Raw genomic sequence first — 144,179 nt, forward strand, 5'->3', positions numbered from 1 at the left:
TACATTTTCTGATAGATAATAGCTTCCAAAAAATAAGAAGCAGCAAAGCTGCGGGAATAAAACAGGCTATTCTCTCCAAGTTTAATAGCACAGGGCCAGATTTATGCTGTAGGTACTTATGTAAATGGTTTACCAAAAGATTAAGACATCTTTTCTACTTCAGCCTCCGTGTTACTTTCCATGTTATATTTTATAATTATGTATAGAGAAAATATATATGCATGTTATATGTTATATAGCATGTTTGATTCCTAGTTTTAGAGCCAATAAAATAGATTAAAATGTATGTAAACAGTAAATCTATTTTTCAGCATGTTTGGCATCTCCGTACACGTTTTTTTTTTTTCAATAAAGGTTTGTAAACTCTGTTGAACATTTTCTTACCTGGAGATCCTGCCAGCAACAGCATTTCCTGTATATTGCCAACCATAAGCCACTGCCTCACAATTAGCAGCAGTGTTGTCAGCCTCTACAATTTTACAGCGTTAAACATAAAACTCAAAATTAAATCTTAATTACAGTGCAAACAATAAACATATACATTTCATTTTGTTCCCAAGTAATATTTATTGGAAATATGTTAAATGTGGACATTCGGATGCATCCGAATATCCGAATTTGAACGCGTCTGAATGCCAACTATTTCCGAATGGTCGTTAACGAAATTTCAGATGCATCCATTTCAAAACAAAACTAAATCGGACATGTGACTGTTCTCTGGTCAATCAAATGGTTGTATTGGCTGTTGGGGGTTGCATTACAGGCACGGTTATGTGACGTCCTGTTGTGGATTATTCCAAAACGAAAATTCGGACGGATACGAAATCTGAATAATAAACCGAACTTCGGATCTGAAATCCAAATAACGAACCAAATTAGATTTAGATTAGATCCGAAATCCAAAAAATTAAAGAAATAAAAATTTGAATGTATGCAAAATGAAACTAGTTTTCTGTGGGGTTGCATGTCAAAATAATATCAAATAAAGTTATTAGTCCACAATTTCTTATACCTGCTTCACCATCCAAATGAATATTATCCAAATGTTTCAGTGCTTTAAAAAAACATTTTTTTAACACCATTGAAGGAAATTTATCAAGTCATTGGCCTCAAAGATAATACAGGATTCTTGAGGTCATAAGGTCATTTTATGCTGTCCTTTTTGGGAGGAAAGAGCTTGAATGGGACAAGATGGAAAGCTTTTTGGGCTGTACACCAAGTCTAAGGGATGAAGATGTTCCCTTGGTGAATTTGACAAAGGAGATCACAGTTGAGGGGATGACAAGGGCAATTGAACAGCTACAGTAGCTGTCAAAAAGTCACCTGGACCAGATGGCTTGATAGCTGAGATTTTCATACTTGCCTTGCTGAGGGGGTGCTTTCCCCTTCATAAGGAGCTCAGCTGTAATTATTCTGACAAAACGTAAACATCCTTTGACAATTGAGAACTGGTGCTCCATCAGCCTTCTCAATGTCGATAGAAAAGCGCTTGCAAAGATACTTTTCAGGTTCTGATCATCAATAGCAGAGTCAGCTGTCCAGGAGGTCTTGGAGCAATGCAGGACTCCAAGCTGGGGAAAGCGTTTGCTGGTGCTGGATAACACTGGGATGGATTAAGAAGCAGAGGAGGTGGTCTCTCAGAAGCATCAGGCTCCAAGATCAACCAAAAAAGACTGAAGTTTTCTGGATGGGAAAGGAAGGTGAAGGGTCCCAAGAAAAATGAAGATACTTAACAATGAATGTGGACCCGGCAAATATGGCCTTAAAAATTGGGAAGGCAGGCTGGAAAGTGCCAATGCTAGGGTGGCCATATGGAAGAGATGGAAGTTATCTCTGAGGGAACCGGTTGGCTTGATAAAGACTTACCTGATTCCAATCTTTTTGTATGTCAGCTTTGTCTGCATCTTGCTGGTGCCTCTCTATGCTTGGGTGTATAGTGTATTTTTTTCAGCTGTTGTGGGGGAACAGACTGCACTCCATTAAGAGGAACATCACCTATCTGTCCAGGAGAGAGGGTGGCTTAGGCTTCATCAATTTGTCTTTTTTGGTTGATTTTTTTCTTTTCCCTGCAGTTTCTCATGTTTAATATTGGTAATATGCGTGTAGTGGAACCTCCTGGATGAGCAGGCATTTTTAGATCTTGGTTTTGGCCTTTTCTGTGACTTTGGGAGGCCAAGTGAAGAACCTTAGGGGTAATCTTGGTCAGCTCCCAGCCTATGTTGTGCTGTGCCTGAAGGTGCTGCGGCAGTGGCGATTGTCGACTGAAGATCTCAGATCCACTCCGAGGAAGGTCATTATGAGCTTGATCTTAAGTGAAGCCTTTAGGAGCCACTAGCCTTCAGGGATTACCCAGGTCCAATTTTGAGGGATTAAGATTTGTTAAGGGTTAAGATTGATTAATGTGGACAGGGTACCCCTTAAATTAGGGATTTAGACTAGATGTGCTTCCATGGGAAACTCTATGTTAGGAGCAATTTGAAATACCATAGTGGGATGGATCTGTTCTTCGAGAGGCGTGTGCGGGTGAGGAGGAGACTGTGGACCATTTTCTGCTTCATTGCCCTTTTGATATAGAGGTATACAAACAGGTGGGGCCCTCTGTGTTTCTTTTCCTCTCTAAGCTGAGTTATGAAGAGTGGGTGTATAAAGCTTTCAATGCTGAAGGTGTTTTTGGTTTGGATATACTTTTTTTAGTTAGCCTAGTGGTCTGTTATTTCCTGTGAAATGCACAGTGTCAGGTCTTCATTTGGCATAAAATCCTTTCCGTCCAGGTGGTGGAGTATGACATTTTGAATGCGGTTCAGGAGCATGAGAGATCAGGGGGATTGGTTGAAGGCGTGGAGGGATATTAAGTCCCTATGACTTGCAAAAGTCTCTCTGGGGGTATGGCTGGCTATCTCTTATCAGCCTAGTTTTTCCTCAGTTTTTTAAGAGTTTTGAAAAATGGCTGCATGCATAGCTGATGAGTTGTGCCTCTAAGGTCTTCTCTGTTGTTTTATGTAAATAGTTTATGGGTCTTTATAGTTGAGTTATATTTATGTTGTGATGAGGCTTTCTTGCCTATATGTATATATGTATATAATATAGATGTACTGTATATGTATATTTTGTTTCCCGCACATTTTGTACCATGTTTATGTATTTTACTTTTGTATAAATGTTGCATGCTTATTTTAATGAAAGGCCAGCAGGGTATGTTTTTTTTGTATTCCCAGAAATTGGATTTAAAGTGATACTAAAGTTAGGAGATAAATCTTAAAAATGAATACAAGTGCCTTAATTATTAACAAAATTGTACCTTAGCTGTAGAGCCTCAAATTATATCTGAATTGATGCTGAAACTGTCCTTCCTTCTGGTCCTTGTATGTGTTGCAAAGTAGCCACCGCTCCAAGCATGCCCCCTTGATGGACTACAATCTCATATTTAGTTTACTAATTTGTATTGAAATTATAGTCCCTCATGGGAGTGATCTTGGAGCGGTGGCTGCCCCTACAACACACACACAGGGACCATGGGGAACAAAAGTAGCCACCCTCCAGAAGGAAGGAAAGTGTCAGCACCAATTCAGAGATAATTTGATGATCTACAGCTGAGTGATACACAATTAAGATACATTTTTGTTAATAGTAAGAGTGCTTAAACTCATTTTTAAGATTTAGATCCTGAGTTAAGTGTCACATTAAGCTTATTGTAGTCTCAAAAAGGAAATAGATAACGATGTCTATGGAATGGCAATAGAAACATGAATAGTGCACCTTAAATTTTAAAATTACATAAATCAACTTGTTTACAAAAACTACTGAAAAAAAAACAAGCTCACTGTACATGTACTGAATGTGTCTCACTAAAACCTAGCGATAACAAATTTTATTTTCTTGCTAACATGACCTAAACTTTTTAATGATGTTTCTTTTATGTCACGGCAGCCCAAAAAGCACCAGAAAATTTATTTTGGCACCTTGCTCCTGAATAGTTTGAACTTCTTAAGACTGTGAGAGTCCTTCGTGTAGCAAGTCCCCAGAATCACAGCATTTATCTGAATTGCAAATCTGGAGCATAAAGAGTTTCATGATTTTTAATCACATACCATATTTGCTTTAATCAGTTTTATGCAAGTCAGACTACTGAAAAGTGTTATTGTTCAGCATGTTAAATTCCTGAAGCTATTGCTTTTCCTATTTCCCTTGGTCTTACATCATTAGGAGAATTCTTATTAGAAATCCTGCCAAAATTAACCAGCTATAAATTGTAATTGGATGTTCACTCTGGACACATCGTTCCAGTAGAAAATAACAGTCTTCATTAACGTGGTTCGTAATTCCAAAGCTGCAATGTAATTCCTTAACAAGAATTTTAATGCAGAACTATGACAGTATACTGTATTTAGGCTGATTTTTTTTATGCTGGTTGATTTGAATTAGTGAAGGGGAATTACACATGTTCTCCCTGTGTTTGCATAGTTTTCCTCCAGGTGCTTAGCTTTCTTTCTGTAGGAGACCCTTCTTAAATCAGAAGGTATCTACATTTTTCACTTTCATCACAGATCCAAAAATAAGGAGTTTAGTCCTCATTTCAGGATAATGGTTAGACCCATGCAAATCCTTCCTTTATGCTCCTGGGCCAACTCTGTATTCAGATATGCAGTGACATCTGTTCCTTTCTGCTCCAATTGACGCAGATCCCCTGCTGATATGAATGGACGCCGCCTATGTGAAACAGACCTAAAAGTGTATGGCTAACTTAACTATAAACAAGCAGAGAAAGACAGCCCACTTCATTGTGGCTGAGCACTATTTATAACAGAGACATTAAATAAAATAAAAATGTTACCAATATGTATAAATATTTATTTCAAATGTGTGCCAGACTGCTATAAACTTTGCAGGTGATGAGCTTTTGCTACAGGGTCCATTCATGTATAATTACACCTTCTCCTATCTCTGACATGCTGCATTCTCACACCTCTGGATATAGACAAGCATCAAACCTCCTTTCATTTCTCTCGCCTTTCATTCACACATTATACTAGTGGTTAAGCAGATACAGGAGTCACTTAAGAGAACATAAAACTAAACAAAATGACTTTCTTACTTCACTTACGATTGAATTAGAAATTTTTACATCCTGATGACAGGCATATATTAACATATCAGATTTTGACAACGCAAAGTGCACTCCATAATGAGAGAAAAACATAGCTGTTAAGGATTTTTGTTACATTACAAAATTGGGCATCCCATAGTGCCAAAGTAAGTAGCTCGATCTGTTGCTATATTGTGCCCATTTCTGCAGGTGACATTGAGACTTTCCAGGGGTTTAAAAATGTTAAACCTGTGTTTATGGAACAGTTCAAAGTGGCAATAGTTTTTTATTGTAATAAATATGTAGTAAATTATATAAAGAAGCTAACAAGATATCAAATAAATTAGTTAATTATTATCTCATTGTCTAAGGGACACCATTTTATTATCTACAGCAGCCATGCATACCAGGGTTTCATGGAATCCTATGATATCTTCAGAGGTTGCTAGGGGTTCATTGGGCTGTGGTTGATTGACCTCCAATTCAATGGTGTCTGCAAACTTCTGGGTCCTACACTACTTGTCAGAGCCAGTAGCATGACACCAATGTGTCACCACCACTGTGAGGGGGCATTTTCTCGATATAAGGTCTGTACTTTGACTGTTGGTAATTATAAATCATCAGCACCACTCCGGTATAGCTGTGTCTTTCCCAGGTCTTTCACAGACTAAAACAGGGATTCTTCTAGCACCACCTTGTATTTAGCTCCATCATTCTTCCCTTGTATGTGTATGTATAGCCAAAACATTTTGTCAGTTTTGGGTAGTGTAAGGAGGGATAGGAACTTGTTAAGTTTTTATTTGCGTCTGTGTATCTACTGGGGAGATTAACCCTCTCTGTTTGTCCTAGTGAACACTGTCACCAAGATAAAAAGCGATGGGAAATCCAGAATTTTAGAGTGTGAGATCAGGATAAAACTTCCAATAAGAAACCGTGACCAGGGGCGTAACTAGAAATCACAGGGCCCCATAGCAAAATTTTGTATGGGGCCCTGTGATTTCTAATTATGCCCCTTGCAGAGCCCACCTGATATACCAAACAGCCTACCTGAGAGTGACCCTGCGGAGCCCACCATAGACTCCCTATGGTGGGCTCTGCAGGGTTTCAGGTGGGCTGCACACCTCTTACCTGTCAGCGCTGTCCGCCTCCGTGGTCGCCGGGCCCCGCCTCCTCTTCCGTCCCCGGGCCCCGCCTCCTCTTCTATAGATGGGCCCTGCCTGCTCTTAGGTCGCTGGCCAGTGATGTAAGAGGAGGCGGGGTTGCTCTTAGGCGGGCCCCGACTCCTCCTTCACTGCGAACGCCGGCCTCTTCTGCCGCTGCTGCTGGCTGTCACAGCTCCGCATCGGCTGTGAGGGGAAATGTGCCGCGGCCGCTGCACACATCACTGACAGGTTGTCAGTGATCTTCACAGCCGCTGCTAAGCTGTGTCAGTGACAGCCAGCACCCTTACATGCCATAGCGTCCCAGGCGGTTCACACGGCATCAGAGGGATACCCTGGCTGGGCCCCCCTGTGCCCGGGCCCCATAGCTGCCTCCTGGGTCGCTATGGCGATTGTTACGCCACTGCCGGTCATCCTTCACAAGGAGAGAGAGCAGCAATGGCTAGCCTTTATTTCAGGAAGCTCCTGCACAGAGAGAAAGTTTTAGACTACAGTACTGTACAGATCTGGCAAACACACCAAGATTCAAGTAAGAACAGACATGCTGCTTGTATTTAGATAATATTTGATTATCCCAGGAGTTCAGCTTTAAAACACAGTCCTTGAGCTGTAGTCAAATGGCTTTGCCTGCTGCAGGGAGGAGGAAGCATTTCCTCAGTCTTATCTCTCCCAGTGTTTAGGCTGCAACTTTATAGTGAGTCACAAGGGGACAGCATGCAGCAGAGGCTGATATGTGTTACACAGGCATCAGCATCATTGTATCATCTCTGTGCCAGCTTCTCAGTCCAGGAAGTAGATGTTGACCCTGATAATGTTTGCACAAAGATGGCTCCATCCTTCTGGAAAGTAAAGCAGATGAAGTCATTGTCCGGAGGAGTTCTGTGATCCCTGTGATAGATAAGAAATATGTTACACTAACGCATTACTTTGGGTGTATGTACAGTACTTACCATGAAAAAATAGAGCTGATGCTAGGCCCACGTTAAGCACCATGCAGCTTTAGTCTAGATGTGTTCAATATGGATCAAAATGATAGAACTGGCTATAGTTTTAAACAATATTTTGCAGGTTTTAACAAGATTTGGCTCTGCTTGAAGCATGGTAAAGCCCGATCAAGGCGTTCAAATCTTATTTAAAGCTATAGCCAGCACTCCCATTATGCTTTGTACTAAATCTATCCACACTAGGGAGAAAGAGTGCTTAAAGGGGCTTTGAAAAAAGCTGCTGAAAGCCTGTTAAATGCTTTGCAAATGCTTGCTGAAGCTGATACTTGATTATTGTGAACCAGCTGAGAGTAATTGTTGGCCATGTGCTTAGGACCTTGCTACAAACTGCATGATTTTACCTTTCTTCAAAAGTCACAAAGCTGAACTCCAGGTTAAGCAAAGACTGTTCAAATTTAGGAGACGTGTATTCATACTCGAATCTCAATGTGCTGTGTGTATTTCTTCCTGATCTGTGCAGTAACCTTCAGTAACACTGTGCAGGAACTTCCTGTAATAAAGACCAGTCATTGCTGCCCTCTTTCCTTGTGCAGAGCCATTGGTCCTGTATTCGGCCCCTCTTGTTGTTTTCTGCAGGTAGACTCTAAGCATTTTTGCAAATCGGATATCACGATATAAAACTAGCAGTGGCATCATTATCAGACTGCACATAGTTTGTACAGAGAGCAGACCCGTGGGAGGGACCCAGCAGGCCCCACCCACAGATCTGCTCTCTGCACAAACTATGTGCAGTCTGATAATGATGTCACTGCTAGTTTTATATCGTGATATCTGATTTGCACAAATGTTTGGTGAACACACAGTGAATTTATATTGTCTGTGGCTATTGAGCAATATATTTAAATGAATGATTTTGTACCTGAAGTTCACCTTTAAATACAGGGTGCCAAAACTACAGATTTTCCACTACTCACTATTTGGCAATGGTTCCATTAAGACAGTTCTAAAGTCCCAGCATATACTACCCAGTTATAACATCAGCATTGTAATATATAATAGAGTTGTTTTTGATAATGCAATCAAAGGCTGTTTCTGAATTGAGATGACCAGTGAAACGTCTTCAAGAAAAATACAGCAAGTCCAGTTGCCTTGACGTATTTTTTACAGATAATCAATGGTTACTTTGAAAAAATCCCTTTTATGTAGTGAGTGCTGCCTTCCATCTGCCCATTACTTTCAACAACTTTCTGGATTCCCAGTGTGGATTGCATCTCTTTCACTGCTGCTTGATGTGATTCAATCTCGACTTCTCAAGACTACATATACCACCATGCATTGCTTCCAGCAAGCAATGATAATGTTACATTGTTCAGATGTTGAATCGTAATTCAGATGGCAGGCTCTGTAAGGCCCGGTTCACACCTGGGCGTTTTGTAGCGCATTCCTTCGCTCTGAAAAACGCTCAAACACAGAAATCCCATTATTTCCTATGGGTATGGTTCACACCTGGGCGTATTACAGGCCGTATGAACGCACTACAAAACTTCCTACGCCCAAAGAAGTACAGGAGCTTCTTTGGGGCATTTTTGTCGCGCGTTTCCATTGGGATACTGCCAAGTAGCCCTCGGAAACGCGCGTTTGTCACGCGTTTTTTTACCGCGAAACGCGCAACAAACGCGCATATTCCATATGCGCGTTTGTGTGAACCCAGCCTAAAATTTGGAACACAAGGAAGTGCATATTCACAGGGCTGAGTGAATTTGTGTCAGTGCATTGAGGAAGTGCATCCTATGAGCATCTTCAATAAGTATGTTTACAAACTTCTAGATTGATATGGTTATTAGGAGTGGGATAGAACTTATAGAAATTCACTATAGAAATACGTATTTATTTTCAGGGCCCATTCACACCGTGTGTTTAGTGCGTGCTGGTGTGCAACATACCTAGTCTGCAGAACTATGCTCTAGGTGCATTGCATTGCCATTCAGATTAATGGCACCCCAACGCATCTCCTGGCGGGTGTGCATTGCAGCCATATTTGATTAGCGCAACGTTCCGGTGTGAATGTGCCCTTAGTTTTTGCTCATAGATACCCTCTAATTTAGGTTAGCCATGTCCACATCCTATAACTAGTATGCTGGAAACATCATTGTGCAAGATAATGTAAGTAATGAACCTTTCATGTGAAATGATGTAGTGTCACAACTCATTTGCATCCCACTTAAAGTGTAATTAAGATTCCCTGACAGTGTTGCTCATCGCCGAAAGAACAAGGAGAGCTGCTAAATGAATCCAGAATCCAAAGCTAGGCAATTTTCACTTGCTAAAATCCCCTCTCAGGTGACAGTTAATCATTTTTTTTTTAATCTTGATGTATAATTGTGGCATTGTTATGCTCTAAGCTCCGTGAGTGGCAAAACGCTATATTGCAATGATTTCTTGGATAAAGAACAAAATAGGAGTTACTGCAAGAAAGCACGACACAACAGAACATTCTGTTCAGCCGTCAGATTGAGGTGTGGTGCATCCAAATTAATAACTTTTAGTATTAGCTGATTACAGCATGTGCATTGACTGGGAATGAGTGATGTCTGCTCAAGTGTTCATCAAAGCCATTCCATAAGAGATTAAAAAAAAGTAACTCTGCTAAGAGATCTTTTGGTGTTTTTACTTTGCTGAATTTAATTTTAAAGTTAGAAATCTGAAACAAAAAAAAAGCGCCATTGAAAAAGAAGTAGGAAATGTTATAGAAAATATACCATTTATATTTATTACAACTAGGGATGCACCGATACTTTTCAGATACCAGTGCCGATACTTGGCATGTTCATAAAACCTATCAGGGTTGCAGCGGTCTCAGCTGGGACCTGACTCTGGCACTCCACCACTGTTCTGAAATCATTAGTCGATATTGTTTTAGAAAAACTGCCACATGACAATAAACAAAAATGTATCAGTACTTGTACTTGCAAAACTGGTATCGGTGCATTCCTTATATGTCCACATAACATAAGTTTAGAAAACGTACCCTCTTTCTATGGAGGAATCTTATTTTATAGTGTCTGCTTGCCTCTAACTGCCAGGAGTTATGTGGAGCGATTAACATTTTTCTTTATATGTATGGCCCCTGTTCCTCCTTAAGCCCACATTAACACCTATGTGTTTTGTCGCACACAAACACGCATGACAAAACGATCAGCACTCATTGATTTCAATGACGCCCGTTCACACATGAGAATTTTGTCACAAGCTGCAAAATGCCTGCTGCTGGAATAAGCTTCTGAGCTTCTTTGGGCGTTTTGCAGCACGTTTGACCCCATAAAATTCAATGGAAAAGCCTGAAAAACACGTGACATAAGCGGATTGCACATTTGACACCTGCTCTAATCAGCATTAAACAGTCTAAACCAGAATTTTCCCAACCCTTTTTTAGTTATGGCACCCTTTAAAAGTATGCAGATTCTTGAGGCACCCCAGTCAAAAATGTGGGGCCTCACAAAAATACACACAAAAAGTAGGTTTCCCTCTTCACATTGAAGTGCCCTCTTTAATTAAATATTTCCCCCTTCACATCAGAATCACCCTTTCCATCAGGAGCTCCCTTCACACCAATCTTCATTCCCCCTCCACATCACAGTTCCACTACCACAAAATTTTGAAGCACCATTGAGGAGGCCAGGAGGCACATCAGTGTGCCATGGCACCCTGGTTGAGAAAAGCTAGTCTAAACGAGTACTGAATCCAGTCCTACATGATGCACTAGCCTCATAAAGTAAACACAAAGCCTGATTTGCCTCCCCTGACTGAGCCAAATCCTCCTTCATTTGTGTCTCACATGCTTCCACTACCAGACACAGAAGCTAATAGTGGAAGGGTTTCAGAACCAGAGGAAGTGCTGTCAATCCGGAAAGCAGAGGGTAGAACTAGGTGTGGCCAGGCGTTCATAGTCAAGCTACGGGCTTGTGAATCAGCAGTGACCATGCTGATAACCATGCCCTCTATACAATTTTTCCAACCCACTGTAGTGCAAGCAGGTGCTCTAAATTCATGAGCAGGCAGCATCATTTGTACAACATCACAGTAAGCTGCATTATGTGGACTTAAATGGCAGTCAAAACAGGTATTTGTGGAACATCACAGGAAGACTAAGACAAATTTGCCCCCACTGTTTTTTTACAATTAAAAGCTATCATCTCTTTGGGCGATAAAGGTACTGTCATTAGACTGTTGAATGGCGAGGGCAATGCTGAGCACTAGAAGGGGGCAGGGATTAAAGTTGAACTACTACTACTAGACATAAATAAAAAAACACCAAATCATACAGATATATATATATATATATTTTATTTATTTTTTTTATAGAAACATTAAGTAGTTTTTAATTGAAACTAGACAAAATACCTGACTTGAATTTGACTTGATTTCAACATCTTCTAACCCCTGTACAGCTGCCCTCAGACTGGCAGAGGGACGGGAAGAAATCAAGGCCAGTCAGATGCCCTGCATTCACATGTGCTGACCAGAAACATGCTCACAGGTGAGGGAACAAAGAGATGACTTCATCAGTCTGCTGCTACTCCTTCACTAAGGAGAAATGTTTCTTGGCTTTGGCCCTGCACCGGGTAATCTGTGGTGTAGAGAAAGCCTTGGAAAGTCTCTGTGTTGGGCCCCATGCCAAACAGGAGGTCAGAGAAAACGCACTCTGTAGCACCATATGTGCACCAGTGTGAACTTCCACATGGAACTGCAGTACCATGGTACCTGCATTGCTAGAACCAGAATTTAGACCAAAAAAGAAAAATATTAATTAGACTGATTTCAGCTAGTTCAATGGTTTGGTTAATTTTTTACACTTTCTTACTTTTTTATACCGTCCACTACTACTTCTCTTCAGTCAGTGGCAGGTGATGGTTCAGACAACATGTGAATGATTGCTGCTCTCACACAGATGGCAGCAGTCTTCACCCTGTGTATTGCTATCAAACATTTGTGTAGTTTTTTTTTGCAATAATATTGGAAACAGGCTTCCTTCATTCAAATGCTAATAGGGTATCCATGCCCATTGGAAGCTTACCAAACAGGAAGTGGAGGAAGACAGTTAACATGTGCTTCTGGAAGTAATCTATTTATCTACCAAGGATAAAAAGAGATGAGCAGCAGCAGGCAAGGATTCCATTTTGACCTTTGACTAAAGTATGTATTCAGCCATTAGAACTCCTAATTCCATGATTTAAAGAGTAGAAATCTTTCATGGAATGGGTGGATGAAATATTACTTTTGTTGATGCTTAAAGTGAACCTATGGCCAGACTATGCACACTAACATATTTACATATTCTGAGCAAGCTCCATGTGGAGAAATTCATCTTCAAAATTCATTACAGAGCCACTAAAATCTGAGCTCTGTTCCTATTACTTTCTATTGCACAAGGATCTTGGCAGCCTGCCAGCCTTCTAAAGTAAACACACAATAGGTGTTTCTAAGCTGTTAAAGAAGTCCTATCTTTTTATCCCATGCTTCTATGTGCCGTACAAATTGAGATAATGACTTTGATAGTTCACTCCTCTTCATTCTCTACCACAATCTGCAAAGGAGATAGACTCTTGATTGACAGCTCTTATCTCACTATTCCTGCACCTTCCCAAAACAAAAAAAGACTCCCCTTCTGGTTCTAGTGTCTGTGTTGATTTCTATGACAGTGTTCCACCTCCCTTTGAATTTCTGTGACCTCACTTGTGCCAGAAAAGTACAGGGACAGTGAAATAAGAGCTGTCAATCAAGAGGCCATCTCCTGTACATAACGTGGTCGGAAATGAAGAGGAGTGAGCTGTTAAAGTTTGTATCTCAGTTTCTACTTCACACAGAAGCATGGAATAAAAAGGAACATATACTGTGGGAGTCAGATGACAGAGCTGTGAAAAATAAGCAAAACTTTTTCTTAAAGTAACTCGGTGGTTAAACCTTAAAAATTCATTCAAGCACCTTAACTAATTCCAAAAATGTATCTTATTTGTAAGTTCATGTTAACACTGTCCTTCATTCTGGAGGGTGGCTACTTTTGTTCCCCATTGTCCCTGTGTGTGTTGTAAAATAGTCACCACTCCAATCTCACTCCCGTGATGGACTACAATCTCAAAACAAATTGGTAAACTAAATATGATACTTTAGTCTATCACAGGAGTGAGCTGGGTTACTTTACAACACAAACAGGGACCATAGGAAACAAAGTAGCCACCCTCCAGAAGGAAGGACAGTGTCAGCACCAATTCAGAGATGATTGGAGGATCTACAGCTGAGTGATACACAAATAAGCTACTTTTTTGTATTAATAGTATTAATAGTTAAGGTGCTTGAATGTATTTTTAAGATTTAACTCCTGAGTTTAGTGTCACTTTAAGAAACTGACTGGAACTTGACTTTAGAGTCTTTGTGATGAACTTTAAGAATCTTTGACAAGGAGTAACTTCATAGTACAAGCAGCAAAGGAAATGTAAATACTTTAATATTCACAGCCTGGACCCAGAAGCGCTGTAAACCAGGCTAAATAGATAATTCAGGATTGATTGCATTTGTATGTGAGTGGTTTGATTCACCATTTCCTCTGTACATATAGCCTTATTTAACTCTCTGTAATAGGGTAATAGGCATAAAGGGTAATTGGACCTCCTGCTGTAGTCAAACTACACATCCCTTAAGGCATTTCAAAACAGACACAGGCATGACTCCCAGAGGCAGAGGCACGTACAGTTGACCTTGTAGTTGTTTTAGGAGGCATCTTACAGGAATGGGCAACATTTTGCCACCAAATTCTTATGTATCTGGCAAAACAGTATGAATCATAACCAGTTTCTTTGGTTTATTTCTTTCCATTCCCAAAATAATAGATCATGAGCTTAAAAACAACATTTCATATACAAAAGCTATCAGAATATGAATCCATGTTAGAAAGAACTAAAATAGCAATATAGTTGGCATTGTCTAAATCCAAAAACCCTTTCAGGCAAGGATTATATTTTTCCTCTGGTCCTCTAATAACTTTGAACAAACCAACATTACCGGGTATTTCGGTTCAGAAGTTTTGTTTCTGCAGAGTTTTGTTCATCAGATTACAATAAAAGAGAAGAAGGATTTTCTTTGACAAAAAGCTATAAAGTAATATGTCAAACGATCTCGGTTCCCTCATGCGCCAAAACATATTGGTAAGCTCTATACATCTCAGCTTCCAGTTATCTCCTCACTTCTGCATCTTGTCTGCGCCTTTTATTTTCCTGTCTACATCTCCCCCTGAGATTAAACTGTCAGACTTTTCACAAGTACATATGAAGTAGACATCAAGGCAAAAAGTGAAGTACATCAACCCACTGCACAACAGGATCTTTATTTACCGAATGGCTGTGAAATATGTCTGCTGATCAATACACAATGTGTAGCTTGAAAGAAAGCTCTCACTTTGGAGAGTTTTTCTTGTTTTTGTGTAATTGTTTTATTATAGAAAAACCCATCAGCAGAAGGGAAAGTACATCCTTTTAAGTACTGCTGGATACATACAGTGCGCTGTGAAATTAATTCAGCAACAAGTACACTGGCAGGAAACATTTGTACGAAAGCAAGTGCCGCTTTTTACATCTATAAATAAGGAATGCAGTGACAGTTTAATAGCTTTGTGGCATCAGTATGATGGGGGATTATAAAGTGCGCTCATATACGGTAGTTACAAGAGTACAACTACGTCTTGAGCTTATCAAGCTGGAAGCGGATGAACAGACTGGGCAGGGCTGATAACACTGCTTGAGGAAAAACCTCAGAGGGCATAGGACATAGAACAGAACTGGATTTTTGGCAGGATCAACAGGTAGTTTTTTTTGTACTTGGAAGAATAAAACACGTTCAGTGAAATATTAAGCAAACCCAAAAGGAGCAAGTAGGAGAAGTTGTTGCAAGTTTTTTTCATAGTTTACTTATCCTCTAAAGCTGGCCATACATGTTCAGAAAACCACTCAATTTCCCCATCCACATGAAACAGAATCAATGCGGGAAAGTTCCCTGTTGGCAATTATATTCAAGCAGCCATAGCTCCAGTGACTGGCTACAGTCACTGGTCAACCCAACAATTTTCTGCTTGGCCCCTTCAGTTTGTCATTTGAAGTTTGTTGAGCTGAGTGAGGACCATCCACAATGGCTCCAATTTCAACTTGTGTATGGCCAGCTTAAGGAAACCTATAATGAAAGAAATAGGCAGCCATTGATGTCTTCTCCGTTTACAAAATGCTAATTGCCTAGCTGTGATGTTTATCCAGTGGCTTCGATATTTTCTCAATCTCTGTCCTGAAGCTTGTAGGCAGGTAAGCAGTTCTTAATTCATTGGTTGTGTGAATTGTGGTTCAAAAGCAAAACTTTCCCTGCACACTCACCAGCCAGCCTGCAAAAAAATACACTGGTTAACTATTAAGGTTAAAAACAGGTTTTAGTTGCACAACTTTTGCAAAATACATGGAAGTCACACTGCCTGGTCAAGGCCCCTCTGGTTAGTGTGGTCCTAACTGTAATCTATGAGCGCCTCTATCATGGAGCATATAAAGCAAAGGATGAATTGGGTGCAGGTTCGCCAGGAGGTAGCTCAACCTCCTTAAAGGCATAGGGACACACCAGGAGTCCCGCACATCAAAACTGCATAGGTGTGTCCCTATGCCTTTAAGGAGGTGGGGCTACCTCCTGGCAAACCTGCACCCAATTCATCCTTTGCTATATATGCTCCAAGATTGAGGCTCTCATAGATTAGAGTTAGGACTACACAGAGCCATCTTGACCAGGCATATTAGCAAAAGTTGTGCAACTAAAACCTCTGTTTTTAACCTTATTAGGTAAAGAGTGTATTTTTTTTGCAGGCTGGCTGGTTCTACGGGCACAGCAGGGTGTGAGGCGGTTGTACAACGTCGCATCCCAATACATTGAAAAAAGTAAGGCATGACTTACTTTTTTTCAGTGCACACCACCGCGTTCCTACTGCAATGCAGTGGTATGAATGGGCACCGTCCGTGACAAGGCCAATTGTCTTGTCTTGTGTTGGGGCTGTGCTCGAAACAACGGCCAGCGCAGCTCCAACGCAGATGTTGTGAATGGATCTTAACTCATTTCATAATGCACTGTAGATGTTGCTTCCACTGTTCTGCAAAAATGTAATGTAGCCAGTCTGCGGAGGAGCACAATGTACTGTACCTATAGACAAACAGCATTTATCATGTTCTGGCAGCAAACAAAATGCTACATTTGCAATACTATAGCTCCATGTGTTGTATCCCATTTTCATATGCATAATGCAATTACAAGATAAAATAACTAGCACACATTAGATGACTGTAGAGAAGAATCACATCTGTTCCCTGATGACATCACATAATCCATGGTGCAGTAAAATAGATAGAAATGACACTTTGCCAGGGGCAGCATGTGATTTGAATTATATTCTCCCTTTTATTTTTATTTTTTTTCTAAGACAGTTCAATTCCCTGTTAGTTGTCCTTTAGCCCAGTGTATATTAGATTATATATGGAAAGCTTAATCCAAACAAGAATCCATGGCATTTACATCTCTCACCTCTGAAACATGCATGCAGTGGACTGGAAATGTATAATTTGAAACTGAGAAAAAAAAAGAGATCCATTCATCTCAGCATTGACAGCATCTATCCACCCCTCCCTTTCTCAAGACTAAACTGCACTGAAACATAATGCTGTTACATTATACATTAATACATATGGCCACCTACAGGATATTACCAGCATCATCCAGCTAATGTGAATTGCATTCACCTGCTGCCAATTTACCAGCTCTACTGCTTCCTGCCAGTTTACATGACAGTGCAGGCAAAAAAAAGGTGGGCTACACCTTCAAAAAGAGAAGGTAATCATCTCCATAGCACAAGCTGTCATTTCTGAGAGCACTAGCTAAGCAACATTACCTTAGCTGGATGAATTGTATTCAGGGAAGTGACTGATATCTATAAATAAACAGCAGGCCATCCACCATTCTAAGTGGTTTTGCATAAACCTTCCCTTCTCTTGGTTTATTATATCTTTCACTAGCATAAAATCACATTGCCATACCCAGCACATCATGGCTGCATACATGAATGTATTCTATGAAAACTATCGTTTTTTCAATGACATTTAAATATAGGTTTAACTGTAAAAGGATTTGCTTACTGTAAAATGTTTTATTAGTGTGTGTTCATGTTAAAGCAGAAGTAAAGTTAGAAAAATTGCTGGGAGGTAGACATTTTGGCAGAGGAGACATGCAAAGTCTCTTCTGGCAAAAAACGCCTTCCTCTCTCCTACAGCGATTTTCTATGTTCTGTGTACACTGTACGCCGCATGCTCCATGTAGTGTACACACTCAGCTTGTGTACAGTATCTCTAAGATGCTGTGAATGGGTCTGATGGCGGGGAAGAAGTAACTACCGTGTGCATGTGCAGGAGTTACAACACCAGCGGCCACCCAATGGCCTAAAAGAACTTCAGAGAACCTGAAAGTATCAGCGGCAGAGATGGCAGCAGCAGGAGACAGATCGATCCGACAGCGCTGGAGAAGGACACACTGGTGAGGTAAATGTGGCCTAATGTGCAAGTAAGTATGATGGGAAAACTTGCAAATTATGGCAAAAACCCACCCAGCTCACAGTGGTTTACCACCACTTTGTGTCCATTTATTGTTTGTAATGACATACAGTATGTACATGGAGAAGCCATGTTTTCTTATTGCAACCAAAAGGCTGCAATGAGTTCCACTAATCCTTGGACCATGCCTTGTCCCTCTATACTGAACTTATGTAAGCATAATGGGGTAGAGTTGATAAAGGTCTGTGACACAATTCTGGCATTATGGCTGTATCTAGAACTCTTATGCCCAACTCATTAAAGGCGTGTGATAGTTCTATAGTTTATACCAACTTATGCAACAAAATCATAAAGTTCTTGCAGCAACACTTCATTAATAAATTAAGCCATTTCAGAGTTGAGAGAGCCGGAGGTAGTTAAGACGAATGTAATTTTGGAGTGCTGACCCACCCCTTTCCTCCAGTAGTTGGTTGCTAGGACACTGTATGACCACAGTGTCACTGGTTGCTAGGATGCTGTTGATCCACAGCATCATTGGTTGCCAGGAGGCTGTGGGCTCACCAGTTGCAAGTATTCTGGATCGGCTGCAGAGGCTAGGAATGTAATTTCAGTGACAAAATGAGCGTGTCTGCCCTGAAGTGATATTAAGGGTAGTTTATTTTACTCAACCACAACTTACATGTTTGAAGACCAGGTGAAGTTTATTTGTCACAAGATCTGTAAGATGTAATGCTGAGGTATGTAAGAAGCATTGATTTTCCAGCGGCGTTAAGGAGATTTGGGTGGAAAATTATTACACAAAATGAGCCCTAGAGACAAAGAGGTAGGCGGGGCTTAACAGTAAACAAACTACAGTGGGAGGTAGGGACAAACTTAATTCAGAGCAAACAAACATGATATGACACCATAAACTCATGGACATGACAGCCAGGACACTGTTGACCCACAGCATCTTCAGCTGCTAGGATGCTGTTGGTCCACAGCATCTTTGGTTTCTAGGATGCTGTCAGCTGCACAGAACTAAAACATCCAATAATGCTGGGGGCTGGACATGCATGAGGATAGAGTGTCCGCATGTCTGTATGTGACAAATGTATGTAGAAGTTACCGACATGTACATTAATCTGTTGCAAGTAGTGACATTTGTAGCACGAACAGGAGACATTTTTCATATGAGTTTCTATGACAGTCTTTATGAATTGCAGAAAATGAGTCCTCAGTGGTATCTTACACTTTTGGTGGCTATACTTGCAGAAAATGTACTTGGCTTGAAAAACAACACAGTGCGGCTACTTCATCCAAGGGCTGGTAAGCAACAATGTAATACACTTCTGTTCTTAGGCTTAGATCGACTTTAAAGCTTATATGAGATTTTAATGATTGGGTTTACATATACTTCAACTCTCCAGCCTCTACCAAAAACTGTCATATTAGATTTGGGTGAATTCATCTTTTAAAGTTTGTCTAAACTCTGAAGTGCAGGAATAAGTACAAGTGCTGAGAACCGTATCCAGCAATTAAGGCAAGAAGTGAGCTGTACGTGCTGGGCAGCCGGATAGCATTATCAGGGACGCCTTTAGAAACAGGTATTTCTGTCAATACTTCAGTAAATGTGCCAAGCACAATCCCAAGTGGAAGAAAGATAATTTGTTTAACAGGTTTCATCACAAATAATTTGATGAGTTTTATAAAATAAGAGATTAACTCATTTCCATGGTGACTGCATCCTATAAACACAGGTTGTCAGAACTTTGTTCGACATTTTGGGAGCTTAAGGCCGTTAAGGAGTGTAATTTAAAGAAGAGCTGGGAGATGGTCCCTTGAGCTGTGAGAAGAAAAGAAGAAAAAAATAAGCGTCTGACTCGCAGATATATGAATTTATTTTTCCAATCACATCCGCCATTATGCTTGTTTGTTGAAAAGAAATCAAGTGCTCTTTATTTCCACTTGTGGGTTCCTGCTGTTTCTGGGAAAAGAAAAAAATAGAAAGCGCAAGAAAGAAGAAAGATCCACTTATAGCTCCCACCACCGTCATCAATTTTAGCTGGAGACTAGTGTAAAGAGAGTTGTTATAATTCCGATATTGAAAAGCATGCTAGCTGTCAGCTATGATTCTAGTCTTGTCTTTTTTTGTCATCTGTAAATACATATTTACTGTTATTTCCAATTGTTCTGATAATAGCTTTACAGAGTTATTAAATGTGTATCTACCTTATCCCTGCAACCGCACCATTTTACTGCAACTGGTAATTTCCTATTTCACCTTCACGGAAATCTGGAATTGTAGCCCATGCCTTCATATGTAAAAGTGCTATGTATATTGCATGGCTTTAGTCAGGAAATACATAGGACACTGTTGCTTACAAGAGCATTCTGGGACATTGGACAAAGAGGGAGTGAGACAGCTAGGATGTCTTAGTTTACTGTAAACTTGTACTGAAAAAGATATGGGGGCTGACTGCCTATTTAAAGTAGATATAAACCCAATCACTAAAATTGTAAACTTTAAAGGTGAACTCCAGGCAAATAAATATTATTTAAAGTGACAGTGAAGGTAGTGTGAGGCCCCGTTCACACTGAGCGATTTATCGCACGGTAATTCCCGCGATATCGCGGCTATTTACCGCGCGATATTGCTCTCCAATGCATGGCAATGGGGCTCTGTCCGTCACTGTCGCGGGTTGTGCGTCGCTACAGCAAGACCCTTTTTGGAGCGGATTTTGCCGCGATTCTAGCTTGCTCAATGCAAGCATTTGCGCGACAAACGCGCAATTTGCGAATCGCTCAGTGTGAATGGGGCCTTAAAGACGTACCTTATGTGATGCCGCTTGATCCGTGCCAGTCTCTGATCCAGCGCAGACTCCTCATGTCCCACAAGGTCTGTCCAAAGTGTACGCTCCCGGCTGCGTCCATTCAGCTTCCATGCCGCTCTCCTCCTCTCCCCTTTCAGTGATCTGGACTGTGCCTGCGCCCGCCCACACTTCCTTCTTCACAGCGTTCCGGAGCCGGGACTTCTGCAGCCGGGAGCAAGCGGTGCTGACACAGGTAAGTTGGGATTTTCCAATTTTTAAAAAAAATAATGTTGGGGCATATATCTACTGCTTACTAGCAGTAGTTGTGTGCCAACAAAACAAGACTTTAATTATACTTTAAATATATTCCTCAATAGCCACAAAGGATATAAATCCACTTTGTGGCCACCAAATCACTTTGCAAATGCAGTATTACTTTGTAAAGGTAGCAGTGACATCATCACTGTGCTGTTCATATTCTGTGCAGAGAGCAGAGCAGTGGGAGGGACCCAGAAGGCCCCACCCACCACAATCTGCCTGCAGAAAACTGCAGGAGGGGGCATGAGCGATGAGTATTTGACCCATCCAACCAGAGGAAAACTTGCAGTGGTGGGGGAGCAGCAATGCAGCAGCAGGGGAGCAGCGAAGCATTGACATTTCAAAGTCACCAGAAAGGTTAATATATTTCCTCTTCTTTTTGCAGGTATGTTTTTGGATTCAAGTGACCCTGTGCTGGCAGGGTCACTCTCAAGCCTAAATGTAAACATGATGAGTATTTGACCCATCCAACCAGAGGAAAACTTGCAGTGGTGGGGGAGCAGCAATGCAGCAGCAGGGGAGCAGCGAAGCATTGACATTTCAAAGTCACCAGAAAGGTTAATATATTTCCTCTTCTTTTTGCAGGTATGTTTTTGGATTCAAGTGACCCTGTGCTGGCAAGGTCACTCTCAAGCCTGAGGTTAAACACAACAGCCAGACAAATTGCATTTTTAGAAGGAGCAGTCAACAACAGCAGCTTTCATAGTGCTCTCAGTTCAGGTTTTTCTAGCAAACTAAAGCTTAACCATAATAACATGGCACAACCTACCAAGAACTAGCACCAATAAAAAGATTTTGTCTCTTCTGGACATACCTCAAATGTGAAACAGTAGAAAGGTATCATGGCACACTCACAAACCAGCATGTAAAACAACTTGTCTCACCACTAAGGTTAATAACAGAGGTTTGGATACACGTCTTCTGCAGAAAATGTGAAAGCCGCACAGCCGCGCCAAGGCACCTCTTATAGTGCGGTCCTAACTCTAAATTATGAGAGTCTCCATCTTGGAGCACATGGGGGCAGAAGATTTCAAATTGGGTGCAGGTTTGTCAGGAGGAAGCCCAACCTCCTTAAAGGCACAGAAACACACAAGGGATCCCGCACATCTCATAGTTTAGAGTTAGGACCGCACTATAAGAGGTGCCACAGGACTGCCAGACTGTGATAGGAGGCTGAGCGGTGTGGGAGGAGAGATGTCGGCCGCTCACAGCGCACTCCTCCCACAGCGCTCGTTCGGCTGTCACACTTTCTCTCCTCCCCGCTGGGACACAGAGCAGCGCCCAGCGGGGAGAGAAGAAACTAGGGATGCGCCGATGTATCGGCAAGAAAATGGCCCTTTCGGCATTGAGCCAAAAGTGCCATTTTCTGCCGATATGTTTCGGCGGACGATATATCGGTGCATATTAAGGAGTATTTCCACTTTTGCAGCCATATTATGATAACACCTGTATTATATTTATTACATGTTCCCATTCACATAGCATTACTTTAAAAAAAAAAAATTAAAAAATGTGTCTTGCTGTTTAAATTGCTTTTACTTGGGTTATGGTAATGAATGGTGATGAATCATTCTCACATTTAGCAAAACTCCACTTCTATACCTTACGGTTGACATTTCTGTGTGATTTTTTTTTTTTTTTTACAGTAAACACTTGGCTTGTTAAGAGGTAACATTTCTACTTGCTTCTATTTTTTGTGATGTTAGGATGGGCTGTGAGGGGTTAAAGGATGACAACACTGGCTTCTCTATTGCTTATTAATGAAGTTAATGAGAAAAACACAATCCTCAAATTTCACCTCTAAGTGTTTCTATAAGGACAGATTACTGTGAAGGTGATCCAAAAAACATGGAATCAGCCATGTTGCCTTCTGCAACAAAACAAATAAAAGGTAAGAAATATAAAAGAAAAAAGAAAAACAAAAAAACAGTATGCTCTGTGAATAGGAACACATAACAAACATATAGAGGGGTTTTCTCAAATTTGACTGCAAAAGTTGAAATACACTTTAAGGTGGCCAGAAGAGATGAATCATTCTCACATTTAGCAAAACTCCACTTCTATACCTTACGGTTGACATTTCTGTGTGATTTTTTTTTTTTTTTTACAGTAAACACTTTCTATACAAGTTTTGAAATGGAGTGCATAGAATGACTTGATAGCTTTGGAAAATAGAAAACATACAAGTTATCACTTTTATTGTTACGTATCAGGAAGATGTCTGTTTCTATGAAGTCTTCATCACAGAATTGATGTTTACATATTTCATGGAACAAACATAGTGAAAGCAACCAATCAGTTAAACTATGACATTGGTCTAGCAGTCAGATAAGTATTGAAATGAGCAATGCTGAAAAGCTCATTTTATTAATACGAGGAATCAAAAGAGTTTTAGTAATGAAAAAGAATAACGGTTGCTAAATACTAAATGCCAGCAGGGATTTATTTTTCTTCTAATTTATCTTTTTTTCTAGAGAAGAGACAGGAATGTTACAAGGAATAGAATCCCAGAGGCAAGATGAGGGCTGCTCCCATTCTTCTCCCATGATCCATTTCAGTTTGAATGCTTTGAAATATTCCAGACGATGACTGCAAATATAAACAAATATCATCAAGTGAAAAAAAGATGAAAGCCTCGCAGTTCTCTTTGTATTTGGAGTTGATGAGCTCACATTGGATCTTAAGTGCTTTTTGTCTTTCTCTCTACCGCTGTTGAGATGCCTATACACTGAGAGACCCAGCTACTTCATACAATCAATGGGTAGCCACATCTTCAACAGATTTTGACATACTGTACATACTTATTATTAACGCTGAAGTGCTGGCTATTTGGCAATTGATGCAAATATACTTTTATCACATAGGAGACAATGCAAAAGATCACATACTAAGACAGATGCGGTCATATTGTTCAAAAATCTGTTTTTCACTAATTTAAGCGCCGGCAAAGGGACAATTTCAGCAAACCAGGCTGAAACTTGTCAGAGAAAGTGGCCCGTGTGGGTTAGGCACCATGTTGTGTAGTCACATAGTACATGACATTCAATGGACAATAACTGGGTTAAAAGAAAAGTGGTATACAGGAATAAACTCATTGTACCCATCTCTCATCTGACTCCAGTGTCTTCTGTATCACTGATTCATTCATGTGCCATTTTATGCAAGTGTGAAAAAGTAAATAATTTAGAGATGTCAAATTTAAATGAACCTGGGCTGAATTGAATGGTATATACAGTACCTTTAAACGGCCATAATTAAAAGAGAACTATGGGGTAACCTTTTTATCCCATAGTTCTCTTTAGGGTCATGGGAAGATATATACTAACTTCCTCCCATGACCCAAAACTCAGTACATAGCGGGCTATTGACACTAAACTCAGGAGATCGATTTATAAAAGTGCATTCAAGTACCTTAATTATTAACAAAAATTTATTTTATTTGTGTATCACTCAGCTGTAGATCCTCAAATCATCTCTGAATTGGTGCTGACACTGTTTTTCCTTCTGGAGGGGGGCTACTTTTGTTCCTCATGGTCACTCCCGTGATGGACTGCAATCTCAGGTTTAGTTTAATAATTTGTATTGCGATTGTAGTCCATCACGGGCTTTGATATCCCTATATTCCTATCACTGTATATAATGTTCGTAACCATTAAAGGAGATCTCTAGAAGATATAATTGAATAGAAAATTGAAGGGTAGTTGGAATGGGTTATTTAGTTGCTGCAATGGAAGTTTGTTCCATTCATAATATAGCAGGGACAGAAAGTAAAGTAACAGAGTTAACGGTACTGCTGTACTCCTGGTATAGTTTTTGGACAGCTACATCTTAAAAAGGACAGCACATAGGTAAATGTAATTAACATTTACCTTCAGCAATCCTTTGTAGTGATATTTTCAGGAGTTCTCCTAAACTGATTTGAGACCTTTCTTTCAAAATGCTGTATTAGCCAAGACAGTATATATAGGATGTTCTGTATGGTTTTTAGTAGGGATGTCCTGATACCACTTTTTCAAGACAAAGTACAAGTACTTCCCCTCTTGTACTTGCCGATACCAATTACTAATACTTTTTCTTACAGGGACAGGTGACTTTAAATGATCCATAGTACAACTACATGTTATGTACTATGGATCATGATTTAACCTATTCATGTTAGCAAGAGAGAATTGTAAATCTATTGCTGTAATGTAGTGGAGGTGTGTGCTGTATATATGTACTACATATACAGTACGTACGTCCAGTACACCTGGCAATAGATTTACAGCCAGCCCTGTCCCAGCTTCCCTCACTCACAGTTTCACTCTGATCCCTGTTGCCTCACGTGATGCCTCTTGTTGTCGGTGCTGGGCAGGATCGCTGCATCACATCTCGGTCCTCAGCTTGTGGGAGGTGCTCACAATTCTGCCCTGCTAACATGAATAGGTTAAATCATGATCCATAGTACATATACAGGACACACGTCCAGTACACTACAGCAATAGAGTTACAATTCTCCCCTTCTAACATGGATAGGTTAAATCATGATCCATAGTACATAAAATGTACATAATATGTAGTTGTACTATGGATCATTTAACCCCTTGGTTCTCAACTGGTGGGTAGTGAACCAAAAGTGGTTATGACCCCATGTTTAGTGGGTCCACGTGTGCCTTCCACTTTTCTAGGTGAGAGGTTCCTCAGCCTCCCCCTAGCGCAGGACTGTCAGTTCTCGCGCCAAGCAGCCATTCAAAATATGCTGCCCAGTGCCGAGTGTCAGCTTGAGGTGGGCTGGGGGTATGGCCGCGAGGGAGCTCATCCATACTTGCATTGCATACAGCTCACTCGTGTACCCTGGAGAGGTGCCTGGACTGGAGTGGCATCACAATCTGGCTCCTGGCACCTGTACAGGGTGTGCAAGGAAGCTTTACAAGTGGATGCACATATGGATGGAGCTCAGTCACAGCACAGCAGCCCACACTGCGTTCAATTGCAGTGCTACTTGGGTCACGACTTAATGAGCAAGGACAAAATGTGGGTCTTGAGGTTACACAGGTTGAGAACCACTAATTTAACCTATTCATGTTAGCAGGGGATAATTGTAAATCTATTGCTGCAGTGTATTGGGAATATGTACTGTTCATGTACTACATATAGAATACACTGCAGCAATAGATTCACTGTTAATATGAATGGGTTAAATGATCCATAGTACAACTACATATTATGGACATATTATGTACTATGGATCATTTAATATATTCATATTAGCAGAGGATAATTTTAAATCTATTGCTGCAGTGTATTGGGAATATGTACTATACATATAGAATACACTGCAGCAATAGATTCTTGTTGTTCACACAAAACACTAAGCCCAGGCCCCGTCTCACTTGCTGTTGCCTCAATCGCGGTGCCGAACGATGTGCCGAACGATTTTCTTCCCACGTGAGGACGTCGGCGGCGCTGAGCTGAAGAGGAGCGTCGCGTCACTGCTGCTCCGGTGGGCAATCACCGGCCACCTAAATTAGAACCCCACCTGGAGCGCCCCCCACCGGTGCAGCAGTGACGCGACGCTTGGCGCAGCAAGGCAAGTAAAGAAAAAAACCATAGCGCAAGCTTCGGCGCTATGTATTGGGGCATTTTGACAAGTACAAGTACTTGTCAAAATGCCCTGTATCGGTCCCTATACCGATGCTTGTATCGGTATTGGGACATCCCTAGTTTTTAGTAAGGCTGTTTTCAGATTCTATCACTGTACAAAACTCCTTCGCTTCCTGGCTTATGAGTAAACCTATTATCTTGTGCCAAAGCCCAACCTGAGGAGCACTAGTAGCAGGCAATAGAAGGTCACTTTCCAGCAGAGATTTTACCAAGAGGGATAATTTTACTATCTAAGCACAGAGACCCACGTCAATATTAACAGCTTGGCTAAAGAACACAAGTGGAGCAAATGCGGTAAGAGGATAATTCCTTATTTTTTAGTGAAAAGGGGATGATCAGCAACCAGTCCCTTAGAGACTGTCTAATATGTCTGAAAATCTCTAAGTACTACAATGAATTCAGGATGTACAGGAAGACAGTGCCTCTCACTGCAGTCAAATGAACCATAAATTAGACATATTGGGGAAGATTTATCAAACCTAGAGCAGACAGAATCTGGAGCAGTTTTCTATGGCAACCAATGACCTTCTCGCTTTAGTCTGTTCAGTTAAGATTTGAAAATGAAAGAGAGAAGCTGATTGGTTGTCATGCACAGCTGCTCCAGATTTTGTCTGCTCCAGTTTTGATAAATTCCCCTCATTGTATGTATAACATATTGTAAGCACAATTGTGTTTCTGGAAAATATTTGCTTTTTAAATTGGTATATTTGAATAATGATATGATGAATAATGATAATCATATTTAAGGCACATGAAGCATTCTGGTGTCATTTGGGGTTACATTACATGAAAGCAACAATATTTGGTTATATGGTGAGTAATTGAGATGCTTTTATCAATATTTAATAATTGCATAGAGTGCAATGACGACCTACAGAAACCAATCAAATTTTTATAAGGGTGAAAACAAATTGGGTGCTGATGTTTTCACACAATCACACATTTTATACTACCGTTTACTGAGCTATTTTAGTTTTAGATAAGGCCTAGGAATTCACTTTAATGAGCTACTGGCCTTCTTTTCACCATAGATACCATACATATTCTAGGACTATATCTTTTCCACCTAGGGAAAAGCTGTAGTCAAATAAGGATTGTTGTGCTTATTGATCTTCCAAAAAAAAACAGAAGTATCAAGATGAATATTTCCCTGGGAGGTGGGATATTCCATTACAGCATGGGAAGCTGGCTGATCCATAGAAGCAGACCCAAGAGTAGGAAAAAAATTAGAAAAATATATCAAACTCAGTCTGTCCAGAAACCACAGTAGTAATGGGATCTGTTGGATTCTGGTCATTTGTTTGTAAGTTAATCCAAATCCTGACTGAGCACTGAAAATAAGAAGCAAGCAAAGTACTGAAAGAAAAATGAAAATGAAGTTCCCCTCAATTCCAAATTCTCACCAGGTGAAAATTTAATGATACATTTAATACTCACAGATTGGAGTATAATATTCATTATACAAAAATGGTCAGTTTATTTTTGTGATGATAGGCAAGCTTCCAAGTAAAAGAAACTAAATGAACCAGGTATCTGGTATGCAGGGAGTAGTATAGGAGCTAAAGGGTGAAAGCTGAGCATTCAAAGTAAAAGGAAGAGAATTTTAAGAAACTTAATTAAATAAGAAAATAATACCTCCAAGGTTACGGCTACGAGAACTGCTTTTCACATGAGAGGCAGACTTAGATCTCCTATGAGATGTTACATCAGTGCTAACTGGCAGGTTTTTCTGCTTCATTAGGAGACCTTCTACAATTAAGCATTCACCCAGAGCCAAAGAGGTTTGGGTATGCCTGTGTTCACTGCATGACCAAAGACCATTCCTCAAAAGGCAAGTGAATGAGACATTGCTTAAACAAATTTTCAACACTCCAAGCATGTAGCCATAGTGCTCTATGAATATGGACAAACATTACTGCTTTGTGACATGCAACCTTAAATTCCTGAGATAACTTATCAAAAAGTTGCAAAGATTTAGGATCCTGCTCTGAGTTAGAGGAGTCACTTTTAAAAGATGTGATCCATTGAACCATAGTGTCACAGAGAAGAGTTACCACCAGAAGAGGGCAGAGAGTTGTTCGAGTTAACTCAAACAGGATGTTCATAAGGAGTCTAACTGTTTATCAATGAAGTTCCTAAAAGGAAAAGGTTCCATGAACTAGAGTGATGAGATTCCCATTCAGGTGAAGAACTGGAGACCCACAATGGGTAGGGACTATTTGTTAAAAAATGATTTATCAAAAATAAAATGTCTCTGCACATCATTCAGAGGAAGCCATTATTGTGAAGGAAGTTCCCAGTCTTCAAAGAGGAACTGTTTCAGAATAGAGGATGGGGGGAAGCTCCTTGTGTTAGCACTAGCTGAAAAAGATATGTTACCTGATACAACAGGATGATACTTTAATTGCATAGCAGAGCTTACTGCGTCAATTAAATTGGAAACAACTGTGTGCAAATCAAAGCATCAGAGTCTCGATAAAAGGAGACTGCAAGGGCTATGAATTAAAGGCAGAGATGGTGATAGGCCTTACAGGTTCTTTAGGATATAAGGACCAAGTAGACTCCAACATAGGTGGTGTTGCAGCGCCCTTGGAATGTCTGCAAACAGAATTTTCCATTCATTTTGAAGAGATTGAAAAAATCAGCAGTGGAAAAGGGAGGCCTAGTAGACACTGTAGGGTTTTCAGGCTGAAAATATTAAAGTTGCTGATAAGGACAAATCTATAGAAATAGGGGTCCCAAGGTCTATGGCATAGGTGTCAAATTCTTTAAAGGATACTGGTAATATACTCCTGGAAACGGTAGGGGAGCATGGTTGTCTGCTGCAGTCGGGCTGTCCTCTGATCATCTCTTAAAAGACATGTTGAACCAGTTAGTGGTAAGCAACTAAACCAGAGTGATGCAAGGCAACACATTCAAACCTAAACCACAGGAGCTGATAAGGTTCTTAGGCAGCTGGAGGTGACTGGGACAGGGAAGACAAGCAGTGGAAAAGATCAGAGGTGATGATCCACAAAGTGCTTCAACAGAAGTAGCTGTGGGAAATACTGCCGTTTGAGGTGAAGGGTAGGAAGGAAACAAGCAGTGCACACACACAACACTATCTGTATTGAATTACATTAGCACTAAATTCCTTGAGTATGAACCATTATCGCAGTAAAAAGGGCAGAAATTTTCAAAAGAAAAAAAGAGAGGTCAATAGTTAAAGATGTGATGCAATTCCCTGGTTGTAGCCTGCAGATCTATTCAATAAATGTGTTAAGAGGCTAGGGGTCTACATAGGGTTGCCACCTTTTCTTCAAGCCAAACCCGAACACTGTAGCGCCTTGCGGCAAATCTACAGGTTGTGCTAAAGCTCTAAACTGGGGTTGTACTCTGCAAAACACTAAAACAGGCCACTACGATGTGATATAAAGCAGAGTTTATTGCGTAAATGTACATCAAAAAATTAACATATAATAAGATCACATTACAATGTCCACTAAGTGATTCATTCAGAAAAACAGTGCTCAGTGACTGATTGACTTGTCACGAGAATTTGTGACACTTCTCTGGATATTGAGAGCCCTCTGTGGTAAACTAAGTTTTTACTCAAGTGTATAAAGCACCTAAATGTTAAGTAGAGAGTACAAAGAACATACACCAAAATGTTATCACTACATGTAGAGACTTACATACACTGGAATATATCAGAGGCTAGGTTACTCCAAAAACCAAACCACTGCTCTGTAACCAGAGAGCGCTCTCTGCAGCTAACTGACATAGTACACAAAATGCCACAATGCAGAGGTAAATGTTCACACAAAGTGATGTTAGCCATTTTCAGAGGCATATTTACATAGCAATAGACTGGGTCATACCCAGGGCTGTACCATTGCTCTGAAACTGGAGGTTGCTCTGCAGCTGACACAGTACACACAGGTCTGGAAGGCCCCATATGTAGTGTAGAGCTCAGTACTCCTAACATTGCTACTTTCAGAGGCATACTTACATTAGGAGTCATAAAAGACTGCGATACACTATAGGCTATACTACTGCTCTAAAAGTGGTCTGCAGTTAACTGGCACAGCACATAAAGGTCTAGAAAGCACCGTAGACAAAGCCCAGTGACTGAAGGATTGATGTTTTGCCCCATCCATGGACCTACCCACAGAGTGAGTCTTTAGAGACCAGGCCACACCAGAGGCTGTGCCACAGCTCTAGACCTAGAGAGTGCCCTGGAGCTACCTAGCATGGTACATTAAGGTCTGGAGAGCGCCACTGGCAATGCCCAGTGCCTGAAGGTCAGATTCCAGGCTAGTCTAGCAATCTTCAGTTTAGTAGGGTCCAGGTATGACCTCTAAGGCTTTGCCAAGGATAAGCCATTTCGCACTGTTGCTGTGTACAGACTACGGACCAGAACAAGTAGCATAATAAATGTCTTGATTGTAGAGGAAAAAACATCCACAAACAACTGAAAACACGCTGTGCATTTTCTTTTATTCCTCATTTATTTATTTACCTGCCAACCATCCAGTTTTGGCAGGACAGTTTTAGTTTTATGATCCCAGAAGGGGCTGTGCTTAGCTATAATAGGCCTAGTTTATTACAATCATAGGTACTGTAGGGCACATTACATTTTCCTAGTTTCTAAATAATTATGTATATTCATACTTACAAATTGGCACCTTGTCCTTCACTTATTTCTTCTGGAGGAATTGGATATAAAGACTCATATACTCTGCCAATTCCTGAGCCATGGATAGCATAAGAATTCATCATGTCAACTCCAGGAGGAAAATAAGGCCAGGGAATAAGAGCAGTGCCATGCCATTGTCCCCAATCTGATGTGACATCTGCTGAAAATTCCAGTGGCAGTTCTATCTAATAAAGCAGAATATATTAATAAATGCAATATTTGCATTTAACAGATAAATACAAATACATTTACACACAATTCTAACAGCCCTAAAAATCTTAAAGCAGTCATTTCATGCAAACATTGTCATTCCAACAGTATCATTTACATTGCCTCAGAACTTTAAGTAACTGAAATTTGAAAAAGTTCAGCCCAGCTGGTATCAGAGCTCACTTCCTGCAATCTTTCTAAACTTCTGATCATGTGATGTTATCTCTTTTCCCAAGCCATCTCTACAAACCTAATGCAAAGGATAACATCACACATCATTTAGAGGGCTGTAAGGTACTTATCAAGATAAGCCAATAACGGTACATGCATGCGGCCCCGTCTTCTGGATTATGGGCAAACATGCTTTAGCCAGGAGTTGCGTGCATGGTGGTATCTGAACCTTACAAATGAACTTCGGAAAAAAACATCTACATACACAAATGAAATACATATAAGAGCACTGTTTACCTGCTATGGGATTTAAATTGCTGCCCATTTAGTCCTGAGATTTACACAGTCCCAGCACACGGTACACCCCAGCAAAATACAATTTTCTCTGTTACAGGTACTCCAGACGAAACCTCCATGGGAATGAATGTGACCCACGGGCCCAGCCAAGAAGATTTTGACAGGAGGCTGAGAGATCTAGTCTGTGATATTTTACTGCATTAGGAACAGCTGATTAAAAAATAGGGAGGGGAACTATGATATAGTGTAAAGGTGCCCATACACCTTACGACCATCGCAAGACTTTTGTCTTGCGATGGTCGTATGCTTATTGAAAGCTCGTACGATCTGCCCACCTTGGACGGGCAGATCGTACTTGCGATCATCGAAAGCCCGCCCCGCTGAGGGGCGGGCTTCCGATGACCGCAATGCAGAACGGGCAGTGTGCGCGTGCGCACACCGGCCCGTTCCGCAGTTATCGGACGAGCAGGCTAGAAACCCGCCGACAATCGTACGATTCTCGGCGGGTATTCGAGCATGTTGGTTCGACAAAAGACTTGCGACCGTACAGTAGAAACGGTTGCACGTCTTCGTTCACACTGCTCGATTCTCGTACGATCGCGGGATTTCGCCCGATTCTCGTACGAGAATCGAGCAGTGTATGGGCACCTTTAGTGTAACAATGTTGTTATTTCTCCACTCCCAGCCTGGTGACTGAACAATGAAAAAGCAGCAACAGACAGATGATGAGGTAAACTCTGCTCCCTCCTCCTATAAGCCTATTCCTTGTCTGTATACCTGACTGGCTCCCATAGGTGCCTCTCCCAGGCTGAGTGCTGCTGTACAGGGGATTGAAAGAGAATGATATCCTTCTGATTTAAAGGGGAAATAAAGTCACCCTAAAAAAATGGTCCCCCAGAAGTTTTTTGCCATAATGTGCCAGTATGCTCAGCATGTTAGCACATTATAGCACAAAGACATTAGTTTTAGTTATGTGTTTAGATGAAGCACAGAGATCTTGAGGAATGCTGAATTAAGTTTGACAGCATTGAACAGAAAACATATAGATCATAGAGAGGGAAAACATTTACAGATAGAACTTCCTATTGATCACAGATAGAAGCATGCATATAGAAAAACTAGCATTGACTAGACTTGCGCCATCTAGTGCTCAAGCGATAATACTACATCTCTGAATGTCAGTAAAACAAATCAGTATGTTGCATTTCCAACAATTAGCACATGTCTTTGTATGGGATCATTTCAAATCGGCTTGTAAAAACATACACACAGGCCTGTCCCTTTAATGAGGCAGCGTGAGGCTGTTGTCTCAGGCAGCACCTCTTTGGGTCACCTGGGTGGGCAGGGGGGGGCAGCAGGCAGAGTGTCCATTTTGCACAATCACTCCCAGCTCCCACCCCCAAGCACCACATCAGGCACCAAAAATGCTAGCGATACCATTACATACATAAATAATCATAGGCATTTGTGACATAGTTAAAACAAGCCTTTTGGATGACTAACTTTGGGTGGAGTTAGACGGTCCTAGATTAGCAATAAAGGGGTAGGGCTTGGTAGTCAGAGACAACACTGTGTTGCTGTTGGCAATATACCTATTACAAGGTCAGTAGCCAAAGAGGGTGCATGATGGAAGAGACAAGATGTCCTTATTATATGTAAATCAGCTACAACATGGAAATAAGCTCCATGAGTAAAAATAGAACACAGCACCTACTTAAACAGTAAATGAAGAGGAATTATGCATTATTCATGTATAGACTAAATAGTAATTACACAGAAACCACTAGAACAACAGCCATTGTTAATTTATGAAAAAGCAGTGCAATATTTTCATAGCCTGTATTCATTCCACGTTGTGACAATAAATAGTAAATTATGAACAGTGAGTTGAAAAGTCACTAATAAAATAATTATTGTTCGTACACAAAGGTTCCAGAGGTTTATTTAATCGATTCCTCAAAGCCTGGCTGATAATTAGTGCCTAAATGGAAAGATCACATGCAGGAAACGTGGTGACCAGCAATTACTGAAAGGTTAACAGTGAACTTGTGGTAATACATTTTCCCACCTTGTTTTTGAAGTATCTAGATGGCAAAAAAAATCATGAAGCAGTGTATGTGTAGCAACCAGGAAACTGCATTAGAGATGAATGGACTTCTAATGTGTCACACTGGGGGCCATTTTTAAAGTGTTTTTTCTGTAGGCATAAATCGTTGTGGTCACACAGTAAATAAAGTGTATGTAAAGACAAACAAAAAAATGTTTAGAGTAGGGAAGGGTTTAAACCCCTATTAAGTTACTGTCTGTGCCCAGCCGGGGGGAATTTCCCTTGACAAGGTAGAACATAGTCCCATAACAATTTTACCCCCAAACTCCCATGCTACTATGCCACCACCCTCCAATAATCCCCACCTGCCAATTAAGACACCACACTCGAGATTGGAGTTAAAATGGCTGTAGCAGCCTTTTAACAAGATATCCGGTACCCTATCCCACCTGGAAAATTGATGTACCTCAGGGACCACTCTACTCCATAACATACCTGGCACGCCTATCCAGCGTACCTCGGCAATGTTTCTAGGTATGCCCAGCTGCCTGCCATCTGGACGAACATCTGCCCGTTTTGCACCCCAAAAGACATAAGAATGGCCTAAAATCCACACGAGGCCAGGACTGGAATCTAGAAAAAGAAACAATAACAACAAGACAATACAGCAAAATCCAGGAACCGCCAGAGAAAAACACAGTTTAACATGTAAACACAACTATACAAACTGGTCACAACAAATAGGGGCGCACATACAAACGATATCTGGAAGACTCCCACCTCCATCTTTAACTCTTGTCCTGAAGACACAACAGAAAAAGAAAGAAAATCTCTTCAAGGTGAATGGAATTCTCATCTTAGAGAGATGCCACAGGAATAGATGTTCCCATTGGATGATTTTACATACCCATGACAACCACATTGGTAGTCTATGCCCAAAATAGAATGGCAGACTAGCATTTAACATCTCTGGGTGGGTTCTTGGCAATTTGGTGCCACTTACTTTAGTCTGTTCTATAGTTCATTCAGTCAATAAAAATGTGAGTAGAGGGTTAGGGACACAATATACATAAAAATAGCAAAATATCCTAAGGCCTTCTAATAGCAAAGCAATTGATAATGATCCACTGATAAACAACCTTTTAATAACAACTGGTCCTCTGACTTTATGTGAGCAGTCACAGGTACTGTAAAGAGTTGAGTAATAATGTCTGCATGCAATGTCCATCCGATAGCAGCTCCCCCCGTTTTTGTTTTTTTTCAACATAGCAGACTTCTCTGAAGATGCTCCATTCAGGTACCAACCTTCCATAGCAGATTAAATCAGCTTAGATGCCTTGGGCCTTCAGCACACGGCCCCACCTAGGGCAAGGCCCCAGAAGAAGAGAACTCCTGAATGTAGCATCCTCACCAGGCAAGAGCCCAGAAGGGAAGGACCCTTCTAGAAGCTTGTTCCAAATATTTATCCTCTGCCCCCAGCTTACAAAAGGGGGTCAGGAAAACAGCTGATACGGATGACTCAGCCCCACTGGAAGTGACACAGTCGAGAAAGTGTATAGGATCGAGAAAAATTATAGAACACTGACTTTGACACTGTCCGGCCCCTCCCACTCTCCTCCCACAGCTTACAGCCCAGAAGCATGGACAGCCAGTGGCGGCCTACAGTGGGTGAAAGTGCCTAAGTACCAGACATGGAGCGGAGTAAGGCCAGAACCAGGTAGGGAGCCCAGTGGGAGGAGAACACCATCCCCCAGCCAGTCACCCCTTTTATGGACTTACTAGGAGTCCTCACTAGTGATGGGCTCGGGCGTGTTCGCAGCTCCATGTGCCGAGCCCGCCAGGAAGGTGACAGCGCCAATCACAGGCACTGAGACAAATTCCGATCTCTGCAGCTGCGGACTGGGATAATGTCTCAGTACCTGTGATTGGCGCTGTCAGCTTCCTGGTGGGCTCGGCACGTGGAGTTGCGAACACGCCCGAGCCCATCACTAGTCCTCACATCACCCGACCATTCACACTAGTGTTACATGGATGCCAAAAGTGGCAGCCAGGGGCGGGGGGAAGGCGGGGGAAGAGGCAGAGCTGGAGGGTGGGCTAAGTTATCATGGGCCTCTGGGTTGTACTTGCCCCCTGGGCTAAAAGTTGCCAGTCAGTCCATGCTGTATTCCACAACTGCCGGACGTCGAGAGCAGATTAAATTGCGAATGGCATCGGCGCCCGGCCGTTGCGGTATGCGGGATTGTGGGCGGCGTTGGACTAAATGTCGCAAACGCGGGGTGCCGATGCCATCCGCAATTAAATCAGCTCATCGGTGCCCAGCGGTTGCGACATGCAATGAAAATTATTAGTGCCCCCCCAGATTTGACTGTTGTATCTTATGTGCCCCCCCTACATATTGTTCCTAGAGTCGCCACTGACCCTAAGTGATTGGTTGAGATGGATAAATACCCATAAGTCATACATTGTTACCTCTTAGACTATATATTGGAGCCAGCTCAACAGCAGCAAGCAGAAATTATTAATGCCCTGAGCTTAGGAGAAACTTAGCAAGCACAGAAAATATTTAAAAAAAACACACAAAAAAACACTAAATTTAGCTAGGGACAATCCATTTTAGAACAGGGCCCCTACATGAATAAAACAACTATTTTTTTAAACTTTTGTAAAGATAATGGAAGAGGATGTAGGATGCCAAACACCTGAATTTTTTTACAACTTAGGCCCATGCCATGGCCTCAATCCTAATGCTTCAGTGTGCAACATATATTCATGGTTTTCAAAAATGTTGGAGTGGCAAAATAGACAACATTTGTTAAAATAACTGGATTGGAATCATGGATTGCAAACTATTAGCCATAATCTCCACTGATAAGAAAGTCTCCATGCCGCTAGGTTTTTTTGTTGTAAAGGAAAGTCCCAGCAATGTTGAATATTAAAGAGTTTGCTTTGAACAATACATTTTCTACTCCAGCGGTAACTTAAAATAAAAAATGTGTGCTATACTCACCCAATCTCTGAAGCTGTTCCCTGGCCACCGCTTCTCTACTGGATTGAATGATGCCCATTGTCATTCATACCACCTCCTGAGAGCAAAGGGTATCAAAGTTCCGCTCCTGCCCTGGACTAACAGAAGGATTACTGCAAAGAGCAGCGCCACATCATTGCGTTGCACCACTCTCTATAGCATTTAAGAAAAAGCGGGTGAAGCAGACCTATGACATCATCAGACCAAGCCAAAAACACCAGGAAAACAATTAGTATCTATTTCTCGTTTTTGTTTATCATGGCTGCAGAGCAGCTCTACTGGGGGGTACAGCTTTAAATATAGCTGCAAGTGGTGGAACTATATCAAATTTAAAGCAAAATCTTTAGCAAATGGCTAAATACACCATTTAAACACATAAAGGTGAAACTCAAATAATTAGAATATCATGCAAAGTTCATTTATTTCACTAATGCAACTTAAAATGTGAAACTAATATATGAGATAGACTCATTACATGCAAAGCAAGATAATTCAAGCCATGATTTGTCATAATTTTGATGATTATGGCTTACAGCTCATGAAAACCCCAAGAACCCCAAATCCACAACCTCAAAAAAGTAGATTATTACATGCAATCAATAAAGCAAGGATTGTACATAGAACAATATCGGACCTCTGAAAAGTACAAGCATGCATATGTACTCAGTACTTGGTTTGGGCCCCTTTTGCAGCACTTACTGCAATTACTTTTGCATGATATTCTAATTATTCAAGTTTCACCTGTATGTGGGAACTGCCTCTTCTGCGAAAGGATTCATGGTTCTTTGCATCCTGTCTGAGATTTACACTGCCCCTTCGCACAGCCAGCTGGTAGGGTACCTAACCTTTTTTTTGCTGTAGTTTGGCAGTAAAGCCAAGTCTCCTCCCTGCCCCCAAGATGAAAAAGGAGCATCAAACTGATGAGATCAACTCTTTGATTTCTCCCACCATCCTCATGTTCCTTGCCATCACATGTGCATTTAAGACACATGATTGGCTCCTAGTTTTGTCCCTCCCTCTCCTAGATTGAGACCTGCTGTACAGAGGACTACAAAAAGCTGAAATCAAGTCAAATTCAGATTTTTATACCATAATTGCATTCATTGGTGTATGTTTAATGTCTGTCTAGAGTTTAGCTTCAAGAGTTGAATCTCCATTTAGCCCCTAAGGTATGCAGTGCAGATATGACTGGTGAATGTTGGGAAAAAAAAAACCTTGATGTCTTCACATTCTGCATGTGTGTAAGATTGTCAAATAATTGATTCATGTTATGCATCATCTGCAAAGTTAGGTAAGTGATATTTTTTTAATAAGCAAGTGTGATGGTAAATATAGGACTTCTTTGTGATTGTAGCAAGTACAGAAAATTCTGTAGCTTCTGTAGAATATTTTACAAAGCTGGATCACAATTTTCAAATTTGCAGTGTTCACACCTCTATGTAAAATATAGCAAAGGTCAAAAAGGTGTTTCTGTATAGTTGCAGTTTTGCATTACGAATTGAACTTTCAGACTATACTTTTTCCGGCAGATGATGACTTTAATACTGCTAGGCTTATAATAAAAGATACAGCAGTCAGACATTATTTTTCAAACGCAGATCACTTTAAAATGATATCTGAATACCAATCCTCAAAGGAATTTTCAAATCTGCTTGAGAGCAAAAAAAATTATAATGCAGTTTGGCCGCCAGATGATAAGAATTAAAAAAAAAAAGTGATTGGATTTTTAAAAACCAAGGGGAAAAAAATCTGCTATTGGGAGCTTGTATTTTAAATGTATTCTGTAAGCACAGAACAGTATCACCTGTTACTGAGGCTTTCACTCCTATTGAAGCATAGCTCCCAACAGTTTAGGCATGGTTTAATATGTCTTATGTGTTTCTCAGAGTTGGTGGGGAAATGTTAGACGTTAGAACCTTTTTGACTTTTTATTGTTGTCTGGTTTCCCATTTGGGAGATTTATTATGCTATGGGAGTAGAAGTTTAATGTCTCCATGAGTGACAACTGTCAAGGATAGGTTGTCCCCTCACTTTGGGGAAATGTCTTCTCCCTTGCTTTTGTGGCTCTAGAACAGGAAGTAAGGGGAAGTCTCTTCCATAGGGACACAAAATGCAATAAAACCATTACAGAGTTTCTGCTCCAATCTATCTAAAATTAGACAATTGGTGGTAATTTTTCTGTATTATATCTCTGGGGTGGCAAAAAAAACTACCCTTGTAGTAGCGCTATCTAGGCCCTGCAAGGGTCAACTGCTCTTTTATGTCTAGAAGTATGGTGCAAAGCACTTTTACCTACCTGATCCCCACTTCCCCAGTGGTCGTCGCTTACCTTTCTCCCCTCCGCTTCAGCTTGTAGACTGTCCCTCAGCATCCTCACGTCTAATGCAGGGCCGTGGGCTCTGCCTTTCATGTGATGACATCAGCAGGCCTCCGACTGCTGGAGCAAAGGGAGGAAGAGGCTGCAGGAGCCAGTCTTGGAGCCAGTGGATGTGGGGATTGTAAGTAAAATTGCATGTGTCAGAGGTCCACTGTGCACTTTTAAGCAAATTATGATGATACTTTTTCTAGAGAAAAACTCGCATTCAAATCTCATTTTTTTCTGGTAACAGTTTATAGCCAAGAAGTGCTGTATCTCTAAACCTAATTTCCTAGAGTCTAGATATCTCTTTTGGGAGGTGGGACTTTTATTAGAATGCTTTATTACAACCCCAATGACATAACAGCACAGAATTCTAGCATGTAAATAAGTCTGGAGTCTTCATACAGCAGCTACAATGCACAGGCTATGACTTGTGTGTATGTATATATATATATGGAAAATATATGCTTTTCTTGGGAACTAATAGCATTTGTAATTTGTAAGGTTGACCTGCATTGTGTCAATATAGCCCAGTCAGATAAATGGGCTATCTGTGCACCAGGACAAACAAAAACAGACATTCAGCATTTTTACCAATGCAGTGCACCACAGTGCATGATAGTGCATTACCATGCATACGCTAGCCCACTCTTAGGGTTTATTAAGAGCAGTTGGCAGAGTGAGGAGATGGAGGAGTGAGTCTAAAGAGCAGAGCATCCTGCAAAGTATGTCGCAAAGTCCCCATTGGTGACACCATTGGTTAAAGTATGATCCATGAGATGTAAATACAGTGAGGTGTGGAGGTTCCCTATAGTATGGGAGTAGGGCCAGAAATATACTTGGGAACTAATTATGTGCTGGTCCAGTTACTAAAAGTGACGTGCTATAAGCTAAGCACTGAATATTATCCTATTTATCCTATTTATGTGGAAAATAAACTAGTTTAATCTACTGTTAATTTGCCACTATATGGAGTGAAGTTTGACATGAACCTGACTGGACATTCCTTTCTTGTGGGCTGAGAAGCTGAAGGAAGATGTGTGGCATCTGTGGGGGTTTTGTTCTGACAGTGGGGACTGGTGTGCCTGACGATCACTCTGACCTTCTCAAGGGTATAGTGAGTGCTAAAGATTTCACTCGTGAGTTAAACCTGGGTAAAAGGGAACAAGGATTCCCTGAAGACTGTAGAGGGAGCCAGATGAAAGCTAGCCAATGGACTGCGATGGCTGCCTTGGGTTTAGAGTTTGCCCTAAAGTTCATGAATGTTTGGTAGTTGTAAGCTAGGGATTTTGGGCCATTTGTAAGTGGACAAAACCTGAAACTAAAGTAGTTCCCAGTCTTAAAACTTGAGGAAACTGACCTGCCACTTGGTAACAGGCTTTTTACTCAATGAAAAAGATGACATGAGCAGCGTCTTGACAAAGTATTTCCCATACTTGTGGTAAATGCTGTGCTATGCCATTATAGTACAATATGCTGCCACATGGGCTAAAGATGTTCCCATACGTTTAGATAGGACTGGATCATAAAGTTTGTAGCAATGTGTTCTAATTGCCAGACATGGAGCTTGAAGCATCCAACAAACATAATTTTTTATTTGCTTTATATTTATCCAGTACATTCAGCAGCTGGTTTGGTCAATAAAGAAGATTGGCAGTTGAGCATATGGAGGGATTCCTAATGGGATGGAAATGCACAGATCAGGTGCCAGATGAGGGAGGTGATCCATCAAATGTTTCTCTATTCAGACAAACATTTATCTTTATTATTTTGATATACGTTGTCATTTTTGTATATACTTTGGATTACATCTCTACACTATCACTTCTAGCTACTTTGGTTATTTCAACATTCACCCCACTGATATAAACCTTTTTTTTTTTTCAAACTGTCAATTTTCATTCAGTCTGTACTGTGATCCTGATTCCCAAACGAATGACAACTTGCCAAACTGCACAAAAACAACTGATTATTTTCCTGAAATGGAACAAAAACTGCAGTTTCATTCAATTATATTCCAGTCTGCAAAATTGTAATCTCAAACTCTTATTGACTGTTGGAGATATAAGCAGGATAATAGTAGAAGCCTGATAATCCAAGTATAATCTGTTAATCAGCACAGACACATAACAGAAGATTTATTAGCTTTGGCATTTCTACAGGAGGTGCAAAGGGCCAGCTACTTCAACTTATTTACCAACTGCTCACACACGAACAAATTGGGCTTATAATTAAATTATATTCCTGACTCTATGAGTCAATTTTGAATCCCCACCTAACCTATCAAGTACATTGAATATGAGCTTTTAGTTTACATAGTTAGAGTAAAAAAGTACCCTTTCTTATCACAAATTATACATTAGTGTTCCCAGCCTAGGCCACCTAGATCGCATGGTCGGTGGCAAATCATTAGGGAATCAAACCCTGTCTGCAAGATTTGCGAGCATAAGAGATGTGGTAAGAAATGCATAAATAAACATCAAACACGCCTGCCTGAACATACACAGCCTAAAGGTGGAACTATGTATGCTGGAGGCCTTTAGTAAAACTGGTAAACTGGTCTAAGCGCAATCTTAAAGGATGACATTCTAAATCAATACCTAACAGTCCTGCATACTAATAGCATTCATGGCAATCTGATAAATGTACTCAAACTGTAAATACATTATACTTGCTGCCAGGGAAAATCATTACACAACCAAATAGTACAGAACGTTTTGTTGTACTTGTTACACATCTGACAATTCTATGATACATTTACACAATTGACAAATCTATAATACTTGGTTAAAAAAACTGACACAACTAAGGCAATAGGACTAAAAGTCTACATATATAGAGCCTTAACTTCTATACAAAGGCACTCAAAAACTAAAACTCTAAATAAAAGTGTAAAAGATAGGAAATTTGCATCACTCTGTGTCTTTTAATCACTCTGTGTCACTCTATGTCTTTTAATAAGCATAAAACTTCTATGGTCTAAAAGAGCTGTTTCCAAAGTCATATCGCATCTGGTACTAGGTACCTTTGGTGGTTCTGTTATACTGCTGTCTAAATATAGTCCTTTGTCAAGGATAAGCAATCTGTTCCTTGGCTTCTCTTTAAAGGCCCATCACTGCCTGCTCTGCATATGTCTGGCAGCTTTCATAAGTCTGTCAATCACCTATGGCATGGCATTTTAATGCCTACATCTGGTATTTGGTTTTAGAACTCCTCACTTGTCCCAGCATGTATGCTAATAAACATGTATAATGATCTGTTTCAAGGAACGCATGGTTCCTTTTGACAAATTTTACTCATACCAGGTCCATTAAATCTGGTACTCCTACATTGAACTCTCATTTGCTAGGCCTGTATTTTCAAGCCAAAAAAAAAGGCAGAAGATCTGCACCTTTAGTAAATAATTGATAAATAACAACGGTGCATGCAGGCTGGAAAGCCAACACTCAGTGTGAAACTAAAAGTACCGGAGACTCTCACTAATGCCGCACAAGTATCACACATAAATATTACAAATAAAATGAGTATACAGTATAAATATTGTAAACTGGCTTCATAAATATTTACCAAGAAATCCATAAATATCTACACACACAAAAAAGAATACAATACATGAATGGATCAGAGAACACAGAGCTCCTGGGTCCCATGGAACCCAGTTCCCTAGGGATAATATACAAGAACATTGTAATCAGAAAAATATAAAGTGAATATATACTGTGTATATATACTTTTACACACCCATGTCTTTCTCTGACTAACTGTTCTGTTTATTTGGGACAGATCCCTGACTTGAATAGCCTAGAAATTTTCAAAGAGAACCTTGCTTAAATTAGTGAGCAATTCTTTTCCTCCGAGTATTAAACCTCCTGGAGTATTTCGGCACTGGGTTTACTAGCTTTCACCGTCTTCTCACTATGGTTTGAAATGTTTTCAGGTTCCACAGATGCAGTACTTTTTAGATACTTACAGGAGAAGCATTTTGTTGCCCCCGTGATCTGGACCCCTTCAGATAGGATAATCCTAACACCCTTTGAACAGAAATGTTGGGATGTTCTCCCTTTACAAGGTTTGATCTCTTTGCTTTACAGTTTGTCCTTTAGAGATTCCTTGCCACCCTCACTTTGGTCCCAAATCTGGAGTACCACTAACAGGGATATTCACTAAAGGGTGAAGAGTTTGGAGAAGGTAAGAAAAAATCTAGGCCAAAATAGCTGATTTGGAAAAATTCTCCAATTCAGCTCACTTTCCAGTTCAGCTATGTTGTCCTAGATTGTTCACTTCTCCTGCCTTCTCCACACTCTTCAGCCTTTCGTAAATTTTTCTCTCAGAATGTTCAAGCCTTAGCAACTAACTATAAACTACCGTACCACTGGTATTTGGTGTGCAGCTGTTCTACACATTTTTTTCCAGGTCCTACAAGGAACTGTTTTTGCGATTACCCTGATCCAAAAACCTATTTGCATATATGAAGGACCTGTCTGATAGTACAAAACCTGTAAGGGCAAATCTACTAAGTCTACCTAATGCTCTGTATATAATTGGGTGCTCATATACAAAGGTAATCAAACAAAGCACTTCTCAGTCTTAAATCAGAATGACTTACGATACATCAATTCAAACTCATGACACTGGGTTTAATGGTTATGAAACTACAGCAAAAATCTAGCTGAAAATTTATCTTTTGTTGACCAAAGTTAAAATCATACTCCAATACCCTGTTTCCCCGAAAATAAGACCTACCCCGAAAATAAGACCTGGTACTATTTTGAGGAATTGCTAAAATATAAGACCTACCCCGAAAATAAGACCTAGTTGTGACCATTCCCAGGGCCGGTGGTGGCATAAGGGGGAACTTGAAGAGCCGCGGAAGAGAATCAGCGGTGCCAATGAAGCCAGCGCTAGAGGAGGCGAGGCAGCACCGGAGGGAGCAGAGCCGCATAGGCCGATGCATCCTCTATAGCGCCGGCTCCTGTCACAGGCGGAGTGATACCAAATGCACTCCGCCTGTGAGGAATGATAGTGAAAGCGCGCTTTGCTCATTCTGACCAGCGATTGGTTAGCAAATTGCTCTTGGAAAGGTACGGCACCCCTGATTGCCCTGATCACCATATTTTTCTACATGAATAAGTGGGGATTGTTGTACATTTAAAAAAAAAGAAAAAATATGACCTCGCCCGAAAATAAGACCTAGTGTGTTTTTTTGAGCCCAAAAAAATATAATACAGTGTCTTATTTTCGGGGAAACACGGTAGATATTCTCAAATTAAAAGCTGACAACGAGACTCGCAGATACCATGACAAAATTCAAGCAGACATGGGACTCATGGGCCACTCACTTTTTACCAGCAAGTTTTGATTTTTGCTTAATAGACCTGTGTTTCCCACATGTGACCCAAATACATGGTCCATGATGCTCTAGCATGAGTCACTCGCATTCCCTCCCACTCCCATCCTTTTCCCCCTCCATACCTTACTCCACTCATGTTACCTATGTCTTTTAAACACCTGGTTCTATTTAGACATCACTTTGCTCACCACATGTTACTCATTTTAGGCATATTATATGTGTTACTGTAATTTTATGTCGTTTGGAACCAGACGCGTGTACGTTACACTTTGTACATTTTAGTCAATCAATAAAAATATTGAACAAGAGATTAGTGAGCAAGTATCTTACAGTATAACTGTTCTTTTGGTATTAGTTGCTGAGTGCTCTTGTAAAATTCCATTTCAACCATCCGATCTGTACTGCTCTGATCAGGAGGGGATCCTTGCACAGATCCCCTCCTGATTGGATAGTGTGCAAGGGGCCTTAAAGATGGACAAAAATTATGAAGAAGTGAACTATTTTTATTTAAAAAACATATATAACCCTCAACCTCAACTAGCCCATGTCATTAATTCCTCTGTTTCCTCAAACTGCTGTAGTGTCACAGTCCAGCTGCAGACTTGCAGCTGAGCTGTTACTTGTAGTTCTACAAGTATATACAGGCCTCTTACCCCTGGTTCTGCAAGCATGCAGGGCTGTGCTGTTGCTTGTAGTCCTCCAGACATGTGCTCTGAATCTGACCCACTCTTGCACCAGTCTGGCAGCTTTAGGCATCAGCCGAACTCTCCTGCTGTTTCTTATGCAGCTTCTTGGCCAATCAGTGCAGTCTGCTTGTGGCCAATCCTGTGGATCCTCCCTCTTCCAGTCTCTATTTAACCCAGGGCAGTGAACGGCACGCTGCCCGAGCAACGGTTTCCCAAAGTTAGTTGCCGAGTCCTCCATTTGCGATTGAACCTGAATTGCTGGAAGTTTGCCATGTACAGAACCTTTGGCTTGTACTTGGATATCCCTGTCTACAGTCTGCCATGTGCTTTGCTTTGTCCTTGGAAATCTCTGTCTACGGTCTGCCCTGTGCTTTGCTTTGTCCTTGGCTATTCCTGTCTACAGTCTGCCCTGAGCTTTGCTTTGTCCTTGGATATCCCTGTCTACAGTCTGCCCTGTGCTTTGCTTTGTCCCTGAAAGTCTTGTCTTCATCCTGTCCCTAACCATTGATTTGTACCCTCTACCTGTTAGGTGAGTTGGGTGGACCTAGGGATTGTGACCTGGGGCCAGCACGCAGCCAAGCCCATCTCCACCATTAGGAGCTCTGGCGAATACAGGCTGGCCTTTAGATTCCACATCCTGGGGGACCCCATACTACCTACTCAGCATTGCAGCACCCTGCCTTGTACTTGAACTTCCAGCTTAAGCTGTCTTCCACTGCCTCATTCAGTTACCCTGCTCTGTTCCCTGCTTGTACTCAAGCTCTGGGAGTCATCAGCCTACACTGCTTGGACTCTTTTCTCTAAGTGTAGTAGAAAGGGTCCACATACCTGACTCCAGTTCATACCCGTGAGCCCCGATCCGTGACATGTAGATTTCCAGTTGTCAGTAGAACATGCACACACATGGAGTTATCCCTGAATGATTACATAGAACAATCATGTGGCATGATGATATATCTTTTGTGGTTCTGAACAGGAGAGTCTTGTCCATATGTATAGATGAAGACCAGTATGTATGGCAATACAACACTGTCTGCCCCTACCCAGGACCATATACATATATAGAAGCTACTGTAAAATGGTTAACCCTGGTTGCAGCAACTGTGGCAGACAAAATAGGAGTTCACCATAGAGCCCGTATGGTGTGATCACTTAGACCGTGGTGCTGTAACCACAGCGCCACCTGTCTCAGCTGTCATGAACTACACAGAACCCTACCCTCCCTAGGTGCGTCTTATGATCAGGTGTGTGTTATGGAGCGCATAATACGGTATATATATATATATATACATACACATCACTTCCTATGTGCTCATGAATAAAAAATGTATTAATGCTACAAATGTTAAAGTGGCAAAGCCATAGTTCCATGTAGGTGTTATTATTTAACATTGGCGCTCACAAACATATAGATAATAGCAGCAAGAACTAGTTGATATTGTTTTTCTTTTTTTTTCTCTCTCTTAGAGCTTTAAAATAGAAAACACACCTGCAAAAAGTCACATAAACGGAAGTGACATTGATTGCTTGAAGTCATTTAGAGCAGGGTGCCTGCTTCTCTTCCTGAAGCCATAATATCAATGAGACACTTGGGATGAATTCAATGCCTCTGATAGGGAAATCTAATTCCACTGATCTAATCCTTTAACACAGCAATCAATCCTGAGGTTTGGTGGCCCTTATGTATTGAAGGATGAAGACAGCTTCAAATGAAAGTTTATTCATATTTTAATATCAAAGAAGACTCCCGTGATGGCTGCAATATGTCACCACACTTTCAATATAAACCTCATCACTGCATAAAATCTCTGACATAAAAAATAGATGTTAAGAAGACAGGCTGGCGTGGAAGGAAAATGTGAGCCTCTGTGCCTGTTCATTTTCTCCTCTGCTTTGTGCTTTTCAGGGCAAAAATTACTAATTCATGCATACATTTGCAAATAAAATAAGAAAGTGTGCACAGGAAACTCGTCCTAGTTAATAGGAACCGGAACTATAAGTCATTAAACAGCTTTAAGAGACCTCTTAAGCAACAGTATGTTGCATATTTGCCATTTAATATATTAATTATGTGTTTGTATGTGTATCATTTGCAGTCCTAATTACCTATAGAGCAATGAGGGGTAACTGATTTTTAAACAGATTCTCTGCCTAGCTGCTGCCGGTTTCTCTTTTCCCTGCTAGAAAGGTATTTCTTGAAACAGGTGCAATAGACAGTTACCAAAGTATGGTTGTAAGACCTCCTCTACTACTAATCATATTGGTGTAATCGTAGAGTAATGACATTGTTTAGGGTGCAAAATAACTGTAACAAATGTCTTCATGTTAATTTGCTTTATTTTGTTTGCAGTTTGGAAGCATTTCCTTGATTGAGAATTGCACTTTGGTAATAGACTAGATAATTTGTGGTTGTGTATTACAGTTATGGAGAAATTGTTCTACATACATAAAATGTACATTACGGCTAAAAAGGGATTTACCAAGTATCTAATCGATCAGACATGCAGCTTAAAGTGCAAACCTACTCCTGCTGACAATTAAAACAACAATCCTCCCCGATCAATTATATACTTGCCAGGTTTTGAGCCAAGTTCATTGTATAGTCCTATCTGCCACTATTTCTACAGGAGTTTACAGATGGATTCCACGCATTTCCTGTTTCCTAAGGCTGGCCATACACTACTCTTTTTTTCTCGTTCAACCCGTGGGCTGAACGGTTCCTGAAGAACTGGCCGAAATTCGCACAGTGTATAGCCACTTTAAGTAAATCTTCCTGTTATGATCACATGATTATACCCAGCATGTAATAGGTACAAAACTGATGTGAACATCCAATTACATTATGTATGTATTTATTCTAGGCATTCATATAGCCTCTATACTGAGTGCTCCTGTCCATTCATAAACTATGGAGAAAATATCAGTTACTATGTTCACATCCAAGATGAACAGGAAGTGATGTAGAGCACTTCTTGTTAATTCATAACTCGGGACACAGTAAGCATACTATGTTATTTACAAACAATCAGTGATCAGTCCTGATCGCTAAGCGCTTGTACTCCGCTCTCCATCCTGACTCCTCCGCTTGTCACAGGAGGCCAAGCAGGGCGGTTCAGGAGGAGAGCTCAGCCTCCTATGACAGCTGACTCCTCCCCGCAAAGCCTGCTCTCCATCCTGACTCTTCCGCCTGTCACAGGAGGCTGAGCAGGGCGATGCAGGAGGAGAGCTCAGACTCCTGTGACAGCTGACTCCTCCTGCACAGCCTGCTCTCCATCCTGACTCCTCCGCCTGTCACAGGAGGCTGAGCGGAGTGGTGTGGAAGAAGAACCCGGCTTCCTGTCACAGCTGACAGCTTTCTCCTCCGGCACCGCTCCACTTGGTACCCTGAGCTTCTCCCCGCACCTCCCTGCTCGGCCTCCTGAAAGAGTGTGGGATGCTGGAATGTGCCTAGGTTATAGTGTTTTTGTCCGCACTGTGAAATTGGACACCTTGGCCAGTAATCTCATTGATGTGGAGCCTGATAAAAATACAGAGTCAGCATCATTGAGCAGAGCTCCCTACCTCTGCGCCTGTCACACTGGTAGGCACAGCACCTCTGGGAGTCCCATTTGAACTTTTTTTTGCCAGTTTTCAGAAATTCATACTGACTGTAGATTGAACTAATATCATCCTGGCAAGACTGTTTTGCTGCTCGCTGTTCTGCTTCTTAAATCCCAATGGTGACTGCTATCATTATTTCTGAAGGCTTCTGATTGTGAGCCTGCCACAATGCTGACCAAGCATTTCCTGGTCTGAGCACCATTCTCTGCAATACTCAGAGAGTGAAGGTGAAGAACTATAAAGCCTGTGACACACTAAATGCAAAGCCATGTGGAACAAAGCAAAGCTGCGAGGTGCGGACGTTCGCATGCAGTGTGTGAGCTGAGCGCGGCCAGATGAAAGACTGCATCCTCAACCAATCGGCTCGCGCGTAACAACCTAATGTATTTTGCATCCTGACGCACAGGTTAATATGCACGAGCCGATTGGCTGAAGATTAAATTTTTCATCTCACCACACTCAGCTATGCAAACTCTCGAAAGCTGACGCACCGGAGTGAAAATGACAAGACGCACTGCACGTGTGCCGCTGCTCCATGCTGCTTTGCATGCAGTGTGTTACTGGCTATAATCCATGAAAGCAAACTGCTAGTCATACGAGAGTGAGCACAGATGCTGGAACTTTAGCATGATGTTATCACTGCAAACGTTTGTGAAAACTCAGCATGCACAGCTGAGAAAAAAATGAAGAAAACTCTGCAAGGGGAGGGCTTTGGAAGGCAATACAAGTACTGACAGTATCCACGTATACTGAACTTCTGTTTGGGGAAGTACTTCCACTTTAATGAGGAATGTGTACTGCCATGTGTTGCACCAAAACTGCTGGGGGTCACAAGGTACCATTTAAATGTCAGACACAAATTCCACTTTTGCATGGGCTGTGTTTTAATATTTAGAGCAAAACTCTGCTTTGCTCATTCAGGTCAAAGCAACAAGTTTCCTTTAACCCCCTTTCCTATCTCCAGCCACAAATACTTGCCTTTCCTTTGTTCTCCAGCTGGTTAGATAAGCACTGGGAGCCAAAGGAGACACCTAATACTTCCAGGTATGTGGGATTATTTGATGCACTCATGTAGCAGTGCTGGGCCAATAATAATTATTACAGGCTTGTCCTTAGCCTTGTTAAAGCGGTGACTGGTGACTTGTACATTATACAGCACTTTGCTTCCGTTACCCTGGTGGGGGAGTATATATGTCTGTGGTGGTCGCATTAGAAGAAACCTATTGCTTTACGCAGCGTGAGCAACACAGATTAACTTTAAGCACAGTTATCCTTTAGCGTTTGCTTGTTCCCTGGAGTTTCTGTTTAAATGCAGGGACAAATGTTAAAATAGATGAAATGACATGGCCTGATGTCAGCATATCTTATGTAGCAGCTAGGTAAATCATGCACAGAAACAACACCTAATTGTCAGCCCATCTTATACTAAATATAAAAGAAAACAATGTAACTAATTTTAATGCCCGGATGATATTTAAACCGTTCTTTGTAAGTTTAAAGTTACACTCCTTTCATCTACAAATACCTCCAGGATATCTTTTACTTTATATCTCATTTCATTTGAAGTGTTTTGACAGGGTACTTGAATTGACCGTATTTTTATTTTAGATCTTTGGAGTAGACAGAAGCAGATTCTCTGTGAAATGTTATTGTATCTTTAGTTGACTGAAAAATAATATTAACAAAAATGCAGCCTACCATCTTCTCTGAATATATCAAGGGCCATTGGTAGTTTAGTCTTGTCACACATCTGCTGCTGGACTTTGAGCGTATTCAATTCAATAAGGAGTGTAGCAGCAACTTTAAGAATTTATATTATTTAAACAAGAGCAGGATTCGATTGATTGCTACTGGAACTGCACTTTACTTCTTTCATTGTTTTATCAAAAAACTTAATAATTATACTTTAACTATATTATAATATTCTATAAAATGTTAATATTCTGTATATTAGAAAATTGTAATATTCTATGTATTATAATATTCTAGATACTAATAAAACTATTATAATACTCTATACATCAGAATATTATAATTAACTTTATATTATAATATTCTTGTGAAGTTGTTAAAATAACAAAATTAAGTAAACAAAATGCATCTGCTTTCCTTGCAATGGCAGAAGTTAAAATGCAAACATTCTCCTTGTATCTCTGTTCACCCCCTCAATGACATTATGTTGATGATAGTATATACAGCTATAGACAGTAAGACATAGCTGCATGTGCTATGTCAACCACACATTTTCTCCCTGATCCAACCGCACACATATTCAGCAGTGCAGAGATATTTCCTATTACTAAGTTAATGATCGTTAGTAGCCACAAAACTTGTCCAACATGCTGACTTATAACAAACATGCTCACAACTTCTTATCGCTGATAATTAAAGCCTAAATCCATTTTTTATTACTTTTTGGATGGAGTGGGGAAGAGTTAAAGTGCCATAAAATCCAAATCTTTTTTGGTGTTATTACATGTAAAAGTATGGTATCTCCCTGTCTGCATAACAGCATGCATGTTTCAATCTTAGTAAATACCTGGTTGATCTGGCAGTTTCACTAGACTTTCCCAATCAGAGTGTCAATGCAATAGGAGCATGTATCCTCCATTGCCAGTCTTATTGTGCATGCTCTTCCAGATGCCTAAGAGGAAGCCATCCACTCCCCCTTTCTCCTGTGGAAACCACCCCACGTGACTTTTCATCAGGCAGTGGGGCGGCTCCAGCAGTTTGAGTGGCATCTCCTCCCTCTACCCTGATCTCCGTCCCATGTGGCAACTGGCATTGGATTGTGGAGTGGCTCTAGCAGGAATGATTGACAAAGTCTACTTCTAACTGGCACTGTTGAGCCACGGCAAAACAAAATAAACTTCCTGCAGTGACACCTGCTGGCTGTGACAAAGGTTTTGTGTTTGTCCTGCCCCTGGATCCAATAGTCCCTAAATGTCACATGACTGTGGTATAAGGAATAGGAAATAAGGTATTTAGAAATAATATTAGAATGTGATTTATCAACTGTTTAGTAAAGATCATAATTTTATTATGATAGATACAAACAAGTTGCATTAAGTTTAATGACACTTTAAGGACCCATTTATACCATATGCGTTGGGGCTGCTCTGGCTGTTTATTCCAGCGCAGCCCCAACGCAAGACAAGGCAATCTGCTTGGACCCGGGTGGGCTCAGTTCACACCACCACAGCCCATTGGCATTGCAGTGCACTGAAAAAGATATGGCATGCAGTACTTTTTTCAGCGCAGCAGGATGCAACGCAGTACAACCGCTTCGTGCCCGTAGAACTTAATGAAATGTCACTTGTGACATTTCAATGAAGTTCTAAAAAAATAAAATAAAAGTACACAGTGCGATGTGCCAGGATCACCGCATTAACATTGCGTCAGGCACCACACACCAGCCGCTATGCTTTTTGCACAGCGCGGGAGTGAAATGGCCCGCAAAGTTCTAGCTGTTTTTTTTTGTCTGTTACTCTATTGGAGTGATATTTCCTCATTTGCAGTCCCTGGGACAACTGTAGAAGAAACAGAGAATAAGGTTGTCACCCAAACAGGAAAACACAGATAGCAAAAAAAAACTTTGTCAGACGTAATAGTTTCCTACTATACTAAAAATTGTGTTTTTGTTTTGGTCCCTTACAGCAATTGAGGGCAGATCTCCTCCATAAAGACACAGCTGCCAATAAAAAACCTGACAGAGGCTCTAACCCTTTTCTGTATAATCCAACTCTAGGTGCAATGTTTTGTGCAGTGCTGGGCTTTAACCTCTATGTGGCTGAATTGTTACAATTATCAGGTCATACTCGGGCAGTAGGAAAAGCATTGCACTCACTCAACAGTGAGTTTATATGACGTGGTCATTTTGGATACAACTATTTCATAAAGTGGTTCTTCCAAAGCCCCACTGAAGCACCTTTTCATGTTTTAGTAAACTTGAAGCCCCGTCAGTGAAAATGCTGATTACTACCCTCCAACTCAATTGCTCTCTGCTGGCATAGCTGAGTAACAGCCACACCCCTCAGCAAACGTTGTCACAGAGGAAGAGAGGGGGCGTGTCATACCACTTCTGTTACTGACTTCTGATTACTAAGTGCAGTGGGTCTACCTCTGGTGCCCACTAGCCTGCATATCATATATAGACACACTGCGTACCTGCAGCAACAGGAAAGTGAAGATAATAAACATGGAGGTTGTTAATGTCTATATGATTGCATATGCATTTCTGTGACTTCAATTGGACTTTAAGTAAACATTCTAACTGAATGTCTGTGATTCCTTGACTACAAGCAAGAGCTAAATTTATCTTACTGCCAACTCTGAACAATAACATCTTTATTAATGCATTTCGTTGGGTGTTTATCAGCATTGCAATGCATATTGATTATATATTTGCCCTAAACCTTCTGCCTAATCAAAAAAAATAAAGTATTAATATTCTTCTGGGCAATAGGAAACGTTATTCCCACATATTAAAGAAATACTTTCGTTTGAGACAAGCTCCATTACATATCCTATAATATTGTATGCAGAATAAATTACTCCATAATTAAAAACATGATGTGGCCTGAGGGGGGGTGGGGCGGGGGGTGGGGGAGTTCAGATGTTTAAAACGAGTCCTTGGATCTATGAAAAGAAATCTATATGATGTGTGTCAGGTTCAGTATTTAGGTACTGTTTGATTAATTTGATTGAAGAAAATCTGTGAAATCAATTTACAAGGGATTTGAAGATTTTGTGGTGTTATTCTAACAAATGGGCCACTATTAACAAGATATATGTGGCAGGATGTAGCATCAATGATTAGAGAAATGCACTGTCTTCGGCAGCAAACAAAATATGTAATATGCCACTGCCACCACCATGTAGATGTCCACAATGTGATAATGAAAATTACTCTGAATATTATTATCAATGCAATTAAAACTGTGACCTTGAGAGATTAGCCAACATGTCAACAATAACACCTCTCTTTATTTTATTTTCTCCGGTAGACTTGTTCAAATACATTTCTCATGTTCATTCTCAAACCCCAGCTCTGAATAACATTATCTAAATATCTATTTGTGACTGTAAGGCATATCACAAAATAGATACGCGTGCCATTTAATTAGTTCTATATTTATAAAGAAAAATGTCCTTTATTTGTCCTTTAGATAAGGCACAGTATGTGATACAGTCATAAAGGAACAAATTCAGATTCGCATGCAAGTATAGTAGGAAGCAGGTGACTGTAAATCCTCCCTTTATAGGCATAGTCCACCATACATACACACACATTAATGAAAGAAAAAATGTTCATTCATGATTTATTTTGCATTTGAGCCTGCAAAGCATTGCAACTGCAATTAGTAGATCATAGATACAATTAGGTGCTGATACGGACATTTTCACGAGTACTCGTACTCATGAAAATGCCCCGATACAAAGCTCTTAGCCACCTGAGACCATGCACAGCCTCCTGAGACCCTGCAAAGCCACTCGAGACCTCGCACAGCCTCCTGAGACCCCGCACAGCCACCTAAGACCCCGCACAACCTCCTAAAGTTCTGCACAATCTTTTGAGACCCCCACACAGCCTCCTGAGACCTCGCATAGCCACCTGAGGCCCTGTAAAGCCTCCTGAGACCCGGCAAAGCCATCTGAGACCCTGCCCAGTCACCTGAGACCCCACACAGCCTCCTGAGACCCTGCACAGCCTCCAAAGACCCTGCACAGCCACCTGAGACCCCGCACAGCCTCCTAGAACCCAACATACCCTCCAGACCCCTCACAGCCTCCTGAGACCCCGCACAACCACCTAAGATTGTGCACAGCCACCAGAGACCATACACATGCTCCTAAGACCTTGCACAGCCCTCCTGAGATCTTTTGCTTGATACATCAGGCCGGAACCCCGGAGCAGCACAAAGTATGTAGCTTTATCTTATTCTGCATTGCTGTATAATACATTGCTGGGATTTGTAGTCCTCTATAGCGAGTTGCCATTTGGCATTGCTGTATAATATATTTCAGGGATTTGTAGTCCTCTCAAGTTGATGGTATTATTCTGCATTGCTGTATAATGTATCACTGGGATTTGTAGTTCCTCTACAGCTTGGAGGGGAAAAAATTATATCAGGGCATCCTTAGGTACAATGCCTAGGCTAAGGGTATGAAATGAGACATCATCTGAAAGGTGAACTTAGCCTTTACCAGGAACGTGTAGAAAACTTTCAGAGCTGCCATGGAAGCCAACTCCAGCCAAAACATTTTTTTTTGTTATGGATAGACTTAGGAACAGTAAATACTGTTACGAGAAACTTCATCCGAGAAAGAAGACACAAACAGTAAAAAATAACCTGACATCAGCTCTAACCCTAGCTGCCCCTGGTGTCGGCCCTGTATGTGAAGGAGATGAGTGTATGGACATCTGTCCCCGGAATAAATATTTCCAAATGTGAAGTTACATTTAAGGGTATTTGACTTGGGCCCTTTAGGATACATTTACACTGAGTGTGAATGTGCGCTTAGGGATACAAATTCCTGCGGCAGGAATCCCAAATATGCTGTTTCGAAGCAGCGGCTGTCACCTGTTCCGGTAATGATTGGAGGACAGCAGCCACATTTGAAAGCGGCAGTGCACTGGCACTGCACATGTAATTGTATGTGATATGATTACATGCGGTTAAGAATAGATTACTATCCCTGGACGAACAATGAATGCGTCCAGGGATAGTGAACGATGCAGCTGCTGTCCCCCCGATCATTAAATTAAATGGGTGACAGCGGTTGCTTCTAAACAGCATATTTGGGATTCCTGCTGCAGGAATACCTAAAAGCACATTCATACTATCGCGTGACTCAAGGGTTAAGGTGGGAGTGGACATATGCCTAAGACAAATTAAAAGGGCTACCAGAAGCTACACCTTGAGAAAGTCCATGTGTCTGTGGACGAAACGCATTGATGTTTGAATTGGCTATCTCCTTCCCGTTCCTGTCCCGGACGTGTCCGTGCTTCATAAAATCACAGGACAAGTGGTAGATGCATGGCTTAATTTCTATTGCAGAAAAGTGGATGGACTATGGAAAGGCAGTGTGGCTCAAGTTCCCTGGAATGGTGGCACTTCTTTCAGTATTCTATGCCCTAACCACAGAGAGTTTGCAAGGAGTAGGTATGTTTGATAAGTGATGCAGCTTGAAGGATGGAATGATATTCAGCTTTGAACTGTTTGCTGTGCCTTGTTGCTTTTATCTCTACTCGGTTGTAGCTGGTTGTCTCAATGCTTACACTGCCACTGCTCTCCTAGCTTTGCTTATGAGGAATTTTCCGATTTGTACTCTGCTTGATAAATGTGGCTCTAAGCCTTATTGGATGTGCAATCTATACACAAAGGATCATTTATATTCAGGTAGCCCTGTGCTGCCAATATGGACACAATCAGTGAGAAAGCTTCATTTGTGTACATATATTACATCAACTCTCCATCTGAGAGATAGACTACCATGGATTCATTTTTACTGCTTCATAAGTCCAAATGACACTTCCAGGAACAAGTTATTTCAATTATAGTGTATGTGTTTATCTGGTACCCGTACCTAACCAGGTGTGACTGATGCATGCAGGAATGTGTGGTAGCGGTGCTTTGACAACATTGTCCATATGTTTTAATGTTTCACCGTGGGATTTTTTTTTTCTTATGTGCATTTGGGGTACTCAATCTGTGTTTGTTAATTCTTAAAATAAAGTGTTTTTATTACATCCAGTGTTTCTCAACAACCTTCTTTTCCTGTTGTGTGTTTTGTTACAGTATGTGCCCCCCCCTAGAGAAGGAAATCTCCTTAAAAGGGTAATTCAACTTTCCAGGCTTCCTGGACGAATCTGGAAAAAATTGAATTACCCCTACCAATCTGGGAAAGTGGAATTACCCTTTAATTGTGTCACAGACAAAATATGTTTTGGTTTGGAGTTGGGCTTTAATTGCAAACACAAGTACAAACACTAAAGCTGCCATACATCTATAGATTATCTGCACATTTTCTATGGTCAGATGGAAAAAGTGCAACAGATTCCTCCATCTACGCTAAACTGTGTGGAAGGAGGAATCTGCCACTGGGCCAAGCTTCAGTATCTTGCTAGTCGGCCCCACTGGCTGTAAAAATACTTGAAAAATCTGATTGGATGCAGGTATTGTTCAAGTACTTTGAGAGCCAGCGGGGCCGACTAGCAAATACTGCAGCTTGGCCCAGTGGGAGATTCCTCCATCCACACAGTTTAGCGTAGATGGAGGAATGTGTTGGACTTTTTCCATCTGACCATAGAAAATCTGCAGATAATCTATAGGTGTAAGGCCAGCTTAACAGAGACTATTTTTTTTTCTTCCAACGTGTTAAAGGAAAGCAGTACTTAGAAAAAACTATGGGCAAACAATGTAAATCATACTTTTTGACTCACTGACATGGAACAAGTATGCAGCAAATGCAATCGGAACTCCCGGTGTGCATAAATGTTGTGGGTCAGTGACTCAGAAAGTATTTAAGCCATTGGATCGGCATGACAGCCAAGCAGCTGCCATTTTCAGAAGGACAGTTCAGCAATTGGAGAAATGTATTTTCTCAGTACAGGCTCCCTTTTAGGCTCCAGTTTTAACATGTGCTCAAAGCACATGGATGCAACTCAGGTGCAGCTTGAAACTACTTCTTGAGCAAATGAAAGGCTAATTATAGCAGCTCTAAAGCTGCCCATACACCTTACAACCATTGCACGACTTTTGTTGTGCGATGGTTGTAAGGTAATTAAAATTTCGTATGATCTGCCCATCTTGGACAGGTAGATCGTACTTGCCATCATCGCATGCCCACCCCGCTGAGGGGAGGGCTTGCGATGATTGCAGTGCTGAGCGGGCAGTGTGCGCTTGCGCACACCGGCCCGTGTGGCATTCGTCTTCCGAGCACGCCACTAACCCGCCGAAAATCGTACGATTTTCGGCAGGTTTTCAAGCGTGCTCGGAAGACGAATGTTGCACGCTGCCCATACACCTGCCGATTATCGTACAATCGCGGGATCACCCGCGATTATCGTACGATAATCGGCAGGTGTATGGGCACCTAAAGACTGATAAAAATATCTGAGTCTCAGGGCTGGTTCACACTATCTGCGTTGAGGCTAGGTTCACACCTGGGCAACTCCTGACCGAGCATCAATCGCGCACAAAACCGTGCAGATTGCTGCACGGTCACAGAGTCGCCCACCACAACCGATCGCACTGTGGATGCCATTATTTTCTAATGGCACCCCAGTCGCGCCAGGCGGATCACGCAGTTTCCCGCCGCTATTCCGCCCGTTTAATTGAACATGAAGTCACGCGTCGTGTGTCGCAAAAAAAGGTGCTTGTATCTTCTTTTTTTTTTAGCGATTGCCGTGCGGATGTCACTCCATTAAAATGTGAGCACTAGCACACAATTGCTCGTCCCGGGTGTCACTGAGGTCTGAACCTAGCCTCAGGTTGCACTGGCTGTTTATTCCAGTGCAGCCCGAGTGCAAAACAAGGCAAATTGCCTTGTCATGGATGGGCTTGGTTCACTCCACCACATTCTGGTCGTGTGCGCTTATAAAAAGTATTGCATGCAGTACCTTTTTTAAGAGCACCGTAGTGAGACACAGTGCAACGGCATTGCACTGCGGTTAGCCTATAGAACTGAATCAAATGTCACCTGTGACAAAAAAAAAGAAAGAAACAGTGTGATGCAGCTCAATAGAGTGCATCAGCACTGTTCAGGGACATGCACGCCTGTAGCCGCGTGGTTGAGCGCGGTTACGCGTGTGAACGTACCCTCAAGTCCGTTTACAGATGCCTTGAAGGTACCTACAGTATATAGTACACCTATTCATCAGGAATGAACTAACCGTCAAACAACTGTTCATACAGCATACTCATCCCCCGAAGTGCGCTCATCTGAAAAGCTCTCCACTTAGCAACATGCTCGGTGCCAACATAATCAGCTATGAACCCTAGGAATTGCCTTACCATGTGCCATGCCAACCAACTGACACTCCAACAGTCCTCGCCATTCTGTTGTGGATATTTTATGTTGATACATTTTTTTGTATCACTTCTCAGATTTCTCAGAATGGCTGCAATAGTGGCATTCTACTGTATGCACAAACTGTTGGTTCTATATAAATCCTGTATAATAATAATAATTCTGGCTCCATGTATGATTACATTTATTGTGGCTAATAGTTACTTGTAGTTGAATGTGGCTCATGGGCTAACAAAGCCTAAGGACCTCTGCGGTATGATATGCAAAATAATAATAAAAAGACTGTCCAGATGATATGAATAGCCCATTAAATTAATGTATTATTCACTTAGAAACAGTGCTTTGTTTCATTAGTAAAATCAGAGGAGAAGATTACAATTCTGCAGCATAAACATCATGCTTCCAGACACTATGCATTATCTGGAGGTAATTAACCTATTTTTTTGGGATATACATTGCAGTTAATGAATTACTCTCAGAACCACATCAGTGTTAAAGGAAACACACAATTAGCACTTGGATATGTGCTCCTGACTTCACCGACACAAGGGATTAATATTTTTAATACCTTTCTTCCATATACTTAACAGTGACTGCACTATGAATTGCATATGAGTCTTTCAGTTTATAAATATGTGTGACCTGAATACATCTCATGACTTTTTTTTTGCCAGTGGGAAGGAGGTGTTAAAAGTGAATGTGGATGATCATTGTTTCCCCCTGTGAACGAGCAGCACACTGTGCTAATGTCCCTTTGAATTACCTCCCTCTAAGCAGCACTTATTCAGAGATGGCAGATCCCAGTTTTAGGGAACTGGTAGCTCGCAAGTGATTATAAATCAGTCTTTCTTATGACATCCACAGTGTGATAATACCAGGTAGAGGTGTCAGGACCAATGCACTTCTTTGTTTAGTAAACATGATTGCTTTCGATATTTATTTTTTTATCTGTAACCATTTCAAATCTTTGTATATTTCTATGTTCCTGTACTCACCATAAAAGTATTTCCTACTCCAGAAAGTAACAGAACCAGATGCTGCCCATGCCTAGGAAGAAAAAAAAATGCACAATAGTGAAAAACATTAAAATAACCTGAAATGTTTACAGCAAATGAATGAAAATGGAGCAAAATATAAGAATCAGGAATGCACAATTTACCATTACAAAAGATTATACTAGCCTTCAACCCTCTAGAGCCCAGCGAAATGGAAGCCATTAAGGTTACAAATGTCTGCGATATTTTAGTCATAAAAGGCGATACATAGATGAAATCAAAAGTCATTTGCCATGGTATTATTTTTTTCAAGGTTGTATTGTTTTTATCATACCATTACCCCAATATGAACCTTATGGCCTTATGGCAACATTTTAAAAAGTCTCATGGAAAAAAAAAAAAAACATTTTCTCCCTTAAGCCACTGTACGGTGACACCATTCAAGACCATTACCATACTCCAGAATTGACTTTATTGACCCTGTCACTACAAAAGGCATTTGCATTTTTAGAAAACCATGCCCACTAGACTTAAATCCTGCCTCTGTATAGAAGTAGGAAAATCAGGAAATGTCCTAATGTGCCATGTAGTCTCATGTGTTAGAAGAATTTGCCCAATCTCCATTGCTTAGCTCTCACTTTGTCCAAGTAGGGATGGCAAATAAAATCAAGGTGACAACCCTTTCCTCGCCTGCACCATTCTTTACATAACTAATAGTCTGTACTGAGAAGATAACTGGGTATCATTTAGGGATGCATACATTTAAAAAGAACCAGTCAAAATTGGCATAAACAAAAATCAGAACTTTGGCTAGGACAAAAATCAGTCCCTATTCACACCTGTATCATGGCACAATAATGCTCAACAAAAGGAATCCCATTTGTTTCTATGGGGTCCGTTCACACCTATTCGTTGAGCTGTAGGGCAACTTTGAAAAAGAGTCAGCTGCTTCTTTTAGATCTACTTAGTGCATTTTAACTCTATAGACATCAATGGGTGCGCACGGAAAACACATGAAACATACATGCGTTTTTATGACTTTTAGCATATAACAATAAGCCCCAACCCCCTAGCAACCTATATATTTTTTCCCTTTCATTGGATAAAACAAAAACACAGAACACATGAAAATGCGCAAAAAATGTATTAAAACACATTAAAACTGTGTAACAAAAATGCACTAAAAAAAACTCATGAAAATGCAGACGTACAAGATTGAATGGAGACTGAATTCTTAAGATCCCATGGCCATATTCATGGAAACAATTGAGACTTTATTTTATGTTGTTTGTGGGGGCATGATTCTTGGAGAATCAGCCAAAAGTGAATGGTCCCCTGAGGTATGACAGAAGCTGTCAATTGCCTGAATTCACACCATTGCTTCATTTTCCTTCCTCTTATCTGCAGGTCTCTGCAATGTGATCCTGTATGCACACTCAGGAGACAGTATGTGTTATCAGCATGAGGTCAGGCAGCTGACTTAGCAACAATTCTCAGACCTCAAATGGCCTTTCACCCAAGCTTGAAGTCTTCCTTAGATAGAATAAGTTTATCTAAAGTCAATTTTTATCCATTTCAGATAGAGTAGGGAAAGGATAGTCTGTCCAATTTTATTTTGCTCTCTGTGTCCATTCTGGGGAAATTCACCCTCTCTATTTGTCCTGGAGACTCATATTTAAAGTGTGTGAAAATCCAAAATTGTAAGGTGTCACCAGAATAGCAATAGAGGTGAAATCGTCAAATCCCCCTTTCATTCGTGTCAGTATCAGCAATAATATATTCCTCCCTTCCCAAGAATAACCCCCTCATCCCTGGTGTCCGTGACAATGGCAGAAATAAATAATATTTTTTCATTGGTGTTAAGAAGGAGTCAAAATGACCCTCCTTTATTGATGTTCATTGGTACTTACTTGAAAATACACTCCAGCACTGCTTTCTCCCTCTCTGTTGGGAAATATAAGGTCCCTTTCACATGGGTGCCTTCCGTTACGATCAGCAGGGTATCTGTGCACCGATTCCCTGTGTGGGTGATCACAATGCGGGTGGGAGGCGCATTTGGGGTGCCATGAAAAAAAATGAGGCATGGGGCACGTCAGAGGAGGAATGGGCACGGCAGAGGAGGAGACATGGGGCACGGTAGTGGAGAAGGCACGGGGCACAACAGATGTGCCGCCCCAACAGGGGCGTAGAATATGAGATGCATAGCCTCAGTTAATATTAGCATTGTTATATAGGTTAGAATTTATATAGTGTGATTTGCCTAACTATTTTCTCATAGCTAAATTCATGTGTTATCCTATGCTGCCATCTAGTGGCCTTTTGTTGTAACAAACATGCTTTCTGTAATTATTCCTCATGTGACGATGTATTTCCCCCTAGTGTAGCCCCTTCCTGCTTCCTGTGTGCAGTACTTCCTGTGTCATGGCACAGCTACTAGCCACATGTAACAAGGACCCACATGTAATCTGCACAGTACGTAGGAAAGGCATCATTTTCTGACCGCACAATACTATAACCGTTCAACTGCTGTTCCTATCATCTGCTGTAACCTGATGTAAAGAATAAACACCTCTTTTGAATGAATCGGTATTGACGAGTTCGGCTATCTGGCGAGGATTGTCCGCGGTGAGTGTATCTGCTTGTACAGGCCAGGCATGGAGGTCTCAGCAAGGGATATATTTCGCTATCACAACGATCGGAGTCAGAATAACAGAGGAGGAGGAACAGGGCATGGCAGAGGAGGAGGCAAGGCGCACAGCAGAGGAGGAGGAAGGAGGCATGGCAGAAGAGGAGGGAATGGTAGAGGAGGAGAAATGGGGCATGGCAGAGGAGGGGGAACAGGGCATGGCAGAGGAAAATATGGGGGAAGAAATGGAATACACTATGCCCTGTTATGAAAGGAGAATTACGCATTTATAGAAAAAAAATCAAGCACCATGCCAACCCTTACTAACAATAGTTATATTAGCCTCTTCAGAGATCTGGTACAAAAAGATTTAACTACAACAGACTGGACCCGGAGGAGTAGAGATAACTTATCTAGGGAAGAAAGGAGAGCCCTCACTGAACTAAAAAATAACCCCAATTTAGTGATAAAACCCAGTGATAAAGGTGAGAATGTTGTCATATTACCAGAGGAGATGTATGTGAGGGAGGTAGAACGCCTTTTAGGAGATGCTAACACTTATATCAAACTTGATAAATCACCCTTTGATAGACTAAAGCATAACCTTAACTTTAAGCTAGGATTGGCAAAAAAGGCGGGGCTTATCCCCCAAAAGAGTACAAGTTTATGAAGGTTGAATGGTTCAATGTGCCAACTTTCTACATTATTCCTAAGATCCACAAGGACAGAATGGATCCACCAGGGACACCAATAGTCTCAGGTGTAGGTGGACCTTTGGAAAACATGGGAAAGTACATGAATACCCTGCTTAAAGAATTAGTTATACAGCTCCCCTCCTATGTCAAGGATACAGGAGATGTCCTTAGAAAGATTCAGGACATGAATATAGATAAGGGGTCCTTTCTGGCCAGTATTGATGTAGAATCGCTATACACCTCAATTCCGCACAATTGTGATTTAGATGCAGAGGAATTCTTCCTAGAAGTAGGGTTCCCAGAGGCAGGCCCACAAAATGAATTCCTTCTAGAACTATTAGAGTTTGCCCTCCAAAATAATTTCTTTCAGTTTGCAGGTGCGTCCTATAAACAAATTAAGGGGACCTCAATGGGGTACCGTGGGCACCTGCCTATGCATACTTCCATTTGGGACTTTGGGAGGCACAGGTAGTCTTCGCACATCATATATACCTGAGCCATGTCCAGCTGTGGCTTAGGTACATCGACGATATTTTGGTGGTCTGGCGGGGGTCCAGGGAGGACCTCTCACTATCTGTGGGTGACCTCAACAGCAATACCAAGAATATTAAATTAACCTATGAGATAGAGGAGGACTGCCCTTGGACTGTCCTTTTCATTGCCTCCGAATCAGGTCCTGTGAAGGAAAGTTACAAACCAGGACATTGCCTACTGCAGCCAACACACTACTGCATGTGACAAGCCACCACCTGGACTCTCTGGTGAGGGGTATCCCTATAAGACAGTTCCAAAGGATTAAGCGGAACTGTTCAGTGGAGAGCGATTATAGGGATGAGTCTGCGCCCCTCTACCGGAGATTTAGGAGGAGGGGCTATTTGCATGCAGTACCAGAGAATCTATTCTGGTAAATGAGGGTAGAAAGAAAGATCAGAAATCTAATGATCCTGTCCGTCTGGTTACACAATATGGATCTAAAATGGCATGAATTTAGAGGCATCCTAAAAAAACACTGGCATGTCTTACAGCTCTGCCCAAACTTATCAAAGATTGTGGGAGAATGCCCCCAAATGGTGGCACGACAAGCAAGAAATTTAAAAGACCATTTTGTCCATTCTGAGTATACCCCCAGCCCCTTGAATACCTGGCAGATTTTAGTAAAGTAAAGGGAATGTTTCCCTGCGGAAAATATCACATTTGTCCACATGTGGAAAAGTCAAAAAACTTTAGGGACTCAGAGGGTAGGAAGGTATTCAAAATAAATAATGTCATCAACTGTGCAAAGATGAGGGTGGTTTATCTGCTAGGATGCCCATGCAACAAATTCTATGTGGGGAAAACAAAGTGCCAGTTAAGAATAAGAATTGGCAAACATATGCGAGATATGAAATGTAATGAAAAGGACAGTCCAATTGCACAGCATTTCACACAATTCCACAATAGCCAACTAAAAGGCCTTAAAGTGAAGGGAATATTTGTGCTAGATTTGCCCCCGAGGAGGGGAGATTTTGATAAGATATTGGAACAAAAAGAAAAAATGTGGATATATAGGCTGAATACATTGGCCCCACAAGGTTTGAACCATGAATTCAATCTGCAAATGTTTCTGTAGTTTGTTTACAATTTCATTAGGAATTAGGCTCCCTACAAACAAATGTCATATTTTTACATACAAGGAAATGTCACTCTGTTAAATATTTTAGAATGTGAGGTTGTTTTGTATTCTTGAATAAATATATACTGATATACGTACAGGGGGTTAATGAATTGAGCTGAGGCTAATTATGGATCTCCTTAAGAGTACCATCTACTTCCTCCCTCCTCTACGTTCTGACGACGCCCTGAAGGAGGCGGGGCGAAACGCGTTAACGGGTCTGTGGAACAAACACGACACCATGACCCGCATGAATACAGACTGCTCTTGCTAAACCCAAGCTTGTTAAAAATCTACTATATATTATTGACCACTGCCCTTTGGCTTGGAGATCATGGATGTGTGTTTTTCTACATACCTGGAAAGACCCTGTGTTTGAGACGGGAGACCAGCCTTGAGTGTACCTACAGATATTGTGCCATCCCGCAAAGAAAAGGAGCAGCTATACCTTGACAAGAACACAGCTGACAGGTGTTCAGAGGGAGCTTCCAAGTACGGAAAACAGTAAGATCACTCTCTCCCTCATGTCTCAATCTGTGTGCTAAATACGGCTTCTGCTTGGATGATTTAGCTACTGTGACACTTTGCTCACCTTACAAGCCTTTCAATTACTTCAATCTACTGATGTCTCTCTAAAATGAAACTTTGTTTCTATATGAAATTTGACATATAAACAGCTTCTATTATGCTATGAGAGTGAAATGCCGATTTTTACTGGCTAAGTCTTGGTGACTTTTATAAGGAGAAAGTTATTCCTGGTTTTGTCCCAAAATCCCTCGGCTATCAATCAGAAATATATTGCTCTAATTGTTGCACATGTACTTATACCAACGGAATGGACATTACTAGTGGATTTGGATACTATCATTAGCGGTGGCAATTATCGAAACAAATATTGGGGTCTAAATTACGGTGTTGTTCCTATGTTTTTAATGAGTGCTGACAACGTTGCCAATTTTTATTAGAGATTCTCTGTCACAATGGTACTGTGTTTGTACTTTTTTTTATACTTAAAATATTTTTCTATATACTAATAAAGTAAGCCAATTGGCTAATTATTATCAACACTGGTTGGAGTATCACCTCTTTTTTCCACCTCACTATCGCTAAGAGGTGGTAATTGCTTACGAGGAATGGGGCACGGAAGAGGAGGTATGGGGCATAGCAGAGGAGGTACGGGGCACAGCAGAGGAGGTATGGGGCATGGCAGAGGAGGTATGGGGTATGGCAACACAGGGGGCCCGGCAGTGTTGTTCCCTCTGATTGAAGGGGAGATAGACCGCAGCATGCAGTGGCTGAGGAGGAGGAGCAGAGCAATGGGGATTCAACTAATTGGACTCAACAAATTAACAATGACAATCGTTAACAACGATTCTTATTATCGCTGATTAAATTGATTCGTTTTTGCAGCCCTACGGCTGGGAAACCACCAGGTTGTAGAACCACCAGGTATCCTGAAAAGGGTTACTCAGAGTAAACCTTTGCGGAATACAATGTTTCTCTCGTGGGCATCAGGGAGCCGCTATCTAATATTTTGAGACTCCCGGAACACCCGGGAGAGTTGGGATCTCTGCAATTGAAAGGTGTAATAGTTTGCCTGTAAATTTCGTTTAAAAGAGAACTATGGGGTAAGTGGTTGTCCCCATAGTTCTCTTAAGGGTCACGGGAGGACATATACTAGTGTCCTCCAGTGACCCAAAGCTCATTATATCGCGAGCTACTGCTCGCAGTATACTGAGACTGCCGCAGCCGGTGACGGATTCTGACATTACTGTAGAGATCCTCCCAGCTGCTTGAGTGACAGCTGGCTCTGCCTATCTGGAGGCAGAGCCAGCTGTACCCACCCTCTCCCCCGTCCGTTTCTCCAGTCAGCGCTGGAGGATTGGAGCGGGAAGGGGGGAATCTATGCAGGGAGCCGTGACTGGCAGTCACCGCTCTCTGCAGGGAGATGATCGAGAAGTGAGCGAGCGACGGTATATGTTCGCTCACTTCACGATCTATTGAGCCGATGTGTGACAGTTTCATTGTCACATGTCGGCTCGAACTATGAGGATGTGTGATTTGTACTCACCTCATAGTTCTCCTTATATACAGTAAAATAGTATAATAATAATATCAGAAGAAACATATACATTGAAATGTGACAGCAAAATGATTAAAAAGCTTTCAATCTAGGTATAACAACATATGTTATGCCAGGTACTCAAAACTGGGCCTAGCATCTCCTGAGGAAAACGTGACTGACCGGATAAAAGTTGACATGAATGAGTCAAACAAATAAATATGTGATTTGGTGTAGGAAAAAGTGTAAACTGTCCAATGACAGATTGCCAAACATGTTTAGCAAACTCTCCAGAGGCCTAAAATGTCTTTTGTATGGTTTAGTTTTTGTTATGCATATCAGCCTGGAGATTTGCCAGAGGCTGCTTCTAAATAAATGAACAGAAGCCAACCTTTTCACTCCACATATTCCATATTGCACATAAACTACAAAAAATGATATGAATGGACTGAATTGCTACTGGAGAGAAAGCAAAAATCCTTTCTCTTGGGTCATATGAGAGTATGAGAAGGTGCCATTTTAAAACAAATGCTCTAGCCCTCTGACAAAGCATGCAGCTAGCAAATAAAATGGTTCTTGACTGTTTCATTATCACAAATGACAATACTGATATACATAATACCTGTGAAATGTATTATTGATTTTATTATATAAATCATTATTATTTCCTGCTGCTATCATTTTACTTTAGTTGTCTGCTGCTGTGCTACAAAATCTTTTAACTTAAATTGCAAAAAGTAAAAAAAAAACTGTTAAATCCTTTATTTGAAATACAGGAATTGTAGATATTCATAAATAGTCGGGTTTACTGCTGCCTTTAAGAGGTTGGGACACCTGAAATGTGAAACACACTGGTACATGTGAAAGCAGCCCCCGTATAGCCCTACCTTGTACTCTCATGCATCGGTTTTGTGAAGAAGCAGTACAAGAACCAATACCACAGAGTACAAAAGCCTTTTTTCTTTTTCCACTGTGGGACACAGGAATTGTAGAGAACAGTGGGGTGGGCAAACGGCACTAAGAAATTCAACAGATGTGGAGATTATACTATAAAAATATCTGAAGAAATCAACACCTAAATGAAGGCTAAATGAACAAAGGGGGCAACCAAATTGGAAATTGCCACAACCAAAGGGAGAGTGCCGAGGATCAATCTGATGCTCCAGAACACGACAGATAAACACCACTAAAGAAATGCAAATGGAGCTACTGGGTCTCAAATAGCAAACGGAGGACTAACCAATGATCCACCAAAAAACAGGTGGAACAGCACACCACCTGAACAGGAGAAAAAAATTAGACCAACAACTAAAGTGGCCAACAAAAATAATGTTTACGGGGCCATCCCAGAGTAAAAACAGACCTACTATTTCCAATAATGAAAAAAACATTTGGACAACTTAGGAAAGGCTAAACCATTCTATACTCTTTACCTCAAGGAAAGGAAGCTTGGACAGACAGAACATGTCCATGGAAAAACCAAAATGTTCAACAGCTCGTTAAGTTAAATACTCATGACTCTTTAGAGGGAGGTCCACGATAACCCAGGATGATACCTGACAGACAACTAAGCTCTTAATTTAATATCCATGCATGTGAGAGCCCCCACAACATTAGTGTAAATGGAGAGAGGGGAAAGCTGACAAATATTGAAAGGTGCTAACACTGAATCCTTCTAAAGGAGATGGTAGAGTGATCAACAACATTTGTATAAAAAGATAGGCAGGGATGAGGATAAAAATCCAAAGAAAAAGCACAGACCAGCGACAAGTAGAACCCTCCTCTGGCCCAGAAATACTTCTTGCAATCCAGTAAGGCCGCCCCATTTCAGACAAGGAATACCGTGCACTGCATGAAACATACAAAACAACACCGGGCGCCTATCCTGGTGCAAAAATCCATTTTATTAATAAAATGAATGATATAGAATTTCTTAGGGTTAGTGCAAGGGTTAAAAGCGTCAGTGGATAAAAGGTCCTAGGTGGCTTTCCTAGTGTGGAAATAAATAGGAGCAGTCCAAAGACAATCTAGAGACTCTGCTTGAACCTGCAGAGTCAAGCTAACATAGCTGAACGCATTTTCAGGGACACACCCCCTTCTTCAGAGCTGGGCGGCTCAGCTATCTGAGTGCACATTTATACTGTGGTCAATCATAGACCTCTACAGGATCAAAAATACACCAATACTGGGATAGCATTTAGTTGCTAAGAAGCCACCCCCGAAATCTGACCATTCGGAGCTCAGGGGGCGGCAACACACTGTCCTCATGGTTGTAATGCACCGGCTGAAACAATCCATTAATTGCTGGAACACAGAGGTAAAAGCACTCGAGATAGCTGAAGCCCTAACAGTATAACAGCAAATAGGCAGATGCACAAAATTTAAAAAGTATATAAGTGTGCATAAGCATACAGGTGTACAGAAACACTACCACACCGCTGAGACGCTGAATATGCCAGCATGTCGGCTGGCCGGCACAGCGGACCAAATGGATGAACGGCCGACATCAAGCCGGTATACAAGTATCAAACAGAAGCAGCAGCGGGGTGAGCGATCACCACCTGAAATTCATATAATGATCATATTCTGATTAGAACGAATATACAAAAAAACATGAAATAGGAAACAAAATGAATTAATTAAATGATAGAAAGAAAAAAATTATATGAAGATGTATATTGATAATACTCAGGGCTGTAGCTACCATGGGGCGCGTGAGGCACTGAGGCTGAGAGGGGGCGCAGTCAGGGCCGGTATGGCTGTGCCTCCTTGTCCCTGTTGCCATTGCGAGCACAGAGCGCCATTGGCAACACAGCCACGGCTTGGCTGGGAGAACAGGAACAGCACATTACTGTTTAAAATAAGGGGTCCTCAGATGTGAGGATCCGAAACACAATATCATGGCTCTAGGAAAGACAGTGTGATCATGAAGGACTCACTTAACACTGTCCACTTTAGGAAGTAGGTCACCCAGTCTGTAATAGGACAAGATTTCTGAAGGTGAAGATAATAATAACTGAGACAGGAGGAGGTAAATTACCAAGGGACTCAGTAGGATGAACAAAGAAGCCCCCACTTGCAAAAGGGGGACACACTCTAATGCATAAGGCTGAGAAGATGAGACAGAGGGCTTCTGCTTTCGAGATCTACAACTTACAGTAAGTGGGATGTAAAGACTGATCCCCTACAAAGTACTACTGCAGGAGTAGATGGAAGTTGGGGTTCCTCTTCCCCATTCACAGATCTCCTGCGCTGAAGCAGGCATACAGTATGACCTCCAATAGTATCAGGGATGAAACTATGGCAGCTTCAAAGAGACACCGATCCAGATAGTTGCTGTGTAGACACTAGGTCAAGCCGCATAATTTAAGTATTGATTCATGTGTTCCTCAATGGCCGATAAAGATTTAGTAATGAATGTTATTGTTGCTATTATTGACGTACACCTGTTTTACATTCAGATAAATGAAGAGAAATAGAGAAGAGAATATGCTAATCCAGGCCCCCTTCAGTGCCGGTTACATCTCTGAATGCCTAGGCACATAGTCGTCTTTCATCTCTGCTAAAAGGATTAAAGTGAAGACTGTGTGATCTCTTGAACCTGCAGCAGAGAACAGATCTATTCACTAAAGGGTGAAGGGTTTGGAGAAGGCAGGAGAAGTGAATAATCTAGGACAACATAGCTGAACTGGAAAGTGAGCTGAATTGGAGAATTTTTCCAGTTCAGCTAGGTTGTCCTAGATTGTTCACTTCTCCTGCCTTCTCCAAACTCTTCACCCTTTTGTGAATAGACCTGCTAATGTATAAGATTGTGATCAGCACTGGAGGAAGTCTGCAGAAGCAATTTCTCTTAGTAAGGTATGTAGTACAGCCTTTGCATCACTCTTTCTGTCTACTCTTTACAGTAATCCTTGTTAAGTATGGGTCTTCTTTAACCTAACCCCTTACCCTCCTTTAACACTTAGAACTCCAGAAATTGTTATTATATCCAATGTATTCCCTAACAAAATCCCCCAGAATTTTCAGAAAAACCACCACACTTTTATGTAAACATGCTTAATCCTTTTGAGGTTCACATAGCTTTAACAGTCAGTGAGTTACAGAAAAATATAAACATTCAAGACTCATCTAATGAAGTCTTTACAGAGAGCTAAAAAAAAAAATAGATAAAACCTGTCCTCCCTTGGTTCCCCAAAAATGTTAACCTCCTTTTCAGCCACTAGATGCTGCCGTCAATATTGTAGGTACAGTATATGATTCGCAATGCTGGGGAAAGAGATGCTGGGGCTGCCAAAATTTACATAACACCCTTTCTTGATCTCCCCTGACAGCAAACATGATTTATACATTTAGTATTAATTATTCTGGTTGCAGGGCTGGGGAGAGGAACCTATTTGTATATGGAAGACTCAACAGTTAAAAAAAATTTAAAAAAAACAATATTTTTACATCCCGCTGGTGATTACTGTGACAGATTACAGTGTATTTATATCAGCAAACTTTAAATCTCTCAAATGGCCGGTGTCATAGCTGATCACATATGCACCACCATGGCAACTGCAGATCTAAACAGAGGCTGAGAATGCACCGTTGTTATCTGTGAAGAATAGGAGAGTATAGCTCCACTTTAGGCCCTTATAAATCAGCCCCTTCAAATGTATGTAACCACTTTCAATTAGCTTCTTTTATTTGCTCCATTTTAGGTTATTAAATATGCTCTTGGAAGTGCTTTCCTATATCTGTTTGCTAGGTGCAAAAAATACCCTTTGGTCATGCCAGAATTCCAATGAGCTACACCTGATGGGCAACAGAACACCTTTTCAACTATGTTATGGAGATGATGAAGAGGGGGAAAATTCTGTAGTCCTAACACACGTCCTGTCCTAGGATGACAATGCTGCTCCATTATACATTTAATACAGTGAGTGAGCGTTGTCCACCTAGGGCCGGAAGTGTGATACTGGAAGGATTACCAGGTGAAAATAAGAAAGAAAAAAAAAGAGGAATAATAATGCAACCACCAAAGCACTGGTAAGATGCAATATATTACTATTTTATTCATGGGTTTATAAACTTTAGCTAATATATATATATATAATATACACCTAAACCTACCTTAAACCTAAAAATTAAAGTAAGCCCTTAGTCACGGACCTATTCACTTAACTAATTCATAACACTAAAGTCATCCAGTCATGTTGTCTTGTATTCTTCTGCCTGGGGCAACAGCACTCAATCTTCCCAGTTCTGCACCTAAACATAATAACACTGATATGCCATCACTCAAAGCTGGGTCCTACCACCCTTGGAACTCTATGAACGTTAGTGTAGTATAAAAGAGAACTGACTCTTCACTCCTCACCAGGAGGAACTTGTAATTTTTATGGAGAATTTAATTTGTTATTCACTTGCCATTTAGGCATGAGAAAATGGGCACCTAAAACCATATTATAGCAAAAGACAGAAAATCAAAAAAGCAGGTGTATACATAGAGGATACATGGTGAAGCAATCCAAAGCTACAAAGAGGAGAGATTGGTAAAGAAGGGAGCACACAGGGCAGTGTAGGTCTCACTCATAAGCACTATCTTGTTCCCTAAAACATCAACATTTACAACGGTTGGCTGCTGAAGACATTGCAGCACGTCGATAAAGAAGTGTGTATATGTCATTCAGAATCTTTCTCAGTAGCAAGATTTAAAGACTTCACGCTCGCTTGTACATCAGCCAACTAAAACATGTCTTAATCCAAAATGCTTCCCTCTTGGCTGAGTTTCACTGACAGTGTAAAATAGAGCCATTTTTCCCTGACTTACATTGACAAAGGGTCAGGGCTGTCAAAGCTTAACAGTTTATAGAAACTCTGTACATTTGCAGTAAGTGTTGTACCTGCTCAATTGCTAAATGTCTATGGTGTTCACAGTTCAGTGCTGTTGGCTTTAAGTCGTTGTTTTATTCGCTTAAAAATGATTTTATACAAAGACGGGAATATACTCACGGACACAGCTCTACTTCCAGATATTGAGTAGTCTGACTGTTCAGGAAAAATGATTCAACCACTGCGGAGAAATGGAGAAAAGCAATTTTGGAAAGAGAAAAATGAGACCTTATTGAGGTCTAAGTGACACAAAGAAAGATGCCAGTGCTATCGCCTATTTTTTTTTAATGCATAGAGAAGCTATGAAGCCCAGAGATACGTACGGTCCTGTGTATAATGCCAGCCTCTGCTTGCTGTTCTGGAAAATCTAGTTAATGTAGATATTTTGCTGTTCCAGTAAGCGGCTTTCTGCTCAGGCTCCACATAGTAATGGTGATATCTCAGGTCACTAGAAATATTGACTTTCTCATCTGTCTCTGCCACTGGCTCCCATCAATAAAATTTGGGAGGTAAATATGCCCCTTAACCAGGATAAATCTAGTACAAATAATGGCTTTGAAATGATGCATTGAAGCACAGACAAGATTTAAAAACCTGCGGTCAGCCTGCAGACCACAGCTCTGACAATGGTCATGAATTCACTGCAAGGAATCTACAACACTAGACGAACCATTATATGTGGTGACTGGTATTATAGACCTGTGTGGTGTACACACTGACTAGCTAATAACATAGGGAGGATTGTATATATCAATGCACACCTTTCTATAAGATTAACATTTTTTTTATATGCCTTATTCACAAATAAAGGCAGGCACACTTCAGAAAGAAGAGTGAGCTCCTGTTTTAGCATTCTATAAAAATAAAATAAAAGCTGTGCGTTTAACCCAGTGATATTTAAAAGAAAGCTTTGGAATATCTAAGTGAACAATGTTGTACTGCTATTGTCTGTGGCAATTCTATTCCATCAGTGAGTAAACTGTTGCAACACAGATATTTTTAAAGTAAAGTACTTTTTTAAAATAAAGGGGAAAATATGACTGGAAAGGACGGTAGGGGATTAGTGTTAATAGCCCTTACCCCTGTAGTGTCCTTTTCCAGAATCAGCACATTGAAAATGGCAGCGCAGTGGTATCGTTAGCTCATTCCTTTTGGTCCATGTGCTCTCTGCTTCCTGTCCCTGCTATTATGTGAATAGAGTTTCTTGCTCCAAATGGCGACTCCCTAGACTTCTATTACAATGACTTATTCCATTTTCAAAATAGTAGGCACAGGAAGAAGAGAACACATGGACCAGAAGCATTGAGCTAATGGTACTTCTGCTCTGTTGTCACAGTTTATAGACACCTGTATCTCAGAAAGGACAGAAAGGTGGTAAGTGAAATGAACATTACACTTACCACATGCTGTCCATTCCAGTTACATTTTTATAGTTCTCCTTTAACCCCTTAGCACTTGCTAAGCATATATGTTGCAGCATGGCAATGGGCTTTAATGTTGAGCTGCCACATATTTATGCGTACAGCTGGTGTCCCTTGTATGTGTTAAGAGCACGCTCAATGGCTGCTCCCAGCACAGTGAACATACTGTCTCTGACAGCTACGGGTCACTGTTTACCACCCATTGGCTCCCAATCATGTGTGCACAGTGCCCCAGGCATTACAAACTTTCAAAGGGTCGGCTCCCGCCAGCTGTAGATGGTTACAGTTCAACTTCAAACAGCATGAGAAGACAATTAGCATAAGCAGTTAACAAGGACATGCTGCAACTCTGCTAAAGTTAAAGTCCACCTTGATTTGAGTAACAATTAATCTATCATGCTTTCATCTGGCACATTTTAACATATTGTACTCTGTGGCATGAATCTGTTCTGTTAAACGTCCCTTTCTCTTTGTCAGGGACCATACAGAATCTACAAGTAGTTGTGCTAGGAAAATCAGTCCTGTTCTGGAACTTCCAGAAGACCAGATTCTTGGCAGTGGAATGATCTTGAGATGTGCGAGGCCTGGTGCAATACAGGATTGCCTGGATAAAGAACAGAAGCCTTTAGAAGGTTGGTTGTATGTATTGAATGCATTTCATGGTCTCATTTTCAACTTTGACAGAAGAGTATATTTTTAAAATCTTTTATTGTGCCAGCCATGTGACTTTATTTTCAGATTTTTGTAAAAACAGTTGTTATGGCAAAAACGGCCATTAAACTCTTTTGTAAACACCCGTGGAGGCTTCTAAAATATGTTCAATTTGTGTTTATTGCCATCAGGGCATGTCTACAGCTGCCCACACATATATCAACCTGTCTATGAAATGTTCACAGATTGTCTACAGTCTGTATGTGGATTTCATACACAGGTTTGAATCTCTGACAGATGTAAATAACATCTTGGTATTGACATTTTGATGCATTGGCTTTCTGTATGTTAGAGACAGAAAATGACCTATATTGGGACTTTTTGGCAATGCCTCTATTACATTACAACTGGTCAGCAAAATGGGTCAATCTCCAGATTACTGACTAAAGGGTGTAAGGTGGACTGGTGTACTAAAGCTTTGCCTGGATGTAAAACTGAAGCCCTCAACAGGTAGACTAGGTGCCCTATATGGAATACAATTTATATATTCAGTAGAGGTTAGGTTTAAAGTGTATTTCCACATTTTCAGCCAAATTGCCATAACCAAGGCATACAAGTAAAGACAGTCAATATTTGTGGGGACTGCTGTTGTTTTCTGGAGGAAATTTCCTTGGTAACCCTCTTTAGGTTTGCATTGTCCATCCTTGGGATTGATAGGGAAAGCACTACAGGTGGGATTCAGTCATTGACTCAGAGGTGAGAGACATGGGCGTTGCATAGAATGGAACCCAGACCAGACTTTGTGAGTACCACCTGATGAACCAGCAATAGCAAAGCTGTTTATTCTAGTTAAGAGAGGGTTAATTACCCAATTGACCCCAGCCATAGCTCATCCCTTTTGGAGGGACAAAAGGGACAGGATATAGGCAATACCGTCAGGCCATACAAAATCTGTACTCATTTGAAAAATATCTATTAAGAGAGGGCTGTCAATGTATGTACTCTCTTCTGCATGTCTAATTGTTTCCTTCTGCCAGTGTGTGAGACTTTTAGGGTTCCATTTATAAATGTTTTTATACAAGATTCACACATTTTTCTAATTGAATTTGATTATGAAAATGTGTGATATATGGGTGAAATTTGTGTGACTTTTGTGTGAAAAATATTTATAAATAGACCCCTAATGTCTAGGTATGAAATGTCATGTCTACATGACTAAGCAAAAAACACACTTGCATCAATGGCCATTCCTATGCTGAAATAAGAACACATACAGGATTATACATAAAAGATAAATAAAACGTTTTATGTTGTAGATTTATTCAATTCACCTTCATAGTCCCAAAGTCCATTAAAGGGTTTTCCAGGTTCCCCAGGAGGTGCTTGAGGGTCATCAAAGAAAAGAGCATTAACTTCCAGCAGCAGTCCATCTGGATGTGGCTTAAATGTGATTGTTACTGGATCATGCATCACTTGTTTGCTGTCCCATGTTGTAGTTATTTTATAAGTGCTCTGAATAAAAGAAATTTGTTTCATAACATCATTATTTTATCATTTATAACAGCGTATTGTGGTCACGCATTTGCATTTAAGAAAAGAATAGGTAAAATAACACATAATGTACAGTATACCCTTATTCTCTCTGACATAGTAAATTGATGTCTCCCATGCAAACCCTTTCATTCTTATGTGCAACATAATAAAACATTTGATTTTAAATGATTGCTGCAGCCACCTTTTCCTTGATCATCATGACAGCAAAAACCGCAGGATACTTCCTGCTTCTTTATGGTAATGCACCCTTGTGTACTCCCTAATGCAAAGTACAGAGCACCCTATCAAGCAGGGTCAGCCCTTTAATGAGACAACCAGAGGCTGTTTCCTCAGGCAGCATCTCTTTCAGTCACGTAGGGGGGTGGCAGGCTGAGCAGCATGTTTGTTGTATACCACTCAACTGCACCATATTTGCAGTGTGCCTGCCACCCCCTTTCTGGCCAGAGCATCCCAAGTTTTGCTAAGAGCCAGGCCGGGACATGTGTAAGGGCCATACACATCTCCCTGCCTGGCTTTTATCAACCTGGCATGCTCTAGCTGGCATCCCACCCATCTCCTGGCAACCAGTGACGTCAATGTTTTCTAGGAGTTGTGTGGGATGCCAGCTAGACTGTCCCAGGCTTCTAAGAGCAAGGTGGGGAGATTCAGAGCCTGCAGAGGGCGGCATCACTCTTGTGTCTGGCGGCGCCTGCAGAGCTCACACACCCTCCGCCTCATGCGGCAATAATGCTAGGGACAACACTGCTATGACGGCGTAACATCCTGTATACTGCCATATTCAGCCTGTGTAGAAACACCCCCTAGTTCACCCACTGTTTTAGATTGACAGCAGCTCCTGTATGGAGTATCACTGTTGAGACCCTGCCCACCATCAGTCAGAGCTAGAGGGAGAAGAGAGGTCAGACGACTGACACTAAACAATCGAAGTTAGAGTATTTAAACTGCTTTTAGAGGATGTGTGAGCTTTGCAATTATGCAATTGACTACAGAAACTTTAAGTATGCATGCAAAATAATGTGTAAGCGTAACCCGCACAGGTATTTATTACCTCTCCCAGAGGCATCAAGGGTAATTTACTAAAGGCAAACAGGCTGTTCATTTTGTAACAGAATGTTCACTTAGCTTAGTGAATGAGGCAGAGCTCTGCTGACTTCCCTCATCCAATCATGTGCAGGCAAATACAGGTGATTGGGCATTCTTCGCAGAGTGAATTTTCACTACATTCACTAAGCAAAGGCAAAATTGTCTTGCAAAATGAACAGCCTATTTGCCTTTAGTAAATCAACCCCAATGCCTTCATTTTCTTTTCTCACCAAAAGGACAGTACCACCTTTGTTCAGGCACCTTCGAGGGCTTCCTGGACTGATATGCTGGCTCAGAGATGCCACTGTTATATAATTACATAAACCCTGTTGCAGTTCTTGGGTGTGTTCATACATATCTGACATATCTGGGAGAGAACAGCCCCTGGTACATCCTCTAACATCGTAACTGTAAGGATGCAATGAAGGGAATTTATCAAAACTGGAGCAGACAAAAACTGGAGCAGCTGTACATGGCAACCAATCAGCTTCTCACTTTCATTTTCAAATCCTAACTGAACAAACTGAAGAGAGAAGCTGATTGGTTGCCGTGCACAACTGCTCCAGTTTTTGTCTTCTCCAGTTTTGATAAATTCCCCCCAATATTGTAACTGGGGAGAGGTGACTGAGGCAATGCTTTTTCCTGCCTGCAGCAGACTGATGACATTGTCTCGGCCTAGGCAAAGTCACTTGACTGGAGCTCAAGGGCTGCTTTTTGATGATAAAAGGTATGGCTTTTTTTTTTTAAGGGAAACTATTATGACATGTCTGGAATTGATTTAAAAGATTATCTGAACTTATTGATTATTTTACCCATGTCCCTATACTGAAGTGATATTGAAGTCAAAATGTGTTTAAGCTATTTCAAATGTTGATGAAATTACTCACAATGAAAGCTGCTCCATGATGTTTAAAAGTTTTAGTTTCCTGCAAACTCAGCGGTCCAGATATCCTGTTTTAAGGTGACTCCTTTCCCTTACAGGATCCTTTGGAGCCACTCTTGTGTGTGCTAGTAAGCTAATTGTGAAAAAACCTGTATCCCTTCGCACTCCTGACCGGATGGAAGTCCAGGTAAAATAGGGCGGGTGCGGCAGTGACAGCTCTTGTTTATTGACTAGAAACAGTGTAGCATTTTACAGCTGTAAAAAATGCTACACTGTTTCTAGTCAATGAACAAGATTGACTTGGCATTGCATTGGAGTGTGAGTGACTTCCTAGTAAGCTAATTGTGTCTCCACAAACACACAGGCACAACAAGGGAAGCCACTTCTCTGCTCCCTCTCCTTCTTCCTCCCTACTCCAAGCTAGCAGATAGATAGCTGCTGGAGACTGATCTGCCTCTTGTGATCTTGAACTGCACAGGATGTTCATGGAAGCCGAGCAGAGAGAGCTGGATCCAGCTGTTCTGAAACATGATGAATGTACAGTAAGTGCTTGGGCACAATTTTAAAGAAATACTTCGCTGGACCATGTATGATTGTTTGATCTGGATTCATTATTGAAAGAAAGATTGAGACTTTAATACTACTTTACCCTATCCAAGCAAACCTCAGTGAATGCTTACCTGTTTTTCTGAATAATCATCCCTTTCATTTTCTGTGAAGGTTTTGTCATTGTGGTGCCTTTTAAAAAAAGTGAAAAAGTAACTTAGTATATCAAACACATGTGAGATCTATTTATCATTTTTTTCACATAAGATTCACAAACGTTCACCCACAATTCACACATTGGAATTCATTATAACCCCATAGTCAGTTGATGAGTTTTGAAGTATGTAAGCTCAGTCTCTCATATAATCTTTAACATGCTAAGTACTTTCAAAAGTGATTTCTTAACCGTTTAAAAACGACAGTGTTCATTAAAACAATACCTTGCAATCCTATCATGAAGATCCTTGATCAGACACTTCCTGTTGTAGACTGACAACACTTAATCCTTTTCTCCCAATCAGGACTTTGCCAAGGCAGAAGAGGCGGCCATATTTGGCATTTTAGTAGGATGAGGAAAAAGGACAGGATCTGCAACCTATGCCGCTGAGGTACTTTACAGTCCCTGGAGGGGGCCTTCTCACCTTGGGTGCTAAATGACCTTGTCCCAGCACTGCTCCCAGCACGTTGTCACCCTGTCACGTATGCTTTCAGTGGAGACTGTAAGTGGCTGTGTCATTGTTCATTACACAGGCATGGTCCACCACGGTCACCATCTGGAAGCACATCCTAAGCACTGAAGTGAGTGCATGTGTACAGAAAGAGGCTGGCAGAGATTAGCAGCACTGATTTGCAAGAAATAATTTAAAAAGTTGCCAAAAAAAAGAAAGCAAACAAAATGTCATCCAGTTAGGGTTTAAATCTATTTTAGGTGATGTGGTGACTGCATCAGTAATTTGGAACAATCATGACATAATAACCATTTGATCTGTGCCCTAGTTCCCTACCCAAGTTCCCCCAAGACCAGTCCAATTTCCCTCTATAGCCGCATACTGAATGATATAATCATGGTGTACATTTATCTCATCCAAAGGATATATTTATACAGTGCAAGATGAGCTCTGGAATATCAGTTGTACAATGTTTCTTCAAGACTACCAGCCCATGGGACTCTCAACCCACATGACTTGTCTAGCAAAAACAAGAATTTCCAATACTGTGACAGCTGTTACAAGTAGGATAATGTCTCATGCTTCCATTACCATACTTAGAGACCAAACCTTATTTAGCTGATCCTTTATGGGACATAGCCTAAAGACAATCAAGGGAATTTATCATAACTGGATCAAACAAAACCTGGAGCAGCTGTGCATGGCAACCAATCAGCTTCTCTCGTTCATTTTAAAATCGTAACATAAAACAGAAGTCATCAACTTGCGCAACTAGATCGCTTGTTTATGGACTGTATATTAATAGTGTCAAGGGAGCTCCAGTTATACTGATGGTTAATCCAGAGAAGATGTATGCACTGATCCTGCAGCCTGGTTAGTTGGATAGGGAAACATCCATGTAACAGCACTGTGAAGAAAACATAAATTATATATTTTAAAATCTTAACGCAACAAACTGATAGATGCTGATTGGTTGCCATGCAGAGCTGCTCCAGATTTTGTCCGCTCCCGTTTTGATAAATTCCTCCCAATATGTTCTCTAGGTTTAAACCATCTACCGTATAGGAACTGGAAAATGCCTTCACATGAACGTAATATGTGCAGTATACCCTTATTCTCTCTGACATAGTAAATTGATGTCTCCCATGCAAACCCTTTCATTCTTATGTGCAACATAATAAAACATTTGATTTTAAATGATTGCTGCAGCCACCTTTTCCTTGATCATCATGACAGCAAAAACCGCAGGATACTTCCTGCTTCTTTATGGTAATGCACCCTTGTGTACTCCCTAATGCAAAGTACAGAGCACCCTATCAAGCAGGGTCAGCCCTTTAATGAGACAACCAGAGGCTGTTTCCTCAGGCAGCATCTCTTTCAGTCACGTAGGGGGGTGGCAGGCTGTGACAACAACACTGGAACCCCAAAACAGTTCAACAATACTTGTGGACACAATCAGACACTGCACATCTATGGGGGCAGTTATGTCATTTTATACAAATGCCAATTAGATTTGATGTAATGAGACACAGTTCCAAACATTCCCTCACGTTTATTTTCTTAGTGACAAAAGAAAAATTCGTTTTAGCATGAAGCATTTAGAGGACTCTTTAATGACTGAGTTCTACCAATTACACAAGATGTAATGTCTTTAAGGGTACACAGCGGTACACATGCTATGATTGATGGCCAGAGAATGCAAACATGCTATGGTAAATGGTGGGAGACTGCAAACATGCTATAGTAGATGGTCGGAGACTGCAAACATGCTATAGTAGATGGTTAATATTGCAAACATGCTATAGTAGATGGTCAGAGACAGCAAGCATGCTGCTGTAGATGGTCAGAGACTACAAACATGCTGTAGTAGATGGTCAGAGACTGTAAACACACTATAGTATATGGTCGGAGACTGCAAACACGCTATAGTAGATGGTCAATACTGCAAACATGCTATAGGAGATGGTCGGAGAATGCAAACATGCTATAGTAGATGGTCAATACTGCAAACATGCTATAGTAGATCGTCAGAGACTGCAATCATGATACAGTAGATGGTCAAGGACTACAAACATGCTATAGTAGATGATCAGAGACTGCAAACACGCTATAATATGTGGTCGGAGACTGCAAACATGCTATAGTAGATGTTCAGAAATTCTGAACATGCTGTAGGCTTTGTTGGAGTCTGGGGACATGCTTCAAGAGACAGTCTAAATAGACTAAAGACATGTTACATGAGACTTCTAGAGATCACGTCTATTACAACCCCTTTGTAAATCAATGCTTCCACAATTGTGCTCCCTACGACTCTCCTAAAATAACTTGTGCCACAACAAGATCTATAATGAAAGAAGCCATTTAACTACTAGAAGTCACTCGTTTTATCGTTTTTTCGCACTTAGTTTTGGAACACACAGACCACTGTCTGCAAGGGCTCTGAGGGCAGCATAATAAGTGTCATGGGGCCCCTTGAGGTTGGGCATCAGGGCATTTGGGTCTAAGCGCCTTTGTGGCAGAGATTGATATCAATGGGTTTACATAGTCTATGAAGAGCTGCAGAATTTGTCAACGCTCTGTAAATGAATACATGAAATAAGATGTGAAATCCATCAGTCTGTGCCCTTAGCTAATGCTGCCCTGTGCTTGGTATACAATTTATGAAGGACTCCGGCTGAACATTTTAAATGAGCCTGTTGCTGAGCGACACCATTTACTCTCCCATCCACTTTAAAGATAGATACTCTCTCACAGTTGTCAAATTACACACAATTTACTGTAACGTCTCAGAAATGTAAAATCCATTTTCAAAAATCTCTTAAAGGGCTATAATTACTCAGCACGTAAAATGAGGTAGTTCTCAGCTTTAAATGTGTATTCCATGAAACTTTAATAAACTATCGTAAACTCCGGCCTTGCCAGATATTAAATGTAAACTCTTCACGGCTGCAGATTAAAATGCCAGAGCTGGAAATCAGCCCTATGGTAGTTGTCAATGGCTCATGTTTGTTTTCCTCAGAAATGTATCAGGTTGGTACATTTGAGAAAAATGGCTGATGATAAAAAAAATATATCCAGGCTTCTTTATTAAAAAAAAAAAAAAGCCAATAGCCTGGTTGACTTGACAGTTCTGTGACATATACAAGTGATTTCTGTACTACTTCAGAAATTGCATTAATATGCAGCTGTTATAGAAAGTCATTTTCAAAATGCAAAAATAAGAAACATTGCCTTTTATGATCTGCTTCCCCCATCTAGTGGCCATGAGTGGCATTGCCTGTCATTAATGGAACGCAGACTAATATTTGTACATAACGCTGTCTACATCCTCTTCAACATTATGATGGAAAGGAGGCAAAATGGGAATTATTTGTAGAAGAATTTGCATGTAAAAGGTGCATGGGTACTTAGTGAATAGTATGTTTAGTTAAACATTGTTGTGCCTTTTTAACATATTTTCTATTCACTTTTTTCATATCCGTCAGCATTCTGCCACAAGCAATTGTTGGGAGATCACATTATCAGAAGGACGTTGCCAAGCAGCATCGTAGCGAAACATCTTGTATGCCGTGAAGTGGAACAGTGGAAGTCAGAAAATGTTAAACATCGTGGTACATGTTACATGCAGAGTTGAATATGTTCCTACATGTTACATAGATGCCGGCTAGTTTTTTCATCAAATGCTGTTTTCCCCTATTTGTCATCCTTCTTTACATGTCAGTGGTGCTGATCTCCTCAAGCTCCTTTCATCTATTTATTACTGGCTTTACGCAGTGCTTTACATAGTTGCACATCCAGTCCCTCCCCTCAAGGAGCTTACAATCTAAGATCCCTATCTCACATGCATACATACAAGGGCCAATTTAGACACGAGCCAATTAACCTTCCAGCATGTCTTTGGAGTTTGGGAGGAAACCAGAGTACCCAGAAGAACCCCACACGAGCACAGGGAGAACATCAAACTCCTTGTAGAGAGTGACCTGGCCAGGATTCGAATCAAGGACCACCAGTGCTACCAGGAAGAAGCGCTAACCACTACACCACTGTGCTGCCCACTATCTACATCAGGGGTGCCAACAAGGTCGATCGCGATCTACCAGTCGATCGCGTATTTTAGGAAAGTCATAGGGAGCACAATTGTGGAAGCATTGATTTACAAAGGGGTTGTAATAGACGTGATCTCTAGAAGTCTCATGTAACATGTCTTTAGTCTATTTAGACTGTCTCTTGAAGCATGTCCCCAGACTCCAACAAACACACTTAGCTTACTAGCACACACAAGGGTGGCAAGGGAAAAGAGCCACCCTAAAGCAGGATATCAGGACCAGTGCTTAGGAGACAAGCTGGTTTCAGGCATCAAGAAGCAGCATCCATTGTAAATGATTTAATCAACATTTGAAATAGCCTATAAACTTCATTTCATTTTAAGCATTGTCTTATTTTTTATCTCCATGCCTCTAGCAGGCATAGTTGCAAGAATTAAAAAGAGAAGAAACTGTGTGTGGCCATTCATCCAGCACAGCATGATATAGATCAGAGATATCAACTCATCTATATGATTCTTTATTATAACAAATGGTTTGCACATACACCCCCTATAGTGGTTCGCTAGATCTCAAACTACCTTACTGTAGTTACATTTTCCACACCGCCTTCTAGGGATGCACCGATACTAGTATCGGTATCAGTGCCAATACCAATGCCAATACCAATACTTACCGGGTTATTTACTGAACAACCATGTAAGTGATTGGTTTTAGATCTACTTTAAAGACAAATCCAATGGCACTATATATATATATATATATATCCTTTGTGGTATACGGCTGTGTTGTTTAAAGTTATTTATTTTTCATGTGTTATATATGTCTTCAGAGGAAAATATCCTAAGGAACCAATATTTCCAATACACATATTATGTGAGATATAAAAAGGTCTGTAGTTATGGGGGTTGTAGGTGTCCCTGGGGGCCAATAACTGCAATCTGGACCTGCTAGCACTGAAACGTACATATCCTGTATATTGTTTTATACATTTACTTGATGAAGCATCTAATGCCCTTTACTAGATAAATTTTAGACTGATTGTGTATGATTCATTTGTCTGTGCAGGAAATAGAAAGCCACCATGACATATGATGTAAACAGAGAATGACTCTCCGGAGATCAGCTGATAAGCTCTGTGAGAATCAACTCTTGTTATAACACAGCGAGCCAGGTATGATTGTTCTTCTGGCCTTTCGTTTAACCACTATAAAAAGCCTGGACCTATGACTGTCAGAGAACAGCTTTGAGGCCTCATATGGTACCTATACACATCAGCAGACCATTGCATGATGTGAATACTTTCAATGCAATCAAGCAATGCACTGAAAATATATGGAATGCAAGCATGAACAAAGGATAAACTTGGAAGATGGGCATTGCAAATGAGAAATATCCTTTTATGTGCGTAAAGCTTTATTCACGTGCTTTCAAAATTGAGTATTAAGTACGTAATTGCAAGAGAATAAAATTGTACATTCTGTAAATGCCTGGAACCAACAGAATGTATCTTTTTACAAAAGTAGAAAAACATGTATTGCCTATTAAAGTCCTTCTAGCTCGTTGTCTGCACTACATTACTTATACATAATTATTTTCATGAATTCCCTCCACACCACCATTTCCAATAATAATCATTTGTAGAAGTAAGATCACGGCTGGCTCCGCCCAGCTGTCAGAAGCAGGCTGTCGGCCGGCCAATGGCTGGCCGCTCGGCCAGCTTCGGCTTTCAGCACGGCTCAGCCAAACCGATGCATATGCGTTCAGCTCGGCTGAGCCTCTCGGCCATGATCGGGAGCTGTACGGGCTATTGGGGGGGCGAAGCTAGCCGAAGGATCGGCCGAAGCTACGGCCAGATCCTTCGGCAGCTTCGTGAATAGACCCCTTAGTTCGTTGATTGGGGTTTACCTTCAAACCACCAGATCCATGTACATACAGGACAAGGTTTGCACAGATCCATGCCTACTGGAATTACTCTTTAATATCCCACTTCTCTTCACTCATCTACACTGCCTAGTATGCCCACCATACCATTCTATTAACACCACATGGATTGCATGCCGATTTCCCTGAGGTGACTAGAACATTGAACTGCTACATGGATCTGAGAAATGTGATATGAAAATATACTATAAAAGGCTGAATAAGACAGTTCTAGAACAACAGTGGCATTGATACTATACAAAGTGCAGTAACCAATCTGAATCAATTATATGCCAACAGATCAATAGAAATATTATTTCTGATTGGTTGCTATGCACTACTGCACCACTGCTCCAGATTGCTTTGTTTTTCTTATAATATACTAATTTGTGTACTTTTCTATTACTTATTAGATACATCAAAATTACAGTTTATTTTTTAGTGAGCACATATTCTGAGCTAGTATTGCAATGACATTTTTATGTTACATTTATATTTTTACATGCTTTCTCATCCGCATTTTTACTATTGTATAAAATAAAAAAAGATGTAAATTAGCCACTAGAGGAATAGTAGGTTAGCAATTACAGCCTACGTTTATCCCTGCAACAACTGAGAAAATATATCAAGCGCATAGAGGGGGCATTTTCTTTGCCAGGTATCGCATTGTGAGAAGGAATAATAAAGCACAACCTTAGCAAAACGCTGCATGAAGTGGTGCTTGTGAATCTATTGAGAGAACATGACTACTCCAATGTACATGTATATTTACAAAATACACATAAAAATAGATTGTTAAAATATTAACACATATTGATAAGGTTTTTTTTATATATATCAAGCTGACTTCTTCACACACATACCTTAAAAATAAAAGGAACAGCTATGTACTGCTTTTATCAAGTCAAATACCAAACTCCAGTATCCAATCCAAATCCAAATTTGGTCTACCTATAAGAAGCAGCTGAAAACTGGTTTCTGCCTGGTTACATAGGTGCATACATACCATTACTCTTTACATCAAGACTAGATTAGGAGCACAATGCAAGCATATGAAGCATATTGCTAAGTTTTTTTTTATATCAAGTTGACTTCTTCTACAGGCATATAGTAAAAATAAAAGGAACAGCCATGTAATGCCTTTATCAAGTCAAATACCAAAGTCCAGTGTCCAATCCAAATTTGTTCTTACTAAAAGAAGCAGCTGAAAACTGTTTTTTGCTTGGTTGCATACATAGTATTACTCTTTACATCAGGACCAAATTGGGAGCACAAAGGAAGCCCATGAAGCATACCAGCCTACATTTATGTATCCAACCAACTGTTGCCTTTGCCATGTCAAGTAAAGCAATTATGCTTATGTATTGGCACCTCTGTATGCTCAGTTTTATTGTTGGAGTCCAACTGTAAAATGCGTATTATCCTGTTCTTCAGAACAGGATTAACCAATGCCAAGCAACCCACAGAAGGAAACTCCAGCCAACAAAATGGCATCCCAGCAAATTCCAGCTTTATCAAAATGCTGGTCCTGCTTTGTTTAATCAAAACAAACAACAAACGCACTCAACAATTTGTCACCAGTTATACAGTAAGGTGCACACGAAATGGGCCTTTCTACTGTTTTACTGCTTTGTTTAATGTTATTTCAGGGCCGTAGCTATGGTGAGGCGAGTGAGGCAGTCGCCTCCTGCGCAGCTGTGAGGGGGAGCATCCAGGGCCAACCTGGCTGCGCCCCCTCACCCCTGTTGCCATGGCGGGCATAGGGCACCATGGCAACAGGGGCACTAGGTGGCCAACACAGCTCAGCCTCGGCTCAGCACGGCAGGAAGAAGAGGGGCCTGTAGCTTCTTCTCGGATCCCCACTGCTATCCTCCGCCTGTATGGGCAGAGGCAGCTGGGATCCAAGCAGAAATGGAACGCTGCAGCTAGCGGGGGCGGGGGGCAGAGGAGGGAGCTATCATCCAGGATGGGGCAAGCAGCGAGGAGAGAAAGCCACTCGGCCAGGATCTGATATCCAGTGGCTCTTTCTCTCCTCACCGCTCGGCCATTCTGAAGTGACAGCACTCCCTCACCCGTGCCCCTGCCGGCTTCAGCGCTCCTTCTCCTGTGCAGCTCTGTGCATGGCCGAGCGGGTCAGGATGGAGAGCAGAGGATCTGTAAATATCTGATGTTTACTGATCCTCTGTGTGCTGCACAAACACTAGAGTGATCAGCTGATCACTCCAATTTTTGTAAACAACTGGGTACACATAGTTATGAATGAACAGGAAGTGCTTTATATCATTTCCTGTTCATTCATGAGTTTCTCAATGGGTAGTAGCACTCACTTTAGAGGCTTCTACCCATTCATAACTGGATGATAGTAAATATTTTACTATCACCAGTTTCTGAATGAATGGGAAGCCTCTGTACTGAGTGCTCTCCATTCATATTGCGCTGAGGCTGCAGAAAAAAATATTGAGGCTCTGTGTCCTCAATTTCTTTTACTATTTCAAAAAGGAGATGTCGGGGATCTGTTTAGACCCCTGATATTTCCCCAAAGTCCACTCCCCCAACAGTTAAACAAAATTATAATAAAAATTATAAAAAATGTAAAACAAAACACACACAACACCCCCCCCCCCCCCCCACCCCCACACACACACACATGTAGAAAAAGCTGAGTGGAGGAACGGATGGGGGAGGGGCGGGCACAGCTGGCTCTGACTCTAGATAGGCAGAGCCAGCTGTCACTCACGCAGCTGGGTGGATCTCAACAGTAATGTCGGGATCCGTCCTGGCTGCGGCGGTCTCAGTATACCGCGAGCTGTAGCTCCCAATATACTGAGCTTTGGGTCACGGGAGGAGGTTTGTTTATGTCCTCCCATGATCCTTAAGAGAACTATGGGGAAAACACTTACCCCATAGTTCTCTTTTTAAGCATTATCTATTATATATTTACACCAGATGTATAAATACACACATAAAAAACGTTTTAAAGTGATCATTCTTGCTAAACAGTAGACATATAACCCTGCAAAAATGTTTCATTTCGGATCAATTCAGATTTGTATTTCTTTCGTTTTTCGGATTTTGGATGCGAAATTTGATTCATTTTGTTATTCGGCTTTCCAAAACGTCCCAATTTTCGTTTCGGGAATGTGACCGTGCCTGTAATGCAACCTCCAACAGCCAAAAAGGAAATCGATTGGCCAACAGTCACATATCCTAGAACAGTCACTTGAATGAAATTCACATGGATCTGGATTTTCGTCAAAGGACCATTCCGATTCGTTCGCAGTTGGACTCAAATTCAAATTCGGATGCATCCGGATGTCTGAATTTAACGATAATTGTATGAATATGAAATATGAAACAAAATGTACATGTCTACTAGACAGTCCTAAAGTATATCTAAACCCAAAGCAAAAACATTAACAGGGATATTCACAAAAGGGTGAAGAGTTTGGAGAAGGCAGGAGAAGTGTACAATCTAGGACAACATAGCTGATTTGGAAAAATTCTCCAATTCAGCTCACTTTCCAGTTCAGCTATATTGTCCTAGATTGTTCCCTTCTCCTGCCTTCTCCAAACTCTTCACCCTTTTGTGAATAAACCTGTAAATATTTGTTTCAGACTACATGAACGTAAACTAAAAACATTTTTATTAGTTTCGTCAAACGAAACTAATTTTTATGCTATTTCGGATTCAGCCACCAGGCAGGGCGTCATATGACGCAGCGCGTGTGCATCGTTGGGTGGCTTCTCATTTCTGTTGGGGGAATAGCTCTATTCCGAGTTGAGTGCACTAGCTCTACGTGCAATGTGGTGTGAAAGGAATGTGACCTAATAAATCAAAGCTTGCTCTTATCTTTCTCATACATACGTTTTAAGGTAATATACAATCGCTACCTTGAAGCAGGGTTAAAAAAAAAAAACTCCCATTTCCACAGGCAGGAACTGAAAGTGGTTAATGGGAACACTCAGCAGTAGAGCTATTGTCAGCACTGACATTCTGATATTTCAGATAACAGAACCATTAGCGAGAACTGCCTGAGCCTTGTGTACTGATGTAAATGGTGCTTCATCTTAGATCTGCTAGAGAGAAGAGGGGGGAGAGTAGAAAATAAACATGCAATCCTGTTTGTGCAGCTACAGTACATTAATTAGCAGTATCTCTCCTTCAGGCAGAGTTTGTACAGGACAATACTGTGATTCCACTCTCCTTATGAGTGATATGATGCTCCTGAATCCCAAGTAGCATTGATATTAGCAAGAGACATTTACAGAGCTGCCTTGTCTGATGTGGTAGTGTGGCACATGCATACTGATACATGTGCTCAGACTTGTCATCTTGCAAATAGAGCTGACATGATCAAATTTGCAGAATGAAAATAAAACAAAAATGTTTAGGACTGTGCTGGAATCGGTATATGTACAAAATTGTCACCTTTTAATGTGTGGATTATAGTATATATATCATTTCATTGTACATGTTTATTTTGAGACATTGCATGACTTGTATGCAGTCCTGATGATTTTGGCTAGACTGAGTGATGATCTCAAACGTCTATAGCACCTACAGATCCAACTTAGATACCCCTGGCTATTACACCTCTGGGTTCTATTAGTATGATTCACTTTTCCCAGACAGCTACTATCATTTCTTCAAGATAAGGCCAGCACCAAAGATGCCTGCTTAGTCTAAAAAACAAGCCTGCCGGAGTGAAACAAGAACACATGTTTATGAATAGTAATAAGTAAACCTGCTCGAATTTGCTTCATCTAAAATATATTTGATGGGTTTAAGGGGTAACTCCAGTGGCGTAACAATAGCCATAGCAGCCCACATGGCTGCTTTGGGGCTTGGGGTAGGAGGGGGCCCCATTAGGGAGGCTGATTAGGAAAACTAAACTGTGAGGTTTCCAGTATAGCAGGGCTGAAGTCAGACCTTAGGATCCTCTAGTCATAGATCGCATTCTATGGGGTAAGAAGCATTTGCTTATCTATCTTAGCAGTGTAGATTGTTTGTCTGAACCTCTGCTACAGACTGAAATTAACTGTATACCTAATGCAGTCACAAATCCCAGAGTTTTAAAGACGTTTGTGTTAGGGTTGAATGTTAAGTGTTTGTCAGAGCATTATTCATTTTATCACCATATAAAATATAATTATGGTTGTTATTATTATTAATGCTACTATAAGTTTTAGCCCCAGCACTGCTCCCTAGTAATGTAATTACTATGCTGACAGCTCTTCTGCTGTCTGTCCTTGATACACACTCATATTAAGATCAATGCTATATACTTTCACAGTTAACACTGCCAGCTGCTATGGAGAGAGTTAGCTGGGGGCCCCAAAGCTTTCCTATGGGGCCCCATGATTTGTAGTATCTAGTTTTGTAAAGAATAATCATAACTAATAACGGTAAGTGATTCTTTAGTGTTGTCAATATAGGATGAAAGAATTGGAAAATATTTTTACACATTTAGAAGACAGTAGGGATGCACCAATACTGTTTTTTTCAATAACAAGTACGAGTACCGCTAGCATGGAGCCGACTTTTTGAGCAATCAGAAAGCCGGGCAGCGTGTCATTAGCTGCCGCCCAGCTTCTTGATTGCCCGAGAAGCTTGATGGTGATTGGCCAGGAAGCTGGCTCCATGCTGTTTGGCCAACTCAATGCTGATTGGCCAGGAAGCCGGCTTCCCAGCCAAACAGCATGGAGACCGCTTCCTGGGCCCATCAGGAAGCCAGAAGGCGGGTCAATGACCCGCCTCCAGTAAGCCAGGAGGCGGGTCATTACCCGCCACCTGGCTTTCTGATTGGCCTGGAAACCAGGTCCATGTTCCCTCGCAGTACCGCCAGTCAGAGGAAATCTCATTCTGACAGGAAGTTCCCGTATCTGGGGAATGTATCGGAGCATTTGGGCAAGTACTCGCCCAAATACTCGGTATTGGCACTGATACCGATACTAGTATCGGTGCATCCCTAGAAGGCGGTGTGGAAAATGTAACTACAGTAAGGTAGTTTGAGATCTAGCGAACCACTACAGGGGGTGTATGTGCAAACCATTTGTTATAATAAAGAAACATATACATGAGTTAATATCTCTGATCTATATCATGCTGTGCAGGATGAATGGCCACACACAGGTTCTTCTCTTTTTAATTCTTGCAACTATGCCTGCTAGAGGCATGGAGATAAAAAATAAGACAATGCTTAAAATGAAATGAAGTTTATAGGCTATTTCAAATGTTGATTAAATCACTTACAATGGATGCTGCTTCTGGGTGCCTGAAACCAGCTGGTCTCCTAAGCACTGGTCCTGATATCCTGCTTTAGGGTGGTTCTTTTCCCTTGACACCCTTGCGTGTGCTAGTAACCTAAGTGTGTCTCCACAAACACACAGGCACTTCAAGGCAAGCCACTCCTTTATTTCCTGCTAGCCCCCTCCACCCCCCTCCACCCCCCTCTCTGAGATAGTAAATTGACAATTGCTGACAACCGTGCTCTCTCTTGAGATCTTGTACTGGACAGCACGTTCAGGGAAGCCGAGGTTAGTGATTTGCGTCCAGCTGTTTGGAAACATGATAACTGTACCTGCCTGTGCAAATATGTAAAGAAATACTTTGCTGGACAATATATATTTCTTTGATGTGGATTCATTAGAAGCGTACAATCTAGGACAACATAGCTCAACTGGAAAGTGAGCTGAATTGGAGAATGTTTCCAAATCAGCTATGTTGTCCTAGATTGTTCACTTCTCCTGCCTTCTCCAAACTCTTCACCCTTTTGGGAATAGACCTGTGATAGTTCTTTTGTTATGGCATGTCTGTTATCAGCAAATCAAATCCAAATAAAACCCCTACCCTGCATAGCAGGCACCCTCCAGTGTCTTAATTTACCATTAACCCTGCTTCACAACCCTGATCCATGTCCCAGTCTAGATTAGGGCATGATAGAGTGTGCATGTGTGCCCCATATTCACAAGTAGTAAGCTTTTCAATGAGCCACAACGTGAATTTGCGGAGGCAGACAGGAGCACTATCATTCATTTATAAAGTTGGAGGATGCCTGCTATTTTGATTTGATTTGCTGATGCCAGGTTTTCTTGAAATGTCCACATCGAATAAACATCACTTTTTCATGCCATTCACATCATGTAGGACTAGCAATCAAAGGATTAACAGTGAATAATACAATGCTCCTTAATGTTATTTTTCACAAGTCCCCTTATTGTAATTGCTTTTTACATGGATTAATATTTATCTGGATATCCAGCACTGATCAGATGCTGTGCAGTGCTTGCACATTATTAATACCTTAGCTGTGAGCCCGGATTGGTAACAGATTAGATAGGTTTATAGACTTACTTTATGCAGTTTATTGCAATGCACCGTAATGAGTTATGTGTCATCTCACATTATAAAGTTGGCCTTTACTTTACTGCGCTGCCACATCTTCACTACAGACATAGATGGTTCATCAGGTAGGGAAGTCTATATTAAAAGAAACCTTTTACCCTTATGTTAGGATCATAAAGCAGTGCTATGGATGAAGAAAAAAAACAATAAATCAGGAAAATACTGTAGGAATAAAGTGCATGCTCTTAGAGGTGCACATATCCACAGAAGCTTTTAAATCCCACCTGTCATGGCTGAATACCAGGCCATTCTGACAGACAAAGCCTCAAAACTTCGGGGTAGTGTCAGAGCTTGTTGCAGGAAGTTTCCATCAGAATGGAGAAGCATACAGCTATGACTGGAGGGTTTTACAAGCAGTGCACATGTGTAATGGCACCTCTAGGTGCCTTTTGTGTATGCCTGAAGCAGTTCCTTTTTTCATTTTTCATTCAGTGTCTTTAAATAGATAGCAGCAAAGTAACTTACATTAGAAACATTGCTCTTGAAGACTTGAATCCTCATATTCATAACCTGCAGTAAATCGACTTTAAAACAAGGCATTACTGACCTCTGTAGCCCCAAGCACTGTGGTAAAAACCATTCTTAAAGTGCATCTCAAGCCAGAACCATTTTTTCTAGTTTTGGGTACAGTGAGGAAGGATTAGTATTCCTGGCAGGGTTTTATGCTATCTGGGGTGCTGTTAGAGAGATTTCCCCTCACTTTTTGTCCTGCTGACAATTGTTTCACCACACAGGACCTGAGGGAAATCTGAAACCCCCCTCCCTTTCGGTCTGTTCCTCCAATAAGTGCTGCAGAACACTTTTTAAAGCATTTTTTTATGTTTTCTGCGTGACAACGCACATTTGTCAAGCATGTTTTCACACGTTTTCAGATTGTCCATTTCTTAGGCATCCAATAAAGAGCAGTCTCAGCCATGACATCAATGGTTGTCTTCTTCCTTTTTCCTCTTCCTGGTTTTGTGGTGTGGTCATTTGCTGTATTGTGCAAGATGTCCTCTAGTGCATGCCCCGTGGCAGCTGCTGCAGCTACCGCAGTGCTGCTCATTGCAGAGGAGGAGAAAAAGCAGAAGCGAAGGTACAGGGTCCATCCTGTGATCGCCAACAGAGAGCAGCGAGGCCAGTTCTGGTCACAGTTCAAGCTCAGCATATGCAGATTCCTAATGACAATACTTCAGACACTACTTCAAACTAGGCTGCTGCAATCTTGCACAAAAGGTTTACCTTTGCTGTCTTTCTGGGAGGAAGACTAGTTTTCCCAGTCAGGCCACAACTGTGATACAACGTCTTCCCAGGCTTCTATTGAGGCTCCCTGGGGTCATTTAGTTTTAGTTGGGCACTCTCTAGGCCTATGAATGTCTCAGCATCAAATAGAGACAATGTGCTGCCCTCCATTTTGTTTCACCGAGCTCTGCCTACAAAGAGGAGGAGGGCTGGATCTTGCACGTAAAACGCACAACAAACACTGGAAAAAAAATTAATAGTGCCTATGTTGTGCATTTACAGGCAATCCCATTGAAGTCTATGGGGCCAAAAAATAGCTTGTGTACTTTTTGAACATGGGCAATTTAAAACAATGAAAAACCTCAGTTTCAGACCCCGTTCACATATAGCGACATACCTTTGCAGCGGCCGGGATATCGCGACTTTCGGGGCGACGTTCCAGCGACGATCCAGCGACGGTGGCGCGACCTTCTCCGTCGGGCTCCATAGAAAAAAAGCAAAATCCGCCGAAAAAAGGGTCCGGTAGAAGCGACTTGCGACCGCGACGTGGAGTTAAGACAGCTCCATTGAATAGCATTGGCCGGCGACTTCTCGCGATATCGTGCGGCAAAAATACGCGATATCGCGGCGGAAATCGCACGACAATTCGCTATATGTGAACGGGGCCTGAGTGTTGTAGTCTTTAACCCCCAGATGTGAACAGAGACTTAAAATTCCAGGGATCCCAACCTGAAAAAAGTGCCCTTCTCATTTGAGAGAGGTGCTCTCTGTCCCCCTGCACCACCCACCCACCACCTACCGGGGGAGGGGGAGAGGGGGGTGTGCAACAACAAGGAAGAGAGCACCCCCCTGAAATAAAATGATGGCAGATAGCAAGAAGCTAATGCTTCCTTTGTTATCTGCTGTTTTATTAGTATTCTGACAGCTGCTGCGGTCAGAACAAAAAAAAACAGCATAGGAACGAATAGCTAGATTGCTATTGGCTATTTCAAGTTGCAATAGCCAATAGCAAGCTGGCTATTGCACCCGCCCTCTGCTGCTGTCAATCAGTAAAGGAGGACCTGATGGAGAACGTCAGGTCCACCTCTGCTGATTGACAGCAGCAATGGGCAGGTGCAATAGCTAATCTGCTATTGGTTTTTTCAATTTGCAATAGCCAATAGCAATCTAGCTATTATTCCTATGCCGTTTTTTTCTGACTGACGGGGGCCGGCGGCCCCCGATGTCAAGAAAAAAAAACAGAGCAGAGAAAGGTTTACTCTGCTAGATGAAGCAGAGTAAACCTTTCAGGGAGAAAATTTTTCTCTCCCGGGTGTCCGGGAGCCGCTAATAGCGGGAGACTCCCGGGACATCAGGGAGAGTTGAGATGTCTGAAATTCATAACCTTTTGAAGTAACTACAGGATCCCTTCCTTTCATCATCACCCACTTCACACCACAAAGGATGCATAACAGGGTCACATAACAAGGCCCAGTAATTGTTTGCATTCCTCCTGGGCTCTGTCTTAGGGAGGCAGTGTGAAGTCAGGCAGTTCATAGGGCAGCAATTGTCAGGTTTCGGGTGAGCTCTGACGCAAAGCTATAAGGCTCAGAAAAATTAAGTCAAGCTAAATATGGGGACATATGTACATGGCATCCTAGTCTTAGTCCGTAGGGTTCAATATTGAGTTGGCCCACCCTTTGCAGCTATTATAGCTTCAACTCTTCTGGGAAGGCTGCCCACAAGGTTTAGGAGTGTGTCTATGGGAATGTTTGACCATTCTTCCAGAAGCACATTTGTGAGGTCAGGTACTGATGTTGGATGAGAAGGCCTGGCTCGCAGTCTCCGCTCTAATTCATCCCAAAGGTGTTCTATCAGGTTGAGGTCAGCACTCTGTGCAGGCCAGTCAAGTTCCTCCACCCCAAACTCGCTCATCCATGTCTTTATGGACCTTGCTTTGTGCACTGGTACGCAGTCATGTTGGAACAGGAAGGGACCATCCCCAAACTGTTCCCACAAAGTTGGGAGCATGAAATTGTCCAAAATGTCTTGGTATGCTGATGCCTTAAGAGTTCCCTTCACTGGAACTAAGGGGCCAAGCCCAACCCCTGAAAAACAACCCAAACCATAATCCCCCCTCCACCAAACTTTACACTTGACACAATGCAGTCAGGCAAGTACCGTTCTCCTGGCAACCGCCAAACCCAGACACGTCCATCGGATTGCCAGACATGGAAGCGTGATTCGGCACTCCAGAGAACACGTCTCCACTTGTCTAGAGTCCAGTGGCAGCGTGCTTTACACCACTGCATCTGATGCTTTGCATTGCACTTGGTAATGTAAGGCTTGGATGCAGCTGCTCGGCCATGGAAACCCATTCCATGAAGCTCTCTACGCACTGTTGTTGTGCCAATCTGAAGGCCACACGAAGTTTGGAGGTCTGTAGCTATTGACTCTGCAGACCGTTGGCGGCTTCTGCGCTTCAGCATGTGCTGACCCCGCTCTGTCATTTTACGTGGCCTACCACTTCATGGCTGAGTTGCTGTTGTTCCCAGTTGCTTCCACTTTGTTATAATACCACTAACAGTTGACCGCTGAATATTTAGTAGCAAGGAAATTTCATGCATTGCACAGGTGGCAACCTATCACGGTACCACGCTTGAATTCACTGAGCTCCTGAGAGCGACGCATTCTTTCACAAGATGAGTTGAGGTAATGGAAAGAGGCTGATGTACAAGTGAATTTCTCCAGCAGCTTTGCATGTGTTGTGTTCCAGTGGACAGTTATTGGAAATCTTTCATGTATGCTGAGCAGCTGAAGGAGAACTGATTATGAAAGTGCTCTGTACAGTATGTTTCACAGATCACAGGAAGAGAAGTAAGAGACAGGCTCATATTTGCACACCTTCATTCACCCCACTTCCATTTACCCTGTTCCTATGTAGGCATTGTTTACAGTTATACATGTCACAAATCTGGTCATTTCAGACTGAGCATGTGATAGAAATATGCATAGATACCAAAGTCACTTGACCAGAGCATGAAACATGGGAGCAGCAAAATCTCTCCTCTATCAGGTAAGTAATCTTTGAGTTTCAATGGACCACCAACATATAGGTGAATTAACCACTGATCACCAATTTAAGGAAGTGCTTCTGCACTGACTACCAATGTAAGGGGGCATAATCATAACTGACCATCAATGTAGAGGGGTGTTTCTGCGCTCACTACCAATTTAGGTAGGTGCTTCTGCAATGACTATCAATATATGTAGGTGCTTCTGCACTGACCACCAATGTAGAGGGGTGTTTCTGCACTGACTACCAATGTAAGGGAATGCTTCTGCACTGACCGACCACCAATGTAAGTGAGTGTTTCTGCACTGACTACAAATGTAAGGAAGTGCTTCTGCACTGACCACCAATGTAAGTGAGTGTTTGTGCACTGACTACAAATGTAAGGAAGTGCTTCTGCACTGACCACCAATGTAAGTGAGTGTTTCTGCACTGATCACCAATGTAAGGGAGTGTTTCTGCACTGATTACCAATGTAAGGGAGTGCTTCTGCGCTGACTACCAATGTAAGGGAGTGCTTCTGCACTGACCGCTTTTTTTTTTACTTTACTTTTAGGGGCTTCGGGGAAAAATTAGGGGTCTAAACAGACCCAGGTGGCTGAGCGCTGTGGGCGGAGAGACACCGGCCGCTCACGGCGGTCTCCTCCCACAGCGCTCGACCGGCTGTCACTTTCTCTCCTTCCTGCTGGGACAAAGAGCAGCGCCCAGCGGGGAGGAAAGAGATCACATGCACTGACTATCAGTGTAAGGGAGTGCTTCTGCACTTGCCACCAATGTAGGGGGGCACTTTTGCACTGACCATCACTGTAAGAGGGTGCTTCTGCACTAACCACCAATGTAAGGGAGTGCTTCTTCACCGGCCACCAATGAAAGGAGATAATTAAGCACTTAGCAATAAATTAGGGGGGTGCTTCTGGACTGACCACCTATGTAAGGAGATACCACAGTAATGACAAATGTGTCTGCATTTTTTCCCTATCCATAATTGTTATGAATTTAATTTCGTCATTATTAATGTCATGGGGCGGAATGATATGATAAAAATGTATCTGCTTTGTGTGTCAGTTCTGGTAGTTACTCCACTGAGCAGATACATCCAATACTCAATCATGTGCAGTGGAATTAAATAAAAAGAATTTCTATACATAACTTGAAGATTGAAGTGAATACAGCTTCATTGAGCTATGTGAAAAATGTACTCTTTTAGTAAATTGACCCCAATAAGTACAAATGTGAAGTACCCAGAATACTATCCTTTGGATAAAGCAGAAGTGAACAACGAGTAAATGCATAAGTAAGTAATGCTTTAAAAAGCTAGGCAACAAAATTGTACATGGCAGTACAGCCTATTAACATCCAGACTCCATTCTATACAAGGCATGAGAAACTCTTGACAGGGACCAGGATAATCTCTGTGCCATAGACTTCCTTTGGCACCTCAATTTTTCACTGCCTACAAAAATTAATCTGTTTATACTTGAGTCTATTCCTTGGTATAACAATGATGAATTATCCAACAAGGCTAGATGACTTTCAAAATGCTATTTATCTTGACAAAATAACAATAAATTCAATTAGATGCAGGTAGTGATACTGAATTCAACTAATTGCCTGGCAACTGATTAAAGATGCCAGTGGCTCTTCTGACAATCCTAATGAAGAAATTTATAGCAACTGATTAATACCACACTAAGAAGATGTTCAGGAGCAATTTGCAGTCAGATATTCCTGATTTAGGAAGCACTCCGATGACAGGAGGTCCTTCAGAGTCGTCTTTTTTTATTACCATAAATTTGGAGGCATTTAGGCTGCTGGTTAATATTTAATCTAGGTATTTCAGGAAGAATAATCCTGGAAGAAATACAAGCTGGCTGAAAAACATTCCGCCTGCTGTATATATTTCATTTCTATTGCTTTCGCAAAGGCACAGCTACCAGATGAACAAAAAAAGAATCAAGATAATACAGAACTAAGAGTCTTTTACTGAAACTGGAGGAAAATAAAATGTAAAGGGAACTGATCAGTTTAAAAGGCTATCTTCAGGGAAATGTAAAATATTCCCCTTGTAGTGGCTACCTCCGCACTGCATGAGTTAGCTGTGCTGTTATGTTAAGGGGACCTATGTAAAGGACTTTTACTTACCTGATCTTCGCTCCACCAGAAAACAGCTCTTTCCTCATCCATCCTCTGCTCTGGCTTGCGGTCTGTCCCTGCATTGTATGTGATGATGCTTGAGTGTAGGGGAGGAAGAGGCTGTGGGTGCCAGAGTGGGGATCAGGTAAGTAAAAGTTTTACAGGGGTGCCCTAGACATAAAAGAGCAGTGCGGGGGCAGCCCCACTGCAAGGGGCTGGAGATAGAATTTAACCCTTGAGGTCGTGCTACACCGCACTGCATGGGTTAACTGCTCATTTTCATCTTGGGACTAAAATAAAAAAGTTATACTCACCCAAACCTCGGAGCTGGTCATCTGTCCCAGCGCTCTGTCCAGCCTGCAAAGAGGATATGTCCCTCCACATTCTCATATCCAATACACAATGTATTGGACGTGATGACTCAAGGGTCCTTAGACCGCTCCAGTGGAGGGGAGCACGGCTGGAAGGACCTGTCTAAGAGCAACCCACATCTGAGGTTTGGGTGAGTATAACTTTTTTTAGTCTCTGGACGAAAATGAGCAGTTAGAAGCCCCACTGCAAGGGTTAATAAGAATGTTGCCCAGAGTTCTTCTTCAAGCTGTCATTGTAGTTGAGGAGGTTAACATTGACCTTGCATCAAACATAGATTTTTTTGTTAGGTGCATGCATGCTAAGTAATGTGTAAGTGTAACATTTACAGGTGTTTATTACCTCTCATAGAGTTCACAGAACTCACCCTGACAATGTTTTCATCTGCTTTTCTCCCCAGAAGGTCAGCTTTGTTCAGGTATCACCCAGGATCGGCATCTACTTCCCGTGACTGAGAGGCTAGCCCAAACCTGGCACATTCATGTAAATCCCAGTGCCTGTGCGGTTTCTTGCTGGGTTTACAAATGTATAACACAGATCAGTTCCCTTCTGTTTCCTTCAGCTCTTTGCCTTGCTTAAAAGCTACTTTATTGCAGTTTGAATCGAGGAAATGCTTCCTACTGCACAGCAGACCAATGAGATTATCTCAACCTAGGCAAAGTCACTGGACTGGAGCTCAAGGGGTTCTCTTTAATTTTAAAGTGACACTAAACTCAGGAGTTAAATCTTAAAAATGCATTCAGGTACCCTAACTAGTAACAAAAATGTATCCTATTAGTGTATCATTCAGCTGTAGATCCTCAAATCATCTCTGAATTGGTGCTGACACTGTCCTTCCTTCTGGTGGGTGGCTACTTTTGTTCCCCATGGTCCCTGTGTATGTTGTAAAGTAGTCACCGCTCCAAGATCACTACTGTGATGGACATCAGTGTCACCTTTAATTAGCTAATTTTTATTGATGTTATAGTCCATCACAGGAACAAGCTTGCAGCGCTGGCTACTTTGCAACACACACAGGGACCATGGGGAACAAAAGTAGCCACCCTCCAAAAGGAAGGACCGTGTTAGTCTGAATTCAGCCGAGTGATATACAAATAGGATACATTTTAGTTAATAGTTAGGGTACTTAAATGCATTTTTAAGATTTATCTCTTAAGCTTAGTGTCACTTTAACAGGTGCAGCTTTTTTGAAAAACAAAACAAACTATACTGTTGCTGTAAATTGGGACATATCAGGGATTTGTTCATGTAAAGTTACTAAATGATCTATATTAATATCAGGAGACTTAAAGGGTTATTAAATCCTCATTTTTTTGCATATATCTACTGCTTGTAAGCAGTAGATATATGCAAAAACTTTACAAAAAAAAACAACCTTTTGAAACAGGTTTAAACTTACCTGTGTCTTCGCCGCGCGCTCCCTTCCGAACATCTGAAGAGTCTCGGACTGCCGCAAAGGATCTTGGGGCGGGCGCATGCGCAGTTCAGATGTTCGGCCGGGAGACAAGGAGAGACACAAGGTAAGTCTATGGAGCAGCGTGCACCCGCACAGGCACCGTGGCACATCAGAGAAGAGGAGGCCAGAGAAGTCAGCGCTGGATCGGAGACCCGCACCGTCGCTGGAGGGACAGCTGAAAAGGACAGTAAAGAAGAAGATGATCCAATAAAGAGGCATGATTTAAAGGAGAACTATGAGATGAGTGCTTTTCACTCACCTCCTAGTTCTAGCCGACAGCACCAGGCACATGCGCTGCAGTGCGTTGTTAGAACACATCGCAGTGCATGATTTTTTTCTTTTGTAATAAAACATTAACTGTGGCAGCACATGGCAAAGCTTTGTGACGCATTGCGGTGCATTGTGATACCTTGTGTTGTAATTAAATATGCGCCTGTATCATTTTATCACAACACAAACACCAACACAGTGCAAAAAACATTTATAACATAAATCGCTTATTTACAGTTGAGCGTTCCTTCATTTTTTTAATAATCCCCCTTTCCTCAGCCTCTCATTGGTGTGACAGTATTAAAGTAAAGTGTTAGGCCTCATTCAGGCGCCATTCACACCAGGGCGGAAGCGTTTCACCATGGTCTCCGCACGATTTTTGAAAGAGCATTTTTGGCTGTTTTTAGTCACGTTTCAACGCTGAAAAGCAAATAAAAACGCTCAAAGGTGTGCTGATCAGTGCATTACTATTAAAATGGGGGCAGGGGGTTTCGTTGTGGGGGCGCCTTACAAAATTTTGCTATGGGGCCCTGGGATTTCTAGTTACACCCCTGGACATATAGCCACCACATGGAGAACATACCCATATCAAATGTACAGTATGGTCTGCTTTAAAGTGCCTCGGTCACTCTATACTATACTATATATATATATGTCCCTGCAAAGGAAAGAGTAGGGCCCAGTAGTGATGTAGGGGCTTAATGCACCCTGAAGTGTATATGATGCTAAAGATTCTTTGACAGCGGTAAAGAGTAAATATCTGCAGGCTGCAGCACTGTCAACGGGGCAGTGAGTATTCACTCTTTCATTTGCAGGGAATGCATGGTTTTTATTTTTTTAATACAATGATAGAGTTTCTTTAAAAGGGAAGAGGGCTGCTGGATATGAACATAACCAGAACTTGGCAGCTCAGTTCTGTGAGTGTAGCACCACACTTCTTTTGTCACAATAGTTTTTATTAAAGAATACTCAATGTACAAAAAGGGGAAATGCAAATTGTCCATTAATAGGAGGCATGGTCACAGAACATTTACCCAACACAATAAAAATAATTGTAAATATGAAGAAGTACAGTACATTAATGCTATAGGAATGGGATGGCACGGGGATCATACAGTCAGAAACAATACATGGACCAAGCGTTATAATAAGGAAGGTAAATTACATTGTTAAAAGACCATTTCAGGTATTATGCCACCAGTCACTAGATGTTCTTTTTTTTAAAAGAGTGGATTAATAGAAGCTATCCTACACTTTTCATTGACTACATTATTACCTAAGCCACATTAGGCTTTTTACTGAAACATCCAATGTCCGTCCATTGGAAGCAGCAGAAAAGAGAAATGATCATTTGGTTCTTTATTCTAAGCGGACTAATAATTGAAGCAATAGGCTGCATGATCATTAAAACTATTACATCTAGAATCATTTAAAATGGAGAAAGGAAACTGACAGGCCCCAATGTGCAGGTGTGAATTTAATACTTAAACATTCAGCATTCTAAGTAATGCTCCTTTTATAACTTCCATTTGTCATCCTGAATCTCTTCGTTGCGTTTAGCATTGATCTCATTACCTATGCAGGTACGGCACTCTGGATGTATGAAACGTGGTGTTAACTAAGAATCCTGACACAAATTTATTAGCTAGAACCGTTTTCCTACCTCATGCATGACAGATGTTTTGACCTGTTTAAACCGGAGAATGTGGAAAATGTATGATGAAGCTCTCTGCACCTTATAGAGATGCAAAGTAAACTCATTTATATTCACATTCCAAGTGCTTTAAGAGGGAAATGGAGTATTGTTTATTTTACTTATTGAACAATAAAATATATGAGCGTAATTTACAGGAAAGTAAAAGGTTGTGTTTAACCATTCTGCTGACTGGGCTGTCCTTCTTGCCCTTCATAAAGCTGCCACACAAATATGCTCAAATGTATTAAAAATTATTGGAACTATTAGGCGTTTAGGGTACTAAGGAAGTGATTCTTTAGGGCACTAAGGAAGTGTATAGAGTTGTAAGGGACTAAAACCCTGTCAGGTTTTAATTGCAGTCCCTGTTAGTTGGTGTCCATTGTCACCAGGACTGAAAGTAAGGGACAATCCAATGTTTTGAGTTGTCCCAAAAACAAAAAAAGGGGAAAAATCTTAGGAGAATGTAGACACTTCTAGCTGGCTTAGAAGGCATTTCCCTCACATTGAAGATATTTATTTCACTTCATTTTATGTCTACCATTCCCTTTCCCCTCCAGTCTTTATATAAAAAGGCAGGTTTGTCCAAACGTCATTACATAGCTTTGGGTGGCCTTTTGCAAAGCTGAGTCACTGGGATACCTACAGTGAGATCTCTCCAAATATCTCTACTACACTTCATAGCTCAGCCACACAATAATACCACACTACACCCCCGCAACCAGCTAACTCACTGATTTTCTATTAGTAGTGCCTATCCAGAAAACCACGAGAGACAGGTCTTGAAAAGATGAAGATCCATATGTCAGGATCCTGATGACATTTATAAATGCAGTGAGGGATCATACTTGTGAAAGTCCACCACTGGAAATGGACTGCAGCTTCTTACAGTTCCTGCCAGTAGCAGAGATGGATCTCCCATCTTACCCGTCATTGTAAATGATTCGCAAACACCAAAGTGCTGTTTATATAGAATAGATTTATCCATTCAGATATAATATTGCTCAAATAATACAAATATATAGGAGAAACCAAGCTGTGAAAACATTTTGTGTATGCTATCATATAAAAAGGTCAGGCTTCATAACCAGTTTATCTGTGCAAGACATTTGTGCAGACTAGAGCAATAACAATGTATTACTTCAATTGCCAAAATTGTCTCAGAAAATAGATGACAATAAATCTCCCACTACTTTTGATTGACACTGTATAGTAGACACAGACGCAGACAGGGCCGGATTTCCCACAAGGCCAACCAAGGCCCAGCCTTGGAGCTGCAGGGAGTAGAGGGGCAGCCGGGGTGTGGAATTCCTATCTCCCGATGCCCAGAACATGCAGATCCGGGTAGTTTGTTTTCTACATTTAGCCTTGCTTTGGGCAAGCAGAGCTAAATGTAGAGCGGGGAAGCCGCTTGTTTTGTACAAGTGATCTTGGCGATATCGCCAAGATCACTTGTATGCAGTCTACAGGTCTGCCATTCTCCATGGGGGGCTTGGCGGGGAGGGGGCGGATTGAGGAACCTTTCCTAGTGGCAGCAGAGAGAGTAAATCTGGCCCTGGATGCAGATATAGTGTCCGAGTGGTTACAGATGAAATGCAAACAGGTCTTGAAAGGAGATCCCATACCATGTCTTCCTGCAAAATCAGAGCTTCTGACCTGCCCAGTGGCTCACTTCTTTTGCTGGCCACTGTATAGTAGACACAGACGCAGATACAGTATAGTGTCTATGTGGTCAGAGATGAAATGCAACCAGGTCTTGAAAGGAGATCCCATACCATGTCTTCCTGCAAAAACAGAGCTTCTTGCATACCCTGCAAAATAGCTTAACTAGAACTTCTAAAGCTGTCTAAGAAATCTCTAGTCAATGGAACTAAACAGAGCCATGGCATGCAGTAGCCTAAATGCGTCTGCATAAACCACAGGCAACTGTAGTATTATTCTCAGTGTATTATTCTAATCAAAGAACATAAGACATTTTGCTAAATACCTGAGGTTAAATGAGTGAAGGGTGTAGCACTCAACGATAAGGCTGAAAATAAGCAGAGTTTTCATTTTCAAATAGCTTCACAGGTTCAAACTCAATGAAAGTGGCTCTTATATTTATACCCAATGTGCTTTGTTATAGCCAAGCAACTGTTAAAATATTCAGCTCCTTTCAACAGAAGGAGTGATTAATAACACATATACCCTTGAGTATTTTTAGAATTGATAGCTGCTGGAAGTGGTGGACCGGGCAGGCCAATCACAAAGGTTCAAATATTAAAGCCTTTTGGCTGCAAAAGCTGAGCAAGTGTAGCATGAAAACATAACTCCACAGCTCTAGACATGACCCTTTAATACCAAATTCCCAAATGCATTGTTAGTTGACTTTTCAAAAACCCTAAACATCTCCCATAATAACGTGAATAGATGTACAGAACTGAAAGGGTATATACACTCCCAGTGTTCCTTTGTATCTACTCTTCACGTTATATGAAAGTTTAAAGTGACATTAAAGCCTCAGATTTTTTAACATAAAACAATACTGTAATGTGTGCCTTACTGTAATCCATGGTTGTTTCCCCTTCTCTTTGCTGCTCTTCCTTTTAAATCCGTATCTCTTCTCATGCTGGGCAGAACTTCTGTTTTGCAGCAGACTGCCTTGTCTCTGAAATGGATACATGCAGGGTTATTCACAAAAGGGTGAAGTGTTTGGAGAAATTAGGAGAAGTGAACAATCTAGGACAACATAGCTGAACTGGAAAGTGAGCTGAATTGGAGAACTTTTCCAAATCAGCTATTTTGGAACTAGATTGTTCACTTCTCCTGCTTTCTCCTAACTCTTCACCCTTTTGTGAATAACCCTGATAGTGTCTGTGTGTAGGTTCACAACCTGAGCCAGCACTACAGGAAGAGGCACTCAGCTGCAAAGGGAAGTTCTCCCTTGGGTGTTATCCCAATTTGCCTGCAAAAGTGGAAATACACTGGCTTAACATCACCATGCTTCCATTGCTTTGCATTAAAAATGTACATTTTTGTACAGCTACTGACATTTTTACAATATTTGTACACGTTCTTATATTTTTGGTATGGTGAATTGTAAGATACAGAAAGCTCCCTACACAGGCCACAGAGCAGCCCAGAGGTCAGTGGTGTACCTGATCTGAATACTTCCACCTCAGGCGATGACATTTTATTGTGACAGCAAAATGTATATCACAGTGCACAATATCAATGTCACACAAGGACAAAAAACATAATAATGGGAGCTAAATTTCCAATTTCAACCTGCAATGAACAATAAAAAGTCAAGTACACAAGAAACTGGCATTTATGGCCCATTTACGGTCTATTTTTCGACCTCCAATCTGCAAAGCTCATAAAACTATACTGTATTTAAAATTTTTCCACTCTTACGCAGTTTACTTTGTGTATGAATGGCTCCTGTACAGAAAACACAGAACACAATTATTAAGTGTAACATATCAAGCAATATACAGTAGATATTATGCCAAGATATTAAAATGCACAATTGTTTTATTGAATATTGTAATTGTACAGTTGGAATGCCAGTACTTCAGTATTCATCATTGGAACGGTATGCATGGAAAAGCAAGCGACATTCAAAACCAAGCAAACCTTTTTTTTGCACTAAAATAAAACAAACACTCTCCAAGTGGCAAGAAATGGCAGCGGCATTTTTTATTGGTTTACTCAATATATTAAAATATTTAAAATATATATAAATAAATAAATAAAACAACTTCAATTACATAACTAGTGCTTGGCTATAAAGGCCCAAGCACGCCAATAATAATAATAAACAGTTTTCAATATCTTTTCAAATGTCCCCCTCGGGAAGGTGACGGACCACATAAAACAATGCCGCGACAGAAATGTCTCATTGCGTGGTATAAGACGGGAGGGTGGGAAGCTCCTCTGGATGTCAGCTGGAGAAAGGTGAGAAGGTCACAACGGTCTGTGTTTATATAACCCTCTTCAGCCAATCAGAGGCCGTTGAAGCCAGCAGCTTTTCCCGCCTAAAATAAGGTAAGTCTGGATATTGCCATGACCAATCCTGTCGGGAGAGAGCAAAAAAGAGCGCGAAAAGCAGCAGAGGGAAAGGGGGGAGAAAGGAGAACAAAATGGTCGCTGCCTTTCCATGTGGGGAGGGGGGGCACGAAGGGCTTGTTCATTCCCCCCTGGCATTTGTAGGCTGAAATTGGTAGCTGCACAGGCCAGACTGGAGAGGTGTAACTCAAGGAACCAAAGCCTGGATTCACACCTGGGTGAGGGGTATCCAAAGCATTTTTGCATAGCATTTGTGCACATTTTTAGCATGTTTACATGTGCAGATACGCATGTTTTTTTAAGAGTTTTTCATGCAAATCTCAGCTTTAGGCGTTTTGCTATTGTCCAATGGGGAAAAGTATTATCTGTAACCTCAGATGCTGTTGGGAAGGAGACCTATATTTTCACCCAAAAATACAGCTAAATCCATCTATTGATGTAAATGGATTAAAAAACAGCCAAAAACACTGAAATCTTCCTGAAACAAAGCTCCTGTACTTTTTGAAACGACTGCTATTTTGCTTCAGACATCTCAGCACTGAGGTGTGGGCAGGCACCATAGAAAACAATGGAGTTTGGAATGTTGGGTGTTTTGCTGCTTTGAGCTTACAGCTACAAAATGCCTAGGTGTGAATAATGACTTGATCACAAGGTATTTTTAGTGGCTGTAAAAAAAGGAAAGTCTATTTCTGCTCCTACGCATCCCATAGCCATACCTAGCCATATCCAAAGCCCTCCACGTTGCCATCACCTTGAGCAAGCATGTGGCTAAATTACTTCTTTTAGAGAAAGGGGGGGAAGGGAAGAATATTGTACAAGGAGTGTGTATACCTATTGGGGGAGGAGGTGCAGAGACGTGGTTTAAACTTACCATGTTTTCGCTGGAAAGACATATGAAAACATCTGGAAAGAAGAGGAAGATCGGATTAAGATCGGAGACATCATTTAAGGTAAGTGCTAACATTAACATTTGGGGGAGGGGGAAAAAAATTATCCTTTAATGTCACTTTAAGTGCTCGTTTTTTGTCTAGGTGCTAAAAAAAAAAAAAAGTTACTCACCTGATGCTTTGAGCCGACTTGCTCTTAGACCGGTCCCTGGAGCCTCTCTCCCTCCACGGCAGAGGTCTACGGATCTTTGCGTATTCATGTTCTATACGCAGTGTATAGGATGCCGAGGGACACACCATCGCTGCAGTAGAGGAGGAGACAGGCTTCAGGAACTTAAGCAGAACTAGCCGGCCAGCTCCGTAGCTTGGGTGAGTATAACTTTTTTTATCACCTAGACAGAAATTAGCACTTAACATTTGCTTCTTTAACTCCAGGAAGTAATAGGATATACATATTAGTGGCAGAGAGAAGTTATACTTTTATGTAAATTTCACCAACTACTTTATTATTTAAAAAAAAAAAAACATAAGCAAGTGATATAAGTATAACTGGGAGGGGGTGGACCTCAAGCAGGACTCAGTGTCATTAACGAATATTCAATAAACTAGCGTGGAATGGAGTGCGACCAGATTTGTACTTTATTGTATACCTGTGTGGTTGGAGTGAGGACACACTCCTGCCGGAGAGTAGCTTGTTGTGTTTCCCCTGCTACAGCCATGGAGGAGAAGTGCTTTAGTATGTATGCTTTGAAGTGATATAAGTAACTGAATTTGTCTTCATATTAGCCTCCTGTTGTATAGCAGCCTGGGAGCCAATAAGGCTCTACTGTAGTGCACATGTGCTTACAGTAAATGTGCTGACAGGACAGACATAGACAAGCAGAGGAATTATTATTATTATTATAAAGGATTTATGTAGCACCAACAGTTTGAGCAGTGCTTTACAATATAAAGGGAGGAAGCGCAGTTAAAATATAATTCAACACAAGATGGTTAGGAGGGTGCTACGCGTGAGAACAAACAATCAAAAAGGGACGGGCAAGTTATACAAAAGGTGGTAGCTGTGTGGGAAGGAGTTGTTTGAGAGCTGAGAATAGTTTAGAAGTTAGGTTGAGGCAGGATAGGCTTCCCTAAAGAGATGGGTCTTTAGAGATCACCTACAGGCAGACAGAGAAGGAGATAGCCGGACAGGTGGGGGTAGGGAGTTCCAGGGGATGGAAGAGACTCTGGAGAAGTCCTATAGGCAATTGTGGGAGTTGACAAAGAATGACCTCATCTCTGTTCTGCTGCTCATTCACTGTTCAAGCAGAAGGCTGGCACTGGTTCCTTTACAAAGCACTGGAGGTAGAGGATCTGTCTGCACTAAACAGTTCTCATGTGTTTATATGAACTTTGTATTTGGATACTTGAATAGAGTTCAGCTTTAAGAAAATAGCCAAGCAAGCATATGTTTGGAAACCACAGTTATAGCCCGACTCATCTATCACTCATTAAAATATTTGAATAAACTATGACGTGTAGCTTCAGGTTTTCAAGTCTTCATTTTCAGGTTTACTTGTCAAATTAGGCTGTGTGATTCACACAAATATATTTATGTATTAATAGAAACAGTATTACTATGCACATGTATGAATGCAAAAGTCTCATTAAATACAGCATATCTGTACTGCTACACAGACTGATGTGAATGTAGTGAAGATAACACCTGATCAAACATTGCTGATCGTTCTGACACACACATTAAGCTATCATTCAAGGTAAGTGATGAAATTGTGCGCCCTCTTGACACACAGTATATATCAATGTATATTGCTTACATTTTAGAATTTATTTTAATCTATGTGTACTTGGAAAGAATGTGTTATTTTAAAGCTTAACTGCTAGCAAACAGCTGAATAACCAGTTACAGGACATACATGTGAACTATTTGATTCTACCCAAAAGTTTGTCATTTTACTTAGGGTGCCCATACACGGTGCGAACTTCAGCCGCTTCTGGAGGAACTGGTGGAAATTCGCACAGTGTGTGCTGCTATCAGCACCCTTTCGACCGGCATCAGCTGATCGAAGGAGCTGGCTGGAAAATCTTTGTATAACCAGAGCCGGCAGACATTGAGCACGCGATTCTTGTCGGGTATACTGACAGCGTCAGAATACAATGCAAACAGCGGGGTTCCTCAATCGACACACTCGTAGTGTTGATATGAGGAATCTGCTCTATTTTTTTAGTTCAGCCCGCAGGTTGAATTAGAAAAATAGAGAAGTGTATGGCCAGCCCTAGCCAGTCTTGTAACACAGGTAGCTTTGCCAAGTAGCAACGCCATGCCAGTTACCACATTTTTCTCAAGCATAGTTATATAATTTGGCTTGGTCACCCACCTACTCCTAGCCTGGCAACTGACTGCTGCAGTACCAAGGATCAGGTAAATATACAGTATCTGCGCTATTTGCGCCCCAAAACAAGCACTTAATCCTTGCAGTGTGGTGGTAGCCCAACTGCATGGGTAAGTTATATCAAATCCCAGAGTTCTTCTTTAACTGCTTCTAAAGGGGACACTGAAAGTGACCTAGGTGGTTACAATTAACCTGACCCTCCCACTTAGGAATCAGTCTGAAACAGACATGCTGAAAGAAACAGCTCAGAAGAGAAACCGGGATGAATCTGCAACAAAGTTTGGTAAAATGTTTTGATCACGCAGAGAGGATTGTTTGTTTTTTTCTCAACAAAAGTGTAGTTACACTTTAAAGGAAATACATTATAAACCAGGGCAACTGAAGATATCATGAAAATATACATTAGCATATCATACCTATAAATGTCATGCTTGTTAATGTCCATCCCACAGCCCAAGTCACCCTACTATTCCTTTAAAGAGGAACTCTAAAAGCTGTGCCAAAAAAGGGGTAGCAAACTAGTCACCAGTATTGCCTGCGATCTCCCTGCAGCTGTTCTTTCTGCCATTACTAACTTATCATGCCTTGTTCTGCACTGTATCTCTGTGTATCGGTGGACAACTTGGTAGAGGCAGGGCTTTGCTTCCTCATATCAGAGCCTCCAGGAATGAGAACAGTGAGCAGCACAGTTTTGACATCACCAAACCTCACTCCAAATCTGATGACTAGCAGTCGGGGGTTACAATGTCACACTGCAGATATACAGCAATGGGGCTGTAGACACAGAGGTGCCTAGGCACCTTACATACCAGGAAGTGCACTGCCATTTTTTTGGATAAATTCAAGACAAATAGTACATTTTTCAGTGTGCAGCTCAGGCGCAGTAAAGCTTAATTCCAGGAAATCTGAAAGTGTTCCATGCCACGTTGTCAGGATTAAATGTTTTGCTTTGTTTTGCCTTGGGCGAACACAAAAAGCAACTATGCTTAGCCTATTCCTCACTCTTGTAGGCTTCTTCACAGCTGACGGGCCGGTCCCCTGAAGCCATTTTTCTTCACTACTCCATCAGTCGCAGGCACTTTGATGTTATCACATAGGATGCATACACATTAATGTTAAAGGCTGCCTTAGTAACAAGTATGAAACTCAAATAGGCAGGGACAAGCTCACTTGTATCAGTAAAATTCGAGATTTGCACACAGGTCCAGCTCCCTGTATTGCTGGATCCACTGATCACTCTGGTGGTACTCTCTACTTGTGCATTGTTCATCATATGCTTAGTTGTAATATCACATGTTTGTGAAAGATTTACTTTAAAAAAGGAAAGATTTAGTAGTTGGCTGAATATGAACAATTAAAGTGAATAATATTTGTAAAGAGAAAGACTAGTAGAATATGATATATGACATACTATATGACATATTCCATACCACAGAGCAAGGAGTACTCTTAGTACTAATACTGCAGCTGTGTAGCAGTGGATCTAGGGCTTCAAGAACAGTTAGTCCTTACGTTGTGGAGAATAGCATATGGGGAGGGTTTGAGAAGTTTAGCAAAAGACAGCTGGGCAGGGTTAACACAATTTGGTCCACAAAAATGCTGTATTTTGACAGCCCACAGCAGGATTGGGGAGCTGAGCGCATTACTGCCACATCAACATGTATTTTCCTGTACGTGTGGGGTCTTCAGAGGAAGGAAGAGGCATTGGAGATGTCCAGGAGGCTTGCATCGGAGACGGTGATGAGGCTAGAGAGCAAGAGGTCTTGGGAGGAGTGTAGAGTATGGTGTGGGTTGTATTTTGAGACAAGGTCAGTGATGTAGATCAATGCAGAGGGGTTGATGTTTATGTATGTTTTTGTAAGTATTTAGAATTGTATTCTTTGGGAGAACAGAAGCTAGTGGAGGGATGAGAGGTGTTGCAGACACTGAGGGGTTGGTAAGGTGGATAAGTCCGGCAGTAGCAGTGATGATAGACTGAAGAAGGAATAGTCTATGTAGGGGTAGGACAGTGAGGAGAGGATTGCAATAATCAAGAGATAACAAGTAAATTAGTAGCTTGGTGGTGTAATTGGATGAGAAGGTAAGGGTTTTGGAAATGTTACAGAGTTGAAGGTGGCAAGAGTTGGACAGTGATTGGATTTGGGGCCATGTAGATGGCCCCAAATCGCTGGAAAAATTGAGCTTGAGCCCTGGTGGAATTGTGTGGGGGTCCTGTGTGCATGTTGCCAGAAGACAAATGGAAGGCTGGCAATAGAAATGCATTAATGGGTCCTAAAACAATAAAGCTGATGTTCCCTTCACTACCAGGGGCTAAAAGAGAGTATACAGGTGAAACTCGAATAATTAGAATATCGTGCAAAAGTAATTGCAGTAAGTGCTGCAAAAGGGGCCCAAACCAAGTACTGAGTACATATGCATGCTTGTACTTTTCAGAGGTCCGATATTGTTCTATGTACAATCCTTGTTTTATTGATTGCATGTAATAATCTACTTTTTTGAGGTTGTGGATTTGGGGTTCTTGGGGTTTTCATGAGCTGTAAGCCATAATCATCACAATTATGACAAATCACGGCTTGAATTATCTTGCTTTGCATGTAATGAGTCTATCTCATATATTAGTTTCACCTTTTAAGTTGCATTAGTGAAATAAATGAACTTTGCACGATATTCTAATTATTCGAGTTTCACCTGTAATCAAAGCACAGAACAACAAAGAGTCTTTGCAGATAACTGCTATACACCAGACATTAAGGAGCGTGCTGCAGAGTTAGTCTGTCAGCGCCTTACTGAATACAGCCATGTGGAGGGGGCTTCAGGGTTGGTGAAAAAGATTGTCTTATTGCCATCTTGAATCAGAGGTTTGGCCAGGAATATCATGCAATATTTAATGTTTTTAGTGTGAAGTCTGACTTCGACTGCATTGAAAGAGCGATGCAATCACTGCATCAAAGCTTACAGTGTGCAGCATAATTATGCTTTTTTCAGTACAGAAGAGGAGCCTGTACAAATGGGAAAAACTGAAGGTAAGACTGGAGTTAAGCTTTATATATTAACTTTTTTTTAAATGTTTTTTTTTCTGTGGGAATAGAGGCAAAAACAAATATCCTTAGTATATTATGTTTTCAGGTTGAATGTAACGTAATATAATACTGCATCGTGGCCACTAGATGGAACTGAGGAGCATAGAAAATACTTATTTTCTTTGCTCCGCAGCTCCAGCTAGTGGTCATAAAGCGGTATTAGAAAACATTTGTTCTGAAAAGATATTATAGTAAGAACATTCATTTTTGCCTTTATTCACACAGAAAGAACTTTCACAGTCTGCATCACTCCATAATGGCCAGACAGATTCTCACTTTTTTTTTTTGAGAGATCATTTTTTCAGTGCAGTTTGAATATGCTTTGTTGCTACTGGGCAGACACTGTCCAGAGTGTCTGGTGTTGCAATGTGTACATTTGGGCAATTTTGCCATATAATCGTTGCAAACATATTAGCCTAGGTTCACACTTGAGCTTCTTCAAGCTTTTCTGGAGTGTTTTTTATGTGTCTGTTTTTTGTAACATCAGTAATTGTCATTTATCTTCCTCCTGTTTTTCTGTGTAGTGCTGTGGTTTGTTGTGCTATCGGAGCTATCTTGAGCCACGTCCACTATGATATCTTTCATGGCAGCAGCTGCAGGTCATATGGGATTACATAGGATGGTTCTTAATCTCACCAGTCTGGTAAACTGTTCAACATCCAGAGAGAAAAGTGCTGTTTCCTCCATATTGTTACAAGCTCTAGGGTTACTAGGAGGAGGAGACTGGTTGTTCGGCCGAAAACATGCATTAAAAAAAACATTCACAAAAAACACACCAAAAAGCTTGTATCACATGTTTTTAAGTGCTCCCATTGAATTCTATGGGAGAACAAAATGCACAATCAAGCACCAAAAAAGCTCCTGGACTTCTTTACTGCAACAACCAGCAGCAAATCACTTAAGAGTGAACTGCCACCATAGGATACAGTGGGAATCCACATGTCGAGCATTGGAGCACTGCTAGAAAAGGTCTCTGTGAAGCAGGGCTAAAACTAAAAGGGTCTCACCCACAGGATCAAATTTACAAGGTGGCTTCCTACAATCCCACTATGTTGGCTTCACCTCGTATTATAACCTGAGGATCCTTTGGTGCACCCCTGTACCCTCCTCCACAGTCTATGTCTGGGCCAATAACAACCTACTACCCATTAAAGTATTTTTGGAATTACCTCTAAAGCTATTTTTGACTAACTGAAATTTGCCATTCATGTCCCTTGCTGCCACCTCTTCCAAATTATAAAGACCTGTGAACCATCGGTGCAGGCTATGCTTGTCTGCCCTACTGTCTTCTGGATCCTAAGAGGAACCCACTGATGGACAGCCAATTCCAGCAGCGGAGATGAGCAAAGATTCTAGTCGCTGCCCACTGAAAGGGAAGCATGAGTAGCCTTCTTTTGTAAGGTGTCTCTAATTCTATTTCAGCTCCTCAGCAACAGTTTCCCATTCAAAATCCATACAGTTTTCAGGTCTGCGATACTGGCTGTGAAAATGTTTTTAGAAGTTGAGCAACATACCCATTGTGTGAGCACTTTATTTCTATTGTAATTCTACAGGTTTGCTTAGCAAGTGTGTCACAATCAGTTTTATCCAAGTGAAATGATGCAACTATTACCATACATGCGTGTATAAATTTCCAGAAGAAACACAATACTGCCCTTGAAACATGAAATATTTCCTTTAGAGGTCATGAACGCAGTTTTGCCATATGTCTGGGGATAAATCAATTTAATCTAATTTACATGTAACATGAGTTACATTTTAATGTTTTTGAATCCTCAGTAAAACTCTAGCATGGTGATACACCACAGCTATAAAAATCATACTAATATATCCATTAGTGCCTAACAGGAATTTGTAAGGCTGAACAGAAACTTGTATGTAGCCTAGGAGTGTAAGCGTGGAATGGAGGCATGACTTTGCCAAACCCTCTAGGTATCAAAGTTTAATTAACAACTTGATGACCGGAGTGTTAAACTCCCTTCCTGGCCAGGCCATTTTTCAGTATTCAGCGCTGCAGTACTTTGACATTTATTCCGTCATGCAACGCTGTACTGAAAGGAATTTTATACCATTTTTTGGGGACAGATAGAGCTTTCTTTTGGTGGTATTTAATCACCACTGGGGTTTTTATTTTTTTAATACATTAAAGGAAAAATTACCACAAATTTGGGAAAAAACGGTTTCGCCTACAATATGTTATGACACATTTATTACTAACCATATTTTTTGGTAAAATATAAAAGATGGGGTCATGTCGGGTAAATCGGCACCAAACGAGTCAAGTCTTAAAATTGTGTGCACTCGCAAAAAACTACAATACCCAAAATTGTCCATAGGTGACGATTTAATAGCTTATACTGCTCATTAGTTTAGTGTTATCAGTGATTGATGGCGCTAGAATTATTGCTCGCACTCTAACGTTCGTGGCGATATGTGGCGATGTAATATGTGCGGCGCAATAGTCATTTTTGCGCATAGGCACACCCGACATGTATTTACGTTTATATGTGTGTATATGTGGAGGTAGAGGACACCTCTACATATAAAGAGTTTTTTAAAATACGTGACTTTGGTTTTGTGCGGCAGATCTTTTGAACAAAAAAATAAATTAAGAGTAAATGCAATCCGAAAGTTTATTGCAGTAATCCAAACATTTTCCAAAAAAAAAACCAACCAATATATATATATATATACCGTATATACTCGAGTATAAGCCGAGATTTTCAGCCCATTTTTTAGGAACCTGTTTAGATTACTGTGATAAACTTTCCAATTGCATTTACTCTGGTTTTGTGCGGCTGACCTTTTGAACATTCATTTGAACAAGTGTGAAGCACACTATAGCCTGCACCCAGAGTATGGACTGACTGCAGCAGAAGTTAGAATGGAGTGGTAAGTCTATGGAGCTTATTTTTTTTTTTTACTTTTACACTTACTGTTAATGTTATTGCTATCACATAGGGGGCTGGCAATCCCCGTGTGATAGCACAGGTCCTCTTTATGGAGACATTAGGGGTCTCTAATACCCCTAATGTCACCTAGGGACTCCAAAAAAGCTGATGAAGCAGAAATCTGCTTCACCAGCTTCTTCTCTGGCTATAGCAGCCAGAGAAATGACAGATGAATACGGAAGTGATGTAATACACACCACTTCTGCATTCAGAGATCGGTGAGATCAGCAGGTGGGAGAGTGCCTGCAGAGGGGACATCGAAACCAGAGAAAGTGGCGCTGAAGCGGGGGGGCGTACACTGCTGGGCACATACAAGCGATCGGACAGCAATAGATCCGCTCAAAGGCTTGTATGTAACAGCCCTTACCGGCTGTTTACACTTACAGTGTGTTCTGCTCATGCATGCACTAGGGGGCACGTGCGAGCAGAAAAAAAAGCTGTATATTTACGGCGCCCCGCTCTAGGGAGCTTGCCGTCCGGCCATTTGTTAAAAGTAGGTGGACGGCAAGTGGTTAAAATAATAATACAAATTCAACAAGGAATGCAGCATAAACATTATTTAAAGAGGAGCTCCAGTCAAATCTCTTTTCTAGTTTTTGGGTAGAGTAGGAAAACATGTTATTGAAGAGATTCAGTACTACATTCTGTCCACGTAACTGGTCTCATCACGAAGTGGGGAAATCAAAAGGTTTACAGTAGGAACAGAAGGTTAAGGGAAATCTACCAGTGGTGCGGCCTGTTCTAATGACAGCTATCAAAGGTAAAAATGTCCCCTACTATGTTTCTCAAGGTCAGAAGGTAAGAGGAAATTATCCTAATGGGATACAGACATCAATTTAAAAAAGTGACAGAGGTCCTAATTCTTCAGAACCCATTCAAAATCTAGAAGAAACATTTTGCTTTGAGCTATACTTTGATTAAATGTACATACTATTCAAAGTAGAAAAGGAATAAGGCAGGGTAGAGGGAGAAAGGTCCAGCTCTTTGTGGCTTCAGTTTTGCATTAAGGCATTGCTGTGGTATGTCAGCCTTCCCTCATTACCTTCTGGGGAACTAAGAACCCCTCTTGCTTACTGGTTTGTAATGCAGGAGAGGGATTCCAAAACACACCCACTCTAGGTTCCTTTCTGTCTTTCACATAAGAAAACCGGATTTATCAATTTCAGTAGCAAGACTTTTCTCAGTAAAGCCTGCATATTGTACACTCAGCAGACCCTTTCACAACATTACTATTATTTATTGTAACCTGTGTGAACTAGCAATTTAACCAATTGATTTCATTTGCTGCCTATATATCTTTAATATATTCTTAGTTATGGATAGTGTGGAAGTATTAAAATCCCTGTCAGGTTTTTGACATTTGTAGTCTTTTTTTTCCCTGCTGGATTGATTCACCCTTTCCATATTTAATGGTGACCATTTTATTACTGGGACTGAAAATAATGGGAGATCTAACATTTCACAATTGCCACTGTAACAGGAGGTAAATAGGGACACCTATTCTTGTTGCACTTGCCTAAGAGGGGATTTCATCTGCCATTGGAAGTAGCCTGAAACCACTGAATTCCCCATTCTTCATTCTTGCTTGCATAAGGACCACAGCCCAATAGCTTGCCAAGCAGATCAGCTATCTCAGCTTCTGTATTTTTCTCAGCCCATGTTTCCTTAAACCAGGTGACCAAACAATTATCATCCCCATGTTGTTGCAAGGAGTGTGCATTTCAATGAACTATATCTTATTTGACAGTTGATGAAATATTATTGGTTGTGAAGGAGAAGGCAAACAGCTACATTGATGTTAAGCTAATGCGTTATGGTTTTACCTGTGAAATTAGTTTTCTGATTTAAAGAGTTCTCATAACAACTCACCCAAATTTGCTTGGCATTTTATGCCACATCCACCATATATGTAATAAGGTTAATGTGCACCAGGTGAATGTGGACAGGCGCCAAATGTTACTTTTACAAACAGCTGGACAGAGCTCTCCATAGTGCTGAAACAGTTCTTACATGTGGACTGGTATCAACATGGAAGGGGACTGCCTGCTCATTGCCACCTTTCCATAGAATTAAGGCATGCCTGGTGCACTGTAGTGGTTATGTATGGAAGGAACAAACAGGATGCACTTTTTTAATCTGTATAAAATATATATAAATAATTGGTAACCCTATAATTGTATTAAAACCAGAGGTCCCACACTCTTGATGGGCATTTTCCTTATAAATGCAATGATTTGATATGTCAGCCCTCGAGACAAATATATTTTAAAACATATGTTCAGTGAAGGTAGCAATCACCCTCTTATAAATGTACAAATGTTACAGTTGGCATCTTCTTTCCCATACTAAGGCAGATGTTGGTGAATATCAGTGAATGCATTGTTTAACAGGCTAAAGCAGTGTTTCCAATCCTTTAAAAGTATACAGAAACCTTGAGGGAACCCCAGTCTAAAATGTTAAAACGTAGAAAATGACTTGTGGCCCCTCCGAAATCCGTACCAGACCCTTATCCCAAATAGGGGTCAGGTATGGATTTTATGGGGGGAGCAAGAACACAAAAAAATCAGGAGCCCCTGTTTACATCAAACCCCTTACATTAGAATCCCTCTTTACATCAGGAACCCCCCTTCAATTTTTTCCCCCCCAATGTTGCATTTATAAACACATAACTGCACATACAGTTGAATATACAGCATTGTAAAAGTAATACATCAGGTATGTCTCGTCAATTAAAAAGAACTGGTCAAACATGACACTGAAAAAGGTCTAGAACACAATGTATTCAGTAAATGAACCATATACTATATGCCATTTCAGATGAGCAGTTGTCATAAGCATCATATATTGCGCCTCCTTACAAAGGTCTCCTGTGAGCCTCAAGTTCTTACCATCGTCTGAGAGCCCCATCATTCCGCAAACTTTTGATCAACTGATAGACGTACAAAATCATGGTACTGCTGTATTCACAGATATGCTGTATTCAAAACCTCTGGTCTGAACTTTGTTATATGGCTAACATCATTTATAACAAATGTACTGTACATTACGTGGGACATACCCAACTCTCTCATTCTGGTTACATATTCTATCCATATTGATAAGTCGCGCCTTGTGTAGGAGAGTGGGTAGAATCCCACCTCAGTATGGTATCTCCCGGACTGGACAGAAAAGTCTTAGGAAGCTGGGGTCAGGTAGAAAGAAGAGGTGAAGGAGAAGGGCAAAAGGCAGGGATAGATCATGGAGGAACCCATCGCGAAGGACCCATCCACATGGTACACATGACCTCTCTCTCAACCCTGCACTGAAGAAGCAGCCAGGTTTGTAGCCATCACTGAGAGATAGTCAGGGGTTGTTGTAAAATAGGACCACGGTCTCCAGACCGCTCGGAACTTCTCCTCCACATTGTGGATAGAAGCGGTCAGGTCCTCCATACAGTATATCTCATCCACAATGGAGAACAACAATCTAATTGTGGGAGGTCTGGATTGTCTCCACAGCAGGGGTACACATGACCTTGCTGCATTCAGCAGATGTATAGTCAGAGATTTTTTGTAACGTTTAATAGTGAAGGTGGACATGTGCAATAGACAGACCGCTGGATCGTCTGGTAGGGCGTCAATCACCATCCGGTTTATCGTTGCCCTCACATCCGTCCAGAAAGGGCGAAGGCCAGGACACTGCCAGAATATATGCAGCATGGTACCTGGAGCCTGTTCGCATCTCCAACAGGTCGAAGGGATTGAGCCATTCATCTTGGTCAGTATATACGGGACTCTATACCATCGGGATAAGATCTTGTATCCCTGCTCCTGGAATTTGCTCGCCAGAGAGGATCTGTGAGCTAGGGATAACCCGTACATCGTTGTTGCTCAGAGAAGGGTCTACCCAACTCGGATTCCCATCTCCCGAGAAAGGGGGGGCAATATGACTGAGGCGGCAAGCAGACCTGTTTATAGAGGAAAGAAAGGGCATGGCGGATTGGGGCCCCTTGATGACACATGGACTTGAATTCCGTGAGGCGACGTGACAGCCCCCGCAGCCCGGGCACAGAGACAAGAAAATGGCGAATCTGCCGCGCACTCCATTCGTCCAGCCCCGGATCGGTCAAGTTCCGAATGGAGTCAATGGACAACCAGGTGCCCTCCGAGATAAAGTCAAGGAGGCGGAACTTGCCTACACTCAACAGTCTCCGGACTCGGCCACTCTCCAGGCCTGGAGGGGAATCTGGGTCCCCAATCACCGGTATCATGGGCGATGGGTGGGGAGAGATACCAGAGCTGTCAAGAGATGTCCGAGCACCCTCAGCGTAGGGGCAATGAAGGGATGCGAGGAGATCTCTGGAGGCAGCGGGGAGGTGAGCCACGCCACACTTGAGAGCGGTGCTCGGGATTCCGAGAGTTCCATCCCCACCCATTGTTTCTGATCTGTGTGACAGATGCCAGTCCAACAGCCTGGCAAGGTGGGACGCCCTGTAGTAGAGTCTAACATCCAGCAGGTCCACGCCCACCCCACCCCCCCGCTCCTTGGCAGGACCAAGAGGCGCTAAGCCAGCCTAGGACGTCAACTTGCCCACACAAAGGATACATATAATAGTCTCATTTGGGAGAAAGAATTAGGTGGTAAATGGATCGGGATTGCCTGGAGGATGTATAGAATCCTGGGAAGAATTGTCATTTTTAGGGAGGCGCAGCGACCGAACCACGTCAGGGCCAGGTCTTGCCAATTTGAGAGGTCCTGTTTAGTTTTATGTAGTAAGGGCGCATAGTTTTCAGCGTACAACCGGTCTGGGTCAGCTGTAACACGGAATTGGATGGAGGATCTCACGCAGTCTAGCTCTACGGAGGGTAAGGTGATATTTAGCGCTTCCGACTTGTTCTGATTCACCAGAAAATTGTAGAGCCCTCCATAGGTGGCGAACGTCTCCAAAAGGGTAGGCAATGAGGTCATTGGACTGGAAATGAAGACCAAGTCGTCCGCATATGCTGCTAATTTGTGCATCCCCGATGGTACTCGCAGGCCCTCAATGGATTCTTCCGCTCTGATGGTACTTAATAGGGGCTCCAGTGTGATGATAAAAATGAGCGGGGACAGGGGGCATCCCTGGCGGGTACCATTGGAGATGGAAAAGTACTCGGAACAAGTTTCATTAACTCTCACCGCCGCCGATGGGGACAAGTACAGGACCATGATCCACGAACACATATGTGCACCCAGACCAATATAACGAAGCGTGGAATCAAGGAATTGCCAGTCAACTCGGTCGAACGCCTTTTCAGCGTTGATGGACAGGAGCATTAGAGGGCATGAGCGGCTGCGTGCTGAATGTACGACATTCAGGACCCTGGTGATATTATCTCGTGCCGGCACGAAGCCCACCTGGTCAAAGTGCACGCGGGCCGGTATATAGGGAAGAAGACTGTTTGCCAACATTTTGGCATACAATTTAAGATCAGTGTTTAACAGTGCATTCGGAGCGATAGCTGCCACAGAGGGAGGGGTCCTTGTCCGGTTTCAGGGTCACCGTGATGTGTGCCCGCAGAGCATCGGCCGGTGGGGCACCCAACGAGAGAACATTATAAGCTTCCAGAAAATGTGTGGAGAGAAGGTGCCCAAACGACGAAGTACAGCAAGGTGAATCCGTCCGGACCTGGAGCCCTCCTTCGTTTGGACTGCTTAATGGCCAGATTCCATTCCACCTCCGAAAGTGGGGCCTCATGGAGATCCCTCGCCTGCTGGGTCAATGTTGGCATTCCCGACCGCACCAGAAAGGCCTCTATAAGGGGTCTGCAGTCCGCCTCTCCCTGTTGGAGTGGGGCCTGGCTAAGGTTGTATAAGTGAGCGTAAAAGTCCTTGAATTCAGAGGCTATATCCTTAGATAACAAAGTTTTAGTGCCTTCCCTGGAGATAATGTGTGGGATGTACAGAGCCCTCGACAGGAGTCTGCCCGGCTTGTTAGAATATTCGTAAAAGGTGCATTTACAGGTCACTAAGCGTTGTTTAGTGCGTTGATAGAGCAGGGAATTCAGATCGCTCCTCGCTTGTTGAAGAGCAATCTGAGAGGACTGTGCCAGGGAACGTTTGTGACAAGCCTCCAGTCTATGAATTTGGTCTGACAGTTGAGAGATCTTTTCTGCCCGTTCTCGTTTGCGACGCGCCCCATGTCGTATAAGGACACCCCGTACCACACACTTATGGGCTTCCCATACCATTGAAGGGCTGGGAACCGACGTGGAATTGGATGCAAAATATGTCCTAATGGCCCTATCCACATCTGCCTTTATCACCGAGTCCTGAATGAGAGATTAATTCAGATGCCAAGAGGACACTGTGGAGCGCTGTGGCATCACGGCTATGTCCATATGGATGGGGGCATGGTCCGACAATAGAATATTGTCTATGATTGCCGAGTGCAAGGTCGGTAAGGCCCTATGACTCACAAAGAAAGTGTCTATTCTGGAATACGTCTGATGTACCTGGGAGAAGAATGTGTAGTCTCTGTCCCCGGGATGCAGGAACCGCCACGCGTCTACCAAGCGCAGCCCATGCAATTCTGCCTTCAGCTTCTTAAGGTATGCGTAGGAGAGGTGGGAAGCTCCCCTAGAAACATCCATTAGCGAGTCCTGGGCAAAGTTCATGTCGCCCCCCAAGATCAGGGTACCCTCCGAGAAGTCAAGCAGTAAGGATACTACGTGTCTCAGGAAGGTCAATTGGTCCGAGTTGGGCAGATACATATTGGCTAGAGTAATTACATTCTCCCCCTACTCGGCCCTTGACAAAAATAAACCTACCTTCCGGGTCCCGTTGGAGATCCACCAGACTCCATAGCAATGTCCTGGCCAACAGAATACTTACCCCCTTGGATTTTGATAGGGGGGAGGGAGAGTGATAAGCCTCAGGGAAGTCCCGATTGTGAAGGCGTGGAATCATTTGGGCTTTAAAATGGGTTTCCTGTAAGAATACCACTTGCGATCTCGAGCGGCGCAGATCAGCTAGAAGTCGGGATCGCTTCTCAGGTATATTCAGACCTCTGACGTTGAGCGATGTGAATCTAATCATCGCGTCAGGACTCCCCCTTGGGGCGGGGCCCCCGAGTCACACCATGTCTATCAGGAAAAGAGGAGGGGAGTAGGGGTGGGGGGAGTAGGGTAGAGGAGGGATTATAGAGGCCCAAGGCCGAAGCAAGAGGAAGCAGGTGGTAGGCAGTAAAGAAAGCAGGATAAAGTAATAGTACTGTGGCTATGGGTCAGCTACTATTTAACACACCTGCACCCTCGTTGAGGGCAGGAGATGACCTACTGGGGGACCTAGTATCACCTTAGTGGCACTAGGTATAGACAATCGGCAGTGCAGTAATGCAACAGTAGAATAAAGCTTGTAAAGCTCAAAACTTGTCAACAAAAGTTATTAAACAGGAAAACTTATAACGGAGTTGTGCTAAGTAAGGCCGGGACGGCCAAAAGAACCACATTTTAAAAAAACATTGAAATGCTGAGTGTCAATGTAAACAATGATATCAGCCCATTACCGCTCTACCCCGGAATCTGTACTTTAGGCCGGGACTCAGAGGGACCCCCGGGGGTAGGTGGGCCTCAGCCAGCGCCTCATTGTAGCCACGAGGAAGGGCCAATGTATCCAAGGCAGACCACCATTCCCCAGATCGGTGTCGGAGCCCCGCTCCCGTTTGCGTATTGCAGGAGACGCTATACACACATGTAAATGTATAATATGGATAACATACAACTTCAGTCCGTTAGGACATGACCCTCAGGACAGGGGGGGCCTGCAGAAAGACCCCCCTTCAAGCCCCCTTTACATAAGAGAAAGGCATAATGCTGTGTCAAAATTTCGAGGACCCCCTGAGGAAGCCAAAGGGCCCCCTGTGAGCTAAAGTACATGGTACAGTGTTTTATGAATAGAGTGAATGTCCCGTGAATTGTGGGTGAATGTCACATTAAATCCTTACATTTACACCTGTGTGTGTGCAATATAATTTTTGTTGGCTTTCCCTTTCAGAAGCAGCAGCGCAGTCACTCCTGCTGTGTGTCAGTTTTGAAATTTTAGCTAATGAAAAGATGTCAATTGAATTAATAAAGAAATTATAGGCAATTGCAAGCAGTAGTGAAATGAGAGGTTTTACATTTTCAGAGTTCTTGGGTCACTATAAAATGGTGTCACATTTTTGCCTTAACTATCTAAACCTCTCGGACAAAGGGATCTTTACTAAACTCAGTAATTCCTTCAATACCATGAGTAAACCTCTATTGCAAGAGTGATGGGTAGTCTTTAGAGGCTGACAGTCTGTTCAGCATGCGGGCTGGAGCAATACGATAGACCGCATTGCTGATTGCCTTCTAATCACCCATTTCTTCAAACATAGGAAATGTACTCACTCCCCCAATCTCATCTAGCGACATAGCCTTCCATTCTGCCTGCACTTTTATCAATGCATTTTTCATTCTCATACTAGAACTTCCTATTCATTTTCCAAATTATTTTGTTTCTAGACAGTCATTTTCCTGTTTGTCATTAGCTCCTAAAATGACATTCTTCATTTCTCTGTGTTCTTCCTATTTCTGTCAATTTAATGGAAAAGATCGCTCAGGGCACTGGCCACATTCACCGTATTTCTAGCTCTGTGATTAAAGTCTACCGTATCTGATAGTGAGAAATGCTTTCTTCTAGTGTACCCAAACTGGTCCATGACAGATTTGATTATCACTCTGGAAAAAGAAACACATAATCCATCCACAATTTGCTCATTTTTGGGGCCACTGTATGCAAATATTAGAATGAAAATTCCCTTTCTGCTTTGTACTGAAAATAGGCCAGCAACAGCCCACTATTAACATACTGCTGATTTCCTCCAAAAGACTTTCAAATACTAGCTCCTTTTTTTTTTTATATAACAGTACTGCACGTCAAGATGTACATGATAAAAAACCCGTGATCTGGAAAATGTATAAAAAGCATAAGGAAACAGAAAATGCACAAAAAAAAACTAAAAACAAAGATTTTTTTTTCTCCTTTCCTATATTATTCTTGATGTAATACACCACAGGTTTTTCAAAAGGGAAAATCTGCTTAGCTGGCAACTCTTAAATATGCAAAACAAATGCATGAAAGAAGGAAAAAGTGGCGACTGTATGGAATTTTAAATATTATGTAGATATTGTAGACTTGATTAATCAATTCCACAGTGGTCACCTGCCATTTCTGCACCATAAGGTTTCTACTGCCTTTTCTTCACCCTTGTGAACAGCTTATTGTAATTGCCACATCTCCCTAGTTTAGACATTTGACTTTAAAACAGAAATTTAAAAAAAAAAAATTTTTTAAGAATCATATTCTTAACATGTCAGATGAATTATGGTTACTCTCAAAACTCATTAATCATAGTTATAACAGTAGCAAAATAAAAAAAAAAAATACTTTTTCTCCTTAGCTCTGGGAAAATAATCTTAATACATCATAAATGTAATTTTGCTCTGAAGCACAATTGCATCACTGGCATTAAAAATTAAGCTGCCATCACAACGTGTTTTTGTCCACTGCTGCATTTTTCTGCGTTGATGCATAATGAACATAATTGCGGTGGAAACAGAAAATGAGGAATTGGGTCTGTTGAAAAGATCATGATTGCTCTGAATAAATTTGCAGGGGAAAAAAAGCACCTGAAATGGTATATGTTGATATATGTGCTCTTCTCACGGAAGACAATAATAAAGGAGATCTATAAAGAAGCTATTTAGTGCTATAAAAACATGTTTGCCCTTATACATTCCCTCCAGTGTAGAGGACAAAATGAATGGATTCAAGGGAAAGAAAAGTCATAAGCTAATGTGTTTGAGAAAGAAATTTCTCTTCTGACTATATGCAATCAATAAGAACTTTCAGCTGTGGATAGATTATATATATATATAAATATAATTAGTAACCCACAGCCTCCAATCGGAAATCAACTTTTATGTAATCCCTTTTTTAAATGATAAACATAGTATTACCAGGTAACTAAACCATGCTCTCCTTTTCAATCTGAAAAATAAAAATAAACCAGACTCCAGATGTAGAAGCAGTCGTACACATTCCCAGCTTGGTAGCAAGCAGCTAGTCATATCTAACAGGATGGCAGCTGCACACTGTAGCCCTGATAGCCTATAATGGGTGCCCCATCTCCCTGAAGTGACAGGGTAGAATGGGACCCATAATAGCTTATGAGGCTGAATGATGAACGCACTAAATTGAACAGGAGTCCACTGTACTCCTGTTGCGGTGGATACCCAAAGGCTGCCTAGCCAGGGCAGTGTAGAGCGACTCCTGAATTTGAGGTCTGGTTAGTTATACGTTTAAATGGAAAGGATGGCCTCAGGAGCATGCTTTATTTATCGGTCACTTATACTATTCATCATTTTTAATATCACTATAAGGCTGGGAAAACCTCCCCAAAATGATAGATTTTCTCCCAAAATGTGTTTAATAGCTTTCTGAATGACAGTAGTATATTCTGAATTTCTGCTGCTTGCAAAGAACCCAACAGGCGTTAAAAACCCTGGTGCCCAAATATTAGCCTGCAACAATGCCTGCCTCCTTCCTACATAACACATTGGTTATCTGTGGCCAGGTGAACTTTGCATGGCCTGCTGCACAGATTGACTGCTGTACTACAGATAATACAGCAGTTCTCGGTATAGGTCTTAAGAGAGAAGGCAGCAAACCTAACTGAAGATGCATGTAAAGTTAGCTAAGCCTTTAATGGCCACTATGTTCTCTAAAGGGGGATCTAGGTTGGTCATCATGCCAGAGACCCTTGACCACCAACCCGCCTTTAATGTGCACCATATATTTAGCTGGCAAAGGGGGGTAATTTACGTAAAGGCTTTCCTTTCCCTACAATGATGACAACTCTAACATCCGCTGTCCACCAAATCACTAGAAAACTACTCATGGAATAAAAAAGGAAAAATGTACAGTATGTCAGTCAATAGATCACGGCTGAAAGTAAATTCCTGATTGGTTGAATATGGGCTACTGCACATCTTTCTTCTCTGAGACAAACTATTGTATACGATCTTTGTAAAGTGACTTTTTAGAACATGCAAAAAAAGGAAGCAATCTCCAGAATGAAAAATAAACATTTATAGAGAATGCAAAGACGGTGTACAGATACACAGGCAAACATCAGCTGCTAAAAAAAAAAAGTTACTGCATAAAGAATTCACAGGAAGCATTGCAGATTATAACAAAACATGTTATCTAACAAATAGAATTATGCATATGGACTTTAGATTTTTAAGGTTACAGTGACACTAAACTCAGGAATTAAATCTTAAAAATGCATTCAAGTAAAAATGCACTCTGGAGGATCGCTACTTTTGTTCCCCATGGTCCTGTGTGTGTTGTAAAGTAGCCACTATTCCAAGCTCGTTCCCGTGATGGACTACAATCTCATGTTTAGTTTACTAATTTGTAGGGATGCACTGAAGCATATAGGCCGAAAATGGCACTTTTGGCTGAAATTGCAGTGCATGCCTAGTTTCTCTACCAGCTGTGTGCTGCTCTGTATCCCCACTTAAACAGCGCAGCACCCAGCGTGGAGGAGAGAAACTGTCAGGAGTCGAGCGGTGGGGGGTAGAGCGCAGTCACAGGAGGCTAAGTTCTCCTTCTGCACCGTCCCGCTCAGCCTCCTGTAACAGATCAGGAGAGTGGTGTGGGGGCGGAGACAGCTGTCACAGGAGGCCAAGCGAGTGTTGAGGGGGAGGAGTCAGCTGTCAAATGCAACGGAGCTCTCCCCCCCGCCCGCTCGGCCACCTGCAACAGCGAGTCAGGATGGAGAGCAGTATACAAACATTCTGCAATCAGTGATCGCTGAATGTTTGTAAAAAAACTGGACATAGAATGAGTTACTATGTACCAGTTATGAATGAATAGGAAGTGATCTCCCTTACTTCCTGTTCATTCATGATTGTGTACATAGTAACTCACACTATCTCCACAATTTATGAATGAACAAATGAACAAGAACACTCAGTATAGAGGCTTCCTGTTCATTCAGTGCTGGGGCTGCAGAAAAAGAGATTGAGGACTCTCTGTCCTCAATCTCTTTTCTATTGTAAAAGGGAAATACCAGGGTTCTGTTTTGACCCCTGATACTTCACCGAAGCAAGTAAAGCTAAAAAAATTTAATAAAAATTTAAAAAAAATTGATAAAATTTTAAAAAGGTTTTGAAAATGTTTTTTCGGTTTCGGCCTGATTTTTTTAATTTTCGGTTTTGGTCTCAAAGTTTAATTTTGGTGTACCTCTACTAATCTGTATTGAAGTTATAATCCATCACGGGAACAAGCTTGGAGCGGTTTCTACTTTATAACACATGGGACCATGGGGAACAAAAGTAGCCACCCTCCAGAAGGAAGGACAGTGTCAGCACCAATACAGAGATGATTTGAGGATCTACAGCTGAGTGATACACAAATAGGATACATGTTTGTTAATAGTTAAGGTACTTAAATGTATTTTTAAGATTTAACTCCTGAGTTTAGCGTCACTTTAAATAGAAAGGAAAAATGAAGGTATCTGAAAAAAACAAAGCTGCATGGAGAAGAAAACAAAAGTAATATACACCCTCAAATTCCACGCAAAGCATTGGTAATGTTGTGCAAGTGTCAACAAGACAGGTTTTCTAGTTTATTTATGTCGGCTGTAGTTACCAATATATACTCAGCATGCAGCAGCAAAACAGGTTTATGGCCATGGCTAATAACAGATTATTCTGTCAATCAATCCTTACTGAATACTTGCAGTAGAGTCATTACTGTATAGCAATCTTTTTAACAGAGAAGGTTTATTAGATCCCTAGGATAGAGTAAATCTTGGCTCCAGTAATATATGTTGTTATCTTAATGAATTGTGACTGTCCACAAGAAAAACATTTTTCAGTTTTGTTTTTATTTTTTCAAAGGGAAGCAGTGCTGTCATAGATGACTTACACAACAGTTCTCTGGGGAAAGCTAACTGCTGTATACACATTGACTTGAAACAGCTCCACATAAAAGGATACTACACTGGTTAGTTATATCAAACTATCTCTCTGAACTGAAAAGAAAATCTGTTCAATAACCATGTAAGAACCGTTTTAAAAAGGAATGTTGACCATGTAATGTACCTTTAAAGCAAAGCTATACTTAAATGTTAACTTAAGGTGTACCTGTATTCATGTCAGTAGATGTAACCTGTTATCACAGTGTTAGTGCAGGCAACCAGAAGAGTCTGCACATATCCTAAGTTATTTTCTACAGTGTCCCGGGAGTTCCTAAACCTAAGGCGCTTCAATATGACAATATTGGCTTCATCTAGAAAGTAGGCATATGGCCTACCCTCCTCTTGTGCATCTCTATTGGTCCACCATTTGGGACAAGGACTCTTACAGTCCAATAGAAAACCGTAAAAGGTAGGAGAAGGTGGTGTCATGCAAACTTTGCAAGTAACATTATTTGCACATTAGAACATTCTGGGTTTAGGGTTTTTAGGGGAGCTATAAGATAATGACACACTAACACTTTGATGCCAGATTATATCTGCTAAAATAGGTACTTATTCTCTTTAAAGTAACACTTTCCATAGCTAAATGTTCATCTGCAACATTAATAAAAGGCATTTACACACCAGTGACTTTCAATGTCCTCTTGAGTGCAGGATATTCTTATATGAAAATACTAACATTATATTTGACATGCAAAGCTGTGTGCTTCCTCACTACCTCCACCCTTCCCATACCTCCCCCTTGTACCCTATTATGGGTTTTTATGCATTATAGACAGGCACATTCACCAACAGGTGCAGGAAGTAGAAAGCCCAGCATATCATCGATCCAAGCTACCTCCAAAGCTGGTCACATGACTAAAGGCCTAGGCATTTGGTCTCATGGTTTCTGCTGAAGTGGAGGACCACCCAATCGGAACTCTGATCCTCCCCTTAGAGATTACGTGATCCAACGTAGAGGCTTCATCAACATAGCTTTAGGCAAACATGCAAGTATATGTGAGCTGTCAACAAATCAGAGCGCTCTCCTGCTCCATGTCTCTGAGGATGGCAAATATACTGTATTTCTCTGTTCAGCACCACCATTGTTTTAGCTGTTCCATCAGTATCCAACAACAGGGTTAGCACACTATCTGCAGGGTCACGTGCACTGTCACCTGAGGCCATTATATACTTCTGCTCTCAGCGGCCAGTTTGTGAGTACCCAAATATTTTCTTGGTGTGTTTTTATTAAGTTGGCTCAGTTGCAGTGCAACATGTTGGATTACAAAGACAGGCACAGCTGTGCTAGATTTTATGAATAAAATCACTACCATGATAGTTGTCAGAACGCAGGGGCCATAAGTGTACCTTTGTACCATCCCATCCTAAGTATTTATCGGTCATACCTGCAGCTGGGGCAGCCTGTAAGCCTTTAGCTGTCAATGGGAGGTGGAATGAGGAGTCTCACAAGTCCAGTCTGGAGGAGTTTGTACCCGAGAAGCCTCGGCCTGCTGATATAATTCACTAAGATAAATATGCCATGTTGAATCTTATTGATTTAGTGCACACATGTATAAAGATGAAACAGTGTGGTCAAAACCGCTAATGTTACCAATCTGGATAAAAGACCCCCAAAACCTTTCCAGTACACTCCTTCATTCAACCTTTCCTGTACAGAAAATGTATTGCCCCTGAAGCTATTCTTTCCTCAAAATTGTTTTTTCTAAGCAATATCCACTTAAGAAGGCTTTTATTAAAAAGTGGGCTGTCCCCACTGTGGATCCATCTAGATAGGAGCCTTTTGATTCAGTGATTTCTATATTCCTAAAAGCTAGGAAGTCTACCTCCAGCAAAATCTACCTTCGGATATGGAATGCATCCTAAGAAAATACTTGATGAGAAGAATGTTGTCTTTTTTGCAATTGGCTCTCCGTACCTTTAAGGGTCAAATTTTACCCCTTGCTACCCTGTTCCAACGATCATTGAAATAGGAGCTTTCTTGTTTTGTACTGCCACCTATATACAATAAAGTGGAAGAGCTAATACTTTTTTTAATAGACCTGTGTATGAATACAGGCAAAGGTTTGAGGTTCCTCTGAGTTGCCAAAGGAAGTTTTATTCTGGCACCAGGCAGCAGATAAGGTGTGCGATCTTGGACTACAAGTGTCTCTGGGCAGACACTGACAGGGAGCTGGCATAGTGCAGATTCATGAAAAAGTATATACAATACTCAGATTAAAAAGTAAACTCAGTGGACTAACAGGCGTTACCACAAGATTGCTTCCTAAACTGGATTAAGTCAATGCCAAATTTAAATGCTGCCTGCAGCTGCACTTTAAAGAGAGCCTGTCACCAGACTTCACTTTTAGTTTGAAAACCTTGCAGCAGAAGAGGACAATAAGTGTCAATTACTGTCGATGTCAGCCCCTGCCCCATTCCCCTATGTAGGTAGACAGCCCAAGTCTGCACAGCTATGTGTTAGCACATGTTAGGGTTTTAGACAAAAACAGTGATTTATTATCTGTTCACCTATGAAGCTATAAACAGAAGTGCCAGCTAGAGTCATTAGTGCATAAGAATGTAACCAAAGTAGGAGGTGACTGTAGTACATGCATAGTGGACGAGGTCTTATTGCAGATATTATTCAGTGGTCTACTATGTGCGAGCTCCTACTATCCACCTCTCTGCCCTGTTATCAATGCTGCCCGGCGCCAAGTGTCAGCTTGAGGTGGAGTGGGGGGGGGGGTACAAGTGCGAGGGAGCTACATCCATACGTGCATTGCTTGCAGCTCCCTCGCGTACCCTGTAGAGGTGCCTGGACCAGAGTGCTGTCACATTCTGGCTGCTGGCACCTCTACAAGGCACACAAGAGTGCTGTAGAAGCAGTGCACATATGAATGGAGCACCGCCACAACATGGCAGCTTACACTGGACCCCAGGCTGAGGATCCACTCCAGTTCTCGCAAGGTAGGGAGACTGGGTGGATCTTAAAAAAAATTGTAAAAACTAAAAAATTTTGGAGTGTGTATGTGTGTGTGAATGTCTGAGTGTGTGAGAGATTGTGTGTGTATGTCAGTGTTTTTATGGGCCCATTCACACGTACAGTGCGTTAATTGCACAGCAAGGTGCGATTAACGCACTGTACCATACAATCACAACTACTGTGCATTCTGGTGCAGGAGGGGTGTTGCGTTGCCATTCATTTGAATGGTACTCCAAATGCACCTCCCACCTACAGTTCGTACACCCGCATCGGAACGCGTGGTACCCTAATGTCATGCGTTCCATTGCAGTGCGACTTGGGTCGCGACTTAATGACCAAGGACAAATGTGGGTCCTGAGGTTACACAGGTTGAGAACCACTGAATTAAATGACAGCTCTGAGTCTGCCTGGGGATGCTGATGTCACATCAATGGTGGCACCTAGCAGCAGTCTCCGGCTTGTTCAACATCATAATATCATCATCAATATTTACATTATTCATGATAATTAAATGCATGAAACAAGCCAATTTGACATATAATCTTATGTGAAGATTAGTGGTGATATTATTAATGTGGGAACCCGGTCTCTTTAAAGCATTAGATTTAGTGCTGATGGAGAATAAAATCCTTGGGTCTGTATCAAGGTGATGTTAGTGTGACTGCTTCTCTGCAGTTAAGGAACTTTAATAAAAAACTTGCAAGAGTGTAATATATTATGCAAAGATTATCCCTGCTGATATAAAAAAAATGATGATTTGAATAATTAGAAGACATTCATAACACAAATGCACATCTTCAGACAAGTTACATTTTCCAGAGGCTGGATTCAGACTCTTTCCATTCTTCGCCCATCAACATATGGAAGTTAAAAGGCTTAAAGTACTCCAAGCGATGACTGTAAAACAAAAGAAGATAAAGCATGGTTCTAATTTTGTTAAATACATTGATAAGTGGATACTCTAATTCGTGCAGCTATTATTTAATTTTCATTATACACGTGACTAGCTAAAAAAAAAAAAACTGAAGCACATTTCATTTCAGCTTAACTGGTTACATATCCTGAATCTGTTCTATCAAAAAAACTTATCGTTTGCTATAGTGTAGAATTATTGGAACTGATCTATAGTTGTTGAATCAAAGGAAAAACAGAGTCTGTACCCAAAGAAGCCAATCAGGTGTAATGTCTGGAGGACATTGATTGTGTGCTGCACATCTCACAGCACCTATGGGCTGTAGAGACCATTAAGTTAAATAAAATGGAGGCAGGAAATAAGGCACAGGATAAGTAAATTGTATTTTTGCCTGCAAGCCCCAGTCCAGGAATCCCCTCTCTGAAGAAGCTAAGAATCATTTACATTGATCACACAATATTACCCATAACTAAAGGTGACCATACACTTTACAACCATCGCAAGACCTTAGTCTTGCGATGGTTGTAAAGTAATTAAAAAAACGTACGATCTGCCCATCTTGGACAGACAGATCGTACTTGCGATCATCTCAAGCCCGCCCCGCTGAGGGGCGGGCTTCCGATGACCACAATGCTGAACGGGCAGTGTGCGTGTGCGCACACTGGCCCGTTCGGCATTTGTCTCCCGAGCATGCCACAAACCAGCCGAAAATCACAAGATTTTCGGCTGGTTTTCGAACATGCTCCTTAGACAAAAGACGTGCGACCGTACAGTAAAGACGGTCGCACGCCTTCCATACGCTTTGCGATTATCGCACGATCGTGGGATTTCCCGCGATAATCGCACAGTGTATGGGCACCTTAAGAGTTAGCCAAAGACGCATTAAAAAAAAGGACTGATGTGGCCACATACTCTTGGCATTATAGCCACCTTTATTCTGCACTGCACATCAGTGCTGTCAGTCAGCATAACTTGGTGCAGTAGGTGGGTACATACATAAATGCACATCTCTCCCACTGCAAGCAAAGGAGGGAAAATGCTTGCTTGTGTGTAATTATTAGACTAGCTCATTACACTGAACAACATGCTCTTCAATGAGACAAGAGTTCTACTATTATGAAGGAAAAGTTTCTTGGAAAACAAACCGACTGTCTATTTCTGTCCCTGTAAACCTTCTCCTGAAAATAGCTTTTACCGGTAAACATCACTGTACACATCATGTCAATAGCAAACAACTTTGTCAAATGTCTCCAGTCAGCAATTAAAGCCTGAACAGTAGCCGCGCTTCAGTTCCAGCTGTCTTCTTTGTTTCCCTTTGCCTTGAGAGCATTGTAAGAAGAAATCAATCATTGCTTTCACATACTAAAATAGTTGTCTGCATCAATATTGGCAACATGGCCATTTCACACTTACAAATCAGGTTGCTGACCCGCTAGTATTTCCTTTTCAGGTACTGGATAAAGTGACTCATAGGTTCTCTGTGAGCCAGAACCGTGTATAGCAAAGCCATTGAAACGGTCTACTGAAGAAGGGAAGTATTCCCAGGGCAGTAGCGCACAGCCTCTCCAGGTCACCTCTTTTATGGATGCTTCAAAGGACAGTGGCAGACACTCCTGTGCAGGGAATCAACCAGGATAATTTTACATATATACACTTATGCTCAGGATTACATAAAGGCCTTAGAAAAAACATGGTATGCATATTACAATATATCCTGCGGTTGTGGAAGCGTGAAGGACAAAGTCTCCTCATGACAAAGACAAATGTAACATGCTAACAAACACTGCTGCCAAATAGACAGGCTCATCCATATTTGCACAGAGGAATTCAGTGGTCTCATGAGAAATTGCTAGTTAGCTATGCTATATATGGATAGGACCACATGAAATTTCTCTGGGGAACAGAATTGTCCAAAAGAATTTGAAGACAAGTTACCTTTCATTGCTTATGAATGTTTAATCTGTGAAGGACAGGTATAATACAGTAGAATAGCGTACAAGGTGGTATACTGTAACATTCTGAAACAACAGAGAATAAACTAGGCTTTGAATACTAACACATCTATTTCGCTCTGATATACAGTATTTTAGGAGCTTGGTGCCAATACACATATTACAGTTCCAAAGGCCTCGATGTATATCATGACCGGAACGTCAGGGGATTCTCCTGTGCAGTTCAGATGTATTCCGGTTCACCATCACTAGCTACACCTGCAATAGAGGTTCATGATTTCCATTGTGGAATTTCCTCGTGAGGAGGTAATTGGATAGTAAACACACGAACAGGATGGGAAATGATGGAGGGAGGGCAGGGAGAATATTAATTTCTGTTTAACTGTAGAGCATTGTATATGTGTGCTTAATTCTGGAATTTTCAGCTAAAGGTGAACTTCAGACAAATGACTGAATATACAGTTTAAACACAAACTAAAAGCAAACTGTTTTACCTGTCAAAGCATTTGCAGTCCTGTTCAGCCACTCTTGTAATTCAGGCAGCACAGACAGAACCTCTCCTTCAGTACTGATTGAGTAGGAACACCCCCCCAGCTTGCTGACTGGCCAACAGCATCTTAATGAGTCACTATTTTGCTCACGTCATTCTCTCTGCTACATGTTCATTGCAGCAGAGCCTAACTGGATGACCATTCCTCTCCTTATCTGAGCCTTGATTTGCAGGAGATCAATGGAGGCTAATATCAAGACAAATTTAGGAGCCTACAATAGGTGTGTGTGTGTATATCTATCTAGATAGATAGATAGATAGATAGATAGATAGATATACACACACACACACACACATAAATATATATATATATATATACATACATACATACATACATACACACACACACACACAATACACACAATACACACAAGGAACTGCGCTTCTTGGTACTTTTATGTCTGCATGAACAGAGCTACATGTGTATTTTCTGAATGGATCTGAACTGGTATCAGCCTCTAGCAGGGTTGGAGTGTGAGATGGAAAGCGGTACAAGCAACAATCAGTTTTAGGCCCCGTTCACACTGAGCGATTTATGCAGCGATATCGCTCATATTTCCACGCGATATCGCTCTATGTAGCTTCTCCAATCCATTTCAATGGAGCTGTTCACATCTCGTCGCTCAATATCGCTTGTAGCTCGTCGCTGGTAGCTTGTTGCTCCTACATGACCCTTTTTTCAAGCGATTTCGAGCGATATTGCTCCCGATTGCATACAGCCCAATAGGGACAAGTCGCTCAATATCATTCGTCGCGCAATATCGCTCAAAATTGCGCGATTTTCATGTCGCTCAGTGTGAATGGGGCCTAAGTGTTGACCAGAAGCATTCTGATAGGGAAAGTATAGTGACAGAACGATGAGCTCATCATTGTGCTGCTTTTGCTCTTACTGTCCAGTCACAGGCTGGGGTGGGGTGAGTCTAGGACAACTTGGGCTCAGAGAAAGTGGGTTGAATAATGCTGGGCATCAGATTGAGAACATCTAAGAGTAGAAAAAAGTACTACATGAGAAATCTCTGAACTTGAAGCTGAAAATTGCAACAAAAGCTGGTTTAGTTATTTTAACTTTTGATGGGCTATTCAACTTTATCTTGTTATTTTTGTCTGAAGTTCTGCTTTAATTCTATTCTAAAGCTGCAAAAGAACTTAGTGGTGAACCAGAATTTTTGGTTACATGTTTTTGTGATCTTTGTTTAGCATAAGTTTTGTATTTTCTTATTGTTAAAAAGGAGAAATCTGAATTTCAAATTTGAAAGAAAATAAATTCACTACAATGGGAGTCAATTAGAAAATTGCAATACAAGCCACTTCCAATATAAGCTATCGATTGTTCTAATATACATGGTCAGTTCTACTTGATTTCATCAGCTCCGATGTTGAGTTTTCTCACATTTATTTGCAGCTTTTGTAAAAATTCACTAATTCTGTACTCATTTTTCAAAACCCATTAAACTTCTAATTCACTCGCCTGCAGCTATATACATAAAATGGAAAACAGTCAGCAAATTCTTTAAGAGGCTGCCAATTCGGAAGCATGCCTGGCAGAAGTGATGGCGACAGAGCAAAGGCCATCTTGCGAATTAGTAGGGCCGAAGGGATATCTTTGAGAGTTTCAAAGAGAGGCTTCTGCAGCGCTGACAGGACTATGTTGATGTTCTTCAGAGACACCAAAGTGCATACAGGGTGGAAATCATGAGCAACCAGACGTGACCAGTGAGGAGCAAGCAACTGAAAAAAGAATTGCCAAGGCAGAAATTTGATCCTTGATAGTAATCAAGGCTTGGCCTGGTCTAGGCAAAACTGGAGGAAAGATGAGGTGGTGTTTTACGGAGTATCTCCTGGGATATAACTTTCTTGCTGCGCACCAAGTGAAAAAAGCCTTCCTTGCGGGAGGTCGACTTCCTAGGCTACATGGTGTTCGAATGTCAGCAACCAAAAGGTCTCTGTCTTTTAAGACCTGGACTTCAACTGTCAGACCGTTAAAGCCAGTGACCGAGAAGCAGGGCTGAAAACCAGTCCTTGGGACAGGAGGTCTGGCCAATCAAGTTTTCACAGAGAGTCTGCAACTGAAAATCTTTAGATCGAGAATAGGGTGGACTTCATGGCGATGACCAGACAGGGACAGTAGTCATTTAAAGGGGATATGTGCCATCCAATCTTCCCCCTCCTGGTGGGCATAACCGCCAAACGGGGTCTTCAGGGACAGAGCTGCACTAAAATGGCCCACAGTCTTGGGCCTGTATAGCACCCCGTGGCAACTGCACACTCTGCACAAGGTGTCAAGGTAAGTGCACCACGCAGTATCCAGTGCTCCAAATGCATTGCAGTCTAGCCCCACATCTTTCTTCCGGCAGGGTCCAGGTATGGTCCACCATGGCTATGCCCAGAAGAAAACTGATGCGGATATGAGGTGCAGTGGCTGGGAGAATCTTAGGGAAACTTGCTAGAAGTGTTTTGAGCAGAAAAATGCCGAAAAGAATGTGCTTCTCTCAGAGCAGAGAAAAGGTGTCCATAACCTAAGGAAGCTATCAAAAAACTAGGGCAGGCTGGGAGTGGGAGGAATTATACAAGGCTGCCCTTACAGCTTTGATTTGCCAGTGTGCAATCACTTGAGGTAGGTGCATATCCCATGATTCCAGAAAATAACTCCCCGTTTCCTGTGATGTACGATAGAGAAATCAATAGCGTGGATTAAGGAATCACAAGTGCTGGATATTGTATTTAGGCAGCCACAGCATCCGCAGCTGTCTGAGTAACAAAACTGTATCTGATAGGATGCAGTCACTGTTCAGCCAATAAGTTTTCAATTTTTAAATCAACTTTTGCTGAATCAGCTGAAATTTGAGCCATCTATGGCCAGCTTAGTACCAACAGCACTAGATTCATCTAGTATTCTATCTGCAAGGAGTTTGGATGTTCTCCCTGTGCTTGTGTGGGTTTCCTACAGGTATTCTCATTTCTTCCTACACTTTAAAGACATGCTGTTAGGTGTAATGGTCCCGGTTTTAATTGGCAGGGACTGATGTGAATGTACAGTATGTAAAGAACTGTGTAAATTATCAGTGCAATATAAATGCCTATAAAAAACAAAATATATAACTGAGCATAAAAATACATACATGTTCAGACTGTAAAATAATTAATTTTATACACACTGAAACACTAAAGTAAATAATATTTTTGCTTCAGGAAAAAAAACACCATTTATCAATAATCACCCCTACACAAGTAATAGGCAATGAGACGTTTGTGTTTTAAAGAAGGGTTGTTTTCTTTGTGGCTACTATTACTACAAGTTTAAATGATCTTTCAACCAATGTAGATTTCTTATTACGTATGGGGCTATACAGATGCACTGAGCACTCTGTTCAAATTATCAATTAGGTATAATCATTCTGTGATGAAGCCAAGAGCCGTGGAGTGCACGAACGTTCTAAATTTGGCAAATCACCACTAATTACTCACGGAGTTAAGAAGAAAGGATGATGCTGAAGGTTTCTAAACTGTATTATGCCTAATCTTCGCCCGCCCTCCTGTTTTATAGCTGACAACTGTTTTGCGCAGAACATGCCAGCTTTAATTAGAAATTTCATTTTATTAAATGGCTGCTTGGCAGAGAAGAACTGTAAATGAAAGGAAGGGGGAATGGGAAGAAGGACTATCCTCCAGGTAGCTCGTTTTGGTTTCTGCAGTGGCGAATTGACGATTTGATTTTCTGCTGTTTTAAATGTTTATGATCCGTGTTTCAGGCTGCTCGGCAGGATTTGAAACTTCAGCAAAACCATTACCCTCACTTACCTTCCAAATATGCCTGCGTTGAGAGAGAAGAAGCACCAAATGGTGCCCGTGTCTGCAAAAATAAAAATTCACAGCAGTATATACTTGAGTCATTTTTTTATGTAAGTACCTAAACTCTACAGCTGGAAAGAGAGGCACGTAGAGCAGGTATGATTGTTTTCACACTGAGTACACAGCAGCACCTGCACAACTGCATTATACTCAGCCACTGCTGCACTGTTACTCATCATAAGATTATAACACATTCAGATAAAACAGCAACTTGCCCATCGCCACCTTCTGTTTTTAATATCAGACAACAAAAAAAAGCAGTGTGTGGTTTATGTTTTCTAAAATGAGACTTCTCTTTGTAGAGGGATACACACCTTGCTTTGCTGTTTGTTGCAACAAGGAAAGTGCAAAGCAGGCTAAACAATACCAAGGCTTCCCCATCTTGGGAAATTCTAGATGTTCCCCAGAAAAACTTCAGGGACAGCCTAATCATATAAATTAGTTGACTTTTCTTCCAGAAATAGAATAAATGAAATCTGTCACATAAAATAAATATGTAGATGAGAGCAGAGAGTGAATAGCCGAATGCAGCATTCGGCTCGGTCATTCTGTTCGCTAATGAAAACTGACAACAACAAAAAAAAAAAGACGGTGTGGGGTCCCCCTCCCAAATCATACCAGACCCTTTAGGTTAGAAGGGACCCCCGATGTAAAAATAAATAAATGTGTGGGTTTTCCCTCCAAAAGTCTTACCAGACGTCACAACTCGCTCCGTCTATTTGTTTTCATTACATGCCAGCTCACTGTCCTGAAATGGCATATAAACCAATGGGTGGAGCAATTCATGATGTCACGACCCGGTCCGCCATCTGTTTACATTAGTGAGTGGGGCTGTCAAATCTGTCATTTAGTGGCAGGCGTTCGTTCGGAGCAGATGGGTGAGCGGGCATCGGGACTTTTTTTTTCATCCCGTTCATCGTGATTGATGCTGGATTGCATAGCTGAATGACTTGATTGACCTTGGAATTACAGCGTTGGACGATTTTTTTTTTGACAAAGGACTTGCCGAAAACGGTGTTCGTGTTTTTTGTTAAATTAAAGGATTTTTTTCTTACGGTGTTGTATGCTTATTTACTTTTCACTTAACTCTTTGGTGCATGAGGGTTAACAACTACCCCTTACTCATTCACAAAGGGGTGGGGGCGGCATCTGGGTGCCCGCTTTATGAAAGGGGGTACCCAGATGAACCCCCCTGCCCGTAGACCCCCACAATCACCAGGCCAGGGCTATGGGGAAGAGGCCCTTGTCCTCATCTGCATGGGGACTAGGTACTTTTCCAGGGGGTCCCCCCTGGAAAAGCACCCTCCCAATACCAAGGGCATATGGCCTGGTATGGTGTGCGTGTGGCCCCACACTTTTTTTTTTACATTAGGGGTCCCTCCTAACCTAAAGGGTCTGGTATGAATTGGGAGGGGGACCCCACACTTTTTAAAAAATGTATTCTAATTCTCAAAACTTTGCAGGGAGCGCTCTCCTGCAACCGAAATCGAGCCCAAAGATTAGCCAAACGTCCGGCTAAATCCTTCGGCTCTTTAGTGAATACCCTAGTGAACCCCCTTAGTGTGTGGCTTAGCTGGCTTGACAAAAGTAGATTACTGAATTGACTTTTGTCAAAGGAGCCAGACTGCTGATTTTCGTCCAATGTCTCTGCAGCCAATAGGCTTCAGTCACTTTTCATGTACTCGGACAGTGGCAGATGCTCAACCTCAGAATACAATAGCCACAGCAGACTGAAACAGGGAAGCAGAGCTGAGAGAGTTGGAGCCAGTTGTTTGGAAAGATCATGACTGTTTGTGCAAAAATGTAAAGAAATACTTTGCAGGGCAACGTATATTTGTTTGATCTGGATTCATTACTGAAAAAATTGGAGTTTAATACTACTTTAACCCCTTCACGACTGAAGATCTACACTGTACATCTCCATCATTAACTGCCCAAATGACTGCTCACGTACGTGGGCAGCTATTCGGGACTCAGGAATGCTGGTAACTGCTGAGAATTAGCAGTTACCGTTCATTAATGGATGCCTCAGTATTGAGGCATCCATAATGAAAGAATTAAGCTTTTGTAAAAAAAAAAAAAAAGCTTTTGTAAAAGCTTAATTCTTACATTAATGAAAGAATTAAGCGGTTACAAATACCAAATGGCTACCGTGTTTCCCTGAAAATAAGACACTGTCTTATATTTTTTGTGGCTCAAAAAAAACACACTGGGTCTTTTTTTCGGGGTAGGTCTTATTTTTTTTTTAATGTATAACATAGTTACATAGTTACATAGTTACATAGTATTTGAGGTTGAATAAAGACATTAGTCCATCAAGTCCAACCTATTAGGATCTCATTCTAGGAGTAGAGGGTAATCAGGGGTGCCATACGTTTCCAGGAGCAATTTGGTAACCAGAATGAGCGAAGCGCGCTATAGAGGAAACATCGGCTTATGCGGCTCTGCTCCCTGCGTTGCCGCCTTGCTTCCTCTAGCGCTGGCTTCATTGGCACCGCTGATTCTCTCCCTCAGCTCTTCAAGTTCCCCCTTATGCCACCACCGGCCCTGGGAATGGTCACAACTAGGTCTTATTTGCGGGGTGGGTCTTATATTTGAGCAATTCCAAAAAATGTTGGGGTAGGTCTTATTTTTGGGGAAACAGTGTATTAGCGATCTGGTATATAACAGCTGAAATAGCAGAACAGTGTGCATACCGCTCTATTTCAGTTTTAACAGCTCTGTAGAGATCGGGACTTCTTGATGTGTACAGGCTGTTTGTTACATTCTTCAGCACAGAAACATGTAGCAATATATTTCTATGCTGAAACAATGTTTCAAGGCTTCTGATCGTCTGGGAATGATCAGAAGCCTTTAGCAAGATCTGAACCTGACATGCTGTCAGGATCAGTATCACTATGGTTATTATTAGGCATTAAATTAAATTTAGGAACAGCCAATAATAATCTAACATTAAAAAATGTATTAAATTATCAAGCAGTCATAGTGACTGCTTGATATAATTGACAAAATAAAAGTGTAAAAAAAAGTGTTAAAGGAGAACTATAAGGTAAGTGATTTACCCTGATCCCCATAGTCAGAGCCGACGTGTGACATTGAAACTGTCACACGTCGACTCTATAGATCAGTAAGTGAGCGAACACATACTGTCGCTCGTTCACTTAGGATCATCTCCCTGCAGAGAGTGGTGGCTGCCAGTCCACCGCTCCCCACAGGGATCCCCCCCTCCGCTCTCCGATCCTCCAGCGCTGACTGAAGAAGCGGACGGTGGAGGGCGCAGGCAAAGCTGGTTCTGCCTCTAGATGGGCAGAGCCCGCTGTCAATCAGCCAGCTGGGTGGGGGATCTCGACAGTATTGATGGGATCTGTCCCGGCTGCATGCTCTCAGTATATAGTGGGCAATTGCCCGCCATATACTGAGCTTTGGATCACGGGAGGGCGATAGTATATGTCCTCCTGTGACCCTAAAGAGATTTATGGGATAAAAAGGTTACCCCATAGTTTTCTTTTAAGTGTAAAAAATAAATAACAAAAAAATATACAAAAATTATAAATTATAAAAAATTAACCCCTTAGAATGAAAATGTTTTTCATCCTAAGGGGTTATTTTTTTTCATTTACCCCTCACGACGGCATTGTTCAAAGTATGTCGCTGTCCCTAAGTGTGACAGTTAGGGACACTTAATGACAGTGACATTGTAGGGCACCTTACCTAGACACTATTAGTGATTAGAGAAAAAAAGTTAGCTTTTAGTTTTAGGCCGATAAGTACACAAAAATCTATGAAATCCTAGGCATGTGAGGCGTTTCCAAATGAATTTATTTCAATGCTTTTTTTTTTAGCTGTGCTATTTTTCTAAAAAATAAAAATAATCAAAACTAGAGAAAAAGTGTTTTCTTTATGTGTTATTCATACTAAGTGAGGTGTTAGGCGCACGTATGGGATATAAATATATATCGCTATCTGTCCTCTCAAAAAAAAAAAAATATATAATATGTGTGGGTGCACTTAGTAAGAAAGTATATTATTCCCGTAGAAGAATCCCACAGCAAAAATTTAAAAAGTGCGTCAGTCATTAACAAACAGAAGTCTAAGGATCAAGCTACTTTTCCCATTGCACAGTATATTGTGCACTTCCTAACCTTCCCCATGTAACAATAGGGTTGCTTAATTATACTTACGGGCAAAGCTCAACTTCAAGATACTGTTCCTTTTCATGGTTTAAGAAAAATGCTTCCACCACTTGGAAAAAAAAAAAAAGTAAGCAA

At 41.4% G+C, this 144,179-nt stretch overlaps 2 protein-coding genes across 2 annotated transcripts in view; both read right to left on the minus strand.

Moving 5' to 3' along the window:
- Positions 1–20,664: 20,664 nt before the first annotated feature.
- On the minus strand, positions 20,665–99,835 carry LOC108790095 (UPF0462 protein C4orf33 homolog). The gene is made up of 8 exons (XM_018560291.1): positions 99,815–99,835; positions 99,510–99,620; positions 76,321–76,501; positions 73,038–73,098; positions 60,007–60,058; positions 31,211–31,416; positions 23,394–23,499; positions 20,665–20,814 (listed from the first exon to the last, which is right to left on the minus strand). Exons 1-8 carry the CDS (start codon positions 99,833–99,835, stop codon positions 20,665–20,667), a joined length of 888 nt encoding a protein of 295 aa, XP_018415793.1.
- Positions 99,836–133,229: 33,394 nt separating this feature from the next.
- The window catches only part of LOC108790098 (UPF0462 protein C4orf33 homolog), a 28,212-nt gene continuing 17,262 nt past the window's right edge, over positions 133,230–144,179 (minus strand). Inside the window, exons 2-5 of the mRNA XM_018560294.1 lie at positions 144,093–144,153; positions 139,861–139,912; positions 134,974–135,173; positions 133,230–133,544 (exon numbers count right to left, since the gene is read on the minus strand). Of these exons, the coding sequence (XP_018415796.1) occupies positions 133,454–133,544; positions 134,974–135,173; positions 139,861–139,912; positions 144,093–144,153 (404 nt within the window). The 3' untranslated portion in view covers positions 133,230–133,453. The remainder of the gene's footprint in view (positions 133,545–134,973; positions 135,174–139,860; positions 139,913–144,092; positions 144,154–144,179) is intronic.

Source organism: Nanorana parkeri, unplaced genomic scaffold (assembly GCF_000935625.1).
Source record: "Nanorana parkeri isolate BGI_ZX_2015 unplaced genomic scaffold, ASM93562v1 scaffold446, whole genome shotgun sequence".
NCBI lineage: Eukaryota > Metazoa > Chordata > Amphibia > Anura > Dicroglossidae > Nanorana > Nanorana parkeri.

Coding starts and splice junctions, on each gene's coding strand:
- LOC108790095 (XM_018560291.1), bottom strand. CDS start 99,835: ATGACCAGCTCCGAGGTTTGG. Junction 99,621..99,814: donor TGACCAGCTCCGAGGTTTGG/GTGAGTATAACT, acceptor TGGCACCCACAG/CCTCTTCCTCCCCTACACTC. Junction 23,500..31,210: donor GAAGGACAAGGTGCCAATTT/GTAAGTATGAAT, acceptor TTATATTTGCAG/TCATCGTCTGGAATATTTCA.